Source organism: Nelumbo lutea, chromosome 1 (genome assembly GCF_056320005.1).
Source record: "Nelumbo lutea isolate HS-2025 chromosome 1, American lotus-T2T, whole genome shotgun sequence".
NCBI lineage: Eukaryota > Viridiplantae > Streptophyta > Magnoliopsida > Proteales > Nelumbonaceae > Nelumbo > Nelumbo lutea.
In genome coordinates, this window is record NC_142684.1 from 12,980,200 (window position 1) to 13,124,378 (window position 144,179).

General features: G+C 38.1%; 2 protein-coding genes and 1 pseudogene across 3 annotated transcripts; 1 reads left to right on the top strand and 2 right to left on the bottom strand.

The window, feature by feature from the left end:
• Window positions 1–21,904: 21,904 nt before the first annotated feature.
• LOC148873572 (9-cis-epoxycarotenoid dioxygenase NCED1, chloroplastic-like) lies at window positions 21,905–23,122 on the top strand (annotated as a pseudogene).
• Window positions 23,123–40,643: 17,521 nt separating this feature from the next.
• Window positions 40,644–88,777, bottom strand: LOC148873573 (oligomeric golgi complex subunit). The gene is made up of 11 exons (XM_088963532.1): window positions 88,238–88,777; window positions 88,098–88,150; window positions 87,227–87,374; window positions 86,761–86,868; window positions 59,086–59,153; window positions 48,839–48,962; window positions 48,590–48,736; window positions 48,244–48,507; window positions 47,808–48,092; window positions 46,946–47,101; window positions 40,644–41,379 (listed from the first exon to the last, which is right to left on the bottom strand). Exons 1-11 carry the CDS (start codon window positions 88,451–88,453, stop codon window positions 40,870–40,872), a joined length of 2,079 nt encoding a protein of 692 aa, XP_088819658.1. The 5' UTR covers window positions 88,454–88,777; the 3' UTR covers window positions 40,644–40,869.
• Window positions 88,778–101,020: 12,243 nt separating this feature from the next.
• On the bottom strand, window positions 101,021–107,540 carry LOC148873574 (uncharacterized). 2 transcript variants are annotated; one of them, XM_088965885.1, is made up of 8 exons: window positions 107,494–107,540; window positions 107,369–107,397; window positions 103,843–103,874; window positions 102,072–102,221; window positions 101,816–101,893; window positions 101,651–101,733; window positions 101,415–101,497; window positions 101,021–101,325 (listed from the first exon to the last, which is right to left on the bottom strand). In XM_088965885.1, the coding sequence occupies exons 4-7, from the start codon at window positions 102,187–102,189 to the stop codon at window positions 101,423–101,425; spliced, it is 354 nt and encodes a 117-aa protein (XP_088822011.1). In that variant the 5' UTR covers window positions 102,190–102,221; window positions 103,843–103,874; window positions 107,369–107,397; window positions 107,494–107,540; the 3' UTR covers window positions 101,021–101,325; window positions 101,415–101,422. The 2 variants fall into 2 exon arrangements, with proteins under 2 accessions (XP_088822011.1, XP_088822010.1); XM_088965884.1 differs by having other exon boundaries at window positions 101,135–101,325; window positions 101,590–101,733.
• Window positions 107,541–144,179: the final 36,639 nt, after the last annotated feature.

Genomic DNA, 144,179 nt, shown 5'->3' on the forward strand with positions numbered 1-144,179 from the left:
CCACCTCGGCACCTAGGGCCCTGTCAGGGCCAGAACCCGAATTGGCCTAGAACCAACCAGAATATCAGCTAATCTCCCCATCAGGGTGAAGAAACCTCGCAAGTACCGATCCCTCTCAAGAGTCAAGTTTCGCCCCGTGGGAGAAATGATGGCCAGCACACTCCTCCAGCCTCGCAAGGAAATTTCAGAAACAGGTCCGGGGATAGTCTGCCCAATAGGACCAATCCGCCTCGGTACTCCCAGCAAGAAAATGATGACTCGGGAGCAGATAATAACCAGTTCGGAATTCGAGGTGCGAACTTGAGACAAGATCTCTCCGTCCCTCGCGATAGCCAGTTCGAGCCCCACAACCAAGAGAATCCAATGAGAAGGAACCATGATCTACCCCATGATAATTCCGAAGTACTAGACCAGACTGAAGTTAGTAGCACCAACGCCGAGCCGGTGAAGAAGCAACAGTGGTGATGTCGCAAAGCACGCCGCCCCTCGGCCTGGAACAACTCATTGACGAAGCCAGGCCAGCAAGCAAAGAAAACCAAAGGAAAGGAAGAAATGAGCTCAGTGGCTACGAAGACTATGCCTCCATTACTTTGCTGGTCATTCCCTCTCTCTCCCGAGCTCTTGGCAACTCCAATGCCAAAAGATTTTAAGATGCCCCCATTAGACGAGTATGATAAGTCGTTTGACCCCAACGACCATGTGGACTCTTTCCAGTCTTAGATGCACCTAGCTGGAGCTGATGAGTCCTGCATGTGTGTGGCCTTCTCCACTACGTTTAAGGGGGTAGTCCGGACTTGGTATCGGAACCTCACGCCGGGCTCTATCAAAAGCTGGTCCCAATTCGCCGATCTGTTTACTGCGCACTTCATTACCAGCAAGAAGTGTCTGAAATCGCAGGAAAGCTTTCTGAACGTGGTTCAGAGGGAAGGAGAATCAATTAGAAGCTATATAAAGCACTTCAACGACATTTGCTTGCAGATACCGAACCTCGACCCGGTGGTACGACTCACTACAACAAAGAATGGAATCACTCATAAAGAGTTTAAGTGGCATGTGGTAGCTAACAAACCAAAGGACATCACCAAATTTCTCAAGTTAGTAGATCAGTTCATCGGTACCAAGGAGGAGATCAACCAAAAGATCGACAACCCACACCGAAAAAGAGGAAGAGAGAGAATAAAGGAACGAGCAGTGGTGAACAGAAAGGGAAGAAAAGCAAGTCCCCGAGCAGGGGAAGAAACAAGTCAAGAAGTCGGTCCCCCTCGCAAACTTGCAAGTCAGGTTGGCGCTCCAGGGCCCCACTTGTGGAGAGAATGAGTACACGCCTTTGAACACTAAGCGAGGAGAGATCTTAATGGCTATTAAGGACTCCTCTTTCGTCAAATGGCCTCCTAGGCTAAGGAGAGACCTGCCAACAAGAAACTCAAATGTCTACTGCCATTTCCACCGAGATCATGGACACAACACGAAGAATTACAGGAATCTCCGCAACGAGATCGAGGAACTTATCCGCCGTGGATACCTGAAGAACTTCATATTGCGAGAAGAGAGGGGACAAGCAGATCGACAAAAAGATCGACAGAGGGACCGGAGGAGGAATGGCCCCTAGGTTAGTAGGCAGAATGAACAACCACCGCGATAGTTGCTGGAGGAAAGACTAGTTCATAGGGTAATTAACATGATCATCAGTGGGTCCATCATCGTTGGATGCACATCAGCAGCTGGGAGGACCTCGGTCCGCAAACTGGAGAACGAAGAGGAAAACCCGCCAAAGCGACCTCAGCTCGAAGAACTGATATACTTCACTAAGGATGATGTGCACGGGATCCAGTACCCTCACGATGATGCCCTATTGGTGAAGCTAAGAATTAATGACTTCGAGGTAAAGCGCATCTTGGTGGACTCAAGCAGCTCAGCAGATATACTCTTCAAGGAGACCTTCGACAAACTACGTTATAGCAGAGCAATCTGAAATCGGCAGATATACCTCTGATAGGGTTCAGCGGCGAGGAGGTCAGACCTCTTGGTCGAATCATAGTACCCATGGAAGCAGGCATGTGGCCAAAAATCGTACGATTCGAGCACACATTCCTGGTAGTCGCTACTCCCTCTCCCTACAATGCCATAGTAGGTCGGCCCATCACGCATGTTCTACATACGATAGTATCAACTTACTATTTAGCGATGAAGTTCCCAACTGATTAAGGAGTGGGAGTTATGCGAGGTGACCAGCTTGAATCCCGCAAGTGCTATGTGGCTGCCTTGAAAGGGAAAGCAAAGATAGTAGAGGATGTCGAGCTCGAACGACTAGTGGAGTATACCTACGAAAGAGTTGCCTCGAAAGAGGAGATGGTCCACATTCCAGTCTCTGCCATCGAACTAGCCAAGACTCTCCAGATTGGTGCCTCGATCATCAACCCACTTCGATCCTGGCTAGTAAGTTTCTTAGTTGAAAATTTAGATAATTTTGTTTGGTACACGGCAGAGATGCCCGTGATTGACCCAAACATTATAACTCACAAACTTAATACTGACCCTTTAGTCATGCCAGTAAGGCAGAAGAAGTGCAATTTCGCCCCCAAAACATTGGAGGGTAATCGATGAAGAGGTTGGGAAGCTCCTCGTGACAGACTTCATCAGGGAAGTCCATTACCCGAGCTAGGTGACTAACCCGGTTCTAGTGAAAAAAACCAATGGCAAGTGGTGCATGTGCGCCGACTACATTGACCTGAACAAAGCTGCCCGAAAGATTGCTTCCCGCTACCAAAGATCGACCGCCTAGTGGACGCGACCTCAGGGCATGAGTTGTTGAGCTTTCTGGATGCCTATTCCGGTTAAAACCATATTAGGATGGATCCTGCTGACGAAGAGAAAACCGCTTTCATAATTGAGCTCGGGTTATACGGTTACAAAGTCATGCCCTTCGGATTAAAAAATGTTGGGGCAACATTCCAGTGCCTTGTAAATAAGATTTTTGAGCCGCTAATCGGCAATAAAGTAGAGTGTTATGTCGATGACATGGTCATTAAGACCCAGTTTTCAAATTCTTTGTTGAATGATTTAAAGAATGTTTTTCAAATTTTACGAAAATATTACATGAAGTTGAATCTAAATAAGTGCGTCTTCGGAGCCACTTTGAGTAAATTTCTAAGCTATATAGTCAAACGGCATGGCATCGAGGCCAACCCAGACAAAATAAAAGCGATTCTAGACATGAGACCACCCCAGAAAATAAAAGAGGTTTAGAGGCTGACTGGCCGGATAGCCGCCCTGAGCCCCTTCATGTCTAAATCGGCAGACCAGTGCCTATCCTTTTTTAAAGCCATAAAAAAGAGTAAAGATTTCGAATGGACTGAAGAATGGTAGCTCGCTTTTGATGAGCTAAAAAGATACTTAGGTACCATCCAAATTTTAACTCGACCCGAAGAAGGGGACATGTTAAAGCTATACCTCTCTACGAGTGATGAAGTGGTTAGTTCGGTAATGATCAAAGAAGTAGATCAGGTCCAACAACCCATCTACTATGTTAACAAAATTTTGCAGGATGCAGAAACTAGATATCCGGAAATCGAGAAATTAGCATACGCACTAATCATAGCAGCCCGAAAACTTTGGCCATACTTCTACGCCCACATTATCGTCGTTCTCACCAACAAACCCCTGAGACAGATTCTGCTCAAGCCCGAGGTGTTTGGGAGATTAACAAAGTGATCCATTGAGCTGAGTGAATACGATATCCAGTATGAGCCTCGACTAGCAATCAAAGCTCAAGTCTTGGCCAATTTTGTAGCAGAATGCACAGTGACCCCTGAGTTGACCAAGCTCTTTCACGCGACGAGAGCTTCAGCCAGTGCGATATCAGAGTGGAACCGACCTGGGACGAGGAGCCCTAGATCCTCCACATCAATGGCTCATCCAACCAACAGGGGAGCAGTGCAGGACTAATACTGTACGGCCCAAGCGAAGTAAAGCTGGAATATGCTCTCCGATTCGGATTCGATGCATCGAACAATGAGTCAGAATATGAAGTGATGGTCATTGGGTTAACCTTAGCAAGGGAAATGAAAGCAAATCACTTCATCATATGCAACAACTCACAACTAGTGGTTAACCAAGTAATTGGTGAGTATGAAACCTGTGACCCCACTATGGCAGCTTACTTGGCCAAAGTCAGAGAGATCTTGCACAACTTCGTCTCCTGCTTTATCGGACAAATTCTGAGGTCCGAGAACGCTAAGGCCAATGCCTTGTCGCGACTAGCTAGAACAAGCAGTAACACCATGAGAAATGTGTACATAGAAGACTTACCTCGGTCTAGCATTCTTGGGAGGGGGGACAGAAGAGGTCGCTCCCGTATTACAAGCGGAACCAAGCTGGATCAACCCACTCATGAGTTATCTGCTCCACGGGACCCTACCTGCAGAACGCAACGTGGCCCCAAAGGGTAGAGCGCAATCAGCTAAGTATGTCCTCATAGACGGATAGTTGTACAGAAGATCTTTCACGCTCCTTTACCTGCACTGCTTGCGACCCTCAGAAGCTGATCATATACTTCGTGACACCCATGAAGGCTTGTGCGGCGAACACTTGAGGGCAGAGCCCTCGCATAGAAAGTGTTGCAGCAAGGCTATTATTGGCCCACGATGAAGGCAGATGCACTCGGGCTCATCAAAAAGTGTGATAAGTGTCAAAGGCATGCCAACATTCACCATCAACCTGCTGTTGATTTGAAATACCTCACCAGCCCGTGGCCCTTTGCGCAGTGGGGAATCAACATCTTTGGTCCTTTCCCACCAACAACAGGGCAAAGGAGGTTCTTGGTTGTAGCAGTAGATTATTTTACGAAATGGGTGGAAGTCAAATCCTTGGCAACAATCACAGCTTGCAACATACATAATTTCTTCTGGAAAAGCATAGTATACCGCTTCAAACTACCCCGAGTGTTGATATCCGACAATGGAAAGCAGTTCGAAAATGTTAAATTTCAAAACTGGTGTGCCAAAATGGGGATTCAACAAAATTTTACACCGGTGGCACACCCCCAGGTGAACGGGCTAGAAGTAACTAACAGAGCGATACTTCACGGGCTAAAAGCTCACTTAGCTCAAGCCAAGGGATTGTGGGTGGACGAACTGCCTAGTGTCCTTTGGGCCTATCGAACTACTATTAAGGGCAAAAGTTGCCCTTAACGACTAGAAACCCTATAAAAAACAGAGTGGAGATATTATTTCACCTTTGTCGAGAATATTGAAAGTAGAGTCGTAGAAAAAGGGGAGAGAAGACAAGGACATAAGGTGGAAGGGGTTGAAGGGGCAAAGGAAGCGAGGGATGTGGATGAGCTGTTGGGGAACATAGAAGGAAAAGGGGATAGAGGTTCATCAGAGGAAAATGGAGGGGTTGAAAGAATTAGGGATTGAAGGAGGGGGAAGCGATGGTGAAGGAGGCAAGATTAGAGGTGAGGTTAGAACATATAAAAGGAAAAAATATAAAACATTTCCCTTGAGGATAACAGAGAGGGTTGAAAGCGGATTCAAGGGGGGAAAGTGAGGATGAACCAATGATCGATGAGACCCATAAAGTAGAGAAGACTTGTGACACCGAGAAAGTGATGAATATGGGAGTGGAAGTCAACAAAATTCTGGGTCTGTTTTTCCTAGGAGGGGAGGAGTTTGCGAAGTAACAAATTACTTCTAATGGGTTCTGTAGATGATCTTTAATGCTCGTGACAGAACCACCTCAGTTTACTCATTGAGTGAGATAAGTCATATTCAAATCAATGGTAGAGGGGAATTAACAAGCCCAAATGAAATCTTCAGTTAAAAGTGAATAATAGTGGTTAGAAATACTAATTAGCATTTAGTCATGGTTCCATGCTAGGAAATTGTAAACTGAGAACCAAGAATGGAAATGATAATGATAATCTTCTTTGTAAATATTGTAAGAAACCTTGATAACTAACAAAACACGTTACATAGATAGCAAGGAAGGTTCAAGAAGGGCAAGAAGCAGTGTAGGTTCAGTGTAGGTTGACACAAATATGGTTGCATCAATGGAACTACTAATTCATGTTACAGTAAGGTTCAACTAGTGGTATCATGGTATCATTCCTTCAGTGTACTCTCCAACCAATACTGTTGCCACTACCTCTTTTGCACACTCAGCTAACCATACCTCTGCACATCATGTTTTCTTATCATCTACTTCATCCCAGGTCATTAATTTAAGAGCTTATGACCATATGACTGGTATTCAAGCACTTGTTTCTTCTTATTATCCCTTTCAACCTCTCCATTGCTCTTTTAAAACGTCCAAACTGGGAAGCATCAAGTCAGCCTACTAGTACAATATTCATTTACCAATGCATATGTGAAAGCCTTTTAATCTAAAACGCATTACTCAATATTGGTACAACCGTACAAGCTATCTGGGATCTCGAACAAAGGACTGATACTGACCTACCTTTGACACTTTTCTTTGCACACACACTCTCAGACTCGAACCAATGTTCCCATGTTTTTCAGCCAATGGCCCCTGAGTAATTTTCTACTCTTGTCAATTAATTTTCTCAACCAATGTTTAGAAAACCTGACCGGATGAACCTATCAGAACAGTTGAATTGTGACCCAGGGCATTGGCCGATTCTGCCACAGCCTAAAACCTGAATTGATAGAAAACAGGTTGAAACTATCTGGAGAACCCAAGAACCAATCCTGGTTTCATAAAACTGCTCGGGTCACTGAATGAAATGAAATTTGAAAATGACAATGACAAGACTTGAACTCATGACATTTTATTTGTGTATTACCTTGTTACCGTTGATCCATTTATTTATTTTTGCTCATTTATGTTTCTTTAAAGTTTAAACTTTAATTCATATATTGCTTTAGTTCACATGTATTTTAAAGAAAATGTGAGTGGAGAGGCTTGAAATCTAATCATTCGCTTTAAAAACTAAGGAATTAGCCATCTTTCCACCACATTCATGACTGATGGAGAGAGACTTGAACTCTTTCCACCTCCGATTTGACCACAGTTTAACCTCTGACCCTTGAACTTCTCCCTTTTCAGGTTCTATGCCTGGTCCAGTTCTCCGAATATTGTTCTCAACATCTTCACCTCCATAATATTCATTTTATGGGGCTTGTTAATTACTGACCAACATTACAAAACACCTGGACCAGAAAGGAACCTAGACAACAAAAGAGCCCAAAAATACAGCCCAATTGTTTAGATACCATGAATACTTATGAATCTCACCTTGGCGAAGTGATTGAAAAAGGACTTTGGAAGACCTTTCCTGTCTCCACCCCGAGAAGAAGGATTTTGACACGCAAAAACTCTGAAAGTTAGTGGACACTCAAAAGTACGCCCAAGCTCTAGAATAAAAACCTCAGCACGGTGGCCTAGAATAGCATTCAAACCCCGATGTAAATGAATCCTCACTATTCAAACGCTTGAACCAGTTCCACTAATGCAATCTCCGGCAATAGGCAATGCCTGAAGAAGCCCGAAGGAGTATTAAAAAATTAACAAAAATTGCAAGCACAACAACGACAATAATTAAATTATTAACCACACACCCACAAGAAACATCCACTCACTTATCCTACGGAATTAAAAGAAAACGGAAGTCAATAAAACACGAGATGTGTCATATTCTTACATTGATATCAAAAACCAGAAACATTGGAAAGGTGCAGGAGTCGGCAAGCCCTTCCCCAAAGTAGCAATGCCTCGATAATGCAAACCTACACATATATGCCAAACGAATTACTAACCCACACACCCACAACAAAAAACAAAATGAATAGAATGTATATCTGGGGACAAGGGTTTTTTCTTGAGCTACTTTATTTAATTACTTAATATGTCTTTTCTTTTCTTTTTTTTTTTAACAGTGTAACATTCATTAAGAACCAAATGGAGGGGGTGTACTTCAGAGTATGTACAAAAAACAAAAAAGCTACTGAGTTTTGTTGAGCAGGTGGGCCAAAATCCAAGGAACCATTTCTTGGTTAAAAGCCCATCCTATTGGCATTTCTTCAATCACCCTCCACCACAAAGGGGGCAGAGTGAATGGTTCTAGCCATCCTTGAGCGGTTAAACCCATATAAAGAGCTCTAACCTTGGCTTAACCCACGTCTGTAATGCCAATAGGTCCACTATAAGCCTACAGTACTGTTCTAGCAGAGTTTGTTATGAGAACACCCACTCCTGCCACCCCCTACCATCTGAAATTTTTGTGCAACTTCCATCAAAGTTTAGTAGGATTTTTGGACTTGTCCAAGGAGATAATTAGGTGAGAACAAAAGAACAATCCAAGAAGAGAGGAGGATACAGCTTAGATTCCTATTAAAGTACTGTCATGTAGGGGCCCATTTAATGAGCGCTAGGGCTGATAGAATATTTGATTCCTTTGTTGGTAGGCCCTCAGACTTTCTAAGGGGTTAGATCATTCACTAAATGCATCAAGAAGGCCAGGACTTATGCCATGTTTTATATCCTATATTTGGCAATCAGGATCGTCTTGAGGAGCTACTTGTCTTCCAGTACAATCATTTTGAAGGCCAACAACAAATAAAATCTTTCATTCCTTTACTGGTAGGCCCTCAGAATTTCTAAGGAGTTAGGCCATTCACTAAGTGCATCAGGAGGGATAGGACTGATTCCAAGTGTTATAACTAGTGCTTGGTAAACATTGGTTGGATCATCTAAAGGTGACACAAACCCCTTTTACTTGCTCCAGCCGCTAAACTACCAAATCCCGGTGTTACATGATTGTTGATGCCTGCAATATCATCTAATCCATAAGCCTTAGGTAGTAATGGTAAGATCTGGTAGTAGACAAAAAATTTTGCATTTACCCATAAAAAATGGTCACACACCAAAAGGCAGAGCTCCTATACATATTAATTATCGATCTGTTGAAGGGATATCTTTGGGAAGTTCCCACAAGAAGAAGAGATGAAAGAGTGTCCATAGACATGGAGGTCACAGCAAAATCCACTACCTCCATTTTTAAACATCACAGGGACTAAAGAAATTCAGGCGCACACACAATTCTGCTTATAGAGTTCTGTTTGATCTTAGCTTTGACATGGTAATGGGCCTAATTTGTGTTGTGTTTGGGTGATTAGAAATCAATCCTTTTGACCAGGTAATGGACCTAGAAAACTCAGATTAAGCAAATCTGAAATTGATGGGAGATCAATTTGTGTGGCATCTAATGAATGCAGTTTGAAATCAGATCTCTGTATGACAAAACTTGGACAACCAAACAAAGTAATCCCACCCAAAACAGTTATTGGATCTGTTGTCGGATCTCTCTATGACAAAACTTGGACACCAAAAAAAATTAAATCCCACCCAGGAAAATAAAAAGACAGATACACCCATGCATGGAAAGCTTTTGAAAAGGTTAATCTGATAAGAATACATTAGTATTTGCATGGGTTAAAGCAGGATGGATTTCTTACCCTTGAAGATAGCAAAACTATAACAGGGAGAGTTTCAGAGGCACTAGTTAGTACCATCAACAGGAATGTTCATTCCAATTGGAAATTCGAGAAATACAAAAATGTGGTATGAATGAAATGGAAAAACAGCATACTTTGGGTGGAAGTAATAACAAATGATTTAACTAGTATTTGGTTTGAAGAGAAATAAGAGAGAAGCTGATGACTTACGACCCTGGAATATTATGTAATAACAAATGATTTAAGTTGTATTTGGTTTGGTGAAAAATGATTTAAGTTGTATTGGGAGGAAGTAATAACAAATGATTTAAGACGCATGGATATTATGGCCACCTCCACAACAGGCAAACCTTGTCTTCCAAAAATGACAACAGTTAGGGACGCCGACATTCTACAACAAACACACACCTATGCTGCTTCCGAATCTGTATCACTTCCGAGTCTCCTTTGCATGCCCACGGCATTCACCTATCAAAAATATCTAATCAGAAACAGATGGAGAAGAAATAGTTTAAAAGTGACTATAGAAGAAATGGGTTAGAGTGACTCATTCTGGACTCTAGCATTTGCGATGCCATGGCTGATTACTTCTCCAATTCGAACACTTGAATCAACTCCAATTAGAACACTTGTACAACAAACTCATACCTGTGCCGCTTCCGCATCCATATCACTTTCGAGTCTCCTTTGCGCGCCCACGACATTCACCTGTTAAGAATATCTAATCAGAAGCAAGTGGAGAATAAATTGTTTAGAAGTGAAGATAGAAGAAATGGGTTAGAGTGGCTCATTCTGGACTGTAGCATATGCGAGGCCCCTGCTGAATATTGCTCCAATTGGAATGCTTGAGTCAGCTCCACTGACACAATCTCCAGCAATTGGCAATGCCTGAAGATGCCAAGAAAAGTATTAAAAATTTAAGAAAAGTTACAAGCACAAAAACGGCTACAAAGCAATGGCATCCCCTAAAAAAAGTTTCAGCATATACAAGCAACGCTGGCTTACACAATCGCATTCATTTTGATACCACAATTGACAATACGAACCCATTAGAATGCTCCCGTAATGACAAGGCCGAAATTGCGTTAGAAGAATTTATTAATTCGTGCCAATCCAAAATCAACTTCACACGAACATGGTTTCAAATGTCGCGAAATGTCGCCAATGTCACCTGACATATGTTGGTGTCGAGGCTTAGCAAAATAAAAATGAGTTGTAACATAAATATTACATTATTTCGGTAGACACCAAGTCGGTCCAAAAAAAAAAAAATCTTTCCTAATATGTCGACAGGCATGTTGACTAATGTACAAGAAAAAGAATATGGTTTCACATCTAATAGAAAAAGAGAAAAAAAGAGAGAAAAAAGCATCCGCATGATACATAACATAATTTCATACACAAAGAATCACATACATGCTTAAAAAAATAAAAAACAAGGGGACAACATGTTACAGACATAGAGAATCATCTTACAGATTTTAAGCTTATAAGAAGAAGAGAAAGAAGGGTTTCATACTTCATAGAAGAAGGGGTTTTTTGTTCCCTTACCTGGAGGCTGGAACGAGGAATCGAGGCTAGGTTTTGGTCTTCTAGAGGCTGCATCAGCAACCAGTTGGAGTTGGAGTCTTGGAGACTTGGAGGCTGAAGTTGGAGTTGGAGTATTGGAGACTTGGAGGCTGAAGTTGGAGTTAGAGTCTTGAGCAACCGAGCAAGTGAGATATAGCCACTTTTCATCTCAGGTTTCTCAGCCATTCTTGAACTCAGGTAAGACAGTAAGAGCATACCCTTTTCCAGATTTTTTAAGAGTATAAAAAAAGAAAGAAAAAAACTTGAGGCTGAACTTCCGCTGGAAGCCTGGAACTTGCAGTAGATCAAGTTCTAGGTTTCGCAGATGTGATTTGTGAAGGACAGAAGGACCGAAGGTTGAAGATTTTGAAGTTGAAGCAGAGCTCCCTGAGAGTGTTCTCAGATTTACAGTTTCCCTCTTTTGAATGAATTACATTCTAAACATTAAGAACTTAAGATACTTAGAGTGGCTCATTTTGGATTCTAGCGTATGCAAGGCCATGATTGATTACTGCTCCAATTTGAATGCTTGAATCAACTTCACTGATGCAATCTCCGACAATTGGAAATCCATGAAGATGCCAAGAGGAGTATTAAAAAATTAAGAAACATTACAAGCACATCAACGACAATAAAACAATGGAATCCCTTAAAAAAAGTTTCAGCAAATACAAGCATCGCTGGCTTACACAATCATAGTCATTTTGATACCAAAATTGGCAATGCGAACACATTAGAATGCTCCTACAATGACTAGGCCAAAATTGAGTTAGAAGAATTTATTAATTAGTGTGAGTCCAAAATCAACTTTGCACGACGGAATCATATGCTTCAATAAAAAATGTTTGAACATCAAGTTCGGGTTTGAAAGGTCCTTACCTGGACGTGCAAGGCAAGTCCCATTGAAAGGGCTGTCAACGGTTCGGTCTACCTGATTGGCCTGAATAGGCCTAACCATTTATAATGGTTATGGTTCCATGATTATGTTGAACCAAACAATTGCATCAGTTCCAGTTCTCACCCCTCCCAAATCGATTCAAGCTCAAAACCGATTATTTTGTTAACCATATATAATAATATTTCCTTCATTTTCTTATAGTTTTCTCTTATCATAGGTTTAAAGTGTCAAATCTGATAGATAGATAAATAATTGTGTTTAAATTTTAATATATAAATAATTTAGGATTTTTCTATCAATTTTATTAACCATATATGATTAAGGTTTAAATTTTAGTTTGTGATTATAATAAGAGAAGTGGTTTCTTTTAAGTTTAAATGGTTAAGTTTTTAACCTATGTTATTGTTTCAACCTAGATTTTAAGTTAAAATTTACGGTTCTGGGTTTATGATTTTGTCCAAAATAATGATCAGTTCGGGAGTGTTCCACCTAGACTGGAACCGGATCCCACCCGTTGACTGCCCTATCTTGAATGGCAGCCAATTTCCTATTGCACCACCCAAAGCTTGAAGAGAAATAGTCAGCCACGTATACTACGAAATTAAAATAAAACAGAAGTCAATTAAGAATGGTAAGGCGCAGGAGTCGCAAGCTCTTCCCCAAAAGTAGCAATGCCTCGAACAATCCAAAACTACACATATAACTCGAGCAAATTAGTAACCCATACACCCACAAGAGAACACCAAATGAATAGAATGCATATCTAGGGACAAGGATTATATTTTGAAAAGTGGTAACTTTTTAATAACCAAAAGGTGGGGGTGTGCATGAGAGTATTTACAAAAAACAGAGGGCCTAGAAAAGACAAAAAATTACAATGGAAATGTGTAAGCACTATACAATGAAGCCCTACCACCCCTGATTTTCCTAAACAATCAATCATATTCAGTTCCCTAGAAACACATCTAAAAGAACAAAAAGCTATTGAGTTTTGTTGAGCAGGTGGGCCAAAATCCAAGGAACCCCTTCTTAGTTAGCAGCCCATCCTATGGCATTTCTTCAATCACCCTCCACCACAAAGGGGGTAGAGTGAATAGTTCTAGCCATCCTTGAGCGGTTAAACCCTTAAAAATGCTCTGACTTTAGCTTCAACCATGTCTGTAATGCCAATAAGTCCACTATAAGCCCACAATACTGTCCCAGAAGAATTGATTATGAGAACACCCATCGCTGCCACCCCGTACCATCTGAAATTATTCTGCAACTTCCATCAAAGTTTAGCAGGAATTTTGAACTTGTCCTTGGAGATAACTAGGTCAGAACAAAGGAATAAACCTAAAAGAGAGGAAGATACAGCTTAGATTCCTATTAAAGTACCTACATGTGAGGGTCCATTGAATTAGGGTTAGGGCTGATAGAATATTTGATTCCTTTGTTGGTAGGCCCTCGGACTTTCAAAGGTGTTAGGCCTTTCACTAAGTTCATCAGGAGGGCCAAGATTGATGCCAAGTGTTATATCCTGTCTTTGGCAATCAGGGTTGGATCATCTTGAGGAACTACTTGTCTTCTAGTACAATCATTTTGAAGGCCAACAACAAATAAAATATTTGATTCCTTTGCTGGTAAGCCCTCAGAATTTCTAAGGAGTTAGGCCTTTCACTAAGTGCATTAGGAGGGCTATGACTGATGCCAAGTGTTATAACTTGTCTTTGGCAATCATGGGTTGGATCATCTAGAGGCGACACAATCCCCTTTTTACTTGCTCCAGCTGCTAAACTACCAAATCCCAGTGTTACATGATTGTTGATGCCTTCAATATCATCTAATCCATAAGCCCTAGGTAGCGATGGTGCGATCTTGTACATATTAATTATCGACTCAGTTGAAGGGATCTCTTTGGGAAGTTCCCACAAGAAGAAGAGATGAAAGAGTGTCCATAGATTTGGAGGACTAAAGACATTCTGGTGCACACACAATTCAGCTTTTAGACTTCTGTTTGATCTTAGCTTTGACATGGTAATGGACCTAGAAAACTCAGATTAAGCAAATCTGAAATTGATCAATTTGTGTGGCATCTAATGAAAGCAGTTTGAAATCAGATCTGTGATGAGATCTCTATATGACAAAACTTGGACAACCAAACAAATAAATTCTACCGAAAACTGTTATTAGATCTGTTATCGGATCTCTGTATGACAAAACTTGGACACAAACAAATTAAATCCCACCCAAGAAACTAAAAAGACAGATGCACCCATGCGTGGAAAGCTTTTGAAAAGGTTAATCTGGTAAGAATACATTAGTATTTGCATGGGTTAGACCAGGATGGATTTCTTACCCTTGAAGATAGCAAAGTTATAACAGGGATAGTTTCAGAGGCTCTGGTCAGTACCATCAACAGGAATGTTCATTCCAATTAGAAATTCAAGAAATACAATAATGCGGTATGAATGAAATGGAAAAACATGATACATTGGGTGGAAGTAATAACAAATGATTTGTGTTGTATTTGGTTTGATGAAAAATAAAAGAGAAACAGAAAGTTGATATATAGTTTGTATCAACTTAGGCTGTTGTGCATTAATGAAGTTTGTTTGAACAAGAGAATGTGTGACCATGATCCATTTTTTTCCATTCTCTGTACAACTACTAAATTTCGGAGGCACTAGATTTGTAGGTAAATTTCGAAGGTGTATTTCAGAGGCACTAGATTTTTTTTTGCTAAAACTCCCATGTCAGTCCAACATCTCTTTACTGCTTGGGGTTGGGGGTCAGTATAGTATTCTTGATCGTTGAATAAAATGAGCATAATATGGAAAGGGTTTCCTTTGTCAAAGCAATAAAATATCAACATAACAGATTGAGAAAGTAAATAACACTTATCCCCTAACTTATGCAGCCTTCATCTTCCTATCTAACTTGGAAGTTGGAACCAACCTAGCTACCCATATTATTAAGCTGACCCAGGCAAGAAGCTTTCACCAAATACCAAATGCTTAACAAAGTTCCCATCTTCTATCTTATCTTAATAAGCCTAATTTTGTTGGATAATTAGATTCAATAAGCAAATTAATAACATCAAAGAGTTGCAATACATAACTATGCACACCAACTGGTTAGTTGTTGGAATCTAATGGAGAAAGGCCCAATTAAATATTTCTTAACATTCCATTCATCTTCTTCCTGCTCTCTACAAGTAAAAGAAAGGTCAAGAAGAACCCCCAACAACATAAAAATGTAGATAACAAGGTTGATATATATTAAATATTTATGGGTCCAATATGAAGTTGTTTTTAACTTCTCCATCTATCTACCTTTTCTTGACTTGACCAATTCAGACATTACCATATTCCAGCCAGCAGCATAAAAACCCACAGATGCCACTAACCTAGGAGGTATTTGGCAAGCCTTTTTAAGAAGATTTTCCAAAAGCTCGAGATCTCAAAAGACTGATGAGCTTTTACAGGTAGATCCTCGATCCTCAAAGACCAAAGACTGTTTGATTGCAAACTTTTTAAAGATCTTTATTTGACAAGCATACTTATTAGTTACTCTTACATACATGTTAAATGTCATGTATGGGACCCAATAACACATTCAAACATAAAAATATTATTTGCGGGTCTCATTTACTCATTTACCTATGCAAAATATTTAAATGGGCCCTAGTTACACATTCACCTATAAAAAAAAACTAATTGGACATTAAAGGGGTAACTGGGTACGGGGAAAGTTTGTAAGATACAAGTTCCAAGAACAAATCATATTTAAATTATCAGTCTGACAACAGTTGTAGGGGTTCTTCTTTCTGGCCAGATTTAGTTGTAAACCAAGGTACGTCACCCTACCTAAATATCAAATCCACAGTCAAAAGGCGGAGCTCCTGTACATATGAATTATCGACTCAGTTGAAGGGACCTCTTTGGGAAGTTCCCACAAGAAGAAGAGATGAAAGAGTATCACTCTTGCTGTCAGAATGGGTTCTCGGACCCTTTTAACTCCAGGCCAACGCCTTCGGTAAAGGAAATCAAGATCGTATCGAATTGGATACTCTTAACGATTAAATTGGATACTCGTCGATCTCAAATCGGATCCTGTAAACGTTAATAAACTAAAAAATGACGTTAATATTATATGCCATCACCAAATACAAAGATGTGGAGCATTAAACCTAGTTGTATTAAACGAAAATAAAATAATAGAAATTATAGGCAAATGAAAAAATCCAATTAGTTGACAAAAATATAAGATGATCTATATTGAAAGTTAATATAGTGTAAGAAAATTTCTACTAATTTTATGACAATTTTTGGTAAATTTATACTAATTTTATGATCTATTTTATCAATTCTTGGTAATTTATTAATAGTTTCAGGACATTTCTACTATTTTGTAATAATTTGTGGTCAATATCTACTAAATTTTTATACTAATTATATGATAACTTATTGGTAATTTATTGTATTTTCTAGAAATAACAGGTTATTTTTGACAAAGTTCTACTAATTTCTAGCATTTTCTAATATATAATTATATTTTTCAGTGTTTTCAAACCGGACCAGACCAAACGGTCAGACCAAAAACCAGGAAATTGTCACCTGATTGGTTTTGTTTCACCCTAAAAAACGATTTAGGGTTTTTTGCTGTTTTTTGTTTTTTTGTTTTTTTTTGGTCAGAATGGGTTGTCTATTCAGGCCGAGCGGTATTAATATTTTCAGATATTATTAAATTGATAATATTTTTATAAATTGTAGAACTTTTACAAATAATAATAACTACTAATTGCTATTAATATTTTCAAACTTAAATAATTACTATTAATATCAACATATTATAAAAAATTAAATAATATCAGATATTATCAAAGGATTATTAATATCATTATCAATATTGTTATTAAAAATTATTATCATGAATATTTTTTATTAATTTTATTAATTATTAATCATTACTGTTAATTAATAATTATTAATTACTATTTCAATACTTGTAATAGAAAATAAAAATATTGTAGTAAATAATTTTGAGTGGATATAAAAAATTATCATAAATCAATATTCATTTTCTATTAATCATGTAAATATTAATTCTAATATGAATTATCATTATCAATAATTATTAGATATATTAATGTAATATTAATTATCATTAATTATCTGGATTCAATTGTTGGTTTTTTGAATAATATTAATTATAGGAAATGATTAATTTTAATAACCATTTTGATCATTTTTATATTGATTGATTAATTAAATAATTAGTGTAGGTAATTTTCCATAATTTAAAAAAAGTAATATAATGATGGCTTTGTTAATAATATTTTTCTAAAAATTATTCAAAAATTATGGTAAATTGTTCATGTTAAATGTCAAACTGACCAAACCGACCCAACCCAACCTAAGTTGGTCATTTTTTCAAAACCACCGGTTAGTTTCGGTTTGTATGAGAAAATAAACTGACAACTCAATTTAGTTTATGAAAACTGAAACCGAACCGAATCAATACTTTGTTTAAGTAATTACTAATTAGTCCCTACCCTATATGTTAAATGTTGATATATTTTATTTGTGTTTTGTTTGAACTTTGAAAAAAATGGTTATTTATAATAAAAACAAAAAACACCAAAGCAATACAAATATAATATAATGGTACAATATTTAATTCATTTTTGTATAAAGTTAAATATATAGACAAAAAAAATTCAGTTTTGCATAAAAAAACTAATCGAATTAAATATATATTTTGATTTTGCATAACAACTAAAAAGAAATAAACTTGACAAGTATGGTCAAGCCATTGTTAATTGGGCCTGAGTTGATAGAATGACAAGTTGGTCGGGCCTGAGTTGTTTGGACTTAGAAAACGGCCTAGACTGATTGGCTAGACTGAATATAACTAATGTAGATGTGGATATGGATTCAGATCCGGTTTGAATTGTCCAAACCCAATGCAATATCTCCTTCCTCACTCATTTTTTAGCTACAGTGGTCATTCGACAAGGCAATCACAATAGCAAAACAAACTGGTATTTTAAACAAAAAAACACATTTTTTACAATGTTTTAGCTCGTAAAGATACCCAAAGGTTGTGTTGGCCAATATTTTCATGAAAAAAATCCCAAAATATGAAGTTTTTTGTTCAGCTATGGTGGTTGTTTTCCATAGTAACTTGGCTGCCAAATATTGCCCAAATAATGGGTCACCCATTATTTGTACCAAACGATTTTAAATTGGTGCAAAGAAATACCTCAAAGTTTGTATTTTCTTAATAATTAGGGAAAATTCCTAATCTGTACCTTGTACTTTGGCTCAATTGACAATTTGGTCCCTGAGCTTTAAAATGCGACATCAGTATCCAAACTTTCAAAATGTGACAATCTAGTACCTGCCTTTAATCAGTCTGTTAATTAGCCGTTAAGTGACATTTGAAAAGTCAAAAATTCCCTAAGAATGCTATTTAATTCTCTTTATCAACCATCCAAGCATTGACAATAAAATGAAAAGTCCTAAATTCTAGATTTTTCTAAACTGGCACTAACTTTTTTGAATAGAAGAGGTTAGGATTTGGGAATGTTCAGTTTTTTGTTAATGTTTGGATGGTTGATAAAGAGAATTAGATGTTTGTTAATGTTTGTTAATGTTCAGTTTTTTGTTAACTTTTCAAATGCCACTTAATGGATAATTAACAGATTGGTTAATGGTAGGTACTCGATTGTCACATTTTGAAAGTTTGGGGACCAAATTGTTGCTCGAGCCGTAGTCCAATGTATATATTGATCAGGAATTTTCCCTAATAATTAAGAGAGGAGACCAAGGTGTTGCAACGTGAGTGAACCAGCTCCGCCCTTGCTTCGTGGTGAACAAATCCACCCTACTTTTTAATCCAAAATGGTGAGGGGGAAGATGGGAAGAAAAAAATGATGAGAGAAGAGGAATATAAAGAGTAAATGTTGCTTATTTTGTCCAAAACAATAAGGGACAATCGTGATTGGCATTAGTTTCCTATTGGATCATGATTTACAATCGTGAAAGATTTTGTTTCTAAATTTTTAGGGCAGAATTTCTGCCGCAGAAAAGAAAAATATTGCCATGCTGAGGCGCCAACTCCATAGGCTTTGAAAGTGAATAATGTAGATCCTCTAAAATGTAGAATTGTGGTAAGGGAGCAAAGAGAGGTCAATCATCATTATTTTAATATATACTTATAGAATTTGTTACAAAAATATTTAATAAGATTGATTGAACATTTTAGGGGTAATTTTGGTCATGTAAAATACTTAAATGCTTATATAGACAACTTCTATTGGTGCATAGAGCCTTAGACCTGTTCATGGGCCGGGTAGCTCAATGAGCCAGCCCGGCCAGGACCGATCTAAGTCGGGCTTGGACAGGATTTCAGGCCCATGGGCTTAGGCTTGGGCCTAGAATATCGGGCCCCACCTTTTTTCGAGCTGGGCTCAAAAATTCTAAAAGAAGCCTGGCTTGAGCCCAAGCCTGACTTAATAATGTATTATATGATAAAAATATATTTTATGTAATAACAAGCATATATATAGTTTTTCTTTATTTTTCTTCTTTTTTGTATTCAAGTAATAATGAGATCTTTCATTATTTTTTAGGTTTTGAGGTCTTTTAATATAAACAAAATAGTTTTTAATTGAATTAAAAAGGAAAAAAAATATTCTTTTCCTAATTTTTGGCCAGGCTTGGGCTCGGGCCTGAGCATATTCTGTTAATGTAGAGGCAAAGCCTGGCATGCGAACAAGTCTATGCTCACCAATGGTGGCCTAACATAAATCTAACATAAGGTGAGTCATGGACAATAAAACTCACCCATGAGGGACTCTCTAGAGATTTTGAAGTGTCATGGTGAGTTTAAGAGAAATGTGAAAAAGTCATGGTGAATTAAGGACTAACACTTTTGACTCCAATCCATCTGACCCACCCATCTATCATGTGGGCCAATATGGGTCAAGCAACCCATTGGTTCAAGAGAAAAGTGTCAGAGTGGTTTGGGTTAAGGCTACCCATAAGGTTGGACCGATTGGTCATAAGTCATGATAGGTTTGGTAAAGTCATCTAAGCTTGGGGTCTATGCTCCTACTGTTGATTTTGCTAATTCCCTATTTTAGTGGCTTGAATCATGTCTTAAACCTTGCTCAGAGTATCTTTGATGACAATTTTTTTCTCCAGCAACTTTCCTCTTTTTACTCTCTCCTTGCAATTGGTAAACAATAAGAACTGATTGAATGGATCATAGAAATTTAGGTGCAGGTGATCTGGGTAAATATGGATTCTAAAAGTGAGGCTATAGTATTGGGAACACATAGGGCTTTAGCACATGATTCATGAGTTATTCGTCGGGAGATCAGTGCATGCTGAATTAGTTGCCTACATCGAGTGGATGGTATTTGATGAGGGCGGATTTGGCCCTCCAGTGAAATTGTGACACCTGGCACCTCATGCAAGCCAAGTGCAGCTTCTTGACAACTGGGCAGCTCGGGCAGCTCGGCATAGCTCGCCATAGGCAGTTCGATAGGGTTTGCCATAGCTCGCCATAGACAGCTCAGCATAACTTACCACAAGCAGCTCGACAGAGCTCGCCACAAGCAACTTGACATAGCTTAGGGAGCTCGGCATAGCTCCCCCCCTAGGCAACTCACCATAGGCAGCTTGCCACTTGCAGGGTAGCTCGGTATAGAAGAGCAGTTCGGCATATCGCAGGAAGATCTCCTACCTGACAACCATACCTGACAGATCCGGAGACCTGCGCCCACGTCTCTCGCCAGGCGGCCCCATGCCTGCCAGCCCTGAGAGCTGTCCCATGCTTGGTAGAGCCGTACTCTGCAACAGCTGCCTGCACCCACCACCTCAACTCTGGTAGTGATGGTTGCGGTAGAGAGACAGAGGCGGTTATGCCTGACTTGATAGAGGCTGTTACGCCTGATTTGATAGGACACCACTATATAAGGATTCCGACCCCCAAAGACAAAGGGAGGGGAAAAAATGGAGGTAATCCCTGCTCTCTAGCTCTCTCATTTCTCCAATATCATCTTCAAGCTCTCTACAATCATAGTGTTAATTTAAGCATTGGAGAGTCCCTGCCGGGTAAATACCCCCAAGTCCTCTGATTCAGTTCTCGCAGGTTCCTCAACTCCTGCCGCCAACAAAGAGGAGCAAAAGATGGAGTTCTCATAGGTCCCTCAGCTCCCGCCGCCTACAAAGGAGGGAAGATCACCTCATGCAAAGGGCGGACGGGTTGCGCTACACTAGGGAGCTCCACCATCCTCTGAGTCGTAGGCCGCTTAGGAGCAGGTTAGATGACGAGTCCACCATGGCGGTTCGCCATCTGGGAGCTCAACATAGCTCTCCCCCAGGCAGTTCGCTATTAGGGAGCTCGGCATAGCTCTCCCCCAGGCAGTTCGCCAACAGGGAGCTCGACATAGCTCTCCCCCAGGCAGTTTGCCACTAGGGAGATCCACCATCCTCACCTAGGAGTAGGTCAGATGACGAAGTACTTAGCAAAAAAAATTGATACGTAACCAGAACCAGTTACATCAGTATTGGTGTAATTGGTGAAGTGGTGACATCAACTCTATTAGTCCAACGATAGCATTAGAGGCAATTGACGTTTCTGACAACAATTTATGTCAAATTTGGGAGATCATATCAGCCCTACATGCACATCTGTGGGAACATCTTCTGTACTTGTCACTACTTGTCACCGGCAGATGTTCTAGTATACAGTTTGGATGTGCTGTGCGGAGCAGCTTTGGCAGCTGGCATGAAACAGGGTCCGATGATAGAGGGATCGATGGTTGTCCAATCTATCTATCTACTTATCTATCTATCTATATTAAAGCGGGATGGGTCTTCATTAAGGCAACTGGCGTTCTTTAATGAAAAGTGTGCGCATGTAAAATAATTTTTTCTGTGCGAAAATAGCGAGATGGGCCTTCCCTATGACGAAACCAAAACTTGGATCTGTCCAAAAGGATTGTGGTCCACCTGTCCTATTCCTCGATTGCATTCAACGTGTACACGTTCGTAACGGCGCCACTCACCTGTTCGAGCCCGTTGTTGGTCACCATTTCTTCGATGGTGATAGCATGGTTCACGCTGCTAGCATTCACAACGGCTTTGCTTAGCTACACTTGCTGCTTCATTGAAATGCAGCGTTTCGTTCAGGAACAAGCCCTTGGCCGGCAGACCTGTCTTTCCAAAGGCCATTGGTGACCTTCATGGCCACTCTGGTATTGCTCGGCTCCTTCTCTTCTATGCCAAAGTACATTTCGGGATTGTCAATCACGCCCAGGGAACTGGAGTTGGCAACGCTGGCCTTGTTTATTTTAACCATTGTCTTCTTGCCATGTCCGAAGACGATTTCCCTTACCAAGTTCGTATCACTCCCTCCAGTGACCTTGAGACAGTCGGCCGCTACAACTTCCAGGGTCAGCTTTGGTCCGCCATGATTGCTCACCCCAAGCTCGACCCAGTCTCAGGAAAGCTCTTTGATCTATTCTACGGTGCCGTTCAGAAGCCATACCTTAAGTACTACAGCTTCTCCCCAAATGGCCAGAAGTCACCTAACATCGAGATTCCTGTTGATGAGCTCACCGTGATGCATGACATCGCAATCACCAACAGGTTTGTGGTGATACCCAATCAGCAGGTGGTGTTCAAGCTCTAGAAGATGATCCGAGGTGGCTCTCTGGTCGTCTACGACAAGAACAAGAACGTTGTTGACGCTTCAGAGATCAGATGGGTCGAAGCGCCCGATTGCTTCTTCTTCCACCTCTGGAACGTTTGGGAGGATCCCGAGACCAATGAAGTCGTTGTCATCGGTTCCTGCATGACCCCACTGATCTCCCTATTCAACGAATGCGAAGAGGGTCTGAAGAGCGTTCTCTCAGAGATTTGTCTCAATCTAAGGACCGTAAGTCCACTCGTCGATTGACTCCCCAAAATTGAATTTGGAAGCCGGAATGGTGCCGCCAAACACATCAGCATGAGCATAACACGATGACCCAAGTTCTTCCCTGATTTGAAATATTGCGCCGCCGAAACCATACTCTCCATGGTAAAGAAATGCTCTCTTATATAGAGTGAAAATGGATATTTCATAGTTTTTAGAATTCATAACAATATTCTTTGCCTTTAGAGTTGAGAAGAAAGAAAAGTTTATTATTACCAATTGATGGAGGATGATTTGACCCGACCTCTTGAGACAATGACACGTGGACCTGACTCATAACGAACAACAACTCAGCACCACAGCCTAACTGTGACTAAGTAATGAGCCTGTAGGACAGTTCGCTATATCATAGCTCGCTATAGGGGGAGCTAGCTAAAACGCGAGCTCGAGGTCCCCCGAGCTACTGAAAGGCAATACTCCAAGACTACCCCAACTCGCGAGCTAGGGTAACCAGCTCGCTCCAACACTTAGGCAAAAAGACTGCCCCAAAGACAATCTCGATGAGGGTCACCTCGAAGTACCCCTGGGAGCTTGCTACAAAGTAACTCACGACAAGATAGCTCGCTGCACGACAGGTAACTCGCGACTAAGCGACGCAATGCTCTTAGGAAGCTTCTATCTAACAAGACCGTACCCATCAGACTGCGCCATGTCTCTTGACTTACGGCGCAGTCCCTACCCATTCGACAGACCGTACCCACGTCTCTCGACAGATGGTGGCGTGCCTGTCCTCCCGGGACTTATCACCCATCCAATTGGGTAGTACCCTGCAACGGTCACCTGCGCAGCCCTAGCAAGTAACGGCTGCGACAAATGCCCAGTGGCGGTTACGCCCGATTTGACAAAAACTCCCCTATAAAAGCCCCTTTGTCGAAGGGGAGAGGGATCTCTGATCTAATATGATTTTGAGTAACGGCTGCGACAGAAGCCTACTCTTAGCCTCTTTACACTCTTTACTTTCTCCCCCAGCATTCTAACTTAAGCTTTGGAGTTTTCCCGCCGGGCAAATCCCCTGGGAATCCTTCACCTTCTTCTTCTCAGGTGTTGTCCGTTGCTAGCTAGGAGACAGTTAGCAGCCAGATAGGAGTGCTCGGATCCTGCCACATCATTTGGCATCGTTTGTGGGAAACGCTTCAAAAAGCCTTCCTTTAAGCTTTTACAGTTTCCTTTTCTGAAAACTCAGCATTCATGGCTTCCTCTAGCAACACCGGACATGGTGCCAGCCAAAACGCTTCTAGGGAGCAGCCCCAACTTCCTACTGTCTATATTGGGTAGTTCACCATCCCCCTCTCCGTGGACGGAGTTCCCAGTTTGAATGTGCCTCCCACAGTGGCACCTGTGGTCGCTCCACTCCCTTTCACAGTTGGAGCAACCTTTGTTGAACCCTTGGTTGTGCCCCCAGCGGCCAACCTGAACCAGTTGGAGGACTTAATGTTGTGCATGCGAGCCATGCAAGATCAAATGCAACAATTTCAACAATTCCAACTCTATCAACAACAAGTGTTGCACCAGGTTTCCCAATACCAATATCAGTAGCAGTTTCCCTCTTTGCCTCAGGCCCAACCGTCACTTCTCCCTTGGCATCCAGCCATGACCAAGCCCTCCTACCGGAGTGAACGACCTCGCCGGGGAGAGGCCTCCCAGGCCTAGGATCCCGCCAAGAGCCAAACCTCTTCCCATAGCCAGAGGGAGAGGTCGGCCACCCCCGCCTCATAGCCTGTGGGCAAGTTGGGGCCCTCCCAGCCAACTTAGCCCGTACCACCCTGGCCTTCGCTGTTCAAGCTTTCGCTCATAGAGAATCATTTCGAGGCCCTGGCCACAAACTATAGGCAGGGCCCTTTTGGTTTAGAGCCACTACCAGTAGTCTGAGCCCGTCGAGCTCGACAACACTAAAGCATCAAGCACCAACGCAGAGCCAGCAAAGCAGCAGCGAAGATGCCAGTGAGCTCGCCGAACTGCTACCTGAGTCTCTCCCAAGCTCAAAGGAAAAGAGGAGGAATGCTCAAGTGAAGTGAAAGCTACCCCTCTCCTCTTAGTTTCTTCCCCATTATCTCCAGAACTCCTTGTTGTCCCCATGCCAAGGGACTTCAAGCTCCCTCCACTAGACAAGTATGACGGATCCTTCGATCCAAATGATCACGTGGATGCCTTCCAGTCCCAGATGCACCTGGCAAGAGCCAGTGAATCCTGCATGTCTATGGCCTTTTCACCACCTTCAAAGGGGTAGCCCGCACATGGTACCGTAACCTCGCACCTGGTTCGGTAAGAAGCTGGGCGCAGCTCATGCAAGTTTTCACCTCCCACTTCGCCACCAACAAAAGGTGTCAAAGAACTCAGGAAAGCCTCCTTGGCATAGTTCAAAAGGAAGGGGAGTCCATTCGGAGTTACATCAAACGGTTCAACGATGCTTGTTTATAGATACCCGACCTGGATCCCATAGTTCGCCTTACCGCAACCAAGCGAGGTATTTCCCACAAAGAGTTCAAGTGGCACGTAGTTGTCAATCAACCCAAGACCGTGACTGAGTACCTCAAGCTCGTGGATCGGTTCATAGGGACGGAGGAGGAAATCAACCAAAAGGGCGAGCAGGCCCTCGAGAAAAGGAAGAGGGAACCAGAGCCCCTAGCTCAGGGCAACAGCAAGAAGAAGAAGGACCAAACTCGGGGGGCAAGGCCAAATCAGCCTTTCTGAGCTCCAGCAGCAGAAAGGGACTACACACCCCTCAACTCAAAGTGGGCCAAGATCCTTAGGGCGATCAAGGACTCCCTGTACGTGAAGTGGCCACCTTGGCTGAAGGCGGACCCTAATGTTAGAAATAAAAATTTGTATTGTATCTTTCATAAAGATCACGGTCATAGCATCGGAAGTTGTAAAAACCTCCGCGATGAGATCGAACTCATCTGTCGTAGATATCTGAGAAATTTTGTACAAAGTAATAATAATAATAATAAAGTAGGTCAGCAAGGGGAGTAGGGTAGAGACGTTCCCGAGTCTAGCAGGCAAGCAGAACAGCCGCAAAAGCAGCCCCCCAAAGAGAGACCAGTTTGGGGCACCCTCCACATCATAGTTGGAGGCTCGATTGTGGCGGGTTGCACCTCAGCTGCAGCTTGTGAAGCTGCAAGGGAAGAGCAGAACCCCCCAAAGCGGCCAAGGATGGAAGATCCCATCTTCTTCATAGAAGATGACACACGCAGGGTCCACTACCCCCATGATGATGCACTCTTCATAAAGGTGAAGATCAACGACTTCGAAGTTAGGCGCGTCCTCGTCGACTCAGGCAGCTTAGTAGACATCATCTTCAAAGCAGCCTTCGACCAACTGTAGCTCCAGGAGAGCGACCTAAAGCCCGCGAACACTCCCCTAGTAGGCTTCAGCGGAGAGGAAGTTAGGCCCCTGGGAAGGATTACAGTACCCGTGGAGGTCGGCACTTGGCCTAGCATAGTGAAGCTCATAGTGAGGCTCAACCACGATCTCCTAGTGGTCGCAACCCCCTCCCCGTATAACACCATAGTAGGTCGGTCGATTACCTATGCCTTACGGGCTGTGGTGTCCACCTACTACTTGGCCATGAAGTACCCCATGGACTTCGGAATCGGGATAGTGCGAGGTGACCAGCTTGAGTCTCACAAATCGGGATAGGCCGATGACCTCGAGCTGGAGCAACCTACGGAGCAGAGCGAGGAGCGAGCTGCACCCATAGAAGAGACCATCTCCATCCCAGCCTCGGCGGAGGACCCTGCTCGGACACTTCAGATTGGTGCTTCCATTGAGGAGCCTCTACAATCTAAACTAGTACGCTTTTTACTTGAGAATTTAGATGTTTTTGCCTGGTCCGCGACAGAAATGCCCGGCATAGACCCCAACATCATAACTCATAAGCTTAATACTAATCCTGTAGTTAGGCCCGTTAGACAGAAGAAACGCAACCTAGCCCTAGAACGGTGGAGGGCAATCGACGAGGAGGTCATGAAGCTCCTTGCAACTGATTTTATTAGGGAAGTCCATTACCCGAGCTGGGTGGCCAACCCCGTTCTGGTGAAAAAGGCTAACGGTAAATGGCACATGTGCATCGACTACACCGACCTGAATCGAGCTTTCCCAAAGGACTACTTCCCACTTCCCAAGATTGACCGTCTAGTGGACACGACCTCGGGGCATGTGTTGCTGAGCTTTCTAGATGCCTATTCGGGCTACAACCAGATCAGGATGGACCCGGTAGATGAAGAAAAGACTGCCTTCATAACCGAGCTTGGCCTATACTACTACAAGGTCATGCCCTTCGGGCTAAAAAATGCTGGGGCGACCTTTCAAAGACATGTAAATAAACTGTTTGAGCCATTGATTGGCCAAAAAGTAGAATGTTATGTAGACGACATGGTCGTCAAAACCCAGTTCTCATGCGACTTAATACAAGACTTGAATTTAGTTTTTGAAATCCTGCGTAGATTCAATATGAAGCTAAACCCGAATAAGTGTGTCTTTGGTGTCACCTCGGGTAAATTCCTGGGATACATCATAAACCGATGTGGCATTGAAGCCAATCCGGACAAAATAAAGGCCATCCTATATATGAGACCCCCCCAAAAAGTGAAGGAGGTTCAGAGGCTGAATGACCGAATAGCCGCTTTGAGTCACTTCATGTCCAAATCGGCAGATCGCTGCCTACATTTCTTTAAAGCAATTAAAATCAAAGGGTTTGAATGGACCCAAGATTGTCAGCTCACGTTTGACGAGCTCAAAAAGTACCTCGCTAGCATACCGATCTTAACCCGACCCAAAGAGGCGATGTTTTAGAGCTGTACCTCTCGGCAACTAACGAAGTGGTCGGCTCGGTACTAATAAATGAAGTAGATAGGTGCAACGACCTATCTATTATGTTAGTAAAGTGTTGTAGGGAGCAGAGACAAGATATCCAGAGATAGAAAAATTGGCCTATGCATTAGTTATTGCAGCCCGAAAGCTCCATCCGTACTTTCAAGCTCATACTGTTATCGTCCTCACCAACAAACCTCTGAGGCAAGTCCTACTCAAGCCCGAGGTCTCTGGTCGACTGATGAAGTGGGCCGTTGAGCTCAGCGAGTACGCTCTCCAATACAAGCCACAAACTGCTATTAAGGTCTAAGCCTTAGCAGACTTCGTCGCGGAGTGCACTTTCAGCTCTGAAGTCCCCAAGCCGGTCGAGCATGAGGCCCCTTGTTCGGGCAAGCCCAGAGCTCCCAGGCCGGTCAAGTCCGAGCATCGTGAGGTAGCAGCCAGTGCGGCATCTCTCTATTTAGGCCAAGCATGAACTGGGATGAGGAGCCCTGGGTCCTTCATGTAGATGGCTCCTCGAACCAGTAGGGCAGAGGAGTTGGAATAGTTCTGCACGACCCAAGTGGCATGAAACTTGAGTATGCACTACGCTTCAAGTTCGCGGCATCCAATAATGAAGTAGAGTACAAAGCATTGATAGTCGTGCTAGCTCTAGCGAATGAAATGAAAGCTAAGCATATTATCATCTGCAGCGATTCCCAGCTGGTGGTTAATCAGGTCATAGGAGAATACAAAGCTCGCGAACTGACTATGATTGCCTACTTAGCCAAAGTAAGAGAGGCTCTGCTCGATTTCCAGTCACACTTCATCAGGCAGGTCTCGTGGTCGGAGAACGCTGAGGCTGACGCCCTGTCCTGGTTAGCCAACACCAGTGATAACACCATGAGAACCGTGTACATAGAGAACCTGCCTCGGCCTAGCATTCTCGTGGGGTAGAGGAGGTCGCTCCTGTCATTCAAGCAGAGCCGAGCTGGATTGACCCGCTCGCGAGCTTCCTGCTACACGGGACCCTCCCTGCAGATCGCAATGCCGCCAAAAGGGTAGAGCGTCAGGCGGCCAAATACATCACGATAAATGGACGGCTGTACCGAAGATCCTACACGCTCCCCAAACTGCGCTTCTTGCGACCTTCCGAAGTCGAGCTCGTACTTCATGAAACTCATGAGGGCTTGTGCGGCGGACACTTGGGTGACAGGGCCCTATTGGCCAACAATGAAAGCAGACATAGCTGAGCTCGTTAGAAAGTGTGACAAGTGCTAGAAGCATGCCAATATCCACCATCAGCCCGCTACTGACCTCAAGTATCTCACTAGCCCGTGGCCTTTCGCACAATGGGGCATTGATATACTTGGACCGTTTCCACCAGCGACAGGCTAGAGGAAGTTCCTGGTGGTAGAAGTGGATTATTTCACCAAGTGGGTAGAAGTTGAACATCTCGTAACGATTACAGCCCAAAACGTCCAGAACTTCTTTTGGAAGAACATAGTGTGTCGCTTCAGGTTACCTCGGGTACTAATTTCTGACAATGGTAAGCAGCTCGAGGGCATTAAATTCCAGAACTGGTGCCAAGACATGGGGATCTAATAGAACTTCACTTCAGTCGCACACCCTCAAGCAAATGGTCAAGTAGAGGTCACGAACAGAGCTATCCTCCGCGGATTGAAGGCACGGTTAGACCGAGCTAAAGGACTATGGGCAGACGAGCTACCTAGTGTTCTATGGGCTTACCGAACCACGGAGAAGACCGTCACAGGAAAGACTCCCTTCAACCTCACCTACGACACCGAAGCAGTCATCCCAAATGAGATCTAGGTTCCCTCGCTACGACTGGAAGCATATGACAACAAGAAAAATGAAGACGAGCTATGTACCAACCTCGACCTACTCGACGAAGTAAGGGACCTCGCATATATCAAGACCGCAGCTTACCAGCAAAGGGTAGCTCGGTACTATAACGCCAGGGTCAAGAAGCGGAACCTCCGCGTCAACGACCTGGTCCTTCGCAAAGTTATGGTACCTGAGCCCAGTGTTGGCAAGCTCAGACCGAATTGGGAAGGACCTTACCGAGTGAAACGGGTGCTCGAGGAAGGAATGTTCGAGCTTGAGACCCTTGAAGGGAAACAAGTACTTCAGGCATGAAATATTGTGAACTTAAGGCAGTATTACCTGTAACTACTGAGTAGACCATGAGTCACTCTCAAAGCTCAAGGGTCAAAATGCCGAGCTAACATGACCTCGACGCAATAAGACTCAGTCACCTCTATGGCATGGGCGAACTACTGAGTAGACCATGTGTCACTCTCAAAGCCTAAGGGCCAAAATGCCGAGATAAAGCGACCTTGGTGCAATAAGACCCAGTTGCCTCCATGGCATGGGCGGACTCCAAGGGTAGACCATAAGTAACCCCCTCAGCCTAAGGGTTAAAACACCGAGCAAACTAAGACCTCGACATTGTGAAATACTTAGCCAATTCATTAATAAAGGCAAGGTATGAAATATCAGGGGCATAAGCAACTTGGGTCTGAACCCTACAAAGCATAGCTCATCTTAGTACATTGGTTGGACCAAGTAAGGAACAACCTACAAACATATAGTTCAGGCATACATGGTAATTACTCCGCGTTATACTATAAAGATGCCTCAAACACTAAGGGATAGCTCGGGATAGCGATTACCAAAATCCTACTTTGGGTATGCAGCTCTAATAGCTCGAGTGATGAGATTGCTTTAGCAAAAAATAAAAAATAAAATAAAGTAAAATAAAAAGAGCACACCATACTTAGAAGAAAAAGAAAATTTTCATTACTATTTCATAAATAAAAAACCGAGCTAAACAGCTTGGGAAAGTACAACAAGAAGTAAAAAAGGGCACAACTGCCCAAGAAGAAGATTTTTGAAAACCAGGTTCTGGCACCTGGGAACCACCATAAGTCAGTCAAAAAAATGAAAAAACAGAGCCACCAGCCTCAAGGGTCTACCTCCTCCACCTCGTCCTCATCCTTCGGGGAGTCAGGCTCCTCCTCCTCTGCCTGGTCCATCGTCTTGGGAGCCAGGTCCTTCATTGTGATGCCATCGAGGTTGAGCCCAGAGAACTTCTTTCGGACCAACCAGCGGCAGAGCTTGAATCCAAAGCGGTACGAGCTCGAGACATACTCCACTTGGAGGTCGTGATACTCCTGGAAGTCCTTGAAGTCCTAGACTACCTTAGTCCGCTCGGCCTCCACCATGGTGTCAAAGTTCCGAGTTCGGTCCAAAAATGTAGACTCAAGTCTCGAACCTCCTAGCAAAGGAGCTCTCTCTCCGCTGCCACCCTCGACGACTCCTCCTTGTAGCGTGCGCTCTCCTCAGAAAGCCTGGCGATCTGCACCTCCTGGTTACAGGAGAGCAGCTCCTGGGCCTCGCTCCCCTTGCAAGTCTGAAGGAGCTCACCTCGGGCCTGGTCGAGCTCGCCCTGGAGCTTCTGGACGAGGACCCTCTGATACGAGCGTCACTGGAGTGGATGTTGGTTTGGAGGGCCATGGCGTGGATGGTGGAGTTCACCTGCCAAATAAGGGACTAAGGTCAAAAAACAACAAAAGAAAGGAATGAATTAGAAGAAAAAAAGACCACTTACCACCATATAGTGAGAGGCGGCGAGCAACCTGGGCTCTATCTCCCCCCACTTATCGACCTCCTCATGGCAGATCGCCCTTCGGCTCTTCTGCCCAGCCACGAGGTAGTCATTGAAACCCTTCCTATCCCCCACCGAAAATTGCGGGTAGGGGAATGGGCGGAAAGGACTAGGAGGAATCACCCCTTGCCTCGGGAGCTCGCCCTCTTCGAGGCCACCTTCTCTGGCACCTCCTTCAGACAGGGTCGGTGGAACTTCAGGCGGTGGAGAAACAAAGTCTGGCTCAGCAGACTCAAACTCAGTGCCCCAGAAGTGGGAGTTCGGTCAGAACACGACCTCGTCGCCTTACACTTCTGGTTGCTAGAAAGAAGGCGGCGCGCGTCAACACTAGACATGATGGCTGCAAAAAAACCACAAGGTATTAGTCCAGTAAAAAAGAAAATATATGTATACACATATGATATAGAGATCTGAGTCTCTCCATCGTCATAGAGGAGGGATTGAAGGTGTTGGGTTCTCTGCCCTGAGAAGTAGAAGCCACATCGCCGGAGGCCTCCCAAGCCTCCGGAGCCTGCTCCCAAGCTCTCCCTAAGCTCGAGGGGGCAGCGTCGTCCTAGTTACCATCTTGGGGATAAATGTGGTACAAATACCCAAACATGATTGACATAATGAAAAAGACTCACCGAAAAGATGAAACGGTGTGAACAGAAGAGCTCGGGCAGACTAGATGGATGCACGACCTCAGAATCCGAAGACAGCAAGTTAGCGTGAAAGAAAATGAGGCCTAGGGGGCCCTCCTATTTATAGCCACTGTGCCCCCAGATCAAATGCCTAGATTGAGACAGATCTGACGGTTCGCAGTCAAGTTGACTGGACGCCTCCTGAAACTGAAACGTGACTAGCTGCACGTCTCCCATTATTGAGGTCACGACGGCTGCACGGCATCCGGAGTTAAGAGCCTCTTCGGCACATTTTTCGGCATTCAAAAAGTCAGAAATCCCCTGATTACCGCATGCATTTAATATGAGCAGTCAATCAAGTTGGAACTTCGGTCAAATCCACCCGTCACACTTCATGAACTCCTCACGCTAAGGTAGCACTCTTAGCTTGAGGAGTGGGGGGCAATTGATGGAGGATGATTTGACCTAGCCCCTTGAAACAATGACACATGGACCTGACTCAGCACGAGCAACAACTTAGCACCACGGCCTAACTGCGACTAAGTAACGAGCCTGTAGGACAGCTCGCTACATCATAGCACGCTATAGGGGGAGCTCACTACAACGCGAGCTCGAGGTCCCCTGAGTTACTAAAAGGGAATACTCCAAGACTACCCCAACTCGCGAGCTAGGGTAACCAGCTTGCTCCAACACTTAGGCAAAAAGACTACCCCAAAGACAATCTTAATGAGGGTCATCTCGAAGTACCCCTGGGAGCTCACTACAAATTAGCTCGCGACAAGATAGCTCACTACGCGACAAGTTAACTTGCTACAAGGTAGCTCGCGACTAAGCGACGTGATGCTCTTAGGAAGCTTCTATCTGACAAGACCGTACGTCAGACTGCACCACGTCTCTTGACTGACGATACAGTCCCTGCCCATTCGATAGATTGTACCCACATCTCTCGACAGATGGTAGCATGCCTGTCCTCCCGGGATATGTCACCCATCCAATTGGGTAGTACCTTGCAACGGTCACCTGCATAACCCTGGCAAGTAATGACTGCGATAGAAGCCTAGTGGCGGTTACGCTCATTTTAACAAGAATGCCCCTATAAAAGCCCCTTTGTCGAAGGGGAGAGGGATCTTTGATCTAATATGATTTTGAGTCGTCTTACTTGCTCTCGAGCTAATCTTGAGAACTCAGTGATCTAGTGCGACCTACACTCTTTGTTTTCTCCCCCAGCATTCTAACTTAATCTTCAAAGTATTCCCCCCGAGCAAATCCCTCGGGAATTCTTCACCTCTTCTTCTCAGGTGTCGTCCGTTGCCAGTTAGGAGCTAGTCAACAGCCAGCTACGAGTGCCCAGATCATGCCGCATCACCAATATATCTCTTATTATAATTATTACATTTTCAAATGTCAAACTCCAAAGCAAACGAATAGGCCCTCAATTGCATTCGCTGATAATGGATTTTCATTTCTTTCAACAAAATAATAAAAATATACAAACATTCAAGCCGTTCTTAGCACAGGTAGCTCCGCTAGTTATTTTACTACTATCAAACACTTGTACCGAGAATCTCCACTAAAAGCTTTATTGTTTATTAGAAATATCTTTCATTCTCTCTCCTCCCCCTCTCACATCTTCCATTTTCCCTCTTTCTCTCATCCTCTTTCTCTCATTAGGAGAGAAAATTGCAATTGTGGCTATAGAAAATAAAGTGAAGACTAGTCAAGACCCATGTGATGCATGTGCTTTATTTATAAGCAAAATTGAAGATCAAGCTCTATGACATTTTCAATTAGATGGTGTCCATTTAAGTTCAATTCAAGTATTATTTTTTTGGGTTGTTTGGTTTATCCAATCACAATTCAAGCCTTGCTTTAATGAGAGTGATAATTTCCTATTTTCTAGATAAGATTGTATTAATTTTTTTTTGGGCGATTTCCTTAAACTAGTCATACTATTTGCAAAATTGGCTAGTTGTACCCTTATTATTTACATATCGTCTTAAATTACCTTTATTGTTTCTAAAAATTGACATCCCTGTTAGGTGTTAACTGAAAGTAATGAAAATGTCAAATTTACCCTACACTATTCCTCAAATTTCAAAATAAAACCCAACTATAATCAGTTCCAGTGATAATGTTTTGGAGACGGATCGAATTTGCCTTTCCTTCATCCCACTAGGAAGATCCCTCGAGGTGCGAAGAGTGTTTTTTTCGGTCACCCAAGTTTTCTACTATTTCTAAATCACTGCATCTGAAAACCACAAAGCGAAGAGTGTTGGCTGCTTGTCTGCAAATTTACCCTCCATTTTCCCTCTACACATAAATATTATATTTCCTCCCGATCATTTTCTGTACCTCACCTCTGAATCTTCGATTTTCCAAGCTCACTGTAAATATGATATGGTCCTATATTCTGCAGACATAGTTATTTGGATTTATTTTTCTGCTTTACGTTAACTTCTTCTGAATTTGAAATGGGCTTCTCTTTAAAAGGTTTATTGGTTAGATAAAAGATAGTGCAGTAGAAGAACAAAAATGTCTTGGAAGAGCAGAGGAGAGCGGGTTTGGAGTAGAGTTGGGGTCAGACGATTTCTCCTCTCCTCCACTCCTCCCCTGGCGCTCAAACGACTTGAACAATGGCGTGACCAGATTTGGGGTCCAAAGAGTGTCTTGGCCTGAGCATAGCCTTAGGCAAACTTGAAATCCCCAGATCCAGTTTTGTCAAATCTGCAAATCTAATCTCTATTAAAAAATGAACCTATAAATCATTTTTTTTTTTTTGCACAGCGAACATAGATCAGATTTAGACGATAAGCATCGATACCTTTCAGACGTTCAACACCCGTTGTGGTCAAGATAAGGGTATTATTGTCATTTTTCAAAATATAACACTTGCGTGGTGTGGCTTGTGAGCATATTATGATGAACCCTAATGGTAGGGCATTAATTAGTTAATTGTCAGAAATAGTAGGGGTAGTGCAAAATGGACATGTTCATGGACCAGGCTGGGTTGGGCTCGGGCCGGGCTTTCGCTTATCATTAATGAAAATATACTAGGCCCAAGCCCGGCCCGACCAACAGGCCTATAACTTGGGCTCGAGCCCAGCCCTGGTAAAAAGCCCGAAACCCGAGCCCGAGCCCGAAGCCCGACCTAATTGAAAATAAAAACAATTTTCCCTATTCAAATTAGAATTAAAAATTCAGATAGTATTTTTTTTCTATTAAATGAACAATGGGCCTACAAGATGGTATTTTTCCCTTTCTTTTATATTTTAAAACACAATTTTACATTCTTAAATTAAAAAAGTTATTCAAATGGACATAATCACATAAATAATTTTAAGTTTAATATTAGGTCGGGCTGGGCTGGGCTCAGGCCGGGCTATTTCGACAAAACCCGTCGGGCCACCCGGCCCATGAACAGGTCTAGTGCAAAACAATAGTTAAATAGTAAGGATAGAGTTAGTCAATTAGCTAAATAGTAGGGGTAGTTTAAGGAAATTGCCCTATTTTTTTATATCTTAATGTTAATTTTTATTGGTTTGTGATTATTTTTATACTATTTTTAGGTAAAATTATAAAAAAAAATGGTCCTCTTATAACAATTTTATAAACCAACTTTGTGTTTAGACCCTAACAAAAGCCTCCCCTATAGTTTTGAGAAAAAAGTGCAAATACCTCATTTCCCTTGACTTTTCGATAATGAAGGCATTGAAGTTATCAAAATACTATTATCTTTGTTAATGCATTATCATACATAATTTAAAGTTTCAACTTTACCCTCCACTAGTTTTTTTTTTACTAGACAACTTTCAAAGAGCAATTCTCCTTACTCTTCTTGGACAAAGGTAAAAAGGGTGAAGTGAAGTAAAATTCATGCATTGAATCAATTTTTTTTTTATTTGGAATACTCACAAAAGGAAGGTATTTGCACCTTTTTTTTTTTTCAAAACAATAAGGAAGGTTTTTGTTGTGGTTAAAAAAGTGGGGAGTTTCATAATTTAATTTTTTAAATTAGTAAAAATTGAATTTATTTAATTATATTAAGTTTTTGTTAAATTTAAATTCCTTAGGAAATTTAATTAACTACATATATTTTTATTTTTTAGTAGAACTTAAGTTGGTTCTAACCTTTGAATTTGTCTGCATTTTTTTGTGCTCCAAATTTAGCACGAAATTTGTGTCGACAATAATATCTTTTGAAATCAATACAGAAGATAAAATGCCGATAAGAAATGAAACATCTCTTTTGGTGAGTCCTACTATTGTATGCTATACATACATTTTGCAAACTAGTAATTAAAAACATGCATTGCACGTGAAAAATTTTTCTTCATATTAATTACTTGAGTTTTAGATATATAATAATTAAGATAGAAATTGAAAATTAACATAAGTAACAATATGATTAAAATAAATTTAAATGCTTATAGTAAATGTGCATGTACATTGCACATGGAAATTTTAAATTATAATTACAATTACAATTATTATTATTTTGTATTCCATTTTTGTCATAAATTAAAATAGTTTTTATTTTAACAATTTATTTTATTTAATATGATGAATATATAACATTAGAAATATTCCCAAATGTTTTTGACAAAATTCTATACTTTTTCATTTTTTTTTGTGTTTTATCTTTTTTTTTTAAATATTTACTATTCAATTACAACATCATGAGTAGACCTGTTCATGGGCCGGTAGCCCGAGGGCCCGGCCCGGTCTGGCCCGCACCCCGGTCGGGCTTGGTCATATAATTAGGCCCGCGGGCCTGACCTTGGGCTTAACACAGTAAGCCCGACTGTGTCTCGGGCCGGGCTCGGGATTTGTCAATAAAGCCTAGCCCGGCCCGAGCCTGGCCTGGCCCGACTCAGTATTATATATTTTATAAAATATATAATATGTATTTTATATATTATATAAAATATATAAATAATATAATATTTATTGAAATATATATTTATAATTTAATATATATATTTTATTCTTTTCTTTATAATTTCAATCTCTCTCTCTCTATTCAGCTGCTTCAACAAAAATAATAATAATAGTATAGGCTAAATTTCAGGCTCGGGCCTAGGCTTGGGCTTCGGGCTTTTTATGAGGGCCGGGCTTGGGCCCAAGTTGTAGGCCCGATGGTCAAGCCGGGCTCGGGCTCGGGCCTTAAAAAACTTTGTTAATATATAGTAAAAGCCTAGCCCGAGCCCGTCCCGGCCCGGCCCATGAGTAGATCTAATCATGAGTTTCTTTAAAAAGTTGGATCATTGACCCACCATCTAGATAAGAAAATAGGTTTGCTTTCAGACTAGTTTTAAATTATATATTTCATCTATATTTTATAAATAATTTTTACTTATCACACTTAATATTTGTTTTATATAATTAATATATACTTTTTATATATTCTTTTAATTACTTATATTTTTTTATTTTTAAAGATTTATTCATTAACTATCATATCATTGACCCAATATTTTATTTTTTTATAAACATATAATGTTAGATATATGCCCAAATTTTTCTCTATTTCTTTATTTTTGTGATTCTTTGTATATTCTATTTTTTTTTAATTTTATTATTTGGTTATGACATCATTTCATTTCTAGGTTGGTTTTAAATTTGGCATTCTGTTTTCATCATTAATAAAAATACTTCTTACATTTCATACTTATCTTTGTTTAGTATAATGAATGTACAATATTAGAGACATGCCCAATTCTTTTCTATTTTTTTATTATATGTTTTATTTTATTTTATTTTTTATTATTTAATTATCATTATTTATTAACCCATTTGACCCCAAATGGTTGAATTGCTTGCCCACCATTTGGAGGAAAGAAAATGTTTTATTTTCAAATTATTTTTCAAAATATTTATTTTTATACTATTAAAATTAATACTGTAGATTTAATTAGTACAATTTAATGATGAGAAAAATATATCTTAAATATAGGATTTAATGAGAGAATATACCTTATATATGAGATTTAATGAGAGGGAATAGGAAAATAATTTTATTTTCAATTGGTTTTAAGTTTTACATTCCATTTCCATAATTAATAAAAACACTTATTATTTATCATAATTATTATTGTTTAATATGTCCAACATATGATGGTAAAAATGTTTCCATTTTTTTATTTTTATATTTTTTGCATTTTATCTATTTTTGATTTTTTTTATTTAATTGTTGCAACATAGATTGTCTTATTTGACCCAAATGGTTTAATTTCTTACCACCACCCAGATGAAAACACTATTTTTTCAAATAGATTTTAAAAGTATAGTTTTTTGTTATTAGAATTGTTAATTTATTATGTATGGATTTAATTAATAAAATTTAATGATGAAAAAAAAACAAAATGCCTTAAATATATGATTCAAGGAAGGTAAATGCAAGTTAATACCTTATATGTTGGATTTAATGCAAGGGAATTGTATGCATTGAATATCTTAAAATTACTTATTTCCAACTCATTTAATATCAATAACCAATTATCCTATTTGCTCTCATTTTTTTATCAATAAATTTAATTTTAAAGAGAAATTTTGTCCTCAAAAAATTCTAAAAATATTCTTGGGGCTATTTATGTTTTTTTAAATAATATAGATTTATAACATCGGCAGCTTTGAAAATGGGAAATCAGTTTATTCCACTACATTCCAACTATTTCCCGTTTTGCTTTTTGCATGACACATTTGAAGTCAATTTATTAATGGAATGACAACAATGGTATAGAAGTTCCTCCAATTGCGTCCCAGCTCCTAACAAGTTAATGCCAGTTCAAGCAAGAAGAAAATATACATAGCCGATGTCAATGGAAATTGTGACAATTAACCTCAAAGTACAGATTGTAGGACTGATAGAGTAGGAGGTAGGACAGTAGGACCCAGACGATGGCTTGTAAAAGCAGGCAGTATCAAAAGTAGAGGCACAACTCTTGCCTTGCAAATCAATAAAACCCACCCACCTGATTGGTTGGTACCCTAGTGTCCCCATTCCTACCTCAAATTATTCTTAACCATCCTTCCAATATTGACGATATTTTGGCAAAATATTTATGATATATTCACATTTGTTAGGTGTGATCATCCTGGACTCTTTTTTTTTTTTTTTCAAATATGTCTGATATTTTGTCAGTATATCAGTGCTATTTCAAATTTCAATAATAAACAATATGGGCATTTTCCTTTTTTTTTTTTTAGATTTTGAGAGGGGGAAAAGTTGGTCAATGGGATTTTGGTTTTCATTGACCAAGATTCCTATATTCTTTTTTCAGATTTATGTAGGATATATGAAAATTTTATTTTTCCTAGGTATCACTCTCCAAGGTGGGTAAATAATTTTGGGAAAAAATTGCTAATACTTAGATGGAACAAAATTACCCTTTTTAATAATGACCTTTTATTGCTAAAACGGTCATTGTTTTATTTACATAGAAAATAAAAGAACATGGGTAAATATTTGCTAAAAAACACTAAGCCAGATAAGTAACTAAGGGCCTATATGTAAAGTTTAAAATTTTAGAATAAGGTAAATCCTTTAAACCTCTAGGTTTTCTGAAAAAGCCTTAAACCTCCCCTCGACTTTGACCTACCCTTAACACCTCTCTTGACTGTTGGGGATAAAGAGGGCTCTTAGACACCTTTTGTTACTTTTAAGTAATAGAGACATTAAATGTCTGCTATTCCCATACTACTTTTTACTACTAAGTTAGGAGATTTTTCCTAATTCCAAGTTCCAACTTTACCGTTAATTGTTAGTACAAGTAAATATATTTTAGCATCTTATTTTACAGCATAAACAAATCCATTTTTGGATAAAGAGAGGTTTAAGGGTATTTTATTTTATTTTTTGGTAGAGTTAAAAAGTTTACAAGTATTTCAATCATCAAACATTTGACGATTTTACATAAAGCAAAATTGGCTTTATAATATGTTTAAATCCATGACACTAGAAGTTGCTATTGGATTTCTAATGGTAAATAGAAAGGTTGTATAAGTCCCTTTATCCACAAAAGTCGGGGGAGGTTTAAGGGCACGTCAAGTTGAGGGGAGGTTTAGGATCTTTTCAGAAAATCCAAGGGAGGTTTAAGCGACTTACCATTTTAAAATATTATTAAAAATTTTCAATATTTCATTAAAATCATCATAATTTTTCAAAAATGAGAAGGTATTAGTGATAATTGGCTTACTACTTTAATATGATTCACTAAGTCACTATAATTCAAAAGAAGAAAAAAATGCATATAACTACAAAATAGCATTTGCAATCTAATCAAACAAGTAACAATAAAGACAGTTGAAATGGCAAGCGATTGACATATATAAAAAGAGAGAAGATAGCTAAAGACCAGAAGGAAGACAATTCTTTGTTATGGTTTTTGAAGCCATAAATGTACAATTATATTTCTTTTAAAGATCTCTTAAAATTTTATTAACTATCTTTTTATAAAACTTTCCTGATTTTTTAGAATTTCCAAATACCTTAGCAAAATTACCAAAATGTCTCTGAAATTCCCCATCTCAACATGGCAAAATGTTCATCAATATTAATATTACGAACGGTGCTCTTAATGGACTATAGAGTAAGAGAAAATCACAATGTAACAGGAGCAGAAGCATTAGTGTAACAAGTATTGCCTACCCATTAAACATGGGTTAACAGTCCAGTGCAATAATACTTCCATGACTACAAAAATGTTGTAATTGTTAACTGATGCTTTAAACCACAACCAACTTATCTTTGTAACAGAAATGAACAAACACCTGAATTCAGTATGTAGGAGCACAACAAAAGAATTTTCAAAATCTGTGTAACTAACAAGGATATAATTTCTACATACAGCTTTAAATCCCTAAGATGGTTTTTATCTGATCTGGTGGATGCCTTGCCAAGGACTTCGGCTCTGGGTAACGGTTCTTTGGATCCATGATTGCATTATGAAGGAGTTCATAAGCTTCTGCCAGTGACTTTGCGACACGGATACACGCATCTGAACGAAGCCGAGGTACCTGCATCTGCTCAAACTCTGGTAAGGAACCTTCGCTTCCTAAAACAAGTCCAAAGAAAACCTTCAAACTCTCTGAAAGTAACGTTGGTGACATGTCCTCCACTTCTGCTAATGGTGGCATATTATCTTCCTCACTCGCTGAATTCTGGACGTGAGGCATCTTGTTCAACAAGCCACATCTTCTTAGTAGACCATCTACCTCCTTTTCTACCAGAACACAAATATGATTTTCTATCATTGCTCCAAGGTTCCTAACATATTCTGCAGTAACGTCATGTCCCAACAATGGTTGCTGGATGGATGATAAGCAATTGATAAGAAATATCTTTGAGGACATTTCAGCATTCTGGACAGACCCATGAAGATGGCACAGTATCAGGAAAATGAAAACAGAAACAACCAGACAAACTTACCTAGTTAGATTCAAGTCCCTGTAAAATCTTGTCAAAATGCTCAACTAGGGAAGATGTGATAGTTGACTGCTAAATTATATCCAATTAAAACCCAGGAAGAACATGTGGCACACACAAAGCAGATGCCTGGGTCCTAGTGGTCGGCTATCACCCTAGAAAATTCATAACAAAATCACCAAATGAATTATCATAGCCACTCAATGATGCTGCGATACAAAAACTGACCAGCACAGTCTCATGGAGATATGAGAAGTAGGAATATGCTTCATCTCCTAAGATGCAGGGCATAGACATGGGTGTGAGTATCGCATTCAGCATGTTTACCAAGATTTTATAATTTATATCTAGTTTTAAGCTATGTGCCATGCCTCTACTTTTATGCAGATTTAATAGAGCTTTTAACATATGAAGATTTTTTATAGTATGATTTGACAAAACAAACCATTTTACATATTTTAGAAGTTTTAACGTTGAAGTAATACTCTAGAAGTGCCCATACAAAAATGTGACAAAGGACAGTTGGAGGGTAGAGAGCTAGGAGGGTTATCTGATGAGGAACGGGGGAGAAGAATATGGGAATTAATAGAGTTTTTTGAAGGATCTGAAGGAAGCTGAGTTAAGAAACGGGAATCTGTCCAACACTGAAAGTCCTGCAAAGAGGTCAGGACCTAAGCAACGAGAAGACAAAATCTGGAAGGAAGTTGGGGATAATAGTGATAGATGCAAAGAGGACTTGTTGGCTGAATTTGTTGGCAAGCTGGGGTGCAAGATTAAGAATCCTAATGCTCTGAAAACTTACTTGGGGAGAAGGAAGGAACAGGGCAAAGTTAGAAAGAGGAAGCTGAGTGAGGCTGAAAGATTAAGATTGGATGTTGAGGGAGATAACGAATTCAGTGAAAGGAAGGGAAGAAAAAGGGGGAACAAATAGGGGAAAGTGCTCTAAGTAGGGGGAAGAAACAACAGAATTGAAATGAAATTGTTCAGTTGGAATGTGAGAGGATTGGGAAGTTCCAGAAAGAGAGCTCTAATTAAGAAAACATTAAGGAAAGAAAACCCTGATATAGTTCTCATTCAGGAAACAAAGTTGGCAATGCTTGATGACAGGTGGGATAGAAGCATATGGAAAGTAAGGGGTATAAGCTGGACTATGATTCCATCATGGGGTTTATCAGGTGGAATAGTGACTCTTTGGAAGAGTGATTTGATGCAGGGGGTGGAAGAACTGATTGGAAAATTCTCGATGTCAATAAAGTTTAGGCAACTGAATGATGTATTCAAGTGGTCCTGACTAATTTATTTGGTCCAAATGATTATAGGGAGAGGAAAGAGTTCTGAGATGAATTGGGGGATATTAGGGGACTTTGGAAGGGGCCTTAGTGTACCGGGGGGACTTTAATGTGATCAGGTTAGTTGAGAAAACCAATAAAGATAGGTCGAGAGTCACTACCAGTACCAGTATGAGGAATTTTACTTGGTCCTACTTAAAGAGTTGCCTTTGTTGCATAATAAATTTACTTGGTCCAACTTACAGGCCAACCCAATTTGCTCTAAACTTGATAGATTCCTCTTCACAGTAGACTGGAAGGACCATTGGGGGGGATTTGGTGTCAAAAGCTCTACCTAGGATTACTTCCGATCATTGGCCTATTTCCCTATCTGAGGAGGACTTGAGAGGGAGGGGTCCAGCTCCTTTTCGTTTTGAGAAAATGTGGCTTAGCCACCCTGGTTTTAAGGAGAAAGTGAAGGAGTTGTGGGAGGGCAGAAACCCAAGGGTAGATTGGGAGGGAATGAAGTTCCATAAAAAACTAAAGGACTTGAAATTGAAAATAAAGGAGTGGAACTCTCAACAGTTTGGGAGGTTGGAGGAGAAAAAACAAGAGTTGGTTAACCATATCCTAGCCTTGGATGACAAAGAAACTGAAGGTATTTTTGGGGATGATGACAAAGAGGATAGGTGGTCTTTGAGGAGACTTTTGGAAGATGTTTTGTTTAAAGAAAAGATAAGTTGGAAGCAAAAGTTTAGACACAAGTGGTTAAAGGAAGGGGATAGAAATACAAAATTCTTCCATGCAATAGCAAGCAGTAGAAGAAGAAAATATTTCATTTCAAAGTGAAATTGCTAGAACTTTTGTAGATCATTTCAAATCCATCTTTAGGAGACCTCTGATGGAGAGACTGAGGGTAGAGAATTTAGAGTGGCCAAGGCTGATGGAAGAGCGCAAGGTTTGGCTGTAAAAGAGGTTTGAATTGGAAGAGATAAAGGAGGCAGTTTTCTCTATGGATAGAGCTAAAGCACCAGGTCCAGATGGATTTACAATGGCCTTCTACCAAGACTGTTGGGATGTTGCAAAAGAGGTCTTATTGAGGGTCTTCAATGAGTTTTTTTGGGAGAGGGATAATTAATCCTGGCTTGAATTCTACTTTTATTGCTTTGATCCCAAAAAAAGCGGAGGCAAATCATCCAAAAGAGTTCAAACCCATTAGCTTGGTGAACAATTTATATAAAATCATTGCAAAGGTGCTGTCTTGAAGAATAAGATTCATGCTTCCCTTTATCATATCCCCAAACCAAGGAGCCTTTGTAAAAGATAGATAGATTGTTGACCAGATCTTAATTGCGAATGAAGGTGTTGAGGATTTTAGAAGAAATGGGAAGAAGGGTATAGTTTGCAAGCTAGATCTGGAGAAGGCCTACGATTTGGTGGATTGGTCCTTTCTGGTGGAAGTTATGAAGAACTTTGGCAATGGGGAGAAATGATGTAAATGGATTCGAGGTTGTTTGAGGACTTGCCACTACTCAATTTTGGTGAATGGGACAGTAGTTGATCACTTCCCAGCCATTAGAGGGATCAGACAAGGCGACGCTCTATCCCCCTTTCTTTTTACCTTGGTAGCTGATGTGTTAGGGAGACTAATACAAAAGGCAGATTCTAGGGACCTGGTGAGAGGGTGGAGAGTGGGAAGAGATAGAGTGCCTATTACACATCTGCAGTTTGCTAATGACATGATTCTTGTTTGTGAAGGGGGTGAAAAGATATGTAAGGAATCTAAAGCTAGTAGTCCAACTCTTCGAGCAAATGTAAAACTTAAAGATTAATTTTGATTAGAGTTGTGTAGTAGGTGTTAATATAGATTCAAGGGAGAAGTTAGATTGTACTGCTATCTTGGGTTGTGAAGTATCAACTTGTCCTATAAATTACTTGGGCCTTCCACTAGGGGACAATCCGAGAAATGGAAACTTGTGGAACCTAGTGTTAGAGAGAGTCACAAAGAGATTAACTTCTTGGATGAGGAATTACAATTCTTTGGGTGGGAGGATAACCCTAATCAAATTGACCTTAGCCAACCTACTTGTTTATTTTCTATTGATTTTTAAAATGCCAGTGGGGTCTCCGAAAGTCTAGAGAAGATAATTAGAGATTTCTTATGGGAACTTGGGGAGGAAAAAAGGGACCACAAGGTCAATTGGGAAACTGTAACCAAGGGTTTGGACTTTGGAGGATTAGGAATTGGCTACTTTCAGAAAAGAAATACAGCCCTACTAGGGAAGTGGTTGTGGAGGTTTCCAATAGAGAAGGATAGACTGTGGGCCAAGGTAATTTTGAGTATTCATGGGTTGACGGCTAAAGGTTGGGATGCAGGAGTGTTGGCTCGAGCTATTAGTGCTTCTCCTTGGAAGTTGATACATGCTATCCTACCTTCCTTCCTTCCTTCCTTTTATAAGGTATGACCTTTGCTCTGGCAGCTTGGTTAAATTCTAGAAGCACTTGTGGGTAGGAGACTCACCCTTGAAAGACTGTTTTCCCTCTCTCTATGCTTTGTCTGATTATAAGATTAAATTGGTTTCCAACTTCCTTTCTTCTAATGCTGATGGTCTCGAGCTTGATTGGGATCTGGGTTTCAGAAGGGGAACCATGGATTCAGATCTAAACAGCCTTTTGTCACTTCTTCATATCTTGCAAGGTGTCTGCCTGGACCCTTCAAAGGCGGATTCACGTATTTGGACCCCCTCTTCTTCTGGTATTTTTTCCTGTGTTTCCCTCCTTAGAGCTTTAACAATTACTGATTTTGTTGGGCAAACCTTTCTTGTTAAAGAAGTCTGGGGTAAACCGATTCCACCTAGGGTCGGTGCTTTTTGTTGGGAAGCCTCCTTGGGAAGGATTAACACTAGTAATAATCTCCTTCAAAGAAAGAAGCCTTTTTGGTGCTTATCTCCTAACTTTTTGTGTGTTCTCTGTAAAGCTGACGGTGAGTCCTGTTTCACTTATTAATTTCCTGTCCTTCTGTCTCTTCTGTTTGGAAATGGATTCTCTCTTTGTTTGGTTGCAGATGGATTCCTCCTCCAGATGTTCAAAGCCTTTTTGGTCCTGCTACGAGTACCTGTACAAAGAAAAGGGGGAAGGCTTTATGGAGATGCACAAGGGCTGCAGCCTGCAGTATGTTGGACAGTTTGGTAGGAAAGAAATCAAAGATTTTTTGCTGATAAGGAAAGATCCAAAGAGGTAATAATTGAAGAAATTACGACAAGAGTAATACATTGGGTAAAATCTCTTAAGCTATTTGAAGACATAACCACTTCAGCCTTGTTAAACGATTGGAAGGAAGTGGCATGTTCAGCTCCTGGCAAGATTGTCACTTTACCACAGTGGACTCCTCCAGATTCCGGCTTTATAAAGCTAAACTTTGATGGAAGTAGTGAAGGGAACCCTGGCCCTTCAGGCATTGGAGGGGTTTTTATTGCTATGTTTTCAGGCCCAGTAGGGGAAGGAGATTCACTTAGAGTTGAAGTTTTGACTGTCTTGGAAGGTGTTAAAAAGGCTAAGGAGCTTAATGTAGAAATGTTAATAATTGAGGGAGACTCGAAGCTAGTAATAGATTGGCTACAAAAGGAGAGGAGCATGTGGAGCTACCTGAATGAAAAAAGAACTTTCAAGAGGTTGACTCGGGGTATGACAGTGAGATTACAGTGGGTAAAGAGATGCGCCAATTCCTTTGCAGACGCACTAGCCAAACAAGGGGTGGGAAGAAATCAGTTGCTCTGGGCTAATTTGTAATCTTTCTTTTCCTTGGGGGAGTTAAGAGAGTTTATCTCCCCTACATTTGTACCTTTCCTTCATTTTTCATTAATGAAATGAATATGTTATTGATAATATATATATATATATATGATTTTGTATCAAGTATTATGTCCACCAACAGTATACTAGGCATCAAGCATCCCAGTACCATAGTAGCAATCTCACTGAGATAGGAAGTACGCTATTAAAGGTCAAAGATCACACCGTCCAATAGTCCACTCAGGTTATTGAAAGTATAGAATTTTCAAGGGTTCATACTGATGGTCCAATTCTGGGTATTTAATATGCACCATTTTAGATATTGGTAGCAGTATAGAAATATTGGATGTTCCCTCTATAGGAACATGTTTCAATATCTGTATCAGCACTCAAAAACAATGCATAGAAAACACATGATCTGAAATATGAAACATGTACAAACCTGTGATGATGAGATTGAGCTGCTGCTTGTCAAAATTGCATCAACAGATGATGGAGAATCTTTACTGCTATGGCCTGAATCTGAACTCATCCGGCTTCTCCTTGATGAGTGGGTTACTCCTTTGGATTTGTGTGTCTCTGCTGCTTGCTCACACATCTGCGGTTACAGGCATAATTGAGATTCTTTATTTTCAGCCTGAGGGTATAATTAAAATTTCCATATTGATTAACTAATTCAGAAAACACATCACAGTACTCAATTTGAACATGACAAGGCATAATCTTGCCACTAATTTGGTCTGAAATTTTTTTATTTATTTTATGGAGTAGGTATCTTTTCTTCTTTCAGGACTTTTGCTATTATATGCCTGTATGTTGTTCCCTCCCCCCCCCCCTCTCAGTAAGTGCTCGGGGGACCAAAACTCATCCAAAATAGTGGCAAGATTCCCACCCAAGTTGTCTGTCTCAGTGCCTACAACAGATACTGACTTTTTTATTATTTGAAAGGTATAACAGATCTGACTTTTTTTTATTTGAAAGGTACAACAGATCTGACTTTGCAAGCTCAGCTTACCAGGTTCTCATTCTTGACAACTGAAGCACTAAAGTTCCAAAAGTAAGGCAACCCAAGCATGTACAATGATGGCAATCAACTTAATTAAACATTAAGTTGTTATGCCGTACATTTCATAACTTAATTGTACTTGTTCATAAAATTCAGTTCCTAGCCCACATATCGAAAAAAAAAAGGTAAGAAAGTGTATTATCGGATTGAGTTAACTCTTATGCCCATTCAGATTTGAGTAATGACGAACACTACCTTGAAAAATTATGCACAGGTTAATAGATAAGCACAAAGATACCTGAACAATTGGATCTAGTAAAGCAGATATCACCGGATCAAAGTCAGGCTTCTTTCCAGATGCAGGAAACATCATGCCATCATAGGTCTCAATTATTTCAAGTACAACAGACACTCCTTCCCTAACAGCAGGTGGGGGGGACAGATCAACTGCAACAAGTGGAGGGTACCGCAAAAGTTTTTCTCCTCGAGTCTTAAGAATGTCAAAGAAAGTTTGCTGAGCAGCATCTTTGAGTAATGATAGTGTCTTGCAGAGAGCTGTTTCTCTCCCTAGCAAGTCTGAAATCTATGGGAGAATACAAACCACCATGAAAAGAAAGATTGCAAGACAAAGAAGTAAAGAAGAAACCATAAGGTGGATGAACATATATATGGTGGGGGATGGGAGAGACAATCACAAAATCAATTGATAAGGATGCAAGAATTTAAGAACTTACAGTGTAGCTGTAGAATTCCAATGTGTTACTGAGCTTATATGAAATTATAAGACTGGGTTGAGACTGCAAAACTTGTTCAACTCTCACTTTGAATGGCCGGCAAACTCCCTCAAAAATTCTATCCAGCACAAATGTCATGTCCGATTCCATTTTTGAAGCACCAGTTTCTGCGCTTGTGGAAAAGCGATGTGCAGTTGGCCCTGTATCTATCACTGCATCTGGATCAAGTAAAGTGAGGACAAGCTCCCTCTCAGATGCCAATGCCTACTCAGAGTAAAGAGTAACACGAGTGTCAGAGGACAATAGTAAGATGAGACTAAAATATTGAGGAATGAGGACTTCATACCTGATGTAACCATCCCAACATATCACCTACATAACGCAAGGGGTCATGAGCATGCACTTCAATTGGTCTAGGCAGACCACCAGGTCCTCCACGTGTAAGAGCACTTATAAACCTTCTAAATAATGCATTATGCCTCATATTTGCCACCTGAGCAAAAATTAAGTTGATTAGTGATAATAAGCATCTATGATGTTAACCAGATCCACCAACCATGTATTTGATATAGATTGAGTTTATAAACAGAATCACCTCCTCAGCACAGTACTTGAAGAGGACAGGCCTTTCTTTGAGGCAGCGAACAGCTGTCTTCAGAAGGTCACCAACTTCAGGGGTATCACTATCACCCAATTTCCTACACTCAGATTGAACCCACCTGGGAACAAGAAATAGTTATTAAATCTAGTTATTCATGCAACATGTGTTCTTTTTTTAATAAATAAAGGAAAAAGATCCATTAAATAGAAATACATGGAAAATCCAAAAATAATGCCTACTCTATAGGGGAGGATGATGGGGCAAAAGAGGCTTCATGGGCTAACCAAAAAAGTAAAATGAGATCAAGCAAATAGAATAAGATACCCCAGAATGTTGGGCCCCCAGTACAACTAGTTACTCAGGCAATAGCATGACACAAAAAAAAACAAAGTGTGATAAATATGGATTACAAACATAATTTATTTGAGGCAAATTCACTTCACTGAAAATAAATGTCCATGCCATATATGTTATCCAAATTGACTTGCTAGGTTTAGGTCTCATCCACGATATGTGCCAAATAATAGTAATTACAGGCTTGTAAGCCTCTAAATGTTTACCTTAGGACAAGCCTCATTTCTTTTGGATGTGTAGGTTTTAGATCTCAATAACATGGCTAAGTTTCTTTTATCAACATATCCTCTCAGACCATGCAGAAATGCATATATCAGGCCGAAAGTTGACAGTTCAATTCTCCCTTCCTCCTAAAGTTCTCTTTTTTTATTGTAAACACACAAATTAGTATTCTATCTTGTTCATGTGCTTGAAACATTCTATGGGTCAGCAAAACCTTGATCTTTTAATTGAATTTCTAATGAATTTACTGATGAAATTTTCTGACTTTGTCCATGGGTGGGAACTGATTGATTTACCACTGGTTGGAGCATAGTACACCTGGACAAATAATCAAGAATCCCCCATATTAGTAAAATTGGACAGGTTCCTAGTTTCATCAGATTGGGAAGAACACCTTCCAGATTTGATCCAAGAAGCACTGCCGAATCCAATATCAAACCACACCCCAGTGATGCTTGGTTACAGTGGAATCATATCTTGCCATTTAAATTCAAATATATGTGGTTAAGGGAAAAGGGCTTGGTTGATTTGTTGGAACAATGGTGTAATGAATTGTAGTTCAAAGGGTCAGCCAGCCATATAATAAGTACAAAGTCAAAAGACCTAAAGTAGAAGACCAAAGGGTGGAAAAAGTATTCAGGAGTGTAGCATTTTTTTCAATAATCAATACTAAACTTTTATTATTGATTGGTGTCACTCCTCCCAGACCACTCTGATCAATTCTTGATTGGCGTCAATCTCAAGAAAAGATTGAAACTTACCCAAAAATACTTGGCTGCCACTTCCAATCCTTAGTCTGAACCCTAATCTTGAGTTTCTTTTCTTCTCTCCGATTCTTCCTGATCACCAGACTCTTTCCAAGACTCCAAAATCTCTTGAAAAGGTGCTGCGCTCTACCAGTGATCTCCAAGAACCAGCCGATTGCCAAATCTTGCTAAAACTTCCAACCCTAGGAAGTTCTCATGCAGTCAATCCGATTAGATTCACATGAGAAACACTAGGTTGGATCTGATACCAACTTGTTTAGTAAGGACTGAGATCAGTCCTAGTATAGATGAGAATTTCAACAAGAAAACCAGAGAATGAAATAAGGAGAAAGAGAGAATAGAGAAAAGAGAGAGAGAGGAACGAAGAGAAAGATATTCAGAGAAAGAGTGGAATCAATAACTTGCCGCCCCACTCAATTATATATATATATATATATTTAATAGTGGCACACTTACAAAATTACCCCTACTAACATAACATGTCAGCAACTAAAAGAATAACAGACATAACTAACTTATAACTTACTAACACTGCTAACATGCTAACAGCTAACACAAATGACATTACTGCCCTACAACTCTACAATGTATAAACGGCAAAGGATATTATACAAAATTTCATACACCCATTGAGAGCATATACCATACTTCCACCCCTTATATGTTCATAATTTCATATTACATGGCCCAAACAAATTTGTTCCTTCCTATGCATTGTCTGGCTGAAGCATCAGCCATTCTGTTAGCCAACCATTCTACCCATTGGATTTTGATTTACATTGACCTTGTTAGCCACTTAAACCATTTGAGTTCATTTCTGTACTGCTATAAGGATCTCTTCCTATTCAACAGCCATCTGATTACTACCTTTGAATCACCTTCAATAATTAGTTTACTTATCCCCATCCATGTCTTTTAAAGCTTCCTTAATTTCACCTACCTTGAACTCCTATTCAATCTAATACATTGAGAATTCACTCAATCTTTTGGAAATCATCTCCCCAAGGGATATCCAGCTCCAAACTCTAAGTATACAAGTTTATTTCAACCCAACCACCTCCTGGATTTCACTCCATGACTCCACCACCTCATCTACTTGTATTCTTGAGATAAAATTCCTCCTTCTAGCACTAGCATAGGCATGACTTTCTGAAGATTTCCAATGCCAAATCCACCACATTTTTTGCTTCTACTAATCAACTCCCATTTAACCCTATTACCCCTTTTCCCTTCCCTTGGCTCCCATAAAAAGTCTCTCATCATCTTCTCTAATTTCTTGACCACATCTTCTAGAGCCTTAAAAACCAATTAATAGACATGAAGATTAGCTAGGGCATACCAAATCAAGGTAAGCGTACCTCCTAGTGACAAGTACCCCTTCTTCCAACTAGCAAAGCCTCTTCTTGAATCATTGTAACACAGGGTTCCAGAAGCTAAAATTTATTGGATTATCTCCAAGAGGTAAGCTTAAATAATTAGAGGCCAAGGAGATACAACACACCCCTACATAGCTGCATAGTTTGTCCTCTCTATCCACCATGTTAACTCCTACTAAACAGATCTTATTAAAGTTCACCTTGAGGTTTGACATTTGTTCAAATAGATGCACAATTGATTTCAAATTTCTAATCCACATCAAACCATCTGCAAACTGCAAGTGAGTACCCTCTCACTAACTGTCTCGAATTAGCCCTAGAGATTAATCTATGAAGGACATCTGCAATGAGCCCCCAGCAGCTGTTCCCTAACTCACTCCTGTGAGTCATAGTAATGTTATCCTTTCTTTCCAAGTCCGATAGTAGGAGCAGGAAAACAACACAAGCAGTAGGAACAGGAACCACAATTGATCAGGAAAGCAATTGGAATACTCAAAATAGGAATATGAGTCTTGGCTTTAGTCTTTCCTCGCTTTGTCACTCTTTATAGGAAGAGGAGCATATTTAGCAGCAGCTGGAACTGGAGCTGGTGTATTTACAGTAGTCTTTCCTCACCTTTGTCACTCTGGTTGGTTAGTTTGTCTTGTATGATGAATAGGCAACCGGCATACTACATAGTCAGTATGAACTGGCAAGTGGAACACAATCACTAGGAACAAAAGGAACTCGGAACTGGCATAAGAAACCGAAACCTCCACTGCAACGGAATAATAGGAGTAGGAGCTCGTCTCTTGCCGGTAGTAGGAGAAGGAGTAGAAGGTTGTCATGTTAGGGAAAAGGAACTGGAGTGGGAGTAGGATCAGGAGCAGGAAAGCCAAAACAAAAAGGAGAGAGTTTGTCAACCTATTGATTCCTCGAATAGCAAGGAAAAACACCCACCACTATTCAATTTACTAGCAGTCTAGCATTGGATAATGGAAGGTTTAACACATCCCATAATCCACTTGTACCAATTCTCCTCAAAACCACAACTTCTCATTACCTCCAATAAAAATGACCACTCTACTAGACCATAGGCCTTCTCCAAACCTAACTTACAAATTAAGCCTTTTTCCCCCTATTCTTTTCATCTTCTCCATGCATTCATTGCCAATTAATTTGGTTCAATAATTTGTCTATTTTGTACAAAAGCTCCTTGATTAGATGAAATGATAGGACTTGCCTAATCCCCTTGATTAGGTGAGATAACACCTTAGCTATTATCTTATAGAGGCTATTCACCAAGCTTATAGGTCTGAGATCCCTAGGATGGATTGTACCATTCTTTTTAGGAACCAAAGCAATGAAAGTTGCACTTAATCCCAAGTTTATCACACCCAATGTGTTCTCCAATAGAAAAAGGAGGTCTAGGGATCAGAAACTTGAAGATTTTCAATCAGTCCCTACTAGGGAAATGGGTGTGGAGATTTGGGAAAGAAAGGAAAAGCTGGTAGGGGAAATTATTAGCAGTAAAATATGGTACAGACACTTGTAACTGGGCAACCGTTTCAAATCTGTCCTCTTTGGGTTGTTCCCTTTGGAATAAAATTATGGAAGTTGCTCCACTTCTAAATAGAGGACTTACCATAAAGGTGAGTTCAGGTCACAGATGAAATTCTGGAAGGACGGTTGGTGTAGTAGCAGGCCTTTAGCTAAGTCCTTTCCCCAGTTATGCCAGTTTGCACAAAATCAGGATGTAATAGTGACTGAATGCTATGAACTGAGAGGCAACAACACTTCCTGGAACCCTTACTTCAGAAGACAATTTCAAGATTGGAAAATAGACCAAGTGGTAGGGCTGTTTCAGCTGCTGTCTAACCAGTCCTTAAACCAGATGGAAGAAGATACTTGGACTTGGAACTGGTCTGCAGATGGGTTGTCCTCAGTTAACTATTTTGCTAGAAGCTTAACAGTTGGAGACAAAGCTAAGGTTCCTGCTGACAAAATCTGGAATCCGATTCCCCCCTAAAAAGTAGGTTTGGGCTATAGTGTTGGACAAAAGCCTCTCAAAAAAGAACCTGGTCAGAAGAGGGATTCAGATTCAAGACCTGATGTGTGTGATGTGTGGCCAGGAAGTAGAGAACAACAGCCACTTGTCCATCCATTGCCTTGTCTCTGCAGAAATCTGGGGGCATTACCTCTCCTCTGTGAGCTTATATTGGACTATGCCAATGACTGAAGGACCTGTTATGGTGTTGGGAGCTCCAAGTCCTGTCAAGGATGGCAAGAAGTGTTTGGAAGATAGTTCCTGCTGCAGTAATAAGCACTATCTAGGAGGAAAGGAATTGAAGAATTTTTCAAAATTGTTCAATTCAAAGGAAGTCAACTGCTTACTTTCTATTTCTTTTGGCAAGCTAATCTCCTGGACAGCTACAGCAAAAGGTCTTCAAAGCAGGGTGCTTGGAACCCAGCTGGGGTCTAGAAGTTTATTTGAGTTGTAATTCAGTGTTGGGTCTTTGGACCCAGTCTGTTGCTTCCTAAATGGGGCTCCCTGTAAAAAAAAAATCTTTTGTCCCATATAATCCAAGGAATCACTAAAGGAAGCGTCCTCCACACCATTCACCCTTTGGGACAGAGGCCTAACAAATACCAGCCCAACAAGAGCTTGTTTTAAGATTCTGGGAAGCCATACAAATAAGATGTCAAGTGTTGTTGCTCAAATGGTTGGATCATTGTAACATAAAAGCACTTAAATGGTGGGACCATTTCCATTGTTTAAAATGTCCATAAATGTCCTAATATTTCCAAAACATATTTCATTTTTTTATGAGTAATAGTGAAATTTTATTACTTGAGAAACTGATTTAGATTTGTAATTACACACAACACCCCTTGGAAAGGCACAAGCTGCAGCCTCTCCCAATAGCTTATAAGGAAACTAGGAATAAATTACAAAAATCATAGCTGAGCCCAAAACATTCTTCCCTATTTACCCCTTATTTGGCTAATACATCAGCCAAAGCATTTGATGATCTCCCCACCAACTCCAACTGTATAGAAACCAACATATTCCTTGTCATCCAAAAATTTCTTAATTTAATATTTTCATTCTTGTAGCATCATACAGTATCCGCAGTGTTTTTCAACCAGCCCACCACCACCTTGGAATCCCCTTCAATAATTAGCTGCTCTACCCCCAATTGGTTTGCAAATTGCACTCCTTGTACAGCAGCTAGTAGTTCTGCCCTACCAGAATTTCTGAATCCTGGAGGACCTTGTACAGCAGCTAGTAGTTCTCCAGATTCATTCCTCAGAACACCCCCCATTCCAGATAACCTTGGATTGTCCAAGCTACTTCCATCAAAATTCAGCTTCAGTGAGCCTTCAGACAGGGGAAACCACTTTGTAACTACCTTATTATTAATGGAAGAACACCTTGCTACTGCTGACCAGTTTCTCCAAAAGTCATTAATGGAGAATTGATAAAAAATTTCCAAAATCTTTTGTACATGAGGGTGAAGCTTCTTTGGCAACTGTGCATATCCATAGGCACTTTTTTGTACATGAGTTGAGGGCGTCTTGCCCTCCTTTTGATCATTATTCATTGATACAATACTTTTACACAGCTTATCAAAAAAATAAATACATAAATACCATGAAGGTGAAGCTTCTTTGGTGTTGCACTATGGCAACAATCCTTTGGAGCATTTAGCATAAAAAATACATGGATATTTGAGAACAAATGTCAAGAAGCAAACTCCAGTATTTGACTATGCATGGTGTGGGTGGCATACTGGGCAATGACAAGAGAAGAATTTAAAAGGGATTGTGGCTGATTCTATCTTGAGGAGGTGATCTACTATAGCAAGTTTTCCCTCAAAGAAAGGTAGTAGTGAAAGCTTGGAATAGGGTAGAAAAGGGAATGATAAAACTGAAGTTTGACGGGAGTTCCTCTGGCAATCTAGGACAATCAGGATGGGAGTGTTTTTAGATATGAGCACAGAATTCTGATGAGATATGGACCAGGATGTGGGAATTCTTTTAAGGGCAGAACTCTTCAGACTTCTTCAAGGGACAAAATTATCTGTTGATAATGGTTGTAATAGGCTTCTAGTCAAAGGGGGCTGTCAAGTGTTAGTTTGATGGCTTATATTTAGGCTTAATGGGCCATGGGCATTAAGAATTTTTACCAGGAAAGCTAGAGTTTTAGTATCTGATCTAAACTTCTCATTTAGATGGATTCCAAGATCTTGGCCAACAGCTTAGCAAGACTGGGAGCGAACAGCACTGATTAGAATGAGGAATGCCAGGCCCAGGTAACTTTATAATTGCATTCCTTTCAAACTATTGTATCAGCTTTATCATCGTCTTTTATTGTTTGCTGATGGTGTTTATCTTTGATTAACTATCTCTCTATATCCTTTGGAGAATTAGAGATGCACTCATAGTTGTCAAGGCGACGCCTATGCCTAATGATTAGGCAATTTTTAGAGGTCGCCTCGCCTAACGCCTATATGGTGTCCATATTACCATATCATTTTATTGGATGGTTTTATTTTATTAACATACACCCTGTTGTATGTTACACTTTTTTATTAAGATAGTTCTTCTATTAGAATTGTGAGTATGTTACAAGTTTTTTGGGCTCTAAACCAAGACTGAGAAGATAGAGAAGACTGACAGAATAGTTTCCATTGTTTCGACCGAGAGTGAGAAGAGAAGATGAAGACCGACTTGAAAAGAGTTTTTCAGTCTAAGTCATCCAGGACCTCCAGGTAAGTTCTTCTTCTTCTTCTTTAAGTCATCTCATGCTCTTGTATTTTTTTTCTTACATATTTTAAGAAATATTGTAGGAAACAAAACAGGGGCTTCGCCAACGCCCCCTACTCCTTCGAATGGTCCTATTACTCTTATTTTTTAGTTTTTTTAAATACTTTTGTGAACAAGACTGAGACTCTTCTTCTTCTTCTTCATCCCCTTATTTTGGAATGAAACAGGGGCTCTGTCCCCTTATTTTTCTCCTTTTTTCTTGCATTCAACCTTGTTATTGGACTGAAACAGGGTCTCTGCCCCTTAAAAACAGTCCAAATCGTCCTCTTATTCATGGATTTTTATTTTCTTATTTTTTAAAGAAATTCTTTTTTGGGAACAAAACAGAGCCCCCTTATTTTTCTCTCTTCCTTGCTGCATTTCCTTTTTTTTTTTGCCTAGTACAGGTTATTAAACATTGATTTAATATATTTAAATGATGTATTGTCCAAATCGTCCTCTTATTCATGGATTTTTATTTTCTTATTTTTTAAAGAAATTCTTTTTTGGGAACAAAACAGAGCCCCCTTATTTTTCTCTCTTCCTTGCTGCATTTCCTTTTTTTTTTGCCTGGTACAGGTTATTAAACATTGATTTAATGTATTTAAATGATGTATTGTCCAAATCGTCCTCTTATTCATGGATTTTTATTTTCTTATTTTTTAAAGAAATTCTTTTTTGGGAACAAAACAGAGCCCCGTTATTTTTCTCTCTTCCTTGCTGCATTTCCTTTTTTTTTGCCTGGTACAGGTTATTAAACATTGATTTAATATATTTAAATGATGTATTTATGATGGCGTTTTTATGTTTTTATATGAAATTTATAGTTAGTTACTCATTTGAATGGTTTTATTGCTAATAGGTAGTAAACAGGTATGTTGGTTAGTATAAAAAACCAATAAAGCAGCTTACAAGTAGGGATTCTTAGATTTTATGCTTTCAGATTCCATTGCCTAGGCGACCTAGGCGCCTTGACAACTATGGATGTACTTTGTTTTATTTGATCAGAAAAATTCTCATCGTTACTGATAAAAAGGGAGAAGTCCAATAGAAGCACTAGAGGAAGAGGTAGAAGCAAAAGGGGTAAAAAATAGGCATGTTTGGGTTACCACTTGTGAAGTTAGAATATGGATGTTTCCAAGGTTATCAGCTAGCAAGTTCTTTTTGTTTTTGGAGGTGGTTGGATGAACTACTGTTTTCAAGGATCATATGAGGGTGGTGGTGCAAAATTTGAAAGCAAGTCCTTAATCGGGTTTATGTATTATTTTTCATATTGAGAAGGGCTACAAAGCCTGCACATTCTTGTAATCCATTTTTCTTTAATGCATTTTTTTTGTTTTATTATCAAAAAGATCTGACTAGACTAACAAAAATAATAATTACATAATCACTACTATCATTACTTTAATTCAAAGAAAATTCAATAAGTTGATTTTTCCCAAAAATACCACATTCTAATCTTTGCTTTTTTTATTTCCATGAATTTAGCAGCTTATTTTCTCGGTAATAATATATTGGTCCAAAATTATCTTGCAAGCCCTTTAACTGGTCTACGTAAAAGAAATAATAGTCCTTCTCGGTGTTATAACCCTCTCACATCTAAATTTGCTAGATTAATTTTAACATTGTTCTCGCAAACTGTTATTTGACTGAATACCAAAATATGTTCTAAAATGGTGTCAGCTAATTCTAACACCATGCCTTTTAAGAAATGGTGTTGAGAGTCCTTGGAGATTCAACTGCATTTTCAATGAGACTTTGGAAATCAAGTCTAACTTGATCTGTCGTTTTAGATGGATTAGAGCTGAATTGTGTGGCTGATGGTTTGGTCAAATCAGGGGTGGAGAGGGATTTTTTGCATAGTGACTCCTCAATGATTTGTAAATTCTAGGAGGATCCTACTTTTTTTACTGGTTTTGGTCCTCTGTGGTATTTCTGTACATCTTCTCATGTACATCCTTCTTCCCCCTTTGCAATAAAAGTTACCCTTCTCTCAAAAAAAAAAATCATATTAAATATTTTCAATCAAATCCATATGACCATTTGCTGAAAATTGAATTCTTAGTGAAGGTATGAACATTTATACATACCAAATATGAGATTTTTCTCCCATATCGTCGATGTCTAGAAGGAGATGGATCTTCTAGAGATCCTGTATGGAAATATAGCATGGAAAATTGGAAATTGAAGGGTGTATAAAAATTGGCAAGCCCCATATATTATATATAGTACCTTGTCAGGATTACATTAGTAGTTTAGTATTAGCTTATTTTTTATGTTACTTATGATCTATAAGTTTGTCCACTATTTTATGAAAATCTTTTGGCGCTTAGCTTTTGTATGTATCATGGCTTGCACTTTTCCTCCTTATGTCCCCAACCACCTTGCCTCCACCTTTTCCTATAAAAACATTGGCTGAAATGTGGGTCTTTATAGTTGGTTTGGTCATTTTAAAGGAGTGGCAAGCTGTATTGAAAAAGAAGAGTTTTGAGAATGGTCTTTCTGGTTTAGATACTGATTCATGGGTTCTTTATTGTACTGGGCTTTGGTCAATAGTGGTGCATTGCAGGTTAGAGGGTACAATTGCTGCAGTGTTTGCCTGTGGGGTTTACTTTGTCTTTTGTCTTGAGCATGTTCTTTCTATTCATAGTAATATTCATTATATAAGCATAAAGGCTAAAAAGACTTTTACATGTTTGAACATTTCTTTTTTTTGGACATTGAAAAACCTCACCTGCACAGGCGCTCATATGCTCCTTCTTGGTACACGGCCATCATATCCATCAGTTCCAAACCTGCACGCTGTGAAAGAACCCTTCAGTGAAATAATGACAAAGACTAACCAATTTTCTTATTAAATAAGCTTTTCTGTCTATATAATATTTATTAAAAAGAATTAAAGATGAGAATTTCAAATCAAGCATGTTAAGCCAAGCATCACCAGGATACAGATACTTTAGAAGCTATGCAACCAAGATACAAGGACATGACTGGATACAGTGTTGGACACAAAATTTACACAAAAAATTGGAGTATCTACACAACACGGCACCCTTGTACTGGACGACAGTATCATGAACTAGTAGTATATACTAGACCTTTATAATATACTAGGCTATGATTAGGGAACTCAACAAAGTATTTCCTTTTTTATCACTTTTTACTGATTTACTAAATCCAGAAAGCTTGTATAGTTAATAATCGGAAATAATATTTTTCAATTCAATAACCTGATTCATGAAGTATCAAGGCATCTAGGCAATTCTTGTCAGAGTCAGTTCGAAAGTCAGAAAAGAGAGAGAAAGAGAGAGAGAAGAGAGAATAGACGAATGGTGGGTGTGACACCTTCTGTCAGTCAACACCCTAAAAGATATATTTATATTAAGTTGTAAAAGAACAGATCTGCCCTTAATGTACAAGAGAGAGATGGTACAAAGAATAGATATACAGCAAAGAAAAGTAAAAGTACAAAAATAGCCCTATGGCTAGATTTCACTGTCTCTACAATTCTAGGCAATAGTGGGTAGCTTAGTCACCTAATTTCCTAGGTGGGCAACTAAGTGATAAGAATACCATAAAATAAAAAAAAAAAAAAAACTAAGTTTTGCCCAGTTCCCTAGTTTTATATACCATTTATCAAAATAGCAATCTTCATTATTAAAAACATTAAGTTTCCTCTCAAAACATAAAAATCAACATACACCAACTTCAATACTTTCAAAAATAATATTAATATAGGACAGTTATATCAAACTAGCCACTAAAGGTTATAATTTTATATGACAAAACTTAAGATAGAATAAGTAAAAGAGAAAAGGGGCAAGCATGAAAACATTTTTTCATTTAATGTACGAGAAAGATGAAGTACAGGAAAAAGAAAAGAAAAGAAAAAGAAACCTCTTTATATTTTTTCTCTTTCTATGTTTTTCTCTTCTCAAAACCCTTCTATCTTTTAAATTTTAATAGTAAAACTTTAAAACAAAGTATAAATGATATAGAGTATATAATAGAATGCATTAACACATATTAGTAAGGTGTAGCAATAAGAATGATATTATAATAAAGCACCCGTCTTGTCATTTTTGTCACCTTGGCTAGCACCTCGTTGCTATAAACAAGGCATTTAGGCAAAATATTTGATGACTACAAAGTCATAAATGACATAATGGCCATCCATTACCCTTCCAACAGCAACACTGTTTGCTACTTCTCCAAGCATTAACAATATAAAAAAGGACAGCCAGTGCATGAGGCCCCCACCAATGCGGAGTCTAGGGGGAGACAGATGTACGCAGCCTTACCCCTGGCACATACAGAGAAGCTGTTTCCAAGATTTGAATCCTGGTCACCCAGGTCGCAATGGAGCAACCCAACCATTGAACCAAGGCCCATCCTCCCAAGTATAAACGATATGCTTATCCTCTAATATAGTTTAGATAATTTGTGTAGTCTTGCAGTTTTTCCTACATATTTTGTGTGTCATGTGTCCATATCTGTTACTTCTCTCAAAAAAAAAGTCTCTTAGTAGTTAATTCTAATGATAGTAGGATTTTCAATCAGGTGGGAGCTGAAAAAGAGAAGAGTATGGGGAATATTGAAAGATGCTTGTTAGAATGGGCAGGTCTATAGAAAGAGTTCAAGGATAGAAGTAAAAGAGAGCTAATGATTCATTGGGAAAGGATTCTTTTTTGTGGATTTGTGAAACAATTGAATAGTGAATATGATACACATTATACTTTTTGTATAGAGGAATAGGTCTATATACTGATCTATTTTGTACCTATGGTGAGGGACTCCCGCCCTCGTATTCAGCAATATATTGCATTATCTTACCTTTCAAAAAAAATTAATGATATTATAAACCTTTCGTTATTCTAGATACATCAGGTTTCTGTAATCACCTATACCAAATCCTTGTTAGAATGGGCAGGTCTATAGAAAGAGTTCAAGGATAGAAGTAAAAGAGAGCTAATGATTCATTGGAAAGGATTCTTTTTTGTGGATTTGTGAAACAATTGAATAGTGAATATGATACACATTATACTTTTTGTATAGAGGAATAGGTCTATATACTGATCTATTTTGTACCTATGGTGAGGGACTCCCGCCCTCGTTTTCAGCAATATATTGCATTATCTTACCTTTCAAAAAAAATTAATGATATTATAAACCTTTCGTTATTCTAGATACATCAGGTTTCTGTAATCACCTATACCAAATCCTTGCTTAGCCAATAAATGTTCAGGCCACAAAGATGTATTGTTTAAAGATTACTCATGATTTAAAATGCCCATAAATTTCATAGTATTTCCACAACACATTTCCATTTCCATGGGTACCGACACAAAATGTTACTGGAATTGACATATTTCCCAATGAAAGTCACCGGTGCAAGCTTAGGATTGCCAAGAAGACTTGAAGGTATGAGGGTAGATCTCACTTCATCTCAACCAGGGAAGCTTGAGGGAGACTCTGATCTAAATTTTGGGGCGGAAAAGGAGTTGTTGATTGCATTTCCTTAAGCTGCAGTGCCTTGGAAGACAAGCCCTTCATGTCAGAGGAAGGTAACTTTGATTCTTTTTTTAATTTCTGAGTTTGATAAGAGGAACAAGGTTGATAACGAGGTCTCAAAGAATTTGGGGGCTGTTCCTCTCTTCACTGCAGGGACAGACCAAGTCCTAGAGAGCCGATCTCTGATAGAAGTGGAGAAGGGGCAGAAGAGGGTCATAACTCTAGCTTGGCCACAACTGTTCTTTTGGAGGAGTTAGATGAAGGGGGAAAAAACAAAGGTAAAGACCAGGTCAATTTGTGGCCCAAAGTGTATAACAGGAAGAAAGTATACAGAACCGCTGACATAGACTAAGTTTGAAAAGAATCAAGACAAAGTTCCCTCATCAAATGAGGACAGAAGTATTAGTGAGGTAGGTGAGGAGGAAGATTGTTTATATGAGACTCATCAGATGGACAAAACTGATGGCTTAACTAAGGTTGCAGATACTCCAGTGGATGCAAGGAAAGCCTTCGACTTGTTTGTGTTGGGAGGTGAATCTTTCACAAGGAAAATGTTCCAAGAACTTGAGGATAATTACAAACTGCACATAAAGGAAATTCCTACTTCTTAGTAGAAACAAAAGGGAAAAAAAAAAGATAAAAAAAAGAGAATTTTTGTTTCAGCTTCTTCTTGCTTTCAGCAATTTGTTGAGAGTCATCTCTTGAAATGTTAGGGAGTTGAAGGATTTCAGAAGAAGAGAGGTAATTAGGAATGAGTCTAGGCTGGACCTTTTACTCATTCAAGATAGGGATCTTATCTGAGGGTTGTGGGGGGCTTCCAGTTTTGGGTGGGCTGATTGAGAAGTTGAAGGATTGTCAGGGGGTTTGGTGGTGATTTGGGATTCTGAAGTTTGGGCCGAAGTGGGTTTTTTCAAGGTTATTCATTCAGTGCTGGTGGTGTTGGATCATCTGGTATTAGCATTGCAGGCTATTAGTGTCAAATGTGTATGGGCCAACAGGGGAGGGCAGTAAGGAGGAGTTGGAGAAGGGACAATGGGAAATTGGTGTCAAATGTGCTGGCAATTGTTTTTTTCTGTTTTTCTTTTTTGAAAACTAAGAATTAAATTCGAAAGAGAAAGAGAGAAATACAATAAGCAAGGTGATAAGTAATCACCCAAGAGAATGGCAGACACTGAGATATCAACTCAACACTAAAAGAAAACAAAAACAGTCTAGACCTTAAACAAAACAACCTTGTACACCAGAACAGAGGACATCAAAGAAACCCTTTGCCCCTGAGCCAGAAAATCTTCACGCCTCCACCTTGAGCCTTTCCTCCTAACCTTTGTCTTCTTCGTTCCACTTCTCTCCCTCTCCCCTAATAACCACTTTCTTCACTTTCTCTTCTTTTGTTTTCCATTCAAATTCCTCAAAAGCTTTCCTAGAAAAATCCTCCCCTCCCCAGAAGAACAGACAAAGCTTCTTGCCAATCTCTACATTTCTATCCACTTTTCCTCAATTGGCTGAACTCCTTCCCTTGCCGACTTCTCTTCAGAAATCGGATTTAACACTTCCTTGAGAGATGTGGTCCCTGTGGTATATGCCTCCTCACTTTGCTGAGTGTCATCCACTTGAGGTTTGGAGCTATTAAGAATCTGAGACCAACCCACCTCCATCGTTTATAACTGGCTCAGCTTTCTTCCCACCTTTTCTCTTCTAAATTTTTCGAAATTCTTGAACCCTGAGGTTTCTTTGCAATCACATTCTCTACAGTGTCCGACGTCTTCACGTCTATCTTCCTATTTCGACCTAGATCCACCCCTAACCTCCCGATCACCACTTCTTTAATATTAAGAAGATTGGCAGTTGACCTATCTAGCTGATTACAGTCCCTGCCACCCGCAATATTAGATGACCTCCCTTCTTCTCTTACTTCCACCACTCCCCCTGCCTCACCCTCTTCAGCCCCCTCGCAACGTCCTTTTTCCTCCTCCCTCAGCCCAAAACTCACTTCTTTACACCCTTCCCCAACAACCTTCACAGGCTTTTGGCTAGGGTCATAGTCACCTTCCTGAGCCGAAATGGCTTCAATCCCCTTTATCTTCCTCTACTTCTAAGGTCACCTTGGGGTCATCCACCATATGGTCACAAGGAATCTAATCACAACCAACATCAAAAACACTTTGTAGGATCTCTCCTACATCAACTCCCGGGCCTTTGTTTGGAACGATCTTCTTACCATTAGAGTCATATTTCAAAATCTTCCAAACCCAGCTTTCATTCCTCTCTTCTCACTTGTTCCTCAAGTTTCTTCTACTCGGCTTCCTATTCTTTTGACCTTTGAAGCACCAAGAAAATTTCCTGCTAGCCTTTAGACAAGAGACTCTAGAAAACATTCCAAAATTATTTCTTTTTGCTGTCAGGGCATGGGCCCCATTTGGGATTTCAGCCCCCCTCCCTTCCCAAAATGCCCCTTCTTTTTCTAACGTTCAATACTTCCTCGAACCTTTACCTTGCCCCAAGCTTGCTTTCTTTTGGCCCTCCAGATTTGAAAACATGTGGCTAAAACTAGGGCTGCAATCAAATCAGACTCAGATAAGATTCAGCAAAATCCACATCCAATTACTTAAAACCTACATCCGAATCTGATTGGATTTGAAGACCACGGATTCAGATTTAATCCGGCTCCGCTTTAATTTTCTAAAATACTAGAAAAATTAAAATTTTAATTACTTTTCAACTTTTATATATAATAAATTAATATAAATATAACATACTGAATTTATTATATATGTAAATTCATATAAATATAATATATAGAATATATTTTTATAATTTTAAATATAATTACATAAAAATTATATATTAAAAGAAAAAATATTATGATATAGTCGGATTCGGATTAAAATTGGATAGGGTGGGGTCAAATCCAAATCCAATCTGAGACCCTAATCAACTTTGAGTGGCATGCTAGAGAAAGGGAATTGTTGGAACCCCTGGAGAGGCTTTTTGAGATTCAGGAAATAAAGGAGGCAGTTTTCTCTATGGAAAAATCAAAAGCCCCGGGCCCAGATGGTTTCACTATGGCTTTTTATCAAGATTGTTGGGATATTTTAGGTAATGATTTGGTGGAGATTTTCATGGAGTTCTTTCAGAGAGGAAAAATAAACTTGGGTGCAAACACTACTTTCATAGCCTTGATCCTCAAGAAAATGCCTGCAAATCAGCCTAAGGACTTTAGACCTATAAACTTGTTTGGGAATTTGTATAAAATCATCTCTAAAGTTCTTGCCCTAAGAATCAAGAAAGTTCTCCCCTCATTAATCTCTTTGAACCAAGGGACCTTTGTGGAAGGGAGACAAATCATCGATCAGATCTTAATAGTTAATGAATGTGTGGATTACAAAAAAAAAAAAAAGAAAAGAAAAAAAGAAAAGAAAAGAAAAGGAGAGATCGGTCTAATTTGTAAGCTTGACCTGCGCCCTTGGCTGGGTGCCTCACCCAAACACCTTGACTTTTAGCAACTAGGCGCTTGCATAGGCGACTAAGCATCCGCCTAGGCGACAAAAATGACAAGGTGGGCGCCATAGTTGTCAAGAGCAACGCCTAGGCGACAAGGCGCCCATTGAGGCTCGCTCACCTAATTGCCAAGCAATTTTGTTCTATGTATTATAAAATACTTTTTTATTCTTTATTTTTTGACATTATAATTATAAAATAGGCACTACCAAACTAAAATATTCACTTTGTGTGTTTACATACTAATTTCTTTTTATTATTTTCTTATTTGTTAGGGTATAAACATTGCCACTACTACTACACATTTTCTTTTCTTCTTTTCCTATAACAAAAATAAGGGTTCAGCCCCTATATCTTTTGAATTTCCTTTTCCTTCTTTTCTTCTCATGAATTTGTTGATTTTCTATACTTTAACATGAACTCTAAACTTTTCTTATGAAAATTATGAATAGTTATTAAGGAAATATGGTTATGGTACCTACGGAACTACCCTAAGATCTATATTTTCTACATAAAAAAATCCGTCGCCTAGGCGACTAGGGGCCCCCTTGTCGCCTAGCCTCGCCTTGGCAACTTGAAAACTATGGCATGCGCCTTTTATAATATCATTTATATTGTTGTATCTTATTGGTGTATGTGTTAATACATTTTATTATATGCTATATATATCAATTATACTTTGTTTTAATGTTTTACTATTGAAATTTAAAAGATCAAAGGGTTTTCAGAAGAGAAAAAGAAAGAAAGAAAGAAAGAAAAGAAAGAGGAAAGAAAGCATAGAATAATAAAGTTATTTTTTTATTCTCTCTCTCTCTCTCTCTCTCTAATTAAATAAAGCAGAAACTCCATCCTTGTTTTTTGATAATTTTCTTTTCTATTTTACTTTCCATCTTGAATATTTATCATATAAAGTTGATAACCATCTTTAACTGCTAATTAATATGAATTTTCTCTAGTAAATACTTATTATAGTAGTATTATTTTTTAAAATAATGAAATTAATATATGTAAAAGATTTTTAATTTTTAGAAGTGATGATTTGCCACATTTTTAGAGGAAATTTAATGTTAATAATAAAGAGAATTGCTATTTTTCAATTAACATACATGTTGAATGGTATATAAAACTAGGAAACTAGCCAAAAGTCAGTTCACCCCAGTGTCGCTCAGAATCGCCTAAACGCATTGAAAACTATGAAGGGGCCTTGGACAAGGAGACTCATAGTCACCTTTCTTATTCACCTTAGTAGTGGATGTTCTAAGTGTCTTGATTTCTCTAGGGATGATTCAAGGAACCTAATCAAAGGTTGGAGAGTTGGGAGGCAACAAGTGGTTGCCACTCATTTACATTTTTCTTTTTTCTGATCAGAAACTCTGAAATTATTTCATTAAATAGAAAAATTATGGATGCAAAATGAAGTTGTGAAAGAGACCAGTTTTATTAAGCTGACCCAAACCAGAATTACAAATGAGCCCAAAACATATGTGTTCTTTGAACCCCTTGCTTAGCTAAGCTATCTACCAAACTGTTGGCAGATCTCCTCACCCATTCACATGGATTGACATGTCCCTTGACAGCCATTTAAATCTCCTGAATTCATTCCTCAACTACCATGTCACCCCTTCCCACTTCTATAACCACTTTATCACAGTTTTTGAATCTCCCTCAATGATGAGTCTATTAATACCCAACTCTTTAGCCTTCTCAACCCCATATGCTGCAGCTAGAAACTTTGATCTTGCCACATCACCCTACTCCAAAAGACCGGAGTACAGAGCAATAATATTTCCATCTTCATCTCTAATGCCCCCCCCCCAATGCTTGAGGGGCCTGGATTATCCACACAACTCCCATCAAAGTTCAGCTTCTTCCATCCATCTATCGAGGAGACCCATAGTTTTCAAGGTGCCAAGGCGAGGCTAGGCGACAGGGGGGCACCTTGTCGCCTAGGAGATGAATTTTTTTTTTAAGTAAAACCATATATCCTAGGGTAGTTCCCTAGGCTCCATAACCATCTTTCCTTGATAACATAGTTTTCAAGACGCCAAGGCGAGGCTAGGCGACAGGGGGACACCTTGTCGCCTAAGCGATGGATTTTTTTAAGTAAAACCCTAGATCCTAGGGTAGTTCCCTAGGTTCCATAACCATCTTTCCTTAATAATTATTCATAATTTTCATAAGAAAAGTATAAACTTCATGTTTACTCTAGAAAATCAACATTTTATGAGAAGAAAAAGAGCAAAGTAAAGAAAATTCAAAACAGATAGGGGCTGAACCCCTACTTTTGTTATAGGAATGAAGAAAAGAAAAGATGGAAGAAGAAGAAGAAGACACGGAAGAAGAAAATGTGTTGATTAGACAATTTTAAGTTCTTCCCTTGCTTATAAGTTCGAGTTTTGAAAATTTTGAGGGCTCAATCAAGGATCAAAATTTCGATACGATACACCCTGTATCGGGTGTATTGTATTGTATCTTTGGGGTCCCGATACCTATTTACAAGTGTTTTCAAGGACCCATTTTTTAATTAATATATATATTTAAAAATGAAATTGAAAACCAAAGAAATAAAAAAATAGGGGGAGTATTGTTATAAGTACCGATACACCTCTACCAATACACAAAGGTGTATCGGTACTATGAACCAAGGGTTCAATACAACAGTTAGCAATGTTTGCATTGATTAAACCCTAACAAAATAAGAAAATAATAAAAAGAAATTAGTATATAAACACATAAAATGAATATTCTAGTTTAATAATGTCTATTTTATAATTATAATGTAAAAAAATAAAAAATCTAAAAGTATTTTATAACCCAGTGCACAAAACTGCTAGGTGACTGGGCGAGGCGAGCCTCCAAGGGTGCCTTGTCGCCTTGACAACTATGCTTAATAATTATCCATAATTTTCATAAGAGAAATATAAATTTCATGTTTTACTCTAGAAGATGAACATTTTATGAGAAGAAAAAGAACAAAGAAAATAAAAAAAAGGGGCTGAACCCCTACTTTTGTTATAGGAAAAGAATAAAAGAAAAAGTGGAAGAAGAAGAAGAAGAAGAAGATTGAGAAGAAGAGAATGTGTTGATTAGACAAAATTTTAAGTTCTTTCCTTGCTTAGTGGTTCAGGTTTTGAAATCTTTGAGGGTTCAATCAAGGATCAAAATGTGTTGTTTTCGGGGACCCATTTTTTTAAATAATATACATACATACATACATACATACATACATACATACATACAAATAAGTACCGATACACCTATGCCAATACATAGAAGTGTACCGATACTTTGAACCATGGGTTCAATACAGCAGTTAGCAATGTTTGTGTTGATTAAACCCTAACAAATAAGAAAATAATAAAAAAAATAGTATAATAAAACACAAAATGAACATTCTAGTTTAATAATGTCTATTTTATAATTATAATGTCAAAAAAATAAAAATATAAAAGTATTTTATAACACAGTGCACAAAACTGCTTGGCGACTAGGTGAGGCAAGCATCCAAAGGTGCCTTGTCACCTAGGCATCGCCTTGACAACTATGGGGAGACCATTCCTCAACAAATTGCTGTCTTGTAGACGAAGAGGCTGCAATAACACCCCAAACCCTAAAAAAAAGTCTTCGACCTTAAAATCTTAAAACATCTTCAAGCTTTTTGCCCAGTGTGCCACCCTTCGAAAATTCTTGCATTTCTTTCCTCCCAAACAGTCCAAAGTAGTGCCGCTCTAGTACACCTCCACATGATCCTACTCATCCTTTTAGTGCGACCGATACCATTTGGGCTGAACAAGCCATCCAATCTATTAGGAGAGGACCACATACAACTAAAAATGGAAGCAAACCAATTCCAAATAAAGCTAACAAAAGGACAAGATACCAGAAGGTGGAAAGCAGTTTCATCCTTGACCATTAAAGGATGAGAGGAGGAGGTGGCTACCAATGAGTGTAGGAAGGATTTACAAGAAAACAACCCGTCAGAATTAGGGCCCCAAATCCTAGAATCCAGTCCATCTTCCCCCAATAGCACTGAATTCAGCAAACCTAACAGCTCGGACACTACGAGAAGTTCAAGCTCTCTAAGGTTTCTGTTAAAGCCAAAGTTCCAATTCAATCCTGGAAGGTGAGAAGGTTGACTTAGGAAATCACAAATAGGCCTACCCTTGAACCTAGAAAGATCAAAAGGAGAAGGAAATCTTTCCCAGAGGGGTATCCCCAATCCACACATCCTCCCAAAATCTGATTTTGCTACCAGAAGACAGGTCATACCTGATGTGATTTAGAAAGGCAGGGAGAAAATCATGGATAGCCTTCCAAGGAGAAGCCATGGTAGCTCTATTAAGACATCCAACATCCCATCCATTGGTTGACATGACATGAATGCTTGCAACAACTTTGTTCCATAATTTCTCATTTTCGTTGGGAAACCTCCAAAGCCATTTGCTGAGCAAAGCCTAATTCTTCAACCTAACATTATCAATTCCCAAACTCCCTTCTTCCTTCAACTTCACCACCTTTTCCCATTTAACCAAATGATCTTACTTTTTTTTTCCCAGGCTCCCAAAGAAAATCCCTCATGGCTTTTTCAATTTTTCTCACTATTCCTTGTGGCATCTTGAACACTGACATGTAGTACACTGGAAGATTTGCTAGGATAGACTTAATAAGAGTTATTCTCCCCCCCATCAAGATATAGTTCCTTCTCCACTCTGTCAATCATTTCTCGACTCTTTCCACCACTGGAGACTAAAAACAAGCAGATCTCAGGTTATCTCCTAGGGCTAAGCCTAAGTATTTCATCAGCCACTCTCCCTTCTCGCAACCTAAGTAATCTGCCAAAAACCTCAACTCATCCTCTTCAATGTTGGTTCCAACCAATAAGCTCTTTAACCAATTAATCCCCAAATTAGACATCCTCTCCAAGAGTTTCACAACCAACCTCAAGTTTTCCACCCCCTTCCTACAATCTCCATCAAAAAAAAAAAAAAACCAGAATGTCATTTGCAAACTACAAGTGACCAAAATATTATCTCTCCTCACTGACCACCCTCTAAAAAGCTGCAAGAAATTTGCTCAAGAAATGTCACCCTACCTAATTTGAGATTGGTAGTGATATCATACTTTTTTGTGAAGGGGGACCAGAGGAGATGGATAATTTGAGATTGGTAGTGACACTTTTTGAGAGAGCCTCCAATTTGAAAATTAATTGGAATAAGAGTTGTGTTGCGGGAGTAAACAAGCGAGACGATGAGGTTCTTTTGGTAGCTAGGTCATTAGGTTGCAAGGTAAGTGGTTGGGCTTTGGTGTACTTAGGTTTGCCCTTGGGGGGAAATCTAAGATCAGAAAGTTTTTGGTACCCAATCTTGGAAAGATTCACCAAGAAGCTAAAAGGGTGGAAGAGAAAATATATCTCGCTAGGGGGAAGAATCACATTAATCAAGTCCACTTTGGCCAACCTCCCAATGTATTTCTTGTCTACCTTTAAATTGCCTGCCAAGGTTGCCAATAAGATAGAAAAGCTGATGAAAGATTTTCTATGGGAACCGGGAGACTCAAAAAAGGAACTTGTAGTGAAGTGGGAAATAATTTCTAAGAAAAAGGAATTCGGGGGTCTAGGCATTGGTAATATTAGATATTAGCTTAAGAAATGTAGCACTGTTAGGAAAATGGTTGTGGAGATTTCCCCTAGAGCAAGACAGTTTGTGGCACTTGGTGGTAGAATGTATTCACAAGATGGCAGCTAATGGATGGGATGTTGGAAAGCCATTGTTGGAGTCTTGCCTTCTTCCTTTCGGCCTTTCATTAGATTTGATGTATGCTCAGGTAACAAAATTCTGTTTTGGGAGGATTTTTGGGTTGGGAACACCCCCCTTAAGGATAGATTCCCGGTAATGTATTATCTTTCCCTATATAAATTCAAAGCCATTTCATCGTTCCGTGTATCTGAGGGGACATGGAACTTGGGTTTGAGAAGAGGGTTAAGGGATTCAGAATTGGCTTGTGCAAATGAATTGTTCACTTTGTTGAGTTCAGCTTTCCTAGATCCTTCTTGCTCAGACAACAGAATTTGGATAAAATCCTCCTTAGGGTTATTCTCTTGCTCCTCTTTTTAATGGCCTAATTCAGCATTTTGTTGCACCTTTTTTACCTGCTAAAGAAGTGAGGTGTACTCCTATTCCACCAAAGGTTAGAGTTTTTTGTTGGGAAGTGGATCTACAAAAGATCAACACTATAGATGTACTTCAGGCTTACACGATGGAAAAATGTGAACTGGTTTAGTGATCGATGGAAATTGGGACCAATTGATTTTGAAAATTTACACCGACCATGTTTTGTTGTCTAAGGTGTAAATTAAAAAGCTACTTGATTAAAGGTGAACAAACTGGGTCTCGACGAAAAATGCACCAGAGACAGAAGTTGGGTCTCGATGGAAAACTAGGTCTCAACGGAAAATGCATCGGAGACAAACGTTGGGTCTCGATGGAAAACGTACAAGAGACAGTGAGACCCAATGCATCAGAGACGAAAGTTGGGTCTCGACGGAAAACGCACCAGAGACAGAAGTTGGGTCTCAACAGAAAACGTACCAGAGACAGAAGTTGGGTCTCGACGGAAAACGCACCAGAGACAGTGAGACCCAACGCGCCAAAGATAGAAGTTTTTCACATAAAAACTAGGTCTCGATGGAGCAACAGCCGCTGCTTTCACCGCTCATCAATGCTTACTACCGGGCATAAGCATTGGATGACCCCATCCAAGCAATGCTTACACAGTGAATCTTATCGCTGTGTAAGCAATGCTTCAATGCTTATGCAGTGAATCTTATCATCAACTGATTTACTTAGAAGAAGACGGAGTTCTATAGATGTTTACTCTCCCATCTCCTCTGTAGTTCAAGAAATTTGGTCTCCACCACCTCTGTCCACGGTGAAATTAAATTTGGATGGAAGTTCCTTAGGTAATCCAGGACCATCAGAAGTTGGGGGTGTTACCATAAATGCAGAAGGAAGAGTTTGGAACCTTTACTTGGGCCTGATTGGGGTGGGAGACTCCTTAAGGACAGATGTCTTGGCTTTACTCCAATGCCCAAGATTGGCAAAACAATGGCGAATGAAGCACTTAGAAATGGAAGGAGACTCCAAGCTGGTAATAGGGTGGATGCAATCTAGAAACCTGGGAGTGTGGCATCTTAAGCAGCCTCTAAGAGAGATCGTAAACTTAGCAAGGGAGAATGGGGTGCAATTTAAGTGGGTAAGAAGGTCAGCAAATGGAATCACTGATGCTTTAGCTAAGCAAGGAGTAAATAGGGAGGCTTTGTTTTGGGCTTGTTCATAAGGTTTTTATTTTGGGTTTCTCCACCCATCCTATGGGTGGTGTCATCTTTATTTAAATTCATCAATGAAAGTTACCATTTCCTATCAAAAAAATGTAGACTGCAACATCTGAATCCGACCTGATTACATAAATACGTCATCCGAATCTGAGATAATCAGATCAAAAGTCAGATCGGGCCTCGGATTTTCAGGTATCACTGGCAGGCCTAGCTAAAGCACCCTCCTTTTGTGGATTTTGTTGAGGAGTGGAGATGGTCTAACTTTGAAGGAAAGGCAGGATATATTCTAAAGTGAAGACCTAAAAGTATGGAGTAGGGAGGTACTTGGGAACATTTCAATTCAAAAAGCAAAACCTCTTAGGAAAATGGCAGAGTCGGAGAGGCTAGAGGAAAGGGATGTTCTTTCAAGGGAAGGCAAAAGGGAGAAAGAAATTGTGAGGGGAATTAATGGAGGTAATCCATAGGGAGGAAGTTATGTGGTGGCAGAAATCAAGGGCCTTATGGCTAAAAGAGGGAGATAAGAATACATCCTTCTTTCATGCTTTAACTAGGGATAGGAGAAGAAGAAATTTCATCTTTAGGTTGGAGGAGGAAAATAGAGTCATTGAAGACCCAAAAGAAGTGGTGGATGAAATCAGGACTTTCTACATTAATTTGTATAACGCAGCCCCAAATAGAAAGATTTTCTTGGGAGATTTAGAACTTGGAAGAATTGGGGAGGGTTTAAGAGATTGATTGGAGAGAGAATTTGATGAGGCAGAAGTTTGGGAAGCAGCAAGTATCTTAAAGGGTGATAAGGCCCTAGGGCCTAATGGTTTTAATCTTTCTTTCTCCAAGAATTATTGGCATGTCTTAAAAGAGGATGTAATGCGGGTGTTGAATGAATTCTGGTAGGAAAAGTTGATGAGGAGTGCAAATGCAACTTTCATTTCATTAATTCTGAAAGTGGAGGGTGCTTCTAGAGTAAAAGACTTTAGACCAATTAGCTTGATTTCAAGTCCTTATAAAATTATAGCTAAGGTGCTATGTAGAAGACTAAGATCAGTTTTGCATGAAATTGTGGACCCAACCCAAATAGCTTTTGTGGAAGGTAGACAGATTCTAGATGTGGTGATGATACAAGTGAATGTGTTGATTCAAGATTAAAAAGTGGCCAGGAAGGTTTGATCTGCAAGCTTGACATTGAGAAAGCTTATGACCATGTAGAGTGGGATTTCTTGGAAGAAGTCTTGTCTAGAATGGGTTTTGGGGAAAGGTGGAGAAATTGGATGTTTGCTTGCATCTCCTTGGTTTCTTTCTCAGTCCTTGTTAATGGAACATCTACACCTTTCTTTCAAGCTTCAAGGGGTCTAAGACAAGGTGACCCTCTATCTCCTTTGTTGTTTGTTTTAGTAGCAGAACTTTTATGTCGGTTATTATGTAAAGGAGCAAAAGTTGGGAACGTTTGAAGGATTTAAAGCAAGAAGAAATGAAGTTCACATTACTCATGTCCAATTTGCTGATGACACTTTGATATTTTTGGATGTTTCAATTGTGTAAGTGCTGAACTTAAGAGTGATCATAATTCATAAGGTTATTGGAAATGTTGGCAGAGCAAAAGATCAACTTGAATAAAAGTATGATGATTTGGGAAATATCTCTGAGTCTCTATTGGAAGAGTGTGCAGCTACTTGGGTTGCTTGGGGGGGGGGGGAGTTCCCTTTTACCTATTTGGGTCTCCCGATTGGAGCAAAAGCTTCAGGATCTTTAACTTGGCAACCGGTTCTTAACAGAATTGATCAAAGATTGCTAGGTTGGAAGGGGAGTATCTTTCACTTGGAGGAAGGATAACTCTTATTAAGAGTGTGCTATCTAATCTACCAGTGTATTACCTTGCATTAGTAATTTCCTGGATGGATGACAGCAGTCTAGGTGTGTGTTAGTTCAGACATCTAATTAGAGAAATAAAGATCTTAGCAAAGGATCTTGAGGCAAGCTTCTAGTGGGTCAAGAGAACATCAAATGGGACGGCTGATACTTTGGCAAAACAAGGATTACATGGGGCTCAACTTTTCTGGGAAGATTTAGGATAATCTTGTAACTCTTGAAAAGCTTTGCTTCTCATGTCTTTAAAAACTTATCTTAATCTGTACTATTTTCTTCCTCTTATAATGAAATGAAATCCTATTGATTACCAATCAAAAAAAAAATCACCACATTCTATGATAAGCTCGATTGAAAAAATGCATAGGGAGTTCTTATGGGGAGTCAAAGGGTTTGAAAATCAATAACTGAATGGATTTCATTAAAAAATAAAGAAGCAAATACAAGGAGGAGAGGGGAGATAAGCTCTCTTAGCTCCCACTCCCAAAAAGAAAACATTACTGCATAGCCCAGAGCAAGTTGTTTCTTCCCACCCCTTGCTTAGCCAAAGCATCAGTTGGCATCTCTCTTAATCCATTTAAATTGAATTTCCATTCCTTGAGCCAAATCTCTGAGCTTTCTTTTTCATTTATATAATCCCACCAGTCCATCTCCTCCTTATGGAGCCAACCAATAACGAGCTTTGAGTCCCCTTCAATTATCAGTTTGGAAACATTTAACTCCTTGGCTTTCTGAATTCCTTCCATCGCAGCAAGGATTTCAGCTCTCAATGAGTCACCTACACCAAAAGGGACAAAAAATATAGCCCTAATGGTGTCTTCCTCATCTCTGAACACCCCCCCCCCTCCATCCCAGAAGGTCCAGGGTTACCCTCACTACTACCATCAAAATTCAATTTGATAAATCCATTGGATGGAGGGGCCCAGGATGGATGGTTTAATTACAGTTTTTAATGGAGCAGAGTCAGCCACTTCCCCCCACTTTCTCATCAGATCAGCAGCAGAAACTCCTTCAAATAATTTCAGGGTCTTCATCCAATGAATCACTCTAGTTGTAATTGCTTCAATGAGGGCTTCCCTATTTCTTTCCTTCTCGGCAAATAATCTTTGATGTCTTTCACTTAGTAAAATGGAACAGGGTCTGCAGGGAGAAGAAAGATGGAGGTCTGGGAATTAGAAAATTAAGCCCTTCAATAAAGCTCTTCTAGGGAAATGGCTGTGGAGATTTGGTTCTGAGAGGGAGGCCCATTGGAGAGGGTGGTGTCATGCAAATATGGGATCATGGGTTCGGCTGGGATTCCAAAGAAGTGAAGACCTCTTATGGAGCGAGTGTTTGGAAGGGAATTATATGCTTCCAATAGCCTTTCCTCAACTTCGTGCTGTTCAAAGTTGGAGATGGCTCAACAATTAAGTTTAAGGAAGACAATTGGCTAGGCTTTGGCCATGTCTATATTAGGGCTGTAATCGGATCGGACTCAGATCGGATTTAGAAAATTCTGCATCTGATCCGATTACTGAAAACATGCATCCAAATCTGATCCAAAACAGATCAGATTTGAAGACCTCAAATTCAAATTCAAATTCAAATCCTAACCAATGTTTTAAAACACAGAGGCGTGACGTGAGGTGTTCCACTACCTAGAGGCGTGAGGCGTAAGCCTCCCAAACACAAAGAGGCGTAAGCCTACTTAAGAGGAGGGGGATGAGGAGGAAGGAAGATCTCATTTTTCTTTATTTTTAATAAAAATAAAAATCCTTTATATTAAGAAGAATGAAGATGCATATCACTAGTTAAAAGGCATGTCTTGTCGAAGCGGAGGCAAATTGGGCTGCATCGAAAAGGGGGGCTGGGGGGTCTAGGGGTGAAGCCCCCCAGCCTAAGGGGTCCGAGGGCTTAGTCCCCAACCCACTTTCTTTCCCCTTATCTTTTCATCCCTTCCCTTTCCTTTACGTTTCTTACTTTTTCTTTCCCTTCCCTTTCCTTCCTTTCCTTTTATTTTCTTTTTTCTTTGTTTTTTCAATCTTTTTACATGGGGTGTACATGAGGCGCATGAGGCGTACACCTCTAGCACGCCTCATGGAAAAAGCGTATGAAGCGTACACCTCTTGCACCTAAGACGTACACTTCAAAGGTGTCAACGCCTCAGGCGTCTTGGGGGCACCCTCGCCTAGAGGCGCGCCTCTAGGCAAACACCTCCCACGCCTTTTAAAACACTGATCCTAACAAACTCAGATCGGATTCGGGTTTAATCCAACTCCGCTTTAATTTTTTCTAAAATACCAGAAAAATAAAACATTTAATTGCTTTTCAACTTTTATATATAATAAATTAATGTAAATATAACATACTGAATTTATTTTATATATAAATTCAGATAGAATATATATTTTTTAATTTTAAATATAATTACATAAAATTTATATATTAAAAACAATAAATATTATAATATAATTGGATTCGGATTTTAATTGGATCAGATGGGGTCAAATTGGAATTCAATTCGATTATTAATTGGATGTAGATTGCAACATCTGAATCCGATCCAATTACATAAATACATCTTAATCCGAGATAATTGGGTAAAATGTCGGGTCGGGCCTCGGGTTTTCGGGTATCATTGACAAGCCTAGTTTGTATAGGTTGGGTAAGAAGAATAGCTCTATTGTAGATAATTTTGAGATCAATCATGATATAGCAGTGTGGTGCCCAAAATTCAGATCTCTTTTTGACTAGGAAATTCAAGAATGTATGGATTAACTTGCAAATCTACAATCAACTAAAGCACAAGTAGAAAGGAAGGATTGAAGGTGGTGGAAAGGAAGGATCAAGGGACCATATCACTCTTCTATTAAGGAATGATGGAGAAAGCTTGGAATTAAAAGGGATTTGGGGAAACCTTGTTCCACCAAGGGTGGAAGCCTTTGCATGGCTAGTGGCGTTGGATAGCATTCTGACCTTAAATCATATTCAAAACAAAGGTTTTCACTTGACTAGCAGATGTTACTTGTGTGAGAATGTAGAGGAGAATGTCTATCATTTGTTCGTTAAGTGCCCCTACTCTAAGTTTATATGGGGCTCTTTCTTCGAATTCTTCAAGACTAGATGGATAGACCCCTGTTCAGCAAAAGAGTTGTTCTCTAGGCTAGTGTTTGGCATCGATGCTGCAGTTGCAGCACCGTTTTTGTTTTGAATCGTTGCTGCCAGGTAGGATGTTTCCGGGAGCAACAGCAACTTTTTCTGATTGGTACCAATGCTCCAGGAAACGTTTTCTGCACTTCTACCCATTATCCAGTGCCACATCATTGCCCTGTTGGCAGCAACGAGCTGCAGCTCCAGGAAACACCAAATATGGCGTTGCTCCAAGCCATGCCTTCCCGATTTCCAAGGCGTGGCTTGGCGCACCGTTTTCTATGGAAAAACGGTTCCAAACAGATGGTTGTTTCCTGGAGCACTGTTTTTTCCTACATGGCACTGATGTGGCGCCGTTGCTCCAGGAAACGGCAACGATGCCAAATAGCTGCTAGGTGGCCAAGTGTGAGGGGAAATGTCAAGCAAAGATTGCTTGGAGTTGCATTCCTTTTGCAGTTTGATGGGAAGTCTGGAAAGAAAGAAATAGGAGAATCTTCAAAGATGAAGTACGATCAAGGGATCATATCACTCTTCTTTGAGGTAAAAGAATCATGGATTAGATTCTCATTCTCCTAGACTTTGAAGGGGTTATAAAAGAAGATCTTGGCGCTGGATTTTGGAACTTTCTTAAGTTGGCTTAAAACCTTTGTCCTTTTCCTAGCTTTAGCTTTGTCTTTTTTATTTGAGTGCCCATCTTTGTATGATTTTGTATTTCTGATGATCTCTCATCACCCTCAGTTGTACCTTCTTTTTCTATTAATAAATTTTATTTTTTATTTATTACCAAAAAATTTTACTCACCTTTACTTCAATATCCACCATTGTCTCCACATTTATTGATCCTTCAATAATATAAGTCTCACAAATAACTACATCATCCTCAAAGTTAGAACCAACCTTTTCTTCACCTTCAATTTTAACATTATCTTGTATTCATCTAAAAAAAAAAAAATCTTAACATTATTTTGTAACAGCAAAGTTCTACAACTCCTTCACAAACCCATCCAATTGCACCATGGGAAGAACAAAAACATTCCCAGCAACTTCACTGTTGTTGTTGCCTCTCTCTGCCAACACAAGATCTGGCACACCAACTGTCTCTTCCAATTCACCTTCCTCCCCCTCACTCAGAGATGAACCAACACCAAATTGAGGTGCAACAGTCATTGCCATAGACCTTGAATCAACAATGACTGGAGAAGATGAACTTACCTGAGGTAAAACACCAAACATCCCACTTCATTAATGATGCCTTTGTTAACCAAACCTTAACCTTTGTTAACCACCTCAAGCTGAACATTTCCTTCATTAGACTGAAACCCTTTTGTTGTTGTTGCTAGCCCTGAACCAAACTCAACAGATGCTTCAATCCTCGCAATCGAAGTATTCATTGTTTTTCTTTTTTTTTTATCAGTAACAGAAAACTTTCATTAATTAAGAAAAAAGGTTTAAATACAAAGGTGGGGGAGGTAAGTCCTCTTACCTCACCCCCAAAAGGAAAATTACAGTGTAGCCCAAAACAAATGATTTCTTCCCACACCCTGCTTAGCCAAAGCATCTGCAAATGAATTGGCACATCTTTTTTTTTTTTTGATCAATAACACTTTCATTAATTCATTAGTAGAAAATTTACAAGTAGAAGACAAACACACTTATCTTCCAAGAGTCACAAAGAACTTCAAGAAAGGAAAGAAGAAAATACAAAGATACAATGACACTAACATTACAACTTAGCCCAAAACAAGGAATCCCTTTCTGCCCCTTGTTTTGCTAAACCGTCAGCTAGGGAATTAGCTGATCTCTTAATCCAACATGTCTTAATTTCCATCTCCCACACCAGCCATTTGAAATTCCTCTTCTCATTGTTATACTTCCAAAGATCATTTTGTTCTTTGGTCAGCCACCCTAGGGAATAGGCACATCTTTTAACCCACGGACACGCACATCCATTCCTTGAGTTAACCACTTGAAATGCCTTTGTTCATTAACGTATGTCCATAACCCATCATTTGTCTTCTCTATCCAGCCAATCACCACTTGCAAATCTCCTTCAATACTCAACCTGTTTGTATTCAGCTCTTTAGCCCTTTTCACCCCCTCCAGCAGAGCCAGAATTTCTGCTCTCAGTTAATCCCCAACTCCAATTGGTCCTGAAAAACAAGCTATTATTGAACCTGCCTCCAATCTGAAAACACCACCAACCCCTGATGGCCCTAGATTTCCTTCACTGCTCCCATCAAAGTTGAGTTTGATAAAACCGTCCATCGGGGGGGTGCCACAAAGGATGGACATTGATTCTACTTGGTGTTGAGACTGCTATTTCTTGCCAATTGTTCACAATGGCCTCTATTGAAGCATCATCAAATAGGTTCATTGTCTTTACCCACTGTGCTACCCTCAAAGCAATCACTTCTATAATTGTGTCCCTGCTTCTTTCTTTTTCAGCGAATATCCTTTGGTTCCTTTCATCCCAAATTGTCCAATAAACCGCTGCCCTGGTGTACCCCGACAAGATTTTTCCCCTCTTTTTGATCCGGCTACCAACTGAATAGATGAAGAGGCTTCGAATGCTTAACAGGGGAGTCCACCTACAACCAAAAAAAAAAGGGAGAAACCACTCCCAGTAGGGGGAGCTACTCATTGTTTAAAATGTCCTTAATTTTCCTAATATTTCCATGACTCATTTCTACGTCCATGGGCAACAACACAAAATTTTACTAGAATCAACATATTCCCCAGTGAACACTACCGGCACTATGTGGAGTACAAGAGATAGTGTCCATGGCATACATATTCCCCAATGAACACTACCAGCACTATGTGGAGTGCAAGAGATAGTAATGTAACATAAGTTGGTGACAATATTGTAGATATGTAGAGTAACAATGTTATTGCATGCCTAACTTAAATGGTTACCACTTTAAGCTAGCTCAATATTCATTTCAAGCATGAAGTTAAATATTAGCTTTTGTTTGTGTAATAGATTATTTGGTTGATCTATTATAACCATTTACAGTTTCTATGAGTCTAAATTTTGCTTCAACTCATTCTATCATGAAGCTCCAAATCATAAGGTTTACATGGCAACTTCTAAAAGTATTCTTTTGTCTATAAGCTTAGTTTCTTAGCTTTGGTTAGTGATTTAGAATAAGATATTGATTTAAAAAGGTATGCCTATGCTTCTTTTATCATTTCATAAAATACCATTCTATATTATGCATATTTTACAATGTTTTTTTTGAAGATAAATAAAGAAGAAAATTTTATTAAAGGAAACTGTAGAAAATACAATAAGTGACATGTCAATGTTTCCACCATGTCTATAATTTTTACAATATTTCCAACATTTCTGACATGTTTCTTATATTTGGACAACTGCCATTCCCACCAATATCAACATTTTAAAGCTTGCAAAGTAGTGCTGACACTATTAATCTTACCAACATTAGCCATCATTGATAGGTCGAAAGTCTTCTCCGCCTCCTTATCTCCATAAACAAATTTCATCGCATGCCAGGTATAGCCCCCTTGTTTTGAACCGAATCCTCTTCAGCCACTACCATCCTTTCACACCGGTCACATAACTAGGGCACCCGATCTCCAAGACTATCCGAATCACACTTAACTAGGTCATTGGCCTTCTCAGCCTAAACTCACAGAAGAATTCCAAATAGCCCACCCTCCCACAACTTTCATTTCCTTTCTTTAAACCCTTGATCCATGTGCCCAGCATTTACCTTGCCCACCTTAACACTTCAACAACATTTCAAAAAATGCCCTCAACTTCAACCTCCTCCCCACAAACCTCCTCCTGACCCTTTCTCTTCCTCCCCAACAAAACGGAAACAGGCACACACTACTCCCATCTGACGTCACAAACTCTTCTCTTTTGATCATCTAACAAACTTGGTGGACATCAATCTTCCACCACAACTCTTAAACTGAACCACTCCCTTGCAAATTGCAACACCACTGAAGATCAATCTTCCACCACAACTCTTAAACTGGACCACTCCCTTGCAAATTGCAACACCACTGAAGATGGGATCAGATGAATTTCATCCACTTACATTTGTGTCGTTGAAAGATTCTTCCAAGAACTTGTTCATGGGTCAATTTTTCTAAACTAGCCAATAGCCTCATCCACTGAATGGAACAACTGCAAGCACCATGCATGGAGTGGAATACCATACACATTAATCCAAACAAGGCTAATAATTCCAATGTTTCTAATCGCTCCTATCAGTGATTTCCATTTTCCCAACCTATGTTCAGGAGAGAGAATCTGCTCCAGATCCCAATTAAGCACATCCTCCATCTCTTCCTTGTCACTTAGGAATTTAGAATGAAAAGGAAGAAACCAGCATTGGGTTTTCTTACTTGGATTTCACTTTTCAGGTTCCACTCTATATTCACCCACTTTGTTATGTCTTCCTCGTCTGTATCAGAGTTGACAAATCAACCTACCAAACAAGTCTCCAACAACCTTATCCTCTCCTCTAAACTCCCTACTGAATTAACAACCACCTCCATCTACCTTTGTTTTTCAGGAAACCTTACTCATGTGGACAAATCATATCAAGTGGAACTTCAAACTGTGGAAAATTTAAGAACAGCATGAGTGAGATAGGTTGGATGACCTTATCTTTAATTTAATCTCTCCTTCTATATATTTGCATATTTCAGAATGTTCCACCATGCCTATATTTTTAATTTTTTATAATACTTCCATAAGACATTTCCGACATTGCTGACATGTTTCCTATATTAAGATGACCTATATGTCCACTGACACCAACATTTAAACCTTGAGATTACAGCTGCATGCCTTATATCAGGGCATTTAGAAGGAAATAAATTCAGGTATAGTGCCATTCACCTAAGAATATGATGATGGTTTCCTAAAACAGGATGAGGGTGACAATATCCAGTCAGTGTCATAAAAATGCTTTTGGGATGCTATATAGACAGGAATTCACAAAGTATACAGGTAATTAAATGTAATGAAACCTTTGGAAAGCTAACTTCAGGAAAGTACACTTGCTCCCATTTGTTGAGAAAAACAAAAATCAAGTTTAGCAGCTAGTAAATGGGGAATTGAGGTCCTTCGTTTTGGGATTAATGGTGTTCAAAGGAACAATAGTAGCAAGTTTATGTTGGGGATGCTTGGCATCTTTGCATGCAATCATTCTTTTTTTTCTTTTTTGATAAGCACCATTATATTTTGTTGAAGCAAAAGGCACCATGCTGCTCAAAGAAAAAGAAAGCCAGCAGCCTATAGCCCTATACAAAGTACAACCAAGCTTTCAACAAGAAAGAAAGAAACTACTCCCAACAAGAGGAGCCAGAAACAAAATATAAGAGCACAAAACTAATAAGTTAAAGAGTACATCCCAGCCCTGGGCAACCCCATTCCAGCTGGATTTTAACCACCCCCAACCTAGCTAGAGAGTCAGCTAGACCATTAGCACATCTAGGGACTCAATTCAATGAGATGTTCAAAGAGGCAGCCAAGGAATGTGCCTGTCTCACCACCAATGGCCTGAACTTCCAAGGTATTCTGTCCTGTCTTCTCATCCAAAAAACTGGTTTGATGGTCACCCTCTACTTCAACATTTATCATTTCTTTCAAGCAACCTAGTGTGCTATTCTTACTGTAATACTCTCCAAAATTGCTTCCTTATTTCATTCTCTTTCCTCAAATATTCTTAAATTCCTCTCCTCCCATACTATCCACACAACTGCTGCCCTTGAACACTTCCACAAGATTCTGCCCGTCCTCTTTGTTCTTTTTTTTTTTTTTGAAAAAGGATAATGTAAAATTTTATTCAAATGGCCACAAGTGTCAGATTACAACTAGACCTGTTCATGGGCCGGGCCGGGCTCGGGCCGGGCTTTTACTCTTCATTAACAAAAATATTTTAGGCCCGAGCCCAAGCCCGGCCCGACCAACGGGCCTACAACTTGGGCCCGAGCCCAGCCCTAATAAAAAGCCCGAAGCCCGACCTAATAAAAAAAATTAAAAATTTTCCCTATTCAATAATCAATATAAATCAGAATTTATTTACATTAAAAAAATATATAAATTCAAAATTTATTTATATTAAAAAAACAATATAAAAAAGGGAAAGAGGATGTGGAGAAGAAGAATTCGGTTGGAAAAAGAAGAGAAAGAGGTGAAAAAAAGAGGGGTATTCAACTAGGGTTTTTAGGTTTAGTTATAGGTCGGGCCAGGCCGGGCTCAGGCCAGGCTATTTTGACAAATCCCGAGCCCGGCTCAAATTTATTGTGGGCCGGGCTTTTTGGCCCGAAAGTAAGCCCGCGGGCCTATGTACCTGTTCAAGCCCGTCCGGGGGCTAGGCCGGGCCGGGCCACCCGGCCCATGAACAGGTCTAATTACAACCAAGGCCCCTAAGACAAGGAGTCGAAAACTCACTTTAACAACTACAATACATCATAACTCAAGAAAAATCCTAGATCTCAGCTGAGAACAGAGGACTGAAGCCTGCAACCAATTAGGAAAGATGGGCTAAAGAGCCTTTCCAAACTCACAGGAGAGACCCACCAGCAACCAAAAGGAGAGCAAAACCATTGTCAAACACAACAAACAAAGGGACAGGAGATTAAGAGGTGGAAAGCACTCTCACCATTCAACTTACATAAAATGCACCAATTAGGAGACAAGCTCCAATTTGGCCTTTTCTTTTGCAGCAAGTCATTTGTGTTGATGCATCCATGGTAAATTCCCAACAGAATGCACTGACTTTTGGGGGAATAGGGGCACACCAAATTTCTTTCACAGGAAAGGAAGGGGGAGAAGAAGTGGCCACAAGGGAAGAAAAAAAGGATTTGCAAGTGAACAACCCAGAAGGATTGAGGGACCAAACCCACCTATCATCCACTAACTCATAAAAAACCACACCATCCAAAATATTCAAAAGGTTAGATGCTAAAGAGACGTCAAACTCTCTATAACCATTTCCCTAGAAAGACTGAATTCCTATCCCTCAACCTTCCCGAACCTAGGCCCTCTTCTATTTTTTCGTTGCATAAAGATCTCCAGTCTAAAAGGTGATCTCTCTTTGAGTCTCCTGGCCCCAAAAAATATCCCTCATGACCTCCATTCTTTTAGCCACTACAACCGACATACTAAACACAGAAAGGAAGTATACTGGTAGGTGCCCTTGTGTTCAAACATGAATTTAGTTCAGATGATTCCCAAGGCCTGGTTGCCAATGGTAGGCTTTTCAGTAAAGAGTTTCTCTAAGGGGTCTCTTTGCCAAATAAAATCATCTATCTTGTGCATTTTGTGTCAGTATATTTTTATCCATTGACTATGGATTAGCTAGGTAACCCCTATTTTTCTGTTGTAAGGAATGAAGGCTCTTCTATCTTCTTATTTCCCTCTTTCAATAATTTCTCCTTCAGTTACCAGTAGAAGAAAGAAAAGAAATGATTTGTGACACAAAAGAAAAGTAAGGCTTTCCTTTAGCAGAAAGACACATTTAGATTTAGGATCCAAAAGACGAATTGATGCAAGCAGAATGCCAGAATATAAAGGGGGGCTACTATATAAAGCCCAACAGAATAACAAAAAGCATCAGTAATTTCTATTTATACAATAAAACATGGTCAAAAAAACAAGTTATGGAATAGCTCCTTGAATTTCTTTTGGATAGCCAACCAGGAAAGGACTGCCCACATGGCCATTCATAAAGCAGCAGTATCCTGAGAAGATAGTCTACTCTGGAAAATTTTTGCATTTGAGTAAAGAAGAGTTAGGTGCAGAAGTGTTCAAAGAAATGGAAGAAGGCAGTGAAACTGTCGAAGGGTCAACTAATGATGGCAACACATTGGTTGATTGTGGAAGAAATTTTGGCAATAAGAAGCCTGTGGTTCCCAGTGAAATATGTTTTGTGGGTGATAACAAAAGGATGAGAAGGTCAGCCAGCAACAACAAGGCTTGTGCTAAGGAGAGAAGAGATGTGGTTGTCCATATCATGGTGTGAGCAAGGAGAGTTTGGTTGTTGATCCAAGGTTTTTGTAGATAGGCTAATGATTCTAAAAGGATACCAGACAAAGAGTGGTAATCTTAGTATTAAAAGTGCAGTGATGGTGGAGTGGAAGGAAGATAAAGGTAGATAATAGGCACTGATCTCTTTTTCCTATTGAGGTTGATGATTTGGAAGATGTTTTAGTTGAAAACTTTGTAAAAGAGAAGGTTGGTGGAAACCATTCATCAATGGCTTACTGTTGAATTATTGCCAGAGGAAAGGGATTGAACTGAGAGTAAAAGTGGCAATCAAGAGAAGATAGTAGAAAATGAAAAACAAAAAGACAGTGGACTACTGAGTACATAAGGCGGATTGAGAAGAAGAACATTCAAAGGGGAATAATTTGGGTGGAGAGAAGGGTCAAGGTTGTTGAAGGGGAGAGTGGAAAAGGCAGATGAAGTTTTTCAAACTGTTGGAGCTTGGTTTTGATTAGAAAATTTTGGGTGGTATGAAAAGAAGTATCTGCATGGATTTTAGCTAGAGGGTTGTTTACCGATGTTTATGGTTCAGTTTTCCTTTTTGGTCATGTCTATCACCAATTCTTGTACTTTCTTCCTTTTTATTTTATGAAGTGTTCTTTTTACTATCAAAAAACAAAAGATTTTGCATTTCTTTTTGTTAACTTAAGCTGACATAATTCTTTTATATTTAGTTGTCTAAGCTAGATATGGTATCTTAATATTTATATCTTGTCCAATTTAACTAAGCTCTAACATCTCAGATTTTTAATAGTATGATTTGTTAAAATATACCATTAACATATTTTAGAAGTTTTTCATGCTAAAAGGTATAAATTAAATGTTTCCATGCATCCATGCAGTATCCAGTGCCATATCAGAAATCTATGGTGTCCAATATTGATACTCCATGCACTAAGCATGTATATGTATCATAGCTTTCAATCTTTCATAAATGTTGATTTCATCAAGTATAGTTTTTGCATAGGATACATGTTATCAGAGAAAACCCTTCATGTTTGCTGTTTTATTTATCTAAGAACAAGAAGATTAAATCGTAGTACCTGGTGATGTGTCCTGAGCAGTATCTTGCAGTTGGCATGAATTTCCTGAACATGAGCAAGTGCTTTGAAGAAGTTTTCATCTAGGTCTTCTTCCCTCAGTGCATTAATCTGCAATGTAGAAACAAAAATAAATAAATTTTCTCACACATCTCTTTAGATGATATAATTGTACAAAAACCGATTATGGAATATTAAGTGAATTTGCAATGTACAGAAAATATGTAGTAAAACAAGAAAACAGAGCTAATACCCAGATCAGTGTCTATATCATGAATCCAAACTATGACGCCAAAAAGGTATCATACCTAAGAACCTGATAACCAATCAACCAGTATCATCCAACCGGTGACCAATCAACTGTTATTCATTTATATCCAGATAGGTTTCTGACTAGTTAAAGTTTCTCAGGTATCATACCTTTCTAGTATCATAGGAATTGCCAAAACCTATACATGTACCCATGTACCTCTTCATTAGAAAGTTGGTAGTCCCGAAGGAAACATGACGCAATCTCTTGCCGCTGTGTGGTGATCTCAAGTTCTTGTTTAAGCCTCTCGGTTGTACTGATGATATCTCCCGTGGTAGCATTGCAATTGTTCAATGCCTGGGCAATCCTGGGATTTCTCAAATGTCCACTATGAAGTTATAAAATGTAGTAGCAGTTTCATAGAAACCAAAGATATAGGTTACCTAAAGACAATGGAACAAAATACATCCCTAACAAACAACTATAGACACTATATTTGCTAAAACCATAACAAACAACTATAGACACTATCCTTAATAAGAGTTGTTTGGGTAATCTTTTGTACAAGCTGTGGTTTTTTAGGATCTTTTTTGGGTTTTCTGTGGGTGCTTCTTGCTTCTGGTAATATCTTATCACCTCCTACTGTACTTCATCTTTTCTTAATGAATTTTTATCTGATTCTTCAAAAAAAAAAAAAAAGAAAAAGAAAAAGAAAGTAATTGCCGAAATTGGCATTCAGCAAACAAACCTAATGCATGCCAAAGATGTTAAATAAAAAACAACCAAGAGAAAGTGTGTTTAACTTGTAAAGCTAATTGTTAATCTACAATGGTGGAAAGCCCCAGAAGCAGACATTTCAACACTACCGTGCCAGCAATCCCAAGTCAGAGGTTGAAAGAAATCACAAAGAGCCACTTAGGTACAAAACCTTACACACTGGTATTTATGCTAATTTGAGAAGCAACTGTACTCATACTCCCTTGAAGAAAAATTCTCATAATGTGAAGAAACTATACCCAATGCCATCCATTAACAGAATATTTGACAAATTTGTCTGCGTTGATAAAAGAAAACGAAAATGGGATCTTACTTGTCGCAGCAATCGGTTAATGCGTTAGCTTCTTCCTCCACTCGATCCAAGGCCTAGGAAAAAAAATCAAAATAAATAAACGTAAGAGAGAGCCAAACAGACAGACGGATAGAGGATGAGTATTAATTGGTGGTGGGAACCTGTTGGACGGCCTCGGAGGCGAGGAGGAATTCATCGTTGATGGAGAGAGATCGCTTCTCGATGGTGGATCTGAGGTTCCTCCGAGCCTGTTGTGTGTTCTCTGTGTAGAATGTCGACAGTGTGTTGAGTGAAGCCAGAAGATCCGGTGAGTCCGTTCGTGACTCCAACACCTTCTTCAGCTTCCGTGACAACCCCGGAGCCAGTGCCACCGCCATCTCTCTCTCTCTCTCTCTCTAGAGAGAGAATTGTCCTCTGTATTGTTAAATGAAATCACAATTGTCGCTCTCAACAAGCCACACACCCGGTGGAAAAGATCCTCGTTTCGTCTTCTGTAAATTTCCTTCTCAATGTCTAGTGCCCACTGCAGAATTCGGGCTTTCAACAGAGTGTGGAAAGTACGATCCAACTGGCCTGCAGACAGATCGGATCGGATCGGGTAAAAGGTAGATCCATATATCAATTTTATTCGGATATTGAGTAGTCCGAAAAATCCCTCCGTTTTCTCAAACTTGTAACTGAGTGATGACTTTTAAGTAAAAACTAAACAACATTCAAACCAATTTAATAGAATATAGAGTTCAATATTTAAATTATTCTGTGATTTAACAAATAGACAAGAAATGGGTAACCAACTTAATGACTTATAGATAGATAGAATTAATATAGGGGCAGCTTGCGTGGACTCGGGTTGGGCTTTTATCAAAAATTCAATGGACTCTACCCAAGGCCCGAGCCGGAAGCAATAAAATGATAACTCGAAACAACACGAGTTGCACCTCATATGCATTTAAATTAAATCGAATTGGATTGTATCAAATTGGATGGAATGGATTATACATTTACAACAAATTGATTTGGATTATATCAAACTAGCAGAATTGCACTGGCTCTGTGAAGTCAAATTAAAATAGAAGAAACCCTAACCCTATAGCCAAGGTCATTGGTAGTAAGAAGATTGATAGACTTCCGTCACATCGTGAAGGCATGTGCTACTCCAACAACTTGGACAGAAATTGGAGTTCTTGCAAATGGAAAAAAAGAAGATTGGAAGTATATCTGGGTCGGGTTATTGGATATGAAATGACCTAATCCATATAACTCATCTTCTATACCCAATACTCGCTACAATTTTCACTCAAGGTTTTTAAAATCAACCCAGAAAACGAACCGGTCAGGGGTCCAGCCGTTCGAACCAAACGGTCAGTCCATTCTGATAAAAATATAAAATAATAAAATAATAAAAAATGTCAAAACCATTCAAATGGTTAATTGTCCGGATCAGCGGTTTGTTGACCAAAACAATGAACAATAGCATCTTATAGTCTATAAAGAAACTTTTCTTTCTGCACCCTAGGCATGCAATGGATGTTGAATATTCCCCAGTATCTATTATCAGCATAAAACTAGCTAAACGACCCCAAAAATGGGGTAAAATCCCTAATATATGACACAACATACCTAGGAAATTTTTGTCATTGCAAAACTTCTGATGGCCCAACTTGTGTCATTCTAGAACTTTTACAAGTGCTAATAGTTGCAACTGCCATCTCACAACTTCTCCAGCCGGCAACTTGGTGAAACACATAAAATAGTGAATAGGTGCCAAGAGCAATGAAATCTTCAATAAATTTTGCAAAACAAGCTGCCTTCTAGAAAATGAAAGAACATGCATGAAAAGAAGAAATTTGTAAACATTGCTTCTAGTGTTGGTTCTTGGCATTGTCTCAAAATATATATCACTTCTGGTGTTGGATATTAGATTAGACATTCAGAATAACGGATTAAGGATGTTACTATTTAGTTAAAGGAAAAATCTATGACGCGGAAAAGATATGATATGGAAAGAGTTTTGACCAATCAAAATCCACCCATGAATTTTGATAAATACCACCTGATTGGCTACTATGTTTATAATTCCAGTTGAGTGGCCGGAAGTTTTTCAGATATGATATCTTTTCCATATCATAATTGAACCCTTAGTTAAAATTCAAATAGGACGCACTGTAAAGAGGTGATTATTTATCTTCCATTGAAAATTTGCCACATTAATTGCTTTCTCTCTTGAATATTACCATCAAACAAAGCTTTGCCTTGCTCATTCCCTCTTTCCCACGTTTTCTTTGTTTGGTTTTCTTTTAATCTCACATTTCTTCCATCTTCACAGCTACTTTTTACTTTCTCTCCTTCTCCTGCATGCTTTAATTCCTTTCTATTTAAATTTCGTAGTCGAACTAAAGAGAAGAACAGTGTATATGTCAAATGAAAACAAATTTATATGGAAGAAAGGAGAATCTCCATCTATTTATTTTTTGAAAACATGATATCGATCCGAACCATTCAAAGTTTTTAACTAAATCCAATTTTTGAAACAAGAGAAAGGGAAATCCGAAGTACAGAAGTAGGAATAAGAGAAAGAAAGAGAAGAACGATGTTTAAATACTTTTTGATAAATTAATATAATAGAAAAAAGACAGTTTGTAAAACAAGTTTGATCCCTTCAATATGCTAAGCAATTAAATGACGTGGCATACAATGAATGAAGGACCGAAAGTGGCCCTTTTTCAGTGCATTCGCATCAAACTTTCACTCTTTACTATTTTCTACAAAAAAAAAAAAGAAAAAAATGGTTGAATTTGATTACCTGTATAGAGAAACTAAAAATCTCCTTATTACTACTCACGATTCCTTCAACTCTAACACTTAGTACACTTACTTGATACACAAAGAAGAGATATCTTGTATCATGGATATCTTTAGTTTTACAATTGTGATGGAATCTGATTTTACTATACAGCCAAAATAAGGGATAAAAAAAAAAAAAAAAAAGAAAACTAAGCCCAACAAAGCCTATGTGAGCCTATCCCATGCTGTATTTTGTTCAATTTAGGTGGGTTTGTGTTGAGAAAACTTCAATTTTGACCTCAATTTGGGTCTAGGCTCAAGGCCTATGCTTAGGGTTAAGCTTTGGTTGACCTTTAACCCAATCCAACCAATCCGATTTATACTTCTAATTTATCACAGTAAAAAGGAACCAAAGAGATTTAAGAAGAGAGAAACAGAGATTTAATGGGAAAGAAGGAGAGGTTACAAAGATTGACTATGAGAAGAAGAAGAAGAAGATGAAGAAGAAGAAGAAGAATTTTATAAAGAGCCATGATTGACATATGTGAGAAAGGAGAGAGAAGGTTAACATAAGCATTGGGGTGAGGTGATTCCAAACCTTCCTCTTTCCTTTGTATGATATAGACTAGTAAAATTTTAGATGATGATGATGATGATGATGATAACAATAATAATGATGTACTTCCAAAATTTTCTATATTTTTTTATATTTTTGTGTATAAAAATAATTCTTATGTATCCCACCTATTTTTGTTTAATATGATGAATATGTAATATTAGTGATCTACCAAATATTTTCTACACATTTTATGTATTTTTTCATATTTTTATGATTTTATTTTTTATAATTTTTATTATGGAATTATAGCATCATTAGTTGACCCATTTGACTTGGATGCATGGTTGAATTGCTTATTTGTCACCTAGACAGAAGGGAGATTTCATTTTTGGGTCAATTTTAAGAAAACATGGATTTTATATTGTTAAAAGTTAGATATATATATATCTAATTAATAGAATTTATTGATGATAAAAAATACCTTAAATATAGAACTTAATGAGAGAAAATGGGAAGAGCCTTTTTGGTAATAAGAATGGGAAGAGTTAATACCTTAACTCACTTCTATACCCAATACTTGCTACAAATTTCACTTGAAACAATGATATTATCTTAGAGTCTATAAAGAAACTTTCCCCTAGGCATGCCATGGATGCTAAATATTCTCCAGTACCTGTTATCAGCATAAAACTAGCTAAACCATGGGCGGATCTATGTAGAGCTTAATGTGGACAATTACCCCCACTGAGGTTTGAAAAAGTTGTATACATAGAAAAAGGATATTGATTTTTTCCCATAAATTCCCCCACTCAAATAAATTAGTTGGGGTCAAAATAGAAATTTTAGTACTCTTAAGAAGTGAGGATAGTTGGCTAGAGAAAAGGAACAACTATACTAAAATAGAAGCTTTAAAAAATACACAAAAGTGAGGAAACTTGAATGAAGAAAAGTTGGAGGGTTTTACTTTCCATTATGTTGCTAGTGCTAATTTGCCAAAGGAAAAATTGCAAAAAAAAGCTTGATTGAGGAAAAAGAAGTAAAGAACAACAAGTATGTTCAACTTCCCTATCTTCTTTTTCATATTCTCTTGTCATTCAATCTTGTCGATTCTATTAATCTTACTTCAATTTTAATGGTTTACTAGCAGGGACCCGTGCGATGCATGGGAAATCTGAAAAATCTGATAATTTTATTTACTATTAATTAATATTAAATTAATAATCAAAATTTATTGTTAATTAACTAAAAGTATTCAAAATTTTTGTAAATATTTAAAATTTTAATAATTGTATTTTTTATTTAATGTTTGTTTACAGAAAATAATTATTGTTAATTTAATATGAATGAATATTTTTTAATAAATTTAGTTTTATTAATAATCTGTACTAATTTTAATAATTGGTATTATTTTTTATTTAATGTTTATTTACAGAAAATAATTATTGTTAATTTAATATGAATGAATATTTTTAATAAATTTAGTTTTATTAATAATTTGTACTAATTTTAATAATTGGTATTATTTTTAAATGAATTTTTTATTCACTCTAAATACATAAAAATAATTACAAAAGCTAACATTTTTATTAATTTCATTAATAATTAACAATTATATAAGAATGACAACAGGGTGGGTTTAGGGCAAGGCACCCCATCCCTGTCCCTACCCCATAATCAAGACACTCTACTCCATTCCCACCCTATCCCCAGTGTCAGGCGAGTTCAAGGCAAGGCAACCACTCCCCAATGTCGGGCGAGTTTAGGGGCAAGGCACCCCACTTCTCATCAAGGATGGGGAATCCTTGAATTTTCCCTCCCCGTCCCCAGTATTTGGGCGGGTTCATGTAAAGGTGTAAACCGGGTCATGCTAGGCCGGCACGACACAACCCGCATGTGGCCTGCACAAAGTGTGGGTCATGCCGTGCTGGCCCATATGGCATCGTAGGTTGTGCCTCCCTCCCTTGGGGTAATTTGGGGGGGTCGGTTCGACATGACCCATGGCCCGAGCCCACACGGGCCCATGCCATGGGCTAGGTTTGTTCATGGGTCGAGCCTTAGGCCAGGCCAAGCCGTAGACCGGACTAAGCTATGAGAGGTCCATTTAAAAAAAAATTGAAAAAGATGGTTAAATTTTTATTTCATATGATTTTTGATGTATACAATTGTTTATATACACAATTAGGCCTATTCATGGGTCAGGTAGCCCGATGGCCTGGCTGGGCCTAACATGTTTTTTCCAGGCTTGGACAAAATTTCAGGTTCATAGGTCCAAGCTCAAGCTTTCTCAAATAAGCTTGGCTCGATACTATTACATATTATAAAAAAAAATACTTATGTTATATATAATAAATATATATATATATATATATATGTGCTTCTTAAATTATTAATAAATATCAATTTACTATTAGGAAATATAAAATAGTTTATTAATTTATTAAATTATTACTAAATTAATACAATATTACTTTATAAAAGTATACTGAAAATAAGACATCTTGTGTATAGATCAGGCTTCAGGCTCAAGCATCAGGCTTTATATAAGGACTAGGCTTGGGCTCAATATCTAGGCCCGATGGTCGGGCGGGGCTCAGGCTTGCACATTTTCTATTGATAAAGAGGCCCGTGTTAATTATAAAACTATGATTTTTTACAAAATAAAATTTTTATTTAATTCTAGTCTAGTAAAAGAAAATATACAACTTTTCTATATATTAATATAAAATTTGTTGTTTAAATATTATTAATATGCATATAACTTCCAAGTTGAGCTTATTAGGGGTTATGTCCTATCCGCTAAAGCCATCATTGGACTCCAAAAGTTTAATACCCAATTAGATTTTGAATGTGATTGTCCCTGATAATATGCAGGCATGGTGCATACCTCAGGTAGACCTAACTCAAAAGAAAATAGTTGCTTGAGCCTGCAAATTTATAGATCTAGGCGTCGTTTGGCGCATCTTTTTGCATGGTCTTTCGGCTGTTTACAAGTCGGGAAGATCGAAAATCGATCTATTCCTATTTGGCATTGTAGAAGATCTAGCTGCCAAAAGACGCGACGCTGAAAATACACGAGAAGCCCATTTCAGGCTGATTTCAAGAAGCTTTAAATGAAGCTTCTCGCATCTTTCGTGTTCTAATCTCGTGCGGGAAGACCCAAAAAGATGCATGGAAAGATGCACACTTGCCAAATGGTCTTCGAACTGCCTAGATCTTATGTCAAAAGCTCAATGCGTCTATTGACTGTCGAAGCTACAAGAAGATCTTCTCAAAAAGACTTACCAAACGGGCCCCTAATATTTGCTTAAGTTATAAATGATTTCTTACTTTTTATTAATTATTAAAATATTGTTATCTATTAAAATATTATAATTATTAAGTTACTGTATTTATTTAAATTATAGTGATTTCTAGAAATTATAATATTTTCAAAAATATTACTAACTTCTTGGCTAAAACTAATTAAATGTATTTTTTTGACAATTAAATTTAATTTTCTACTATTTATAGCTTAAATTATAAATACCATTAATTATAGTTTAAAAATAATTATTGTTAATTATATTACTATTAATAATTAAAATACATTATTTTTTCATTATTATTTATTATTTTTTGCAATAAAATACAATTAATTTATTTTTTTAATTATTTTTAGTATTTTAATTAAGCTTTAGGTTTTTTAGAATTTTTGGATTTTTAATTAATTTTTGGTGTTTTTTCATTATTAATCAGTAAATTTTGCATACGATTATTTTTCAATAATTTTCAGTATTTTTAGCATTTATTTTTTATATTAGTCACTACAAAATTAATTTGCATTTTCTTTTAGTAGAAATAATATAAATAACTAAATAATACCATAGTTAATTAAAATACAACTAATTTTCAATATTTTTCAATAATTTCTGGCTTGGACATTTTTAATAATTTTTGGTATTTTTTAATAATAAAATACTATTAATTGTAGTTTTTAATTATTTTCAGTAAATACCCTTATTAGTATAAAATATTGTTTAATTATTTTTATTATTTAATATTGTTTATGTTTTTCATAATTTTCTAGATTCTTAATTAATTTTTGATATTTTTTCATTACTATTCAATAATTTTTGAACATGAGTAACTTTGCAATAAAATATTGTTAATAAAACATGCTCTACATTTTAAATTTTCATTAATTTTTATCATTTTTAATGAGTTCTGCACAATAAAAGTCTCGACTTATAAAAATTATTAATTAATTAAAAATGCATTAATACAAAGTTATCTAACAATATTATTAAAATAATAAATTAATATTTTTATATTTAAATTTATTATTTTTAATTAATTTTTGGTATTTTCATCAATATTCAGTAATTTTTGCAACAAAACGTTGTTAATAAAATGGGTTATGCACTTTCAATTTTCATTAATTTTTATCATTTTTAATGAGTTCTTTATGCACAATAAAGGTCTCAACTTATAAGTTATCTAATAATATTATTAAAAGTTTAAAACTATCAATTAATAGTTTTATATTTAAATTTTTTTTTATTAGCAATTATTAAGTTTGATTTTTAAGTGGAATTGAAATAGATTTTTAATATTTACTAAGTTTTGTTAATATTTAATTTTAGTGAAAGTTAAGTGGATTTTTAAATTAATAGTTTTTTTTATTGTATAACCTCAACCTATTTATATTATTTGATTTATATTATTACTATTCTCTCCCTCTCTCTTTTAAATGTAATAATAGCATGCATTAAAATAAGAGGCCTTGGAAAACCCAAAGGTCTCTCTCTCTCTCTCTCTCTCTCTCTCTCTCTTTAAATGTAATAAGAACATTCATTAAAATAAGAGGCCTTGAAAAACCCAAAGGTCTCTCTCTCTCTCTCTTAAATGTCTTTTTTAAATGTAATAAGAGGCTTTGGAAAACCCAAAAAGTCTCTCTCTAATAGTGTGCATCTTTATTAATCTAATCAAGATAATCAATGATTATTGTTTTATATTCTTAAAACAAAAAAATACAAACAAATAGAGAAAATAGATAAATAGCTTATCTCAAGGAGAAACATGATGACATGGATAGACCAACTTTAATATATATATTTCTTTGTTAATAATTTGCACACATTAACAAAGCTGTAGCTCAACAGACAAAAATGTGACGTACATTCAGAGGATGTAAGAGCAGGTTCTATAGGTGACATGGGAGAAGCACCTGCAAATAAAAGTCATAGAATGCTTTAATCATTGAAATAGGGTGGTAGAAAATAGTGGGTTTAAGTGGGGAAGGACACTTGTACAAGAAAATTGAACAAAAATTTAGTGTACTAATAGGGTGGGGGAAATGGTATTGGAATATGCATTTGCGTTACTACCAACTTAAAATAAATGTAAGATTTAACTAAAAAGAGAATAATAGTCAATATCCAGGGGAAACCATAACACAAATAGTTAATAGAGAAGTTAGAGGCGATTCTATGGCTGGCATGGAGAGGAAACCTATGTAGAAAATTGGGAGTACATGTGTGTTAGGCACATCTAACTTGCAGATCTGGATTAATTGCAAGTGCGAAGTGTTGGATTACTTAGTTGGGCGTTCAGAGATTTTTGTGATTTTAGCGAGCAACCTATGACTCTGTTCTTGCCAATTTATGTTTGAAATGAATACAATGACCGGGGAGAACTACCTAGGCGGTTCAACAACAATTGTATATGGCCTCCAGACACATGAATGAACCAAGTTGTTTAGGACTTCAATCTGGTTGTCCTAAATATTTAGGTTACCAAGTTGTACAATTTTCAATACCTGCGAAAGAAACTCCTTAAGCTCTGCAACGGGTTTGTTGATTAAGAATTCGGCTTGCTTGTCAAACATGGTAAAAGTTCTGATGCGGTTCGATCTTGGAAAGAGACATAAACTTTATACCTAGAACAAGAGTTCAATGTATCTTAGGACAAGTTCGTGTGGGAAGTGGTTATAAAGTAATGTATGAAATTACCTTGACACTGTTGATGTCACTAAAAGACCACAATTTGAGCAACCAAAATTTTGTTGATTAGGAGTTGCTTTTTTCCTGCAGAGAGAGCATGCTTCATACCATAGTCCCTGGTCATTGTCGATGCTTGTGATGTAACCAGTTATTCGATAGCGCTGAGTCTATGATAAGCATGAGATTAATTAATTTATCAAGAATTATACTTGTGCCCAACAAACTAACTATTTTATCATCTAGTAGTTGAATACCTGTCGACGGATTTGAGGGCGATTAGTTCTACCTTGGGTTGGCAGTGAATTACGTTAAAAAATAGTAAGAGGTTGTACTGATACAATCTGGTCTAGGGATGTTTGAATGCTCCTATATTACCGAATCATATCTTGTAAGCTTGCATCTTCTTTTGCCCTTTTTGTGTATAACATTAATTTCAACCAAAGAATGTAAAGTGTTTCATGATGTTCAACACAGATTATGAAATATAGATTACTTAATTGAAGGCAAATTACCATGCATAAAGGTGTTTTTCTTCATCAATATCAGGGTCCCAAACAATCCTACTATACTTAATGGTAGAAACAGATAGACCTGAGACCATTGTAAGATTTGTTGTGAGTAGAGGTGTGGAGAGTTGGTTTTGGGAAAAGAAATTGTATAGTTTGAGTGGGCATACCATTGTAGGAGGTAACCTTCACAGCTGAACCAATGACGACGACAAAATCATTATCTATTTTTTGGAGAGTATCATCATCAGTTATCCCATGTACATCCCATAGGCTAAATTTAATGGGAAGCTTTCTGTTTTAAAACAAGTAAATACTAGATGAAGGAATTTAGGTTTCCATGGAGAAAACTAAGCGATGACAATCTTGAAGAACTCTTACTCCTGGTCAACCAAAACAATGTCCCTTTTTCAAGAGTTTCCTGCAATAGTTGTTTATGGGTGTGCCAAAGTAACAACTGCGATAATGTTTGCAAAAAAGGTTAAAGCATAGGTGAGATAATATTTTCAAGGACTATATAGTTTTACTACTCAAGAACTGGAAGTACATTAAGAGAATGTTACCACCAAATACTTTATCAGATGCGGCTGGGTCAAAAGGTTTCATAAGATCTTTCAGTGTTCGATCCAAAGCTTCGAACGCTTAACAATAAGCCATTAAAGCTTCATCCCGTATTATCATATTAGCTACCTACAAAAATGCAGCTAGTGCAGATCGATGGCTTATTGAACATGTTGATGTTTCATTTAGGTCAATTGAAATCTTGAATGTAGAATGTGTAGTTTTTCCATTAGGTAATAGCAAAGATGCAATTCCAGAAGTTGCAGTTACAGCAACAATTTTTTGCTCAAAGCGTAACTTTGAGATCAATGTTCTCCACAAATATGTCTTGCCAGTTTCGACACTACCATAACAAAGAAAAATCGACCAATGTTTCCCATGCATGCATGCATAATTTTATTGAACACTAATCGTTGTTGTGGGTTCAAGGCATCATGTAGGTGCTCAAACTCTACCTTTAATGTAGTGATATCATAAGATAATTCTTGCCATATTGATCTGTTTAAGTTTCCATGAATAAGGTTGTTAGAAGGGGTTGGCATTCCAGGGTAATCAGTTACTGACTTGTTATTTTGGTTCAAGATTGCCTCGATTTTGAGTAGAGCCCAATTCTGTAATTCATTATTAGTGAGTTGGATTTGGGAGTTCTTAAATTCTGATCAAGCTCTATATTGCAATTCATCTGATAGACTTTTCCAATGGTTATTCCAAAGCTGTATTGGGTTAGCAACCTCATTAATCAATAGAATAGATACAAAAATGTCATGCATTTGGTTACTAGTTGCCCAAATAGAAGCTTCTACCAATGTGTAATCCCATTCATTATCATTATCAAGCAAGCCAAGAGTTATACATGCTGCTTTGTAAAAATCATGTGTCACTCCATTTACAGTTCTCATGTCTTCAAAGCTTGTCGCTCCATGAACTATTTGTAATAACATGCGAAGGTAATATCCTTCTCTAGATGATGGGTGAGCATAATATAACTTTCCAATGACCATGCCCTTTTTTCACCTAGTCCATATCTTGGCATCATTATTCCAAACCCAATATCTTGGGAAGTCAACATAGGTCAAAGCTCTTGCTTCTGGGTAAATCCGGTTTGCATCAAACTAAGCTGTAAACATAATTCTTTCGATTCCAGGCCTTGACATTTCTCACTCTAAACTTTGGTGATCATCAAAGACAATAACTTGTTGATCTTCTAAGTGATATTGTAACCTTTCAACTGGTGGGTTTTTCTGTTGAATAGGGAATTCAAAGATTCTCCAAGAGGCCTCAGAGGCAGATACATATCGACAATCCACATATTGTTGGATTTCACCAAATTGTTCATAACTATTTGTTTCTCTTGAGTGACTAATTGGCAATTTATGAATAGCTAAACTTGCTTTGTCAAATCCCTTGTGGATATACTTGTATAAATATTTTACCACATATGTTTTTGCAACAATCTCAACATTTATGGGAGCATTATATTTTTTTGAAAGATCTTTATTTTAGGGAACAACCCATCGGTTATCAACTTGATGAATTCCAACCTGAGACATACATCCGTTGTTTCTTCGACGATAAATAGGGTAACCATCACTATTTTCAATGTCTCTACAAAAAATTGTCTGGGGTAGTGGCTTTTGCACTTAGGTGCAACCATACATGGGCTATAGAGGGATTTTGATTACCACAAGTACCACGGATCACGAATTTTACAATTGTTTCAAATAGAAGGGTGTCATCATTTTTGTCAGGATTAATGGCATCTTGTATTCCTTGATATACTTCACTCCTTAGTTGCATTGGTATCCCCAGCATTAATGGCATCTTGTATTCCTTGATATACTTCACTCCTTAGTTGCTTTTGGTTGGACTTGTAGTACCTTAGACGATCATCTTCTATAGCAGCATAACAGTCAACCAAATACGGTTGAAATGCTCGCCCACCTTGCAGTAAAGTTTTGCCTTCATTTAAATGATTCTGAATTCGATAAGCAGTGAAATCTCTTGGTGTCACCATATGTTGACGTTGGCTTCTAGCACAGGGAACACATTGATATGGAATGTCAAGCTTCCATCCATCTTCACCATGTGGAAATAAAAGTGGGTATTGTACTGGCATATATCATGGGTGTGTCTTACCAATCCTCTTCAATTGGTTATCCAATGTGGAAACAATAACATCACGCCTATTAGTGCTTTGAGAGCCATCTCCAACCATCAGTGCTGCTACTTCATTGCATGAAGGTTTATTATACTGCCTTTGGTTAGGCCCTCGTTCTAATATTCACATACGTAACTCAATTCTTCGATCAGGGAAAAACTTGGCATATGGGTTTATTTGGTTCAACATCATTTGGAGATCATGAACAATATTTGGGTCCTGTTTAGCACCAATTTGATCATTATGGATGGCTGAGAGACTATTGGCAACTTCATTTTCAGTATCATATATATATATATATATATATATATATATAACTGCGCAAACTTTGGGCGTTCTCCTTCGGTAGGTACCAATGAGCCAATTCAATTGGTAATCTATTTTCCCACCCATTGATGTAAATGAAAACATAGAATTATAAACTCGAATCAATTCATTGAACTTTGACTTCGTTGTATCATATTTCCCTTCAAATAGATCTTGTAAAACGGAAGGTGTCTCTGGGAGCAGCGGTAATTTGACTTTCCCATCCAAACAACAAAGGTAAAATATAGGATTGGAGATTGAGCTGGAAGGCGATCGCTCCTGAATCCACATTTTGGAATGACACTTCGTGCATATAGAATTCGGTGGTCTAAAGTCCCACCGTTCAGAGAAGGGGCGTGTTTGGTGTTTCTTCTGATTTTGTGGAGTAGAAGCCCTTGTTCATTTACAAGATCTTGTTAGATACAGTCACAACCTTCTCATGGAAAATAAACTCATACCAGAGAAAAAGTTCTATAGCCCTACGTGGACTGTCATGTGTGCCCTTCTTCTCTGGATTGCTTGAGATCTACACACCCTTGTATGCACGGCTTCACGAAAGGTACTCCCTACAGAAATTAATGGGAGATCTTTTTGACCATGTAATTCAAAAATTAATAGCAGCAACATAATTAACCACTCTGAGAAACACTAAGCTTACCTTGAATCAATTGAAGGGTTGAAGACCCTAGGAGGGAATTATTGATCAAAAGAGGACTTACAAGCAAAGACGAATTGGGAAGAATTCCATGCCCTTCTTGAGGAATGTGCATGTGGACGTCTTGAAGATTTCCAAGGGCATTCCCTTCAAAATGCAATTTAGTATGTTAATGTTCATAATTTTGGCAGTGAAACTTGAGAAATTAATGTGTAGGGTTGCCCGATACCTTCTATTGGTTCCTTCTCTAAGAGTCTTAATCGGGTGGCTGAGGCCAATTGGTGGACACATGGAAGGTTTGGATTTCCTACAAGTATAAACTGATTAGTGTGCACTAGTGGCAAGTGAGATCTACACGCTCGTGCTACTGTATACGGGGCTTCAGGAAATGTACTGTCCACAATAATTAATAGGTGACCTTGGCTCAGTAGCATAAAAATTGACAGTGGAAGATAATTAACCACTTAGAGAAATGATAAGCTTACCTTGAATAAATTCAGGGGTTGAAGACCCTGAGAGGGCATCATTGGTGGGAAGAGAAGTTGAACTTGCAAGGAAAGAAGAATTGGAAAGAATTTCATGTTGTTCCTGACGGTGGTGCATGTAGACACTACAAAGAGCTCCAGGGGCATTCCCTTCATAATGCAGACTAGTATGTTAAGGCCCATAATTGTCATGGGTAAGCTTGGGAACTTAGTGTAGAGGGTTGTTTGATAGATTTAATTGGTCCCTTCCTTGGGAGTTTTTCTCGGGTGACTGAAAGTGGAGTACATCCCACCTTTTACATTCTTATAATGATGTGAAATGCTAGCAGATATGGCATTTTAAGAGATGATATTGTTTTGCAGGCCATATAACATGTTAAATTTATACTATTGTGAAGATTATGAGATATATGAATGTGGAACGGGTGTTGTTCGGAGGCATTAGGTGTCGGCATCTGCCGAATACAAGTTAAAGTAAAGAAGTAAGGAAGAAGAAATAGTAGAACTAAGGGAGACAAAAACTTTTAATACATATGTAGAAGAACAAACAAACTTGAATGAAATGGTAACAAATGCCAACAAAATGTGCCAAGTACAAGTAAAAAAAACACAAGTGACAATACTAGTAGCCACTCCATGGGGTTCTTTGTTGACTGCATTATCTCTAATTTGAGTTAATTGTATATTGCACACCCAATTGGCTGATAGATTGGTCCAAATACCACTACTGAAACACTTTACAAGTTTGGATCTTTCCATATATTGGTGACAAACAATTCAAGGGTAGTTGCCCGTGGATGTGAATACTTTTGGAGGACACTGGTGTGATGAACACCTTTACTTCCTCACTTCTCCATAGAATCCACATGCCACCAAGGTAGTTTGAAGGAGCAACAATAGAATAGCCAGTATAGCCTAGTTTGTCAATGACCTCAAGTGAGCTTGCATTACTGGCAAGAGTCCCAATAATTATATGAACCGATGGTTTGTGGAATTCCTTAACCCTTGCTAATGCCCGATAAAATACTTGAGTGTGAATGCCATAAATATTCCACAAGATGACCTTCAAATAGGGGAATGTGGGGTGTTCAACCCTTGGCAAATCAAAGTTGGGTTGGCATGTAGGCATCTTCATTTGTAACCAACAGTGCCAGAGTCGACCTTCATCAAAGTCATTAATTGTAGGGAAAACTAAAACAGCGTGTGTTCGAAATAGTGCATAAGTGGAATGCATTACATGCGTAGACATATCAATGGACAGTGATGATACATTTCCATGTACTTGAAGAATGTGGAGGTTATTTTGGAGTGAAGAGAGTTCAAATTTGAAGGGAGACCCATTTAAGAACGTGGTGTGGGAGAGAATAGGAGCAAAAGGGTCAGTAGGAACACCATGGACACAATTGTTGGGGGGAGCACCAATGAGAAATGGTGTGAATTCGAAGGGTACAAGTCCCAAAATACCTATATCCATTGTACATGTAGTTTTGGAATGGAAGAGGTTCGAATAAAAATAAGGAAGTGCAAATATGTCTTGCTACAATAAAAAAAGCAAAAAGCTTTTAATAGAAAAAACAAGTGTAATATGCAACAAAGGAAGAAAAAGAATAGTGATATATGTAAGCACAATTAAAGGGAATAATGTATATAACCACATAATAGAAACAACAAAGATAATTTGATACATCTATACATCTATATAAAATGAAGGTTCATAAATCACACTTGTACCATAAGAGAAGCAGATTGCACCTGGAAAGGAGGTACTTACAAATTGGGTGGAAGCAAGATGAAAGGCGGGCACTGCATGAAAATGCAAATGTATTAAGCTAAATCATCGTAGAACCTTTTTCCTAGAAGAGCAAAAAAACAAGGAGAACTAGGGGAAAGCATATTGCATGTGGCAAGAATACAATTTCAGTACGAAGCTTTGATCACTATTCTTTGGAAATCAAATCGTGGGTTTGGATTACCAACCTTTTTTTTCTTCTTCTTTTGATTTGATTTTCAATAGTAAGTGGGCTTAACTCATAAGATAGTTTTTGTTTTGTGCGTATTTTTTTATGCAGCTGGAACAACAAACGTGCCCTTGCATTTTGCTCCTACCCAATTTAAACTCTAGTTTTAGATTTATAGGATTTTTTGGGGGGCCGTTTGAGAAGAAGTGTAATCTTTTTTGAATCAGATCTTTGAAACAAGTTAAGCTTTTCAATTGAGAAGCCTACGTGCATCGTTTTTAACCAATTCTATCAAAAAATGGGGCTAGCACAAATAGGATCTTTTGCATCTTTCTACATGAAGATGAATTGAAAAAAATGCGAAAAGTTCCATTTGGAGCTTCTTGAAAATAGCTTGGAATAGGCTTCACGCGTCTTTTTGAGACTGCAGCTTTTGGCAGACAGATCTTTTTTCAACCAAACGGGAAAGTACCAAAAAGCGAGCTGCCAGACTTCTAAAAAACCAACAGACTGTGCAAAAAAGACACGCCAGACAAGGCCTTATAATTTGGACAAGGATAGTATAGTTTGAGAGTGCATCAAAAACCACTTGGACTAATAAGAAATGGTTTGACGCAAATAATGTACATTGTTTGAAAAAGTGACAAAAGGATTGAAGGTCCCAACTTGCTAGAGGATATGGCTTTGATAGAGATGAATGGAAAAACATGATTTATTTAGATGATCTATACTTGGGATAAAACCTCTAAAGTTGGAAAAACATGATTTGTTACTATGTACCACTATAGGCACTAAAACAAAAATTGTTTCGCACATTGTTTAAAATTAATAATTTTTGTCAAGTGGATCAGTCAAAAAATACCCCTTTGTGCCATCAAGGAGAAAAGGACATCTAAAGCAAGAATATATTCAAAATTTCCAAAGAATATCCTTGAGTGATCAACAACATGCTCTTGAGCCAAGCTTTCCACTGATTTGCATCAATAACATCCTAATTCATGATTGAAGCAAGATAAGAGCAAAAAATGCATCAGCTGTTATAGTTTATGTTAACTTCATTTGTTCCTTGATATTGGGGATGAGTGTACAAGAGGACAAAAAGAAAGACCTAGCTGTTGCAATTGCAACTAAATTGCATCTAGAAATAACTAAATTGCATCTACAATAAATGTTATGATGGAAGAGCATGTGGTTCCACTCATAATAGCTGTTGCAATTGCAACTAAATTGCATCTTGAAATAAAAATTTGCCACTTCCAAAATCTCCAGGTCCATTGCAACCTTAAATGCTACATTAAAAGATAACACTAAAAGATAAACAAATAACGAAAAACTATACTAGAAAACTCTAAATTTGTTGACTAACACCACCGAGGGAAAAAAGTTAAGATAGAGTGAAAAAGACCTAGGCCCCCTTTTCTATGAATCAAGTAGAAATCTTGCCTTAGTTAAAACTAGATCATTATTAATTTTTTTGATCAATTAGATGACTATTAATTTTTAAGTTGTCTAGACTGCAAAACAAAATAGAGCTGAAATAATCTTTTTTTTTTCTTGGTGGATAACAGAGAACTGTAATAAACTAGAACCAATTGACAAACTTCCATGTTAAATAGCAAAGTACTCAATGGTTAAGGAATTTTACCAAATATTTTCATAATCTTTCTTTTCTAATTGTTTGTTACCATATATGCTGATCTCTATATACATATAGATAGATAGATGGATGAATAGATATAACTTGATAACTAACTCTCGAAAATTATCACAGATTAGTTGTCCTTTTTATCTTTTCTTTGTTTACATTAGAAGAAAGTAGCGTCTAGAATCTTTCTAATTTCTATTTTAAATTTGAACTCTAGTAATCTAAGTTGGTGGGCATATAAAGAAAATAAAAAAAATGTATCGAAGAAAAAGAGAAAAGAGAGAACTGGGAAAGAGAGAGAATGATGATATTAGTGAAATTTGATACGGTTTTCTATTGAGTTGTAGGTCCACAATTGCCCCATGATATTAGTGGATTAATACTGTTTACTGAAGTTCTATTTATAACAATGATACAAGAATTCCATGTGAATAAACATTTTGCATGGTAAATACCAGATAGTGTGTCGCCATTGTTGTAAGACAACAGTTGGGACAGAAGATAGATCCTATGTGGCAGCATACTAATGCAAGAAGATGTTACGATGGTGTCTCCAACAATACAAGAAGATGAAGATGGTGAAATATAATCTTAATATTTCAAGCTTTGGACCATGTGATACCACCATAGACCGTCTAACCAATCATTGTTATAGTTGTGAAAAACCCATCAACTAAAGCAGTAAATTTTTTTTTATTCAATAAAAACTATTTAATTTATATTAAAAGGCCTTAAAATCAAAAAATAATAAAAGATGTCACTATAACTTGGAAAAACAGAGAGTATTCTAGTGTCCAAATACTAGAGGGTAACTGAAATTTTAAAACATAAAAACGAATGGTTTATAAGCAAGAGCTAGCATTGAAAAAGTCAAGCAATGAATGGTTTATAAGCAAGACCAAACCAGCGTTGTCCATTCATGGGTATCTAACCATAACCATGAGTATATCTGACCAAACAAAAAGAAAATATTTTTGAAGAAGACCACTCGTTCATTCATTCACATTGATCCTGCCCATGACTCATGTTATTGGTTCTTTGGGTTACTAGAGTCAAAAAATAGTGGGTCATACATGCATCAGAAGACACAAAAAAGTGAACCCAACAGAACAAAGACAAAAAAACATAAAAAGAAAAGTAAACAAAAGAGTTCCCTTCGCTTGAGTCCACACTGGACTCAATCCCTGACATAGTAGACTCTGAATCAAGGGGAAGCCTAGCGACTGTTTCTTAGCATCCAACTTACGCACTTCCTTTTCAAGTTCATAAATAAAGTCATCAAAGTCCACGTCTTCCACATGGAGTTTGTACAATGCCTTCAATTTCTGAACCGCATCTTTAGAAGCAAACTCTATCGTGCCATTAACATTCACTGAACGGGGGACAAAAAAACTCAAAGTGCTCATGTGTTATGAAGATTCGGGTCTCAGCACAGTAATTGTCACCTATCTTTTTAAGACGAAATAGTGGTGGGGGCAGGCACAAATGAGCCAACATTTCATGTAGCAATCGTTTAAAGCAGATAGTAAATGCATTGCATCTTGATGTGTATAATATTGCAGTAAAACGGATGAAGACTTGAGAAGAACAAATTAGCAAGATAAGAACAAAGAATAATCAATAAAGCATAGAATGTAAATGGTAAGAAACATAAGCAGACAATAGTGGAAAGGGCAATGGCAAATTATGTCAACCTTGGAGAGACACGTTCAAGAAGAACAAGCTGCAACAAAGAAAAACAGTAAACAACATTAGTTTGAAGGATGTGTAAAAACACACTGAAATGTAACGAAGGAAAAATGGAATGAAAAATGTTTACTATATATATAATGTAATAGAAAAGCAGGCCTGTTGTCGCCTATCGAGATGGTTGCCACTGAATGGGAAGCGGAATATATGAAATGTATATATAGGTGGGAGGGCAGAGAACTGGTTACCTGCTCCCCACCATTCACCCATGTGGATAAGATGCAACAGCCAGATATCTACTACCTACCAACCATCGACCAGATCCAATGTGCGGTTTATCACTGTTGTCACATCTTCATTCTTGCGGTTTATTAAAATAACCATTGATTTATAATGTATAGCGTGGTTTATTCCAGCGGTTCATAATACATAGCGCGATGGTCCATCAGACTGATGTGAGGGAGATAAATGCATCTAAAAACAAGTCATGTGCAAACTCCCTTATTCTAACACTGTGAGGGAGATGGGCTAACACAACAGGTTGACACTGATGTGGGATGACTTGTAGGAGCAAGTCACATGGTCCATCAAACCGACGTGGGATGCATAGGCTGAGAGAAACAGCTATGCGCAACCTGTGACTAAGAAAATTGCAACACAACCTGTCTTCTTCCTTAGGTGGAGGCGGCGACTCAACCATGTCTTCTTCCTTGGGTTTCAACTGATGCATCGCAATTGCATTGGGAGTGATGGCAAGGGAAGGCGGCAGCTCAACCCTGCCTTCTTCCTTGGGCGGAGGCCACGGCTCAATTGACGCAACGGTAAGAAAATCTATGTGCAACCTGTCTGTGTAAGAAAAATGCAGTGAGAGAGAGAAAGAGCTATGCGCAACCTGTCTTCTTCCTTAGGCGGAGGCGGCTGCTCAACCATGTCTTCTTCCTTGGGTCTCAACCGATGCGCCGACAGTTGTGTTGGGGGTGGTGGCAAGGGAAGGCGGCGGCTCAACCCTATCTTCTTCCTTGGGCGGAGGCTGCTGCTCAAAAATGGCAGGTGGTTTGGCCACCTACCCAGCAGACACCGCCCAACCAATGCAGCGGTTTCCAATGCCCACCTAACCAGAAAGAGGACAACTCAAATGCAGTAAAATGGCAGGCTGTTTGGCCACCTAACCAGCAAGAGGATATCTTCTTCCATTTGCTGCATTCTCAATCCACCCAACCAGTAATAAGAGGAGAACTCGACTGCAGTTGTGGCATTTTTGTAATTTTTTAGAAAAATGACCGAATTCAATGTTAAATTCCATTTGCTGCATTCTCAAGCCTCCTACCATACACATTTTAACTTAATATATATATATATAGAGAGAGAGAGAGAGAGATTTCTAACCCCTAAGAGCTTTCTAAACCTATAACTAATTCTAGTTAACTTAATTATCTTAAGCCATGTTTCAAATCATTTTAACTCTTCTAAGTTTTGTTCATCTTCTAATTTGAGTATGAATGACTAGGAACCAAAACAAGCAAACAAGCTTTCTAAACCTCTAAATAGTTATTGTTAGCCATTTAAATTATTTTTTCCTTTTTAAATACTTTTTTTTACTTTTATAATTGTTGTAAAATTAATTGCTTATTATTTTGCTTGGAATTAATATTTGAGATTATTTTACTTTTATGTCCTCTTATATAAATTATGTATAGATTCTTCAACCTACAATTGAGATTGTAGTTGAATAAGCCATTTACTTGATTGTTTTTTTGTAAATTATGGATATCTTTTTTGTAAGCCATTTACTTTTATGTCCTCTTATTTCAGATTATTTTACTTTTATAATTGTTGTACAATTCCAAGCCACGATCATCTCCCAAATAAGCTATCATAGAGATGATATGCAAAATTATTGAAAACAAAATTGAGTTGGGATCAACTTAGAAAATCTTCCAATAGATCCTGGGTTATGAACTAAAATTTAAGATTACCACCCAAATGATCAAGATAAGATACAAAGAGCATACTTACAAAAGGGACCTTGTCAACATCGTCATTATAATTTTCCACAAAGAAAAATTGGAAAAGTATTAAGAAGATTTTGTTCTTCTTAGTTTAATGAGTTTTGCAATTGGTTGGAGTATAGCATAGAAAAGGATGCTATATTTTGTTTGAGTTGCCACCTTTTTAGGTCAAACCTTGGAAAGAAAGGGGGTGGGGATTTATTTATTATTGAGGAATTTATAAATTAGAATAAAAAAGAAAGGTTTTATATACATGTTAAAGGTCCAAATAGTGCTCACACCCAAGCTTGGAAGAAATGCCAAGATTTAATGAACCAAAGCCAACACATTGAAGCTTCTTTGTCTAAGTAATCAGACCAAGCTTGAATCATATATCAGAGTCGCTTAACAAAATCAATTGATTGCATTCGGTTTCTTTTTTGCCAAGGGTTGGCTTTTCGTGGTCATTTCAAATTTGAAAGTTATACTAATAAGGTAATTTTATTAAACTTCTCAGGTTTCTTGATGATCATAATGAAGTAATTAACAATGTGGTTTTAGAAAATGCTCCTAAGAATGATGTTGCAATTGATACCACTAATGCAATAATTAAAGATCTCATAGATGAGTTATTTTCCATTATAGTTAATGAGTCATGTGATATATCAAATAAGGAACAAATAGCTATTGATTTGCGTTATGTGGATAAAAAATGAAGTGTTGTTAATCATTTGCTTCGTATTGTACATGTTAGTGATACCACTACTGTTAGACAGTGTATGCCCTTAGCTTCAATCGGATTGATGTACATTATGACATTTATTGTAAATGAATAAAATACATATTTGATTCATGTTATAGTGGTGTTTTTTTGTGTAATACCCTTAAACTGGACACTTATGCGACTCGTATTGATTTAGAATGTTCACAACTGTTGGATAAGTCTAGGGAGATTTATCCTGATAAGACAGACACTGATGTGCCACCAAGTGTTGGAGTGCCCTGTCTCAACTGTCAGGGTGAGACCCGAGGTACATGCAGTGTAGGTTTACTTGAAACCCTGAACCAGACCAAAATTCTAGTATTGCCCTGGACCTTGGTGATCAGTGAGCAAAACTGGAATGTTACACTTGACCCCTAGACTCGATTATGATACTGTACTACGTGTCAGATTGGGCTATCTTTGATATGCCCAAACTCCATGTGGAAGACATAAACATTGATGACTTTGATGACTTTGTTTACTATTCTTGGAAATTGAAGGCATTGTACAAACTCCATGTGGAAGACATAAACATTGATGACTTTGTTTACTATTCTTGGAAATATGAACTTGAAAAGGAAGTGCATAAATTGGATGCTCACATCAAGAAATTGGAAGAGAAACTGACGCAGCGTGACACGCTCGACCGGGCTGACTATGCAAGCACCCGGACGATCGAATCAGCTTCGATCTTGAAGCCTTACGAAAACTAGGTGTAAGCCTTTGGAAGAGAGAGAAAAGTTGGCGAAGAAAGATTCTTGTGTGTCTATTCTCTTGGAATTGTTGATATTTATAATATATCTTGGAACTCATAAAGTAAATAGGAAAGAGAAGTTGTAAAAGTCTAAAACAACTAAAACACCTAGTCTTCTAGCTAGGATCGAATCCTCCTTGATGTTGCCTCGATCTCCTCCGTCCAATATCCACCTAGCCACCACCCTCCAATGATGCCTTGATATTCACCGTCTGATAGCCACCGCCCTCCCATGCTTATCCAATGCATGGGTTGTCACTATTATCCCTTGCGTGATTTTCGCTAGAGGGTACCATCCGATGCATGATCTTCTCTGATCGTGGTGGGTGAGCTAGCCCTCCATCATTCTCCCCCACTTGGAAAGAACTCGACCTCGAGTCATGACTGGGATATGCAAGTGTTGCCTCTGGTAAGTAACAATAAAGATCAACAACATTAAAAGTTTTAGAGATACCTATGTGATCTGGCAAGTTCACGACATAAGCATTGTCGTTGATTTTCTTAATGATATTGTATGGACCGTACTTCCGAGGATGTAGCTTGTTATACTTCCCCACGGGTATGCGTTCTTTCCTTAAGAATACCATGACTTCATCACTGACGTCAAACACTTGTGCCGACGATGCTTATTAGTTGCAACCTTGTACTTTGCATTGGCTCGCTCCAGTTTCTGCCGGACTTCTTCCTGTACAGACTAGATCTGTTCTGCCAACTGCTCGACAGAAGCACCGAGGCCGAGTACCCTAGGTAGCTTCACTAAATCCAAAGCATGGTTAGGTACTTGCATATAAACAATGGAAAATGGGGATCTACCTATAGAGTTATGAATTGCACTGTTGTAAGCGAACTCTACTTGTGCTATAGCAAAATCCCACTACTTCGGTCTCTCCCTACAGATACTGCGGATCAAGTTACCTAAGGTAGGATTTACCACCTCTATCTGTGGATGAGCTGTATTGCTAAAATTCAATGATGAATCAAATAGTCTCCATAGGGTCATCCAGAAGTGACTTAAGAACCTCGTATCTCGGTCCGATGTGATGGTTTTAGGCACCCCATGTAAACAGACAATCTCCTTGAAAAATAGCTTAGCTATCGTTGTTGCATCTGTGGTCTTTTTGCATGGGAGGAAGTGAGCCATTTTGGAGAACCGGTCAACCACTACGAAGACGGAATCCATATTTCTTGGAGTCTTTGGCAAACCTAGCACGAAATCCATGGACAGGTCTTCCCAAATCGCAGTAGGAACAAGTAGGGGCATGTAGAGGCCGGTATTCCGGGTCTGTCCCTTAGCTGTCTGACAGATATAGCATCTACTCACAATAGTGGTCACATCCCTCCTTAATTTAGGCCAGCAGTAATGCCTCTTGACTGTTTCGATCGTTTTGTCTCTCCCGAGGTGTCTTGCTAATCCACCCCCTTGCAGATCCCTAATGATTTTATCACGGAGGGAGGTGCAAGGGATGCACAATTGTTCCCCCTTCATAAGGAACCCATCATGAATGTAGAAATCACCTGTTGGTTGTCGATTTGTGCAATTTTCCCACACCTGTTTGAAGTCCTCATCCTAGGCGTACAGATCTTTCAAGCATTCAAATCCCACAATTTCAATGCTGAGAGTTTTGATGAGGGCTACACGCCTAGTTAGAGCATCGGCTACTGTGTTTTGCTATCAAACCTTATACACAATCTTGTATGTGAATTTATCAATGAAAGCAGACCATCTGGCATGTAGGTCACTCCTCAACTGCTTTTGCTTACTGAGATACGTAAGAGCTTGGTGATCGGTATAGAGAATAAATTCTTTAGCAATTAAGTAGTGTTCCCAGGTTTTTAGTGCTCTAACAACAACATAGAATTCTTTATCATAAGTGGACCACTTCTTCCTGGCTTCGCATAACTTTTCACTAAAGAAAGCAACTTGTCTCTTTTCTTGTAACAATACAGCACCTATGCGAACTCCACTGGCATCACATTCAACCTCAAATAGTTTGTCAAAACTGGGTAATGCAAGGACAAGAGTGGTGCATAATTTTTCTTTTATGAGAGCAAAACTTTGCTCCTATTCTTCTCCCTATTGGAACTTTCCCTTTTTCAAACACTCAATGATGGGAGTTACAATACTACTAAAGTGTCTGATAAATCACCTATAGAAAGTTGCTAACCCATGGAAACGTCTTATGCCCATGACGTTTGTTGGGGACGGCCACTCCCTAATGGCTTTGACTTTTTCCTCATCCACCTTAATCCCATCCTTACCTATAATGAACCCTAGGAACAACAAATTATCGCTCATGAATGTGCACTTCTTTAAATTAGCATATAATTTGTTTTCCCTCAATGCATTCAATACCTCCTTAATATGTCCGAGGTGCTCAGTGATAGATTTGTTATAAATTAAGATGTCATCAAAATATACCACAACAAATTTACCAATAAAAGGGCATAGTACCTGATTCATTAGACTCATGAAGGTGCTGGTTGCGTTAGTTAGTTCAAAGGGCATGACTAATCATTCAAACAATCCATCTCTAGTCTTGAAAGTTGTTTTCCACTCATCTCCCGAACGGATCCAGATATGATGGTAACCACTCTTAAGATCGATTTTGGAGAAGACTACAGCTCCATCAAGTTGATCCAGCATGTCGTCCAGCCTGGGAATGGGAAACTTGTAGCCAATAGTGATCTTATTAATGGTCCTGCTGTTGACACACATTCTCCAACTCCCATCTTTCTTAGGCATTAATAATGCTGGTACTGCACAAGGGCTCATGCTAAGTTGAATATGCTCCTTTCTTAGTAATTTTTCTACCTTTTCCTATAAAACCTCACTTTCTTTAGGACTCATTCTATAGTGTGGGAGATTAGGTAGACTAACACCAGGAACAAAATCAATATGATGCTGGATATCTCGCATGTGTGGGAGCTCATTAGGTAACTCATCAAGAACTACGTCATGGAATTCATCGAGTAGCCCCTGCACTTCCACTGGAATTTTGTTTTCCTCCAATGACTCATTCATGCTTTCTCCCTTCACCACCAATAAATGAACCTCACGGGTATCCTTGCATTTCTTTACAAATTCAGCATGGTGATGTGTAATGGTAAGGAAATTTCTCTCCTCAGCCTTTGAAGCCTTTGGTGGATTCTTTTCTGCCATGGGTAATAAGGTGTAGCGTACACCCTCTTTTCTGAGTTGGTAGGTATTCTTCATACCCAGGTGTTTTGCATCTGCATCAAACTGCCAGGGTCTTCCCAGCAAAATATGGTAAGCATCCATATCCACAATATCACAATATACCTCGTCAGTGTACTTACCAATGGAGAATGGGACCTTGTAGCATTCCTCCACTCGTACGTCGCCGACTTCCTTGATCCACCCAATTGTGTATGGGTTCGGATGATTCTCAGGAAGTAGGTGTAATTGCTGTACTACATCCCTTCAAATAATATTTTCCTGACTGCCACTATCAATAATTAAATCAAATAATTTACCCTGTACAGTGCATCTAGTGCAAAACAGTCGGTGTCGTTGAGTGGTATCTTTGCTTCTTTGGGACAACATCAGTTTCCTCACAACACATGTGTATTCTTCATGCTCATAGGGACCTTCGTCCTCTCCATCAAGTCCACAATATACTTCATCATCAACATCTTCTTCATCCTCCCTCTCTATCATGTTAACTGCCTTCCTTCTGAGTCAATCACTAGACCTATGCCCAACTTCATTGCACTTGAAGCACTTAAAAGGAGTAGGTTTTGCATAGGGATTACTGGGTTTAGGAGGGTTTGAAGTGTTACCTCGAGTGTTTCCTCCCATGGCGGCCTTATTGGTGTTAGTTGTATTCAGCGGGTGGGAGGGTTGTACTCTTGGGGCTGCTTTGTTCTTGTCGACTGCTGTCAGTTTATTGTTGCCCCCACTGTACTGTCGATAGCTTTCGGCCCGGGTCCTTTCTTGGAACATTAATTCAGCTTTCAAAGCTAAGTTTCTTGCTTCCTACACACTGAGAACCATCTAGATGCCAATCTTGTCTCTGATAGCAGGTTTCAAACCACTCAGATAACGGGCTGTCTGCTAGTTACCACTTTAAGATAGCTACTTTCGTTCAGCCAATCTCAGAAATTCTGGTGTATATTCATTTACGCTTCTTGTTCCCTGTGCACATCGTTGATATGATTCAAACATATACTGCTCATATTCATGCGCCTCCATGTTCAAACTGGACCTCTTCCTTCTCTGATCCGAGTCTCCCTCATTCGTTCCCACTAGACAGATGCTCCTCCCTTCAATCAGAAAGCTACTAATTTCACCATTCTTTCTTCTGAGATTTCCATGTACTCGAAGAAATGGTCGACCTCGGTAATCCAATCTAGAAGGCCCTCTATATCCAGATCCCCACTAAAAGTAGGAATATCCACCCTGAGTTTAAACTCATCATGATTCCGCCGAGGACTAAAATTGTCGGGGTTGCGCCAATTCCTACTGTTTCTGCCATTGCCGGGAAGAACTGGAGCAACGCCGAGCTCTAAGTCGTCGTCGCTATCTTCATCAAAAATAGGATTCCGGGGTATGGGGTTGATGAGTGGTCTACCGTGGTCGTCCCCTCCGGTTGGGTTATCCTGGTTCCTCGGAACATCCTCCCACAACAAGGTCCGCAGTTGTCTAGCGATCTCTTCCAATTGCTGCTCAATGTTACGCGTGGCCGTGCACTGCTCTTCAATTGCTCTCCAAACAGCTTGTAACCCCTGATCTCCGTCACAGGGTTGGTTGCGACTGCTACCGTCTTGATTGGCCATCTGACTGGGTGAACTCCCGCTTTGATACCACCTGACGCAATGTAACATACTTGACCGGGCTGACTATGCAAGCACCCGAATGATCGGATCGGCTTCGATCTTGAAGCCTTACGAAAACTAGGAGTAAGCCTTTGGAAGAGAGAGAAAAGTTGGCCAAGAAAGATTCTTGTTTGTATATTCGCTTAGAATTATTGATATTTATAATACATCTTGAAACTCATAAAGTAAATAGAAAAGAGAAGTTGTCAAAGTCTAAAACAACCGCCTCATCTCCTTCGTCCGATAACCACCTAGCCACCACCCTCCAATGATGCCTTGATATTCACCGTACGATAGCCACCGCCCTCCCATGATTATCCAACGCATGGGTTGTCACTATTATCCCTTGCGTGATTTCCGCTAGAGGGTAGTAGGCTTCCCCCCGATTCAGAGTCGACTATGTCAGGGATTGAGTCCAGTGTGGACTCAAGCTAAGGGAACACGCTTGTTTACCTTTCTTTTTGTGTTTTTTTGTCTTGTTCTGCTGGGCTCACTTTTTTTGGCATGTATGACCCACTGTTTTTAAAACGTGTCTACTCTGATGCATCCTACTTCTCCTTCTTGTACTTACAAAGTTTATACTCACCGCAATTTGACCTGAGAGCCCTTTGGGATCTATAAGAGAGTAGTCATGCTCTTAAAAAACAAGATTTTATAGTATCTATTCTTCGTTGAGTACAGTTTAAACTTTTGAATAAAAGTCCACTTGCTGGTTGTTTATTTCTACTTGACTCTGAGATGAATGGCTGCTAATATACTAATTAACAAACTGAACCATAATTAGTCAACATTAAAGCATAAGGCTCATAACATAGGGAACAATATAAAATAAAGTTTTGTGATAAACAGGGTATATCTCTCGTGAAAGACAAATTGTAAGAGATAAAACATATGGGTATTTTTTTTATTGACACATTTGCTTACTAGGTTGATACAACCAATGATGTTGACCTCAACTATTGTATATACAAAGTTGCCCTTGAGAAATCAGGATGCAAGTAATTAATTGATGCTACTTTTTTTTTTTTTTTCCCTAAAAGCCCAATTATGATAAAGGCGTTCAGGAACTTTACTTTGTTTTTATGCATTTATCAAATATTTGTCAAATCCCATTATGTCCCCTTTCCCTAAAAGCCCAATTATGATGGATGCAGGTATTTTTTGACTTGTATCCTCCAGTTCACACCATTTCTCGTTGGTGCTCCCCCCATCAATTACGTCCATAGTGTTCTTGCTGACCCTTTTACTACTATTCTCTCCCACACTACATTGTTAAATGGGTCTTCCTTCGCATTTGAACTCACTTCACTCCAAAATAACCTCTACATTCTTCAACCATATGGAAATGTGTCATCACTGTCCCTTGTAATGTCTACGCATGTGATGCATTCCACCTATGCACGGTTTCGAACACATGCACTTTCAATTTTCCCTACTATTAATGGCTTTGATGAAGGTCGACTCTAGCACTACTGGTTACAAATGAAGATGCCTACATGTCGATCCAACTTTGATTTGCCAAGGGTTGGACATCCCTCATTCCCCTATTTGAAGGTCATCTTGTGGAATATTTGTGGCATTCACAACCAAGTATTTTATCATGCGTTTGCAAGGGTCAAGGAATTCCACAACCCATCGGTTCTGATAATTATTGAAACACTTGCCAGTAATGCAAGCTCACTTGAGGTCGTTGACAAGCTAAAATATGATGTTTATTCTATTGTTGATCCTTTAAACTACTTTGGTGGCATGTGGATTCTATGGAGAAGTGAAGAAGTAAAGGTGTTTGTCACACCCGTTTCCTCCAAAAACATTCACATCCTTATTCACCTCCATGGGCAACTACCCTTGAATTGTTTGTCGCCAATATATGGAAGGAGCAAAACTTGTAAAGTGTGTTAGTAGTGGTATTTGGACCAAGCTATCGGACAATTGGGTGTGCAATATACAACTAACTTGGATTAGAGACAATGCAGTCAACAAACAACCCCATGGAGTGGCTACTAGTATTGTCACTTGTGTTTTTTGGGGACGTTTGTCACCATTTCATTCAAGTTTGTTTGTTATTCTACAAATGTATTAAAAATTTTTGTCTCCCTTAGTTCTACTATTGCCTCTTCCTTACTTCTTTACTTTAACTTGTGTTCTGCAGATGCCGACACCTAATGCCTCTGAACAACACCCATGCCACATTCATTTATCTTAGAATGATTGCGCTCCCACTGATGGTGCCTTACCTTCTCCTGATCTTAACCCTTCCATAATCTTTCCAATAGCATCAATTTAACCTCTTCTATGGCCTACAAAACATAATCATCTATTAAAATGCCATATCAGCTAGCATTTCACATCATTATAAGAATGTATAAGGTGGTCTGTGCTCTACTCTCATGGATCCTCATGTTAGGACAATATAGTGTATGTCTTTCTACTAATCGATTGAAGTTCATCCTAACTGAATCAGTTATATTCCCCACAGACTCAGAAACATAACAACAGTAGGTCATTGTCCTAATTTAGCTCATAAGTTACTTACAAGAGACAATAAAAAGGAATACCATTGGTGCCACTGCTATCAATGGAGTCATTTTCAAATCTAGCTGCATACAAGGGAATGGAGAATGGCACACCGGTGCCCCCAGAACCCAGATCGTAGGAGAGGTGGTTAGGGGTGTGGAGGAAAGAAGGTAGTTAGGGGAACCCATGTGAGGCTCTAAAAGACATTTCAAGTTCTTGAAAGATGTTGCCATCAGTGCACACTAATCAGGTTATACTTGTAAGAAATCCAAGCCTTCCACGTGTCCACCAATTGGCCTCACCCACCTGACGAAGACTCTTAGGGAAGGAACCAATTGAAGGTATCAAGCAACCCTGCACACTAATTTCCTAAGTTTTGTTGTCATAATTATCGACCTTAACATATTAAATTGCATTTTGAAGGGAATGCCCCTAGAATTCTTCATGATGTCCACATGCACACTCCTCAAGAAGGGCATGGAATTCTTTCCAGTTCTTCTTTTCTTGCAAGTCCTTCTCTTTCGATCAATAATTCCCTCCCAGGGTCTTCAACCCTTGAATTGATTCAGGGTAAGCTTAGTGTTTCTCGAAGTGGTTAATTATGCTGCGGCTATTAATTTTTAAATTACATGGTCAAAAAAGTCTTCCATTAATTTCTGTAGGGAGTACTTTTGGTGAAGCCGCGTGTACACTCGCAAGAGCATGTAGATCTCAGGCAGTTGGGAGAAGAAGGGCACATGACAATCTACATAGAGCTATAGAACTTTTGTCTGGTATGCATTTATTTTCCATGTGAAGGCTGTGACTATATCTAATGAGATCTTGAAAATGCACAAGGGACTTCTGCTCCACAAAATCATAGACAACACCAAACACGCCCCTTCTCTGAACAGTGGGACTTTGGACCACTGAATTTTGTATGCGCAAAGTGCCATTCCAAAATGTGGATTCAGGAGCGATCGCCTTCTAGCTCAATCTCCAATCCTATATTTTACCTTTGTTGTTTGGATGGGAAAGTCAAATTACCACTCCTCCCAGAGACACCTACCCTTTTACAAGATCTATTTGAAGGAAAATATGATACAAGGAAGTCAAAGTTCAATGAATTGATCTGAGTTTACAATTCCATGTTTTCATTTAGATCAATGGGTGGGAAAATAGATTACCACTTGATGCAAGTGAGAGGTCCATATGCTTTTAGGATATCTGGCAAAAATTACCATTGAATTGGCTCATCGGTGCCTGTTGAAGGAGAACGTCAAAAGTTTGTGCAGTTATATATATATATATATATATATATATATATATATATATTTATATATGGAAATGAAGTGGCCAATAGGATATCGGCCATCCATAATGATCAAACTAGTACTGAACTGGACCCAAATATTGTTCATGATCTCCAAATGATGCTGAACCAAATAAACCCATATGCCAAGGTTTTCCGATCTACAAGGAACCTGCTTCCCCCCGATCGAAGAATTGAGTTACATATGTGAATATTAGAACAACAAGGGCCTAACCAAAGGCAGTATAATACACCTTCTTCCAATGAAGTAGCAACATTAATAGTTGGAGATGGTTCTCGAAGAACTAATATGCGTGATGTTATTATTTCCACATTGGGTAACCGGTTGAAAAGGATTGATGAGACACACCCATGCTCTATGCCATTATAGTACCCACTTTTATTCCCACATGGTGAAGATGGATGGAAACTTGACATTCCATACCAATGTGTTCCTCATGCTAGAAGCCAACGTCAACATATGGTGACACTAAGAGATTTCACTGCATATCAAATTCAGAGTTGTTTAAATGAAGGCAAAACCTTACTCTAAGGTGGGCGAGCATTTCAACAATATTTGGTTGATTGCTATGCTACTATGGAGGATGATCGTCTAAGGTACACAAGTCATGCCAAAAGCAACTAAGGAGTGAAGTATATCAAGGAACACCAGATCCCATTAATGCCGGGGATACTAATGCAAGCTTAATTAGTCGTTGGCATATATTGCCTTCTTCTTTCACTGGTGGCCCTAGATACATGGTCCAAAGCTACCAAGATGCAAAGGCCATTTGTTGAACATTAAGCCATCTAGATTTATTCATAACATTTATAGCAAACCCGCAATAGTCTGAGGTAGTTGTAGAATTATCTAAAATGCCTTTCTTGAAACCTAGTGATCGACTAGATATTGTGTCATGTGTTTTCAAGATAAAGTTGAAGGAATTGTTACATGATATTAAAGTTAGGAAAATATTTGGCCGTCATTGCATGTTTGTAGAGATGTCTCACTACTCCTTTTGGTGATTGGATACATCTTCGATACTATGATCTAACACTTAACATTCAATCTATGGTTTTCAAATTTACATGTCATTGAATTCCAAAAAGAGAGGAACACTCAACGCACATATATTGGTAACTTTGGTCGATGGCCATAAACTAGTTACAAGTGATGATATTGATTGGGTTGTTTTGGTAGAATTTCCTGACAAAAATGATGGCCCCCTTCTATATGAAACAATAGTAAAATTCATGATCCATAGTCCTTGTGGTAATCAAAATCCCTCTAGCCCATGTATGGTTGCATCTAAGTGTAAAAGCCACTACCCGAGACAATTTTGTGTAGAGACATCTGTAAATAGTGATGGTTACCCTATTTACAATTGGAGGAACAATGAACGTGTGGCTCAAGTTGGAATTCATCAAGTTGATAACCGATGGATTGTTCCCTACAATAAATATCTTTCAAGAAAATATAATGCTCACAAAAATGTTGAGATTGTTGCAAAAATGCATGTAGTAAAATATTTATACTAATATATCCACAAGGGATTTGACAAAGCAACTTTAATTATTCATAGATTGCCAATTGGTCACCCAAGAGAAACAAATAATTATGAACAAATTGATTAAATCCAACAATATGTAGATTGCCGATATCTATCTGCCCCTGAGGACTCTTAGAAAACCTTTGAATTCCCTATCCAATGGAAAAGCCCACCAGTTGATAGGTTACAATATCACTTAGAAAATCAATAAGTTGTAGTCTTTGATGATCATCAAAGTTTGGAGCGAATAATGTTAAGGGTTGGAATCCAAAGAACTATGTTTACTGCTTGGTTTGACGCAAACCGGATTTACTTAGAAGCAAGGGCTTTGGCCTATGTTGATTTCTCAACATATTGAGTTTGGAATAATGATGCCATGATATAGGCCAAGCAAAAAAAGGGCATGGCCATTGGAATGTCATATTATGCTCACCCATCATCTGGAGAAAGATATTGCCTTCGCATGTTATTACATATAGTACATGGAGCGACATGCTTTGAAGACATAAGAACTGTAAATGGAGTGACACATGATTCTTACAAAGCAGCATGTATAACTTTTGGCTTGCTTGATGATGATAATGAATGGGATTACGCATTGGTAGAAGCTTATATTTAGGCAACTGGTAACCAAATGGGTGACATTTTTGTATCTATTCTATTGTTTAATGAAGTTTCTAACCCAAGACAGCTTTGGAATAACCATTGGAAAAGTCTATTAGATGACTTGTAGTATAGAGCTCGATCAGAATCTGGGAACTCTCAAATCCAGCTCACCATAATGAATTACAGAATTGGGCTATACTCGAAATCGAGGAAATCTTGAACCAAAATAATAAGTCATTAATTGATTACTCTGGAATGCCAACCCCTTCTAACAACCTTGTTAATGGCAACTTGAACAGATTAATATAGGAGAATTATCTTATGATGTCACTACATTAAAGGTAGAGTTAGAACACCTACATAATGCCTTGAACCCACAACAACGATTAGCATTCAACAAAATTATGCATGCATGCATGACTGATATTGGAAGGTTTTTGTTTGTTTATGGTAGTGGTGGAACTGGCAAAACACATTTGTGGAGAACATTGATCTCAAAGCTGCGTCTAGAGAAAAAAATTGTTGTTGTAACTACAACTTCTGGGATTGCACCTTTGTTATTACCAAGTGGAAAAACTGCACAATCTACATTCAAGATTCCAATTGACTTAAATGAAACATCAACATGTTCAGTATGCCATCGATCTGCACTAGCTGAATTTTTGTAGGTAGCTAATATTACAATATGGGATGAAGCTCTCATCGTTATGCGTTCAAAGCTTTAGATCAAACACTTAAAGATCTTATGAAACCTTTTGACCCAGCTACATCTAACAAAGTATTTGGTGGTAAAACAGTTGTGTTAGGAGGTGATTTTAGGCAAATCTTACTTATAGTTTTGAAGAGACATCGACAAGATGTCATATCTGCTTCTTTGCCTTGTGGGATCAATGCTAACTCGTTGAACTAAACATAAATATGAGATTAGTCCCAATCTCAACCATAAGACATTAAATAGATTGCGTCGTTTGCAAATTGGATTCTCTACGTTGGAAATGGCGATATCATTGGAATTTCCACTCTAGAAGATGTGGAGCTCGATTGGATTCCAATACCAAACGATATCTTATTGGAGGACACAGGGGATGGCGTCTATCCCTTAGTGAATAGTATCTTCCTCAACATAGATACAATGTTTCAAGATGAAAAAAATATTTGTGTTTGAACGTGCTATTCTTGCACCAAGGAATGATGAAGTTGATGCTATCAATTCCTATATTTTATCTCTCATACCCGGAAATGAATGCATGTATCTAAGTGTCGATACCCTTAGTAATACCGATGATGTTTCTCCAAGCTATCTTAGCTTATACCCCCCCTAAATATTTGAACTCCCTAACCTTTCCTGGAATACCAAATCATTATTTGAAATTGAAAGTTGGAGTGCTTATAATGTTGTTACGGAATCTGAATCAATCTTGCAACTTGTGCAATGGAACTCATTTGGTTGTTGAAACCCTCAACAAGTGTGTTATAGAAGCAAAGGTGATCACGGGCAATCGTATTGGCCAAATAGTTTTTATACCCAAGATAATAATGTCACCAACTAGAACCTCTCTGCCATTTCAATTAAAAATAAGGTAGTTCCCTATAAAGCTTGCATTTGCAATGACGATTAACAAGAGTCAGGGCCAGACATTGAAACATGTTGGCGTATATTTGGAAAACCCTATTTTTAGCCATGGTCAGCTAAATGTTGATGTTTTCAAGGATTTCATCTAGATCAGACTTGAAAATATTTCTTATTAGGAAGGACAAATGCTCTACAGGATTTACAAGGAACGTTGTATATAAAAAAGTTTTTAGTGAGCTAAATCAACATTTATATTAGATTTTATCCACCAATGATGGTCTTACGATTATTACTTTGTTACAATTATGAAATATATGAAAGTTAGGTTACTGTTCATATAAATTGCACTTACAAACATATGCTTCTATATTGGATTTCATATAGACTTTTGGATTTCCTTTCTTACAAACATATGCTTCTATATTGAAACAATGTCTTCCCCATCCAGAGTGATGATAGAGATCAAGATGTACACCGCTGAGAAAGACCGATTTATACAAATATTTACTAAAGGCAAGGTTTATTACATGACAAATCTTAAGGGCGTCACTACTGATACTGAATTTACCATTGTCCGTACTGATTTACACCTACATTTGACTAATAGAAGCATTGTTACCCAATTAGAGGAAGACTGCCCAGATATTTCAATGTATAAATTCAACTTTGTGCCATTCCAACAACTCCATGTTTTCAAGAACAAAAGGGTATTCATAGGTAACAATCTCTTAATTTATTTCCAGCTCTTGAATAGTAAAACTATCTACTCCTTGAAAATGTTCTCACACCTATGCTTCAACTTTTTTACAAACATCATCACAATTGTTATTTTAGCACACCCACAAACAACTATTGCAGGGAACTCTCGGAAAAGGGACATTGTTTTGGTTGACCAGGAGTAAGAGCTCTTCAAGATTATCATCACTTAGTTTTCTCCATGGAAACCTAAATGCCTTCATCTAATATTTACTTGTTTTGAAACAGAAAGCTTCCCATTAAATTTAGCCTATGGGATGTACATGGGATAATTGATGATGATACTCTTCAGCAAATAGATGATGATTTTGTCACCGTCCTTGGTTCAGTTGTGATGGTTACCTCCTACAATGGTTTGTCCACTCAAACTATAAAATTTATTTTCCCAAAATCAACTCTCCACACCCTATTCACAATAAATCTTTCAATGGTCCTAGGTCCATCTATTTCTAATGTTAAGTATAGTAGGATTATTTGGAACCCTGATATTGATGAAGCAAAACACCTTTATGCATGGTAATTTTCCTTCAATTAAGTGATTTGTATTTCATAATCTGCGAACATTATGAAACACTTTATATTCTTCGCTTGAAATTAATGCTATACAGAAAAAGGGCAAAGGAAGATGCAAGTTTGCAAGATATGATTCGGTACTGTAGGAGCATTCGAACATCCCCAGACCAGATTGCATCGGCACAACCCCTCACTATTTCTGAACTCAACTCACTGCCAACCTAGGGTAGAATTGATCGCCTTCAATTATGCCAGCAGGTATTCAACTCCCAGATGATAAAATAGTTAGTTTGTTGGGCACAAGTATAAATCTTGATAAATTAATTAATCTCATGCTTATTATAGGTCCAATGCTATCGAATAACTGGTTACGTCACAAGCATCGACATTGACCAGGGACTGTTGTATGAAGCATGCTCTCTCTACAAGAAAAAAGCAACTCCTAACCAACAAAATTTTGGTTGCTCAAATTGTGGCATGTCAGTGACATCAACAATGTCAAGGTATTTTAATACATTACATTATAGCCACTTCCCACACAGAATACATTGAACTCTTATTTTAGGTACAAAGTTTTCGTCTCTTTCCAAGATTGAACCACATCTAGAACTTTTACCATGCAACTTGGTTCATTCATGTGTCTGGAGACCATATACAATTGTTGTTGAACCGACTAGGCAGTTCTCCCCGGTCATTGTATTCATTTCAAACATAAATTGGCAAGAGAGTCGTAGGCTTCTCACTGAAATCACAAAGATCTCCGAATGCCCAAGTAAGTAATGCAACACTCCACATTTACAATTAATCTACATCTGGAAAGTTAGATGTGGCTAACACATGTGTACCCTCCCCATGTCAGCCATAGAATCGCCTCTGACTTCTATTGACTGTATGTGTTATGGTTTCCCCTAGATATTGACTATTGTTCTCTTTTTAATTAAAGCTAACATTTATTTTAAGTTGGTAGTAAAGTAAATGCATATTCCAATACCATTTCCCCCACCCTATTAGTACACTGAATGTCTGTTCAATTTTCTTATACAAGTACCCTTCGTCACTTAAACCCACTACTTTCTACCACCTTATTTCAATGACTTTTATTTGCATGTGCTCCTTCCATGTCACTTATAGAACCCGCTCTTGTATCCTCTCAATGTATGTCACATATTTGTCTGTTGAGGTTTAGTGTGATTTTAATTTTTCGTCTGAATCTACTGATTACTCGATCTTATTGCTAAAATGACTATGTAATCCACCTTTTTGTACAGGTTCTCCTCCCATATCACTTATGAAGTCGACTCTTGCTTCCACTGAATGTATTACTTGTAGTTTTTTTTTTTAAGAATGCCTATTACTTATATTTTTAGTTTAAGATTATATGATTATTTTCATGCCTACTAAAACCTATCATCTATTCCAACTTATTACTTACTCTCCAGAAAAATGTAGGCAAAATTCTTAATAAGCAAACTCATTGCAAAGCTGAAGGATTTATTTTCACAGGTATTGAACAAGCACTAATTAATACATAAAATTATACAATTCGGTAGTTGCTAATTACCCAACCAAAATGTTTAGGACAACTAGATTAAAGTCGCAGGCCCGATGTTATTTGAATCACCATCCTTGAAGTTTGGGTTTGACGAAAGTGTACACAATACCCAAATACCTTTTCTATATTTAAACAGATCTTACACACATCTCACTAACTAAATGGATGTTTGAAGGTATTGACAACACCCTTTATCCCGTTGAGAGCAGCTCCTCTGGCATCAATGCGCCTGAAGGGCCAAATAGAAAAAAATTGAAAAATATATAAAGCGTATTGCATCCCAAAGGCTTCACGAATGCTACTTCCTGCTGTCATCATATGTAGCTGAAGGTGGCAAGCACTAAACTACTGACATATCCAAAGCCTCCACCATTTTTTTCCTCGCTTTTTCTTTACCTTTTTTGTAGACATTAGAGGGATCGATGATGCAAAGCTTTTGACCTTGCGATCTTATACATTTTGTTAGAGAGGGTGTTTATGTTTAGAGAGAGAGGCCGACTGAAGCACTCATTGTGTAAACTATCCATAAATTTTTGTTTATTTTAAGTAACTTTTTTCGAAAATACTTTCACTCAAAATAAATTACCTTCTCAACTTTTTTTTTCTAACAATATTATAGTTTCTCAAAGCCCCTGCAATGCAGGGGTCCCTCCGCTAGTAGTACTAGTAAATATGGTGCAGCCAACAATAAGTGGGCCGGAATCTAGTGTTCCTCAATTATCATATGGTTCCAACTTGTGGAGATGAACAATGAGGCACAAGGATTTTATTTCTTTGTCAATACCAAGCTGAAACCTAGAGGTAGGGATTGAATATTCTTTTAGAAGGACGTATGGCTCTGAGAAGCCTTTATATGATGAATACCCAAGCCTATTCTCTATTACCTCTAATAAGGAAGATATTGTGGTAGATTGTTATGGGGTCTTGGGTTCTTAGCAGTCGGGATCCCTTCTTTTTGACAAAACCTAACTGTTTGGGAGGTGGAGGATCTTAGCTCCTTACTTTACATTTTCTGTGAGGAGGCATACCATGGACTTTGGATTGGGGACAAGTCAGGTATTTTTTTCTACCCATTCCTGCTACAATTTGGGGTTGTCATCCTCACTTCCCTCTGTCTCTTGGGCTTGCTTATGGAAAACTTAAGCTTCACCCACGGTGGCTCTTTTTGTGGACTGCAGCAAGGGACAAGGCGTTGACAACTGATCATCTCTCAAATAGATGCATGTTGGTAGAGGGTTTGTGCTACTTTTGTGATTTTGAGCAAGAGTTTGTGAATCGCATGTTACTTCATTGCTCATTTACCTATTCAATGTGGGCACATTTTCTTCATTTGTTCTCTAAAAGTTGGGTGATTCCCCCGATTTGCAATCTTTATTGGCTTTGGTCTTTAGTAGGTTTTCTCCTAGAGGAGAACTTTTATGGGGTCTTCTACCCCTAGCTCTCTACTGGGGGGTGGGTCTGGAAGGAGAGAAACAATTGGATTTTTGAAAATAAGACTGCTCCCCTTAAAGGTTTTATCAGGAAAATAGAATAGTTGATGGTATGATAGGTGCATGTTTTAGCTCCTCTTAAAGACACACCATTGGATAGTTCTTTTTAATAGCTGGAATTCTGTAATTTTTTAATGTAGTTACTTTTTGTATAAGTAGAGGTTATAAATATATTTGTGAAGGATCTTTTTGTTCATGATCTTGAGGGTAGCTCTCTCCTTTTCATTGAATGAAATGTTTTTAACACTTGCTTATAACAAAGCACTTGTGAAAAAATGCTTCTTCAAAAGCTGGCTTAGAAAAGAAAAGCACTCCCAATGCAGCTTTAGAGTTGGAGTTACATGCACTAGCTAGCTAGCTATAGTTCAATAGGTTGAACACTTCGCCCCTCAATGCCCATGACCTAATTTACCCAATCCTAATGGAAATGAAGGCTTTTCATTCGTAGTTTTTTTTTACAAGTTAAAGATTCAATTATAAATGGGGAAGTAAATTCTACAACCCATATCGTTTCCAAGAGGCTGGTATTCCCAAGTATCTTCGTTCCAGTTCTCTTATTCATCTATTTTTGTTTTGAAAAATAGGTACTGTATAAATCTATATCTATATTTATACTGTGAATGAGGTCTAACATCATAATTTTTTGACTAAAATACCTTTACTATTGAATTTGGTCCCTCTTCATTATGAGAGAGAAAAAAGTAATTTGAACTACTACTTTTATTAAATTCATTCTATTCCTTCTCATTAAGTCTTATATTTAAGGTATTAACTTCCATTCCCTCTCATTAAGTCCTATATTTAAGGTACATTAAATAAATGGGCTTTGTGGACTTTTCTTCACTAAAACACCTCTACTTATGAATTTGGTCCTTCTCCAATTGTGTGGGCAAAAATGTAATTTTAAATACTTTTAATTACTTTCTACCTCATTCAATTCCTTCTCATTAAGGTGTTAACTCATATTCCATCTCCTTAGATATATTTGTAGTACTTTTGCTTCTCACTAATAAATTTTACTAACTAAATCTATATCCAATATTTTTAATAATATAAAACATATGTCCAAAACCAACATGAAATATAAACTACACTTTCATCTAGATGGGGAGTAAGTAGTTCAACCATCTTCATCGAATGGATCAACCAATAGTCTTATAGTAAAATTAAAAAATAATAATAATAATAAAATATAAATATTACAAAAAAATTATGAAAAAACTGACCCTACATAGTAAGTATGATAAATAAGTATTTTTATTAATGATGGAAATAAAATATAAGATTTAAAACTGACCCTGAAATGAAACCATTTTCCTATTCAAGTGGGGGCCAATTGTTCAACCTTTTAGGTCAAATGGGTCAACTCATGATGTTGTAATTAAACAATAAAAATTTTAAAAAAGATAGAAACACAAAAATATTAAAAAAATTATAAAAACATTTTGGATCCATTTATTCGTCATATTAAACAAAAATCTGTGAAAAGTAAGATTTATTTTAATTTATGATAGAAATAGAATAAAAAAGTAAACTATCTTGAAAAAGTGTTTTTGCATCTAAATGGTCGTTAATTGTCCATAGGGATGCAAATTGGGTGAGCTTCCCTACACACAAACTTAGGTAGGTAGGCTTGGATTTTTGGTCATCAAGTTGGGCCTAGGCCTAGGCTCAAAATTTGAGTTTTTCTTTTTTCGAGTTGGACCCAAGCCATGCCCTTAGGTAGCCCAAGTCATGCCCAACTATATACTTGCATACATATATACACATATTTGCATACATGCATGCATATACAATTATATACATACATTTATGTCAAATTTTGTCATGGGGTTGATTGATCAAATTTCAGTGTGGGTTGGGCAAAGGTTCGGCATAACAAGCTTGACTTTGGTCTTGAGCCTTAGACCTAATGCATAAGGCTGGGCGTAGGTTGAGCTTAAACTTGGCCCAACCTCTTTGACTTACACCATACTGGTTCAATTGTTTGGGTAAAATGGGTCAATTAATTATATCACACTTAAATAATAGAAAATAAAAAATAGATAAAAATACAAAAAAAAAATAAAATTTATAGAAAATTTTGACATACCTGAGATATTATTAAATTATCATATTAAACAAAAGTGTGATAATTAAGAATTATTTTAAAATTAATTATGAAAATAAAATAGAAAATTTAAAGTTTTCCATAAAATGAGATCACCTTTTCTTTCAAGTCAAATAGGTCAGCTGACGCAGCGTGGAAGCAATGAGAACCGGAGCTGGCTATGCAAGCACCGGGCGTTCGCTAGCACCTAGCGAATAACACCGATTTCTCTAGGAGAGAGAAAAGGTGGCGAGACTAAAAGAAGAGAACTCAAGAAAATCTAAAAAATATGAAGTGTGAATTGATTCATAATTTTGGGAAATAGCAGAATTTATAATACATTGAGAAATTGTAAAATAATTAGGAAACAACAACTAGGATAGATCCAAATATCTAATCTGATAGGATCGAACTCTCCTTGGGTGGATCTTCATCGTCCGATCTCCCTAGATGCATGAATCTTGGATTATCTTGCTAATCTTGATGCTTCTTGGAGACTTTCTTGATAATCTTGGAAAAGTCTTGGAAGAGTCTTGCCTTATCTTGCTAATCTTTGGAAGAGTCTTGCTTTATCTTGCTATTCTTGGATCAGTTCTTGCTTATCTTGAATTCTTGGACTTAACATTATCTTGAATTGACCTTATCCTAGGAGCTGCCACCCCTAGGGTGAGATGGGCCTTGTGATGGGCCTCCATCATTCTCCCCCACTTGGAGAGAACTCAACCCCGAGTCGTGACTAGGATAGGCAAGCGTTATTTCCGGTAGGTACCGATGAAGGTCAGCAACGTTGAAGGTCTTGGATATACCCATATGATCTGGTAAATCCACTACATAGGCATTGCCATTAATCTTCTTCACGATCTTATATGGATCATACTTCCGAGGCTTCAACTTGTTGTAAGTACCTACGGGAATCCTTTCCTTCCTTAAGAAGACCATAACCTCATCACCTACATCAAACACTTGAGGTCAGCGGTGCTTGTCTACGGCCATCTTGTACTTGGCGTTGGATTGCTCTAGCTTCTGCTTCACGGCCTCTTGGACGGACTGGATTTGTTCTGCCATTTGCTCTGTTGAGATACTGGCGTTGGGTACTTTGGGTAGCTTCACTAAATCCAGTGTATACGATGGAGAATGGGGATGTGCACTGCATTGTTATAGGTGAACTCAGCCTGGGCAATGGCGAAGTCCCACTGTTTTGGCCTCTCCCGGCATATGCTACGGATTAAATACCCTAAGGTCCGGTTTACCACTTCTGCTTGCCCATCTGTCTGTGGATAAGCTGTACTGCTGAAATTAAGTGATGAATCAAACAACCTCCACAGGGTCATCCAAAAGTGACTGAGGAACCGTGTGTCATGATCTGAAGTAAAGGTCTTGGGTACTCCATGCAAGCGGACAATCTCCTTGAAAAACAATTTGGCTGTTGCGGATGCATCTGTTGTTTTCTTGCATGGGAGGAAGTGAGCCATTTTTGAGAATCGGTCAACCACCACGAAGACAGAATCCATGCTCCTTTAGGTCTTTGGCAAGCCTAGTACAAAATCCATGGACAAGTCTTCCCATATAGTAGTAGGAATGGGTAGGGACATGTAGAGACCTGTGTTCTGGGTTTGTCCCTTAACTGTCTGATAAACATAGCACCTGCTTACAATGGTAGACACGTCCCTTCTTAATTTCAGCCAGTAATATCGCCCCTTAACTGCTTCTACTGTTTTGTCCCTTCCCAAGTGTCCTGTTAATCTACCCCCATGCAAATCCCTGACGATCTTTTCGCATAGGGAAGTGCAAGGGATACACAGTTGTTCCCCTTTCATAAGAAACCCATCATAAATAAAGAAGTCTTCTGTTGGCTACTTGTTTACACATTTCTCCTATACCTGTTGGAAGTCTTCATCCTAGGCATATAAGTCTTTTAGGCACTCAAAACCCACAATCTCAACACTGAGGGTCTTGATGAGAGCTACACGCCTACTAAGTGCATCAGCCACTTTATTTTGCTGTCCTGTCTTATACACAATTTTATATGGGAACTTGTCTAGGAAAGCAAACCATCTAGCATGTAAATCACTTCTTAATTGCTTTTGCCCACAAAGGTATTTTAGGGCCTGGTGGTCAGTATAGAGAACAAATTCTTTCGCAATTAAATAGTATTCCCATGTCTTCAAGGCTCTGACCATAGTATAGAACTCCTTATCATAAGTAGACCACTTTCTCCTGGCTTCACATAGTTTTTCACTGAAGAAAGCAATGGGTCTTTTCTCTTGGGACAATACAGCCCCTATGCCAACCCCACTGGCATCACAATCAACTTCAAATAATTTATTAAAGTCTGGCAAGGCAAGAATAGGAGCAGTACATAATTTTTCTTTTATGAGAGCAAAACTTTGCTCTTGTTCTTCTCCCCATTGAAGTTTACCATTTTTCAAGCATTCTGTAATGGGAGCCATGATACTACTAAAATTCTTAATAAAACGCCTATAGAAGGTTGCCAACCCATGAAATCGCTGACATCTGTGACAGTGGATGGAGTCGGTCACTCCCTAATGGCTTTCACTTTTTCCTCATCTACTTTCACTTCATCCTTGCTTATAATAAATCTCATGAATAATAAATTATCATTTTGAAGATGCATTTCTTCAAATTAGCATATAATTTATTTTCCCTCAATGTTTGCAGGACCTCCCTAATATGTCTCACATGCTCAGTGATAGATTTGTTGTATATCAAAATATCATCAAAATAGGCTACCACAAATTTACCAATGAAGGGGCGCAATACCTGGTTCATCAGCCTCATGAAAGTGTTGGGTGCATTGGTTAGTCCAAAGGGCATGACTAACCACTCGAACAGGCCATCTCTAGTCTTGAAGGCTGTCTTCCATTTATCTCCGGGATGGATTCTGATTTGATGATATCCACTCTTGAGATCTATTTTTGAGAAAACTACGGCTTTGCTTAGTTGGTCTAGCATGTCCTCCAGCCTAGGAATGGGAAATTTGTACCCAATAATAATCTTGTTAATGGCCCTGCTGTTGACACACATTCTCCAACTGTCATCCTTCTTAAGTGTAAATAAGGCAGGAACTGCACAAGGACTCATGCTGATTTGAATGTGTCCCTTTTTCAATAATTCTTCTACCTTTTCCCGTAAGATTTCATTATCCTTAGGACTCATCCTGTAATGTGGGAGGTTAGGTAGACTAGCACCTGGAACAAAATCAATATGGTGTTGTATATCTCTCATGGGAGGAAGTTCATTTGGTAACTCCTCTGGAACTACATCATCAAATTCATTCAGTAGTCATTGTATTTCAGTTGGAATTTTATTTTCATCATTAACATCTTCTCCTTATACTACTAACAAATGTATTTCATGAGTATCCTTACATTCTTTAACAAATCCAGCATGATGATGGGTGATGGTAAGGAAATTCTTCTCATGTGCCTTTGGAGTATTTGTAATATTTTTTTTCTGCTATGGGTAACAAAGTATAATGTGTACCATCTTTTTCAAATTGGTAGGTATTTTTCCTACCCATGTGCCTTGCATCTGTATCAAACTGCCAAGGCCTCCCTAACAAAATATGGCAAGCATCCATATCAACAATATCACAATAAACTTCATCATGGTACTTACCAATAGAGAATGGTACCTTGCAGCGCTCCTCTACCCGTACGTCGCCTCCTTCCTTGATCCATCCAATTGTGTATGGATTTGGATGTCTTTCAAGAGGTAGTTGTAACTTTTGTACCATATCCCTACAAATAATATTTTCTTGACTACTACTATCAATGATTAAATTAAATAATTTTCCCTTGACAGTACACCTAGTACGAAATAACATGTGCCTTTGAGAAGCATCTATATTTTTCTGGGACAGCATTAACTTTCTGACAACACAGGTATATTCATCATGTTCATATGGACCTTCTTCATCTTCTCCATCAGGTCCACAGTATACCTCCTCCTCAATATCTTCTTCCTCCTCTCTTTCTATCATATTAACTGCCTTCCTCCTGGGACAGTCATTGGATCTATGTCCCACCTCATTACATTTAAAACATTTAATAGGAGCAGGCCTTGCATAAGGGTTACTGGGTTTAGAAGAGTTGGAAGGAATACCTCGAGTATGTCCTCCTATAGTAGCCTTACTGGCATTACTTGTGCTTGTTGGGTGAGAAGGTTGTACTGCCGGGACTGATTTGTTCCTGTCGATAGTTGCTGGTCTATTGTCGCTTTCGCTGTACCGGCAGTAATTATCACCGTGTGCCTTGTCTTGGAACATTAATTATGCTTTCAAGGCTAGGTTCCTTGCTTCCTGTACACTGAAAACCATCTGTATACCAATTTTATCTCTGATGGACGGTCTCAAACTGCTTAGATAACGGACTGCCTACTGGTTATCACTTTCAGATAATTGATTTCTCTCAGCTAATCTAAAAAATTTAGATGTATATTCATTAACACTACGAGAACCTTGCGCACACCGTTGGTAAGATTCAAACATGTACTGTTCATAATCTAGGGGTAAAAATCTACCTCTTATAAGATGTTTCATGTGCCTCCAGGTTCGAACATGACCCCTTTCTTCTCTCATCCGGGTCTCTCTCATCCATTCCCATGAAACAGATGCGCCTCCCTTTAATCGGAAAGCTACTAGTTTTACCCTTCGTTCCTCTGGTATCTCCATGTAATCAAAGAACCTGTCGACTTCTGTGATCCAATCCAGAAGTCCCTCTATACCAAGATCTCCACTAAAAGTAGGAACATCTACCTTGAGTTTAAATTCATCATTATTCCTACGGGGATTGAAATTACCTTGATTGTGCCAATTTCTATCGTTTTTGTCGTTGTCGGGAAGAACTCGAGCACCACCAAATTCGAAATCATCATCACTGTCATCGTCAAGAATCGGGCATCGGGACGCAGTAACGACGGGTGGTCTGTCGTGGTTGTCTCCTTCGATTTGCTGTAGATTTTCCCGGTTCCATGGGACAACCTCTCGTAACAAGGTTTGCAGTTGCTTAGTCACCTCTGCCAACTGTCGCTCGATGTTACGTGTGGTTGTGCGCTGTTCTCCAATCACTCTCCAAACAGCTGGGAACCCCTGATCTCCGTCACGGGGTGGGTTGCAATTGCTACCATCTTGGTTGGCCATCTGATTGGACGAACTCCCTACATTGATACCACCTGACGCAACGTGGAAGCAATGAGAACCGGAGTTGGCTATGCAAGCACCGGGTGTTCGCTAGCACCTAGCGAATAACACCGATTTCTCTAGGAGAGAGAAAAGGTGGTGAGACTAAAAGAAGAAAACTCAAGAAAATCTAAAAAATATGAACTATGAATTGATTCATAATTCTGGGAAATAGCAGTATTCATAATACATTGAGAAATTGTAAAATAATTAGGAAAAACAACTAGGATAGATCCAAATATCTAATCTGATAGGATCGAACTCTCCTTGGGTGGATCTCCACCATCCGATCTCCCTAGATGCATGAATTTTGGATTATCTTGCTAATCTTGATGCTTCTTGGAGTCTTTCTTGATAATCTTGGAAGAGTCTTGGAAGAGTCTTTCCTTATCTTGCTAATCTTTGGAAGAGTCTTGCTTTATCTTGCTAATCTTGGATCAGTTCTTGCTTATCTTGAATTCTTGGACTTAACCTTATCTTGAATTGACCCTATCCTATGAGCTGCCACCCCTAGGGTGAGATGGGCCTTGTGATGGGCCTCCATCATCAGCACAAAATGTAATAATTTCATAATAATAACTCAAAAAAATTGATAAAAATGAAAATAATGGAAAACACAAAATTTTGTCTATAAAATTTGTACACATCTCCAATATTATATATTTATCGTATTAAATAAAAATATATTTGATAAATAAGAAATATTTTATTAACAATGAAGATAAAATACAAAATTTAAATTCACCACCACACCATTCTTTGATTACTTATCTTTTTTTCTAATGGATTTTGATAAGGATATTGAAATTGTCATGTACAATGCCATGCATATTTATTAGTATATTTAAAACGAAAACATATATACAAAGATGGGGCTCAACCATAAGCTGCTGCCTAAAACCAGGAGATCGAAGAGCTCTCCAATTAGGCCAATCCCACATTAGGCCCACCAAACAAAGGCAAAACCCAAAGACCCACTCAAGCCCAGCACAGCAAACACACCATAGTTGCCAAAACAACAGTAGATCCTAAAAAAAACCTCCAAACCGTAAGAGTTAGATAATGGGTATCTATCTAAACATCTTTGTTCAACAATTTATTTTTCTAATAATTAGTTAGATAATGGGCATGCAATAGTAAACTAAGTATTAATGACAAGGCCTATAGTCTTTCCTCCCTCTTTTGCATTGTGGCATCTCAATATAACTATGTTCACCCTGAGGAAAAAAATTTTTAGTTCATCAAATTAGAAAACTAATTTGGGTGCAATCTGATGTTCAAATTCCGAATCAAACCAAACTTCTAAGTTCCAAATTCATTTGAATAAATCACAAACATATAATAATGTGCTTCCAATGCAAGATGAACCTAGTTAGAGTACTCACTGTTAAGCTACATCAGCATGTTATAATAGTTGGGTTTTATGACAACTTAAAACAAAACATTGCACCAAGTATTGGTTTAATTTGATGTTTCATATAATAACCCAAATCGCACTATTTCCCAATGTTTTCCAAGTGTATCCCAAATTCCCAATATTTTACAGTCCGCATAAACTATTGGTAGGAATTAAGATTCTATTAGATGTTTCACTAGTTAGAAGATGCTGATACTTCACCAAATGAGCACTTGATTTATGAAAAAAGCAAAACATTTTGATTTCTTTATCACCAACTCCATTTCCATTAATTTGAAAGTAAGAACTAGTCAAACCACTCTCAACTTGGAGCTATTCCATCAAATTGGGCCTATCTTCAGCTTGAGCCTGATAAAAGCTCTAAAGCTGCAACTGGAATCAAGATGGGCAAGTTAGGCGTAAAGGCTAACGAGGCTCTGCTATGCTTAATCCCTACCATCAACCTGAAGGACACGAGCCTATGAAAAGCTACATAATCAAATAATTTTAGGCCCCAAAAAAAGTTAGGATTTTCTTTACATTAATGAAAACATTTGAATATCAATTTAATATGGCCAACTGTACATTATTATCTAGAAAGAAATCATGATATCATTAAATAATAGGAAATTTTCAGCACCCCATTTTCCTTCTGGATGAGTTATTTTATATATTGCTACTGGAGGATTCCATTTTAATAAGGTTCCTCTGCTACTACATGAAACATCTATTACCATACCATTTTCCCAGCTATATAATGAATATCATTGGTAATACATAGCAGAATTAGAACACATGATCCACCAAAAGTAAGCATCCTATAAGCTTAATTTCTTTTAAGATAACCATAACTTTGGAATTTCTCTAGTTAGAGCCTTCAACACTAAGGAGGATATTCACCTTTAATATCATTCATGCAGAACTGTTTTTTATGACTTCAGATATCATCTCTTGTCACTTCATATTTGCACTTTTTTTTTTTTTAATCTTTTCACCTTTCTTCTTTTTAGATCCCAAACTTTACTCTAGGCAATTTGGATGGTAGTGGGATACTAACCTTTACATTTTGTTAATGGTAAGATTCAAATTTGATAGCTGAGATCATCATCTACCATTTTCCTATGTACAATCGGCTTTTATGGGCCTTTGGGGGGGGGGGGGGGCGGGTTTATGGGCCAACTTTGGGTATGGACTAACAATTGATTTGATTGGCAAACCTGAGTCTGAATCTGATACTCCACTTGAGAGCAAAATAGAATTAAATTATAGTTGTGTCAGTTAACTGATTATCTTTTGAGTGTCTGGAAGAATTAATGAATTTTCCCTTTTGTTGGTTGGGTAGAGATGCATCTTGGGTGGGAAATGCCCTAAGGTAGGGCCAGTATAGGCCTAATCTTTAACTATGGTAAGGGCCAATCCACCCATCTGACACAACCAGAATTTTAAAGCTGGGCAGGCCCAACCAAACAGTCCTGATTTCTCAACCAAGCACAATCAGAGATAAGAAAGAGAGCTGGCCTTGTCACCTAAGAAAGTTTGAAACAGAAGAAGGTTCAAATGTAGATTGTACTTTTTACCACCATATTACTCATCATGATGGTAAGAAAAGCTCAATTTAGTAAGAGTGCAGATGCAAATATGTACAGTGCAAATATATGGTTTTGCACTGTACATATTTGTATTTGTATTCCTCCCAAACTGAGCAAAAAAAAAAAATCCATCCCATCATTTTGCACTCAATTTCTTATATTTTAAGATAGTTTTGCTAGGAAAAACAACCCAATTTTAAAGAAACTTTTGGAATAAAGCAAAATTATATTATGGGTCCCACACAATTTGATAGGCCAATCAAGTTCTATTTTGAAGATATTCTTGAAAAAGTTAGAACTCTCTCTCTCTCTCTCTCTCTCTCTGAACAACCAAACATAGAATTGGGCCCAAAACCGTGGTTTGGCTGGATTAATTGGAAGTTTTAGCTAGGCCCAGAGCAAAGCTAAGATCGATATCCATCTAAAAAAGGTCATACAGTGATGGATGGTTTCAAGTTGTCACAATCTGAAGTGCACCAACAAAGAGTTGCAGAAGAAGCGAACTTGGACCCATTATGTCAAATACCTACCAGTGTCAAGGAGGGATGTTAGGGCACCTGAGCAGGAAACATGATCTATCCGATATGATCCCTAGAGGCCACTGTGTGCGAGAGTGGGAGAATTGTTTTTTAGTGTGGCCAAACACTTGTTTGTCATTTAATGAACATTGATCATGTGGGTGCATGGTCCACCTTAGTGGTGACATGATGAATGTGGAGCCCGTTATGAATCTCTCACCTCCTGTACATGACCATTCCAACAGCACAAGATGTTGCACAAGGATGCAAAGAACTTGCCTTTACTTCAATTCTCTGGGGCATTTATTAATTTCCTGTGCTAACGAAAGTGATTCCTCAGAGGACAACTGGTTCTTGTACTCTGGTTTCTTAATTAGATGCGACTCCAATTCGACTTCAATTCGTCAAGTGACATTTTTATTCTAGTTGGTGGAAATAAAACTGTAACATGTTTCTTCTTCTTCTTCAAATTATTGATTTTCCATTATGGGCTGTTTGATTTGATAGAAAATAAGAGAGAAACATGAAGTTAAGGGAAAGTTCTGAGGAATTTCAAAAAAAAAAAATGTTAATAACTTTTCATCAACTTTATTTTTCTCTCTTAATTTCTATCAAACCAAACATAGTCTTTCTTTTTCTTTTTTTCTTTTTTCAAATCACTGACTTTCCATTGGGCGGTTTGGTTTGATAGAAAATAGAAAATAAGATTTGTTGACAACTTTCTCTTTCTCTCTTATTTTCTATATATCAAATCAACAATAGCCTTTAATGATTGTTATGGAACAAGGGTTGTACTTAAATCTAACAAGGAAAACGAATGGTCTCCTAAGAAAATTATATTCGACAGGAAAGATAGGAAAACAAATCATTTTTCTAGAACTACTACTCAATATTTTTCTTTTGGAAAATCATTGTTTGTTTGTTTTCCACAAACATATTTACATGCAGCCAACGAAACACCATGAAATGACATTAATTTTCTGAGAAAATTTCACTGCTTTCATTTTAGGTGGAATAACCAAACAAAATGAAATAAAGAAGGCAAAAGGAAAAATAATAAGAAAAATATTAATATTAAAAAAAAAACATAAAGGAGAGAAAACCTGTCTTAACCGATCAATTTAGTAAATGAATGGTTGGTTCAAAACACTTGTTCAAATAGTGTTGTGTCCTTTACGTGGAATAATACGTGTGTTTATATACTGAAGGGAATGGTGCTGTGTGTCGGATCGATATCTTGATCTCTATCTCCATGTTTGATCCTACTGAAGGTACTTCAGTTCTTATCAAAGAAAAGAAAGAAAAAAAGGGAGAAGACTCCGTATCAGTTCTTGAAGAGTTACTGGTTCAAATCGAACTACTTTTTCTTCCTTTTTCCCTCTTTTTTCATAGAAAAAACGAAACAAAGAAAATCAATCTCCTTGAAGCCCCTCTGGCTGTCGGTTAGTCAGTCTCGCCCTGATGCAAAAACAATAAAGGGTTTGACGTTTGTGTACGAAGGAGAGGACGTTATAGGTAGTCCATTCCTTTATAATATGGTCGAATCAAGAAAAGTGGAAATCGTTTCCCACTTTTGAGCTTTTTAAGTCCTTTAATTTTGATGCCTTATCTTGGAAGGTTTGGTGTATCAGTAGTCCTACGAGCATTAATGGCCGAGCCTAGTGAAAGTTGCAAGGCAGAATACACTATTTGTCCCTACAGATGAACTAAGGAGCTCTGTGTCTATGGTAGAGAGAGTGGACAGAAATCCGATATAAAGTGGCTCCTCATAGACAACCACACTTGCCCATAATAATAATGGTACTCCAAAGAGACAATCCTGCATGAAGATCTTTAGGTATGAAGAATGCTTACAATAATGAGGCTTGGGGTCCTATTTATATCACCATTTTTCTCTCATTTGGTGGTTCAAGTGACAACCTGAAATGGGTCCATGTGTTTTGCCACGTCAGCCTCTATAAGTGGACCATGCTGCCATTGCAACACCCCCCCCCCCTTCTAGGGCATAGAAACATGAAAGATCTCCAACGTATCTATGTTGATTTGGTTGCTTTAGAATATACATGGAGTGGCTCACATTCAATAATGAGGGCTCTCTTATCCTATTTGATATCCAAATTGTATCAATCCATATATACATCAAATATTTACTTGATAATATAGTTTATTTTTTGCCTATTCCTTATGCCAAGAATCTCTAATTTGTACCACACGCATGATTTTTTATCCTCTTCAAACCCTTTAATTAATTCAAATTCAATCAGAATCTGAATTAGGAAACCGATCAACCGGGCCACTCTTCTTCATGGATATCATTCTGAGATAATGTCAACGGAAACAGATGGAGATACCATTAATTGAATATCAGATTAACCAGTTCCTTCTCCAGATGGCTAAGAGTGGGTATACGTACTTCTCATGGAGTTAAATTTTGACAGGAAATTAAAAGTTTCAAGGTTTCTTATTTGATCTTCGGACAGATTAGTGAAGGAAAAGAGAAGAACTAGGAAAATGTAGAATAAATAAGAATATTGGATGGATGCTGAAAAAGAAATAGGCAACGAAAATAAGATGGGATGGAAAAAGATCGGAAAGATTTTGGGAAAATATCTAATTATCTATTTTTCTTCTTTTGCTTCATTTGGATCTTTGAAATCGTGGTGAAGCTTTGATTTTTTTCCCCAGTTTCGGAGAGGTCAAAATGCACTAAAAAAATTATACTTAAATCCTTGGTCCTTCCCAAATTTCTGAAAAAGAAAAGACAGAGAGAATAAAGATGACAGAGAACTGTTTCATATATGTGATATGGATTATGGAACTTTATGTGGTTAATTAGACCATCCTTTTCCATTTGGTGGTCTGAAGTGTCCATGCCATGTGGGATAAAATCTTTTTAATTATTGGCTCCTGAGCTCACAATTATAAAATAAAATAAAGTTCTTAATAAAAAATGTCCATAAAATAATTAATAGTTTGCTACCTTAATTAATTTCTTATCAGAAATGGAGGGTGGCATGCATCAAGTATTTAGAGTGGGATTGCAAAAGAAAGTGGAGATAGAAAAAACAAAACATGGGTTTGCAGATAATTATCTTAAGGTTATCTAATTTTAGTTATTTTTTGAATTTACAAAATTATAATTTCGAGTTTCTTTGGGGTAAGGGTAACTAATGCCATAGGCAAATTAATGTGAATCAAATCAATCCTCACTAAAGAGTCCACCAACAGGTTTTCTTCGGAGTAATTAATATGGAAAATCTCTTCATGAGAGTGTTGAATGACCAATTAATCAAGGTCATTGATCAGATGTGAAATCCTATGCATGCATGCATTGGCCCATATGTTCAATGTAGTGTGACATTAATTGCAATTCATTTACACTAAACTTTTGAGTATTTTTAATTTATCATATTTTCTGAGATTAGTTTTTCTTTATTATCAGAATGAAATCTGAGGCATGAATTGTGGGTGGTGAAGTGAAGTAGAGGAATCCCTTTAGAGTTTAGACTGTGATAAGATGCCACATGCAAGATATATTCCTTCCAGCAGATGAATATAACGTCTTACCTGAATTTTAGTACTTTTTAGTAACAAAGCAATATCAAGGCAACAGACATGTTGGCTAGTGGCTACATAGACCACTTCCAAGACATAATGTGCTTGACAGATTTAAGTGAACATTATATTCATGCTAGCAATCCAACCTCAAGATTTCTTTTTTGAAGAAGAAAAAAAAGGCATTATTGGAAAGAAAATTGTGTTTAGTACTTCCTCAAAATTAAAAAATAATAATAAAAAAAATTGTGATTATAATACTGCATGATTTCAAATAGAAGATGGCTGTGCATGGTTAAAGCCAGAAGTGTAGATCTGTAGATATGTGAAATTTAATTAATTGAACTCATATTACATTTTTTTTTTGTTTATTTGATTTGGCTATAATTAGCCCTAAATTTTGTTTCAATTAAATTTCTTGGATTTTTACAATATATGTTTTATATTTTCTTTGGGATGATGTAAGTATGCTTACCATTTATTAATATGTGTTTCTTTTTTGCCTTTTTCAGACTTACCCAGTTTGGTAATATTCTGATTTCATTCGAATCTAATCTTTTTGGGCCTTTTATGGAACCAATCTCTTAAATATATACGGTAATTGGTTAGCCTCACAAATGATAAAAAATCTATATTTATTCGCTTATCTTTTGGTGTTTAGGGGGAAGTTGAATAGGACAACGTTTTTTTTTTTGGATAATAAATAAAAAAAAAAACAGGGAGGACCAAAACAAAAAATGAGGGCCCCATAACATTCCAACACACAAAAACTCCGCACATGCAATTAAATCTTATGGCATAATGTAAACATTTCTTTTCCTTGGGTATTTATTTTAATTTTATTCTTTTTTTTTTTTTTTGTAATTAATTACATGGATCCAAACATTGATCTTAAATGTGTCTTTCTTTGAAGGTAATTAAACTGCCCTATGTCTTAATACAAGGAAATGTCTCATAATAGAAAACTAGAAATTTGCATTAATATAATGTTAATAAATATTTATTAATGTAAACGTACATCAATGAAGTTCAACACTGATTATCAATGTAAAAATCGGTTTTCCATCTATGGACCAAAGTGTTTAATTACACTGGTCCATATTTACACCGCAAACAAGCGCAGCCATATACAAGGTTTAATTACACTTAGACTCAGTTTAGGAAGAGTATAAATATAAGTTGTACAGTATAAATACAAGGTTTTGTACTGCACTATCTATATTAATTTGCACCCTTCCCAAACTAGTTATTAGCAGTAACAACATTTCTTATTTAGCTTTGAAAAGATAATATTAGATTTTCGAAAAGGCTTCAAATGAATATAATTGAAAATAACATTGGACTATTGAGTGGATGTATAATTTACTTCTATATCCAAACCTTAATTGCAAGGTTCAACCACCAAGTCACCTTGCTTCTTGTAATAATGAAATATAATAATTTTTATTAACTTTTGTGTTCACATGCAATCCAAACAAATACCATATGTTTATGTTCAACAATTCCAACTACAAACTAGTAAGAATAATATAATAATAGAATAAATAATCTATCAAATCCACATTTATATCAAAAAATGATTTTAATCTCAAAAAATTTATACAAAAACATTAATAATAGAATAATTATTTTAGTAATTAAAATGTATAAGTTTTCACATGATAAGTATCTTAATATTTTTATAAATTATTAATTTTTATGTTAATTTACATTAAATAACACCATATTCATTATTTACAAAAATAATTTTTTTATAAAATATTTGTAAATATAATATTAAGTTGAATCTATCAAATCTACTAATCTACATTTATATAAAAAAATATATGATTTTTGTTTAATAAAAATATTAATAATAGAATAATCATTTTAATTCATCTATAAATAACAAAATATAGTTTTGTGCATGTACTAATTTGTAAAACATCTATGTAATATGTGTTTTGGACTATTGATTAATGTATTATCAATAAAATTGTATGACATCTATGCATTCCATTATATTAATTGTAATATATTTTCTTCATATGCATTATTAAAATATATATTTCCTATGTATTTATATATTATTTGTGGTTATTTTGGCATTAAATTTAGTGTTATTAGTGTATTTATAGAATTTATATTCAAATTGTCTGATACAATACCCATTATGTATACTTTGATCCTTGACTCCAATGTTTTCTTCATACACTATTTGCATTTTTTACACCCCAAGCAGGTAACTCCATTGCATTAGAAATTAAGGAGCAAAATACATCTCTCTTGAAATAATAAGAC

Excerpts from the sequence above, each read along its gene's own strand:
- LOC148873573 (XM_088963532.1), bottom strand. The coding sequence starts at position 88,453 with ATGGCGGTGGCACTGGCTCCGGGGTTGTCACGGAAGCTGAAGAAGGTG. Across the intron at positions 86,869-87,226 it reads ACCAACTTTCTAATGAAGAG|ATTAATGCACTGAGGGAAGA; the intron begins GTACATGGGTAC and ends TCTACATTGCAG. Across the intron at positions 48,737-48,838 it reads TCAAGTACTGTGCTGAGGAG|GTGGCAAATATGAGGCATAA; the intron begins GTGATTCTGTTT and ends ATTTTTGCTCAG.
- LOC148873574 (XM_088965884.1), bottom strand. The coding sequence starts at position 102,189 with ATGCACCACCGTCAGGAACAACATGAAATTCTTTCCAATTCTTCTTTC. Across the intron at positions 101,894-102,071 it reads AACCCCTGAATTTATTCAAG|GAAATCCAAACCTTCCATGT; the intron begins GTAAGCTTATCA and ends TTATACTTGTAG. Across the intron at positions 101,734-101,815 it reads AGAGAAGGAACCAATAGAAG|GGAATGCCCTTGGAAATCTT; the intron begins GTATCGGGCAAC and ends TGCATTTTGAAG.